The sequence below is a fragment of the Nomascus leucogenys genome, chromosome 6 (assembly GCF_006542625.1).
Source record: "Nomascus leucogenys isolate Asia chromosome 6, Asia_NLE_v1, whole genome shotgun sequence".
Lineage (NCBI taxonomy): Eukaryota > Metazoa > Chordata > Mammalia > Primates > Hylobatidae > Nomascus > Nomascus leucogenys.
In genome coordinates, this window is record NC_044386.1 from 88721366 (window position 1) to 88822525 (window position 101160).

General features: G+C 44.1%; 3 protein-coding genes, 1 long non-coding RNA gene, 1 other non-coding gene and 1 pseudogene across 9 annotated transcripts; 3 read left to right on the forward strand and 3 right to left on the reverse strand.

Annotated features, from left to right (window-relative positions):
- Positions 1 to 374: 374 nt before the first annotated feature.
- On the forward strand, positions 375 to 50048 carry PAQR5 (progestin and adipoQ receptor family member 5). Its single transcript, XM_030814664.1, has 8 exons — positions 375 to 416; positions 3162 to 3327; positions 23278 to 23405; positions 27526 to 27731; positions 32613 to 32739; positions 40054 to 40150; positions 42541 to 42682; positions 46027 to 50048. Exons 2-8 carry the CDS (start codon positions 3277 to 3279, stop codon positions 46266 to 46268), a joined length of 993 nt encoding a protein of 330 aa, XP_030670524.1. The 5' UTR covers positions 375 to 416; positions 3162 to 3276; the 3' UTR covers positions 46269 to 50048.
- On the reverse strand, positions 45728 to 57503 carry LOC115835511. The gene is made up of 2 exons (XR_004030549.1): positions 56613 to 57503; positions 45728 to 46724 (listed from the first exon to the last, which is right to left on the reverse strand). It is a non-coding gene; the product is annotated as an uncharacterized LOC115835511 (long non-coding RNA).
- KIF23 (kinesin family member 23) lies at positions 56771 to 91269 on the forward strand. 5 transcript variants are annotated; one of them, XM_030814662.1, is made up of 24 exons: positions 56816 to 56937; positions 58462 to 58531; positions 59951 to 60079; positions 64219 to 64324; positions 64564 to 64700; positions 64903 to 65012; positions 65734 to 65904; positions 67844 to 67885; positions 68623 to 68735; positions 69179 to 69300; positions 71931 to 72033; positions 77997 to 78076; positions 78333 to 78452; positions 78825 to 78948; positions 79251 to 79409; positions 80925 to 81082; positions 82585 to 82758; positions 82989 to 83168; positions 83445 to 83756; positions 87607 to 87858; positions 88828 to 88910; positions 89102 to 89183; positions 89688 to 89758; positions 90636 to 91269. In XM_030814662.1, exons 1-24 carry the CDS (start codon positions 56927 to 56929, stop codon positions 90649 to 90651), a joined length of 2925 nt encoding a protein of 974 aa, XP_030670522.1. In that variant the 5' UTR covers positions 56816 to 56926; the 3' UTR covers positions 90652 to 91269. The 5 variants fall into 5 exon arrangements, with proteins under 5 accessions (XP_003267204.1, XP_012362800.1, XP_030670522.1 ...); XM_003267155.4 differs by lacking the exon at positions 67844 to 67885; XM_003267156.4 differs by lacking the exons at positions 67844 to 67885; positions 83445 to 83756 and having other exon boundaries at positions 56771 to 56937.
- On the reverse strand, positions 76989 to 77628 carry LOC100594602 (annotated as a pseudogene).
- Positions 91270 to 95497: 4228 nt separating the features above from the next.
- Positions 95498 to 98227, forward strand: RPLP1 (ribosomal protein lateral stalk subunit P1). The gene is made up of 4 exons (XM_003267159.4): positions 95498 to 95707; positions 96347 to 96421; positions 97847 to 97964; positions 98109 to 98227. The coding sequence occupies exons 1-4, from the start codon at positions 95636 to 95638 to the stop codon at positions 98186 to 98188; spliced, it is 345 nt and encodes a 114-aa protein (XP_003267207.1). The 5' UTR covers positions 95498 to 95635; the 3' UTR covers positions 98189 to 98227.
- Positions 98228 to 100597: 2370 nt separating this feature from the next.
- LOC115835799 lies at positions 100598 to 100806 on the reverse strand. The gene has a single exon (XR_004030813.1). It is a non-coding gene; the product is annotated as a small nucleolar RNA U3 (small nucleolar RNA).
- Positions 100807 to 101160: the final 354 nt, after the last annotated feature.

Here is a 101160-nt window from a genome sequence, read left to right on the forward strand (position 1 = left end):
TGTGTCCTGGTTGTAGCATATATCAGAATTTCCTTCCTTTTTAAGGATGAATAATATTCCATTGTATGTATATTTCACTGATATAGTTTGAATATTTGTCCCTGTGCAAATCTCATGTTGAAATGTAATCCCCAATGCTGAAGGTGGGGCCTGGAGGGAGGTGTTTGTATCATGGGGGCAGATCCCTCATGGCTTGGTGCTATCTTCGAGATAGTGACTTCTCTCAAGATCTGGTTGTTTAAAAGTGTGTGGCATCTCCCCACCCACTGTCTCTCTCTCTTTCTCTCTCGCTCCTGCTTTCGCCATGTGACTTGCCAGCTACTCCTTCACCTTCCGCTATGATTGTAAGCTTCCTGCAGCCTCCCTAGAAGCCAAGCAGAAGCCAGCACCATGTTTCCTGTCCAGTCTGCAGAACTGTGAGCCAATCAAACCTCTTTTCTTTATAAATTACCCAGTCTCAGAGTGTTTGTTTGTTTGTTTTTGAGACATAATCTTGCTGTGTCATCCAGGCTGGAATGTAGTGGTATGATCTCGGCTCACTGCAACCTCCACCTCCAAGGTTCAAGTAATTCTCCTGCCTCAGCCTCCCTGGTAGCTGGGACTACAGTCGTGCACCACCATGCCTGGCTAATTTTTGTATTTTTAGTAGAGATGGGGTTTCACCATGTTGCCCAGGTTGGTCTCAAACTCCTGACCTCAGGTGATCCACCCACCTAGGCCTCCCAAAGTGCTGGCATTACAGGTGTGAGCTACCACACTTGGCCTCAGGTATTTCTTTATAGCAATGCAAGAATGGACTGATACCACCACATTTTGTTCATTCATCCTTTAATGGACACTTCAGTTGCTTCCACCCTTTGAGTATTGTGAATAATGCTTCTATTACTATTTTTAAGAAAGAAGCATATTTACGATGGTGAAATAAACAGATTGTATTTTGCTGCATAGTTTCAGATAACACTTAGAACAAAAATATGAGAAGAAGCAAAAGTAAATGAACCACAAAAATAAAAACAAAACAGCTTCGAGTTCAAACTATGAGCATCATTGCTTCATTAAATAAGCATTTGCTGAGGGCCCAGGGTGGACCAGGCATACACCCCGAGTTTCCAGCCAGCCATGGGAGGCTTCTTCTGAAGGGACAGACGAGGCCTAGGGAGTTAGCTGTGACTGTAGGTACGATGTGGTTGGTGCTGCAGGTACATACAAGCAAGGTCTCTGGGTCTTCAGAGGCAGGGAAAGCACACCTCTGGTTGATGGGGACTATGAGGAGGGCTCTCAGGAGGTGGTAGACTTTGGCCCAGTGATGATAGGGGTAGAGGAGGAAATTTACTATGGTAAATTCCCAACTCTGCTCTTCTTTGCTAAATCCAAGGTGTATTTTTCTGTTTCTTGGACCTGTTCCAAGGGCTCTGGGTCTCTGTGGTTTACATTACTCACAGCTCTTAAGTGGTCTTCATCCTGCATTTAAGCAATCTTGTTACTTACTCTTGAGTTGCTCTGTCTCCAACAAGTGCCTTGGATTTATTTGCTTGGCATGGTTCTTTTGTGTGTCTCAGGGCAACCAAGCTCCGGTCAGCTTTCTGGAAGAGTTGATTTGCTTCTCTTTCTGTGATCTGAGGCAGCTGCTGACCCTCTTTTGCCCACTGGCTGGACACAGACTTAAGATCCCACTGTCTGTCCAGGGGCAGCCTCTGGTGGAGTGGAGAGTAAGCAGCCCAGCTCCCTGCTGCGGTGCAGCCTTGGGAAAGTTATTCTGCCCCTCCCACCTTCATGTGTAACATGAGAAGACTGGTGACCTCTAAGGCCCTTTTCAGCTCTGTGGCTTTTTTTTTTTTTTTTTTTTTGAGACAGAGTCTTGCTGTGTTGCTCTGGCTGGAGTGCAGTGGCATGATCATGGCTCACAGCAGCCTTGACCTCCTGGGCTGAAGTGATCTCACTTTAGCCCGCCCTTGAGTACAACACCATACCCAGCTAATTTTAATTTTTTCTTTGTAGAAACAAGGTCTCACTATATCGTCCAGGCTGGTCTTGAACTCTGGGGCTTAACTGATCCTCCCATCTCAGTCGCCCAAATTTCTGGGATTACAGGCATGAGCCACCACATCTGGCCTTAGCTCTACAATTTTATGATCACTGTCTTAGTCCATTTGGCATGCTATCACAAAATACCTGAGACTGGGTAATTTATAAACAACAGAAATTTATTGCTAATAGTTCTGGAAGCTGGGAAGTCCAAGGTCATGGTGCCAGCAGATTCCCCGTCTGGTGAGGGCCCATTCCTCATAGATGTCTCCTTCTATGTGTCCTCACACGGTGGAAGGGGTGAACAAGCTCCCTCAGACCTCTTTTCTATGAGCACTAATCCCACTCATAAGGGCAGAGCCTTCATGACCTAGTCACTTCCCAAAAGCCCTGCTCCTTGTCACCACATTGGAGATTAGGTTTTGACACATGAATTTTGGGGAGACACAAACATTCAGACCATAGTAATTGCCCATATTATTGTCGCAGGACGAACCGCAGACAAAACTCCTCAGACACCAAGTTAAAGAAGGTAGGGGTTTATTTGGCTGGGGGCATCGCAAGACTCCTGTCTCAAGGGCCAAGTTCCCCGAGTGAGCAATTCCTGTCCCTTTTAAGGGCTCACAACTCTAACGGGGTGTGTGTGAGAGGGTCGTGATTGATTGATCAAGCAGGGGGTATGTGACTGGGGGCTGCATGCACTGGTAATCAGACAGGAACAAAACAGGATAGGGATTTTCACAGTGCTTTTCTATACAATGTCTGTAATCTATAGATAACATAACTGATTAGGTCAGGGGTCGATCTTTAACTACCAGGCCCAGGGTGTGGCACCGATTGACTGCTTGTGGATTTCATTTCTGCCATTTAGTTTTTACTGTTTCTTTCTTTGGAGGCAGAAATTGGACATAAGACAATATGAGGGGTGGTCTCCTCCCTTATTATTAATTACCTCCCTCCAGCACTCTTGGAGTGGATGACTCAGCAGTCTGATCGTTTTGCTGTTTTTAAGGAAGCTTGATTTTGTGCCATCATGTGTAGTAAGTATATATTCAATAGTTGAACAAGCTGACTGTCCTGACCCAGCTGGAGTTAGGCTGAAGCTGACTGGATTTCTTCATGCTGTCCTCTTTCAGGGAAGCGGCACAGCACCAGCTAGGCAGAGACGCCCCAGGCCATGTCAGAGCTTTGAGTGAGGCCTGGTAACAGGGAGGCACTGTCACCTACTGGCCTTGCCAATCCAGCTCCAAGATGCTGAGCCTGAAGCTCCCCAGGCTGTTTAGCATAGACCAGATACCCCAGGTATGTGCTCTATTGATTATGATGGTTCATTTCCAGAGCGTGACCAGGGCTTGGCCTCTGCAACGGGGGACTGTTGTCTTCACCTAGTCTGTTCTGTACAGGCCCATTCCCTTCAAGGACCCCCTCCCACACTTCCTTGGAGGATATTACAGCCTCCTACTTCCCCCACCTACCTTGAAATGGAAGTATTCCTAAAGTTGTTTAAGTTGTAACCCTTCCTTGCAGCATCTGTGTTTGATCCAGAAGCAAAGTCATTACTGAGATTCAACCCGAAGAGATAAAGCCAGCAGCAGCTGGCTGGGTAGGAGGTTTATTTTTTTAGGCCCCTCCTATGGGTGCTTGAAAGCAGGCTATGGGCAAAAGCACACCAGGTCATGGATTTGCCCATGCCCGTTACTTGCAGGATGCCCAGGCCAGGCCTTCACTGGGGCGATGGGGAGAGTTGTTGAATGGGCCTTAGCATTGCCCTTTACTGGACTCATGGGCCTGGGAGCTCACAGGCAGGTATCCTGAAATATGTGAGACTCACTGATGATCTGCTTTAATAAGCCACAGGTGAGCCTGGTTGTGTGCTACAGAGAACTGGTGCACTTCCTCCTTGTCTTGCAAAGGAAACATCATTGTGTTGCACCCCTTTGTTGATGTCAAATTTCCTTCCTTTTTGACTAAGAAAAGTGGGTGTCATTTCATGGTGGGAAGTTTCTTTGGGAAGATGTGACAGAGTGGAGGAGAGTTCTACCTGGCTGATTGCCAAGCACTTATGACCTGCCCCAGAAAAATAGTTTCGAAATAAACTCAACATCACCAATGGAAGATTGAGGGGGAAACTGCCAAACCCTAACTCTAAAAGCCTGTGAAGCCAGGTGATTCCAGGAAGATGGCATGGGGGAAAACCATAAGTGATGCAGAGCTGTCTGGTGGGGTGAGCTGAGAAATGTGGCAAGTAATAGGCAAGCTACATGTGTGGCTGGCTCCCATGACACTGGAAAGAGTGCCTGCCTCTGTTCTTACAGGGCAATCACCTTCTCTTCTTGGTGCACTTCGCTGGTTGGTTCTACCCATAGAGCATTAGCAGCTGTGATTAGTGGGAACACAGTGTGATTCTTGAATTTATTTACTCATGAAATTTGTATTGACTGCCTACTATGTGCAAGGGATTCAGAGAATAATTACATACAAGTCCTGTCCTTGCGTGGCTCATATGTTGGTCAGGAAGATTTTTAAATGTGCATGATAAATTCTTCCCTAAAGTGGGTTAGGGTCTGTCTTAAGACAGGGTGATTGTTTCAGAGAAGGGATTGGTCACTTCCATCACAGAAGAGTGTATTAGTCCATTCTCACACTGCTATAAAGAATTGCCTGAGACTTGGTAATTTATAAAGAAAAGAGGTCTAATTGACTCACAGTTCCTCATGGCTGGGGAGGCCTCAGGTAACTTACAATCATGAGGGAAGAGGCACGTCTTACATGGCAGCAGGCGAGAGAGAGAGAGCATGATGTGAAGGAGGAACTATCAGACACTTATGAAACCATCAGATCTCAAGAGAACTCACTCACAGTTTGGGGGACAACACCCCCATGATCCAATCACCTCGCACCAGGTTCCTCTCTCAACACGTGGGGATTATAGGGATTACAATATGAGATGAGATTTGAATGGGGACACAGAGCCAAATTATATCAGAGAGGAAGGGATCAGGGAAGGCTTCATGAAGGGGGTGATCTGTAAGACAGATTTTGAGGGGTGGACAGGATTGTGGAAGTGGGGAGAGCATTCCAGGTGGAAGGGGCAGTGTGAGCAAAGTCCTGGAGATGGGAGATCATGGGGCAGGTGGTGATGGTGGGGGGACTGGGGAGCCTCTTGGGGGTAGAGGTTATGGGAGTCTGCTTAGATGTCTTTCTGGACATTTTGGTCAGGGTTGGATTCAGAGTATGTCCGCAGGAAGGAAGTGAAGGGGGCAGAGCGGTATCAATAGGTCCTTCGGGTAACCTGCTGGGAATCTGAATGTATGGAGATTCTGAATGTCAGGGCTGGACAACCCCAGCAGAGGCTAAGGGAGAAAGATGAACATGTCCTCTCTGTCCAGTTTTTCATAAGTTAGAGGATGATAATATCTTTTAGTGAAATGGCACTGGCTAGAGGCAGAAGACCAACATCACACTTTGCATCCACCGTTTGCTTTAAAATCTTCCTTGGGCTCCAGCATCCACTACTGGGTTTTTGGGCATCATGCCCAGGGTTCATGAAGCCATAGAGAAAATACGGTGGCTCTGCCTGCCTGGAGGGTAGTTTTACCTGAGGATTTGAGGGCAAAGACATTTATTAGTATTAAAACATATGCACGGGGCCTGGCGTGGTGGCTCACGCCTGTAATCCCAGCACTTTGGGAGGCCAAGGCGGGCGGATCACGAGGTCAGGAGATCGAGACCACGGTGAAACCCTGTCTCTACTAAAAATACAAAAAATTAGCCGGGCCTGGTGGTGGGTGCCTGTAGTCCCAGCTACTCGGGAGGCTGAGGCAGGAGAATGGCGTGAACCCGGGAGGCGGAACTTGCAGTGAGCCGAGATTGCGCCACTGCACTCCAGCCTGGGTGACAGAGCGAGACTCCGTCTCAAAAAAAAAAAAAAAAAAAAATATGCACGGATATTAAAAATGGAATGCACAATTTACAGGAGTATTTAAAATAAGATACTTCACACAATTGTTAAAGCTTACCTTTGGTAGGCTCTGTGGGTTCCAATGCTTGGTTTTTAGAGTGGCCTCAAGCAAGATAATCTCTCTACCTCAGCTTTTGCTTCTGTAAAATGGGAATGACAATAGTATCTGCCTCCTGGGGTTGTGAGAATTAAGTGAGATAACCCAAGTGAAGTGTCTGGCACGTGGTGAACAATTAATAATGTTGGTTGTCATTATCATCATTCTCTCCTAGGCTCTTTAGGGCACTTTGAGGGGGAGAGCCTGCTGGCAGGAGACTTCAGAGGCCCTATCCACAGACTCAAACCCCAGCTCCCCTACCTGCTGTTCACCATCTTCACCAGCCTGATCCCTCCCCACTTCTTCCACCACGTCCCATCCACAGGCGCTCTTCTTTTTTTTCTCCCCAGCAGATGCAACCTTCACTTGTCTTGATTTCTGTTTGAAGAAGGCTTCCCTCTCCCCAACCTTTGCTCCCCCTTTCTGGCTTCCTTTTTTGTGGAGTGGCAGGTGTCTGCTGCCTTCCCCGAGCTCCTTCAGCTGTTGGTTGTACCTCTACAAGCTGCTCTGTACAGCTGCCTCTCCTTTTGTATATCAGCCAGCTATGTGACCTGGGCCACTGCACTACCCTGTCTGGGCCTCAGCCATCTATAGGGAATGGTGTGCCCACCTCTCTGCATCATCAGAGTTGTAATCCTGGCACATTCTTGGTGCATTCCTGGCTGCTAGATTGTTCATGGAAAAGGGCAGTTTCTCTCTTCCCTCAGAAGGCAGAACTTGTGTGTATGCCTCATAATATTTAGTCTCCCTTGTGTCCAAAACTAAGCCTGGGTACATCAGAGGGTCATTAAAGATGTGAACAAAACCTCAAGGAATGGAATAATTATCTAGATGTTGATTCTTACACAGACCTCGTTTAGAGACAAAACAGAGAGACCTAGAAAAAAGACAAGTTCATATGCAACATGGCATGACACTTTGCCAGAAAACAAGAGCATCGAGTGTCAAATTGCTAAACTGTGTTTTTTTTTTTTTTTTTTTTGAGACAGAGTCTTGTTCTGTCACCCAGACTGGAGTGCGGTGCCACTATCATGACTCACTGCAACCTCCGCCTCCCAGGTTCAAGCGATTCTCCTTCTCCTGCCTCAACCTCCCAAGTAGCAGGACTACAAGTGCACGCCACCACACCCGGCTAATTTTTGTATTTTCAGTAACAACAGGGTTTCACCATGTTGGCCAGGCTGGGTCTCAAACTCCTGACCTCAAGTGATCCGCCTGCTTCAGCTTCCCAAAGTTCTGGGATTACAAGCGTGAGCCACCGCACCCAGCCAAATTGCTAAGCTTTAAATAACTACAGCCTTGACTCACAGGCTACAGATAAACACATCGCATAGTCCCAGATGCCTTAGTTTAGGGGCCTGGACAGGAGGATTCCCTGAGGCAGTGGTCTACACAGACAGGAAAAGCAACGCCGTTTCCAGACTTGCACTGCAGCTCTGCCACACGGTCATAACCTTAGTCTCAGTGTTCTTATCTGTAAAATGGAAGTGACTCCTGTTAAGTCAGTCTCACAGGGCAATTGTGAAGATCCAATAAAAATGAAATAGAATAGTGGGATTATTATGAATGAAGGAAGCACAGCCAGATCAGTGGCTGGCATAGGTGTTTGGTAGGTGGGCTCAGGCACTGGGAATAAGGAGCAATCTCAACAGGTAAATGGTTTCTCCAGCCCAGTGCTATTCAGAGAGAGAGTGCTTAGATCACCAATGTCAGAATTACCTGGTAGGATATTAAAATATGATAGGAGCAAGGCTCAGTGGGTCACACCTGTAATCCTAGCACTTTGGGATGCCGAAGTGGGTGATTTTAAGGCAATCACCATTCTGTCTCCAAAACAAAACAAAACAAATATATGTATATTAGGAGTTGTGATAGCAGGCATCTTTGTATTGTTTTTGGTTTTAATGAAAAGAAATGCTTTTAACATTTCACCGTTTAGTATGTTTGCTGTGTGTGTGTATGTGTATATATATATATATATATAATTAATCTTTTCATCTTTATCAGATTAAGGGTATCACTTTATATTCTAGTTTGCTAGGATTTTTTCCATCATAATTTTTTTTTTTTTTTTTTTTTTTTTTTGGAGATGGAGTCTTGCTCTGTCACCCAGGCTGGAGTGCAGTGGCGAGAGCTCTGCTCACTGCAACCTCTGCCTCCCAGGTTCAAGCAATTCTCTGCATCAGCCTCCCAAGTAGCTGGGATCACAGGTGCCCGCCACCACACCAAGCTAGTTTTTGTATTCTTAGTAGAGATGGGGTTTCACTATGTTGGCCAGGCTGGTCTTGAACCCCTGACCTCGTGATCCACCCACCTCGGCCTCCCAAAGTGCTGGGATTACAGGCGTGAGCCACCACGTCCGGCCTTCCCTTATGAATTTTATTTTATTTTATTTTATTTTTATTTTATTTATTTACTTAGAGTCTCACTTTGTCACCCAGGCTGGAGTGCAGTGGCGCAATCTCGGCTCACTGCAACGTCTGCCTTCCAGGTTCAAGCGATTCTCATGGCTCAGCCTCCCAAGTAGCTGGGACTACAGGCAAGTGCCACCATCCCTGGCTAATTTTTGTATTTTTAGTAGAGATGGGGTTTCATCATGTTGGCCAGGCTGGTCTCAAACTCCTGACCTCAGGTGATCCACCTGCCTCAGCCTCCCAAAGTGCTGGGATTACAGGCATGAGCCACTGTGCCCAGCCTTCTTTATGAATTTTACAGAACTCTTTTTTCCTATCACTATCTTTTGAGATGATCATATATGATTCATTTAAGTTGTTAATGTGGTGATACATTGATTGATTTACTAATGTTAAACCAATTTTTTGTTTTTGGTTTAAATACAGCTTGATTATGATGCAATATCTCTTTAATCTATTGCTAGAATCAGTTAGCTAATATTTTGTTCAGGATCTTTAAGTCTATTTAATGAGTTGGCCTATAATGTTTTCTTCTTGTACTGTCCTTGCCTGGACTTGGGATTCAGATTACGCCAACCACAAGTGAGTTGGAGATTTCTGCCTGTTTATTCTATGGGGAAAAATATCTAATATTCGAATTATACATTCCTGAATGGGTGGTAGGATTTATCTGTGAAATTACCTGGGTGGAGCCACCATATTGCCCAACTCTAAGGGGGCACCATTTCCCTTTTAGTCTACGTGAATGGCAACCTCTGGAGATGTGCAGGGAACAACTTGGCCCTACAGCTGAATTTTCTTGATGGAAAGATTTTTTTATAACAGCCTTGTTGAGATGCAATTCACATATTATAAAATCCACCCTGTAAAAGTATACGTGGATTTTAGTATGTTGAACACAGAGTGTGTTGCACAAAACCATCACCATGATCACCAGTTTTTAGAGCATTTTCATCACCCCAGAAAGAACTGCACCCGTTAGCAGCTATTTTCTATCCCCTCAGTTCCTGGCAATCACCTAACCTGCTTTCTGTCTGTATGGATTTGCCTATTGTGGATATCTCCAACAAATGGAATTGTGCAAATATGTGGCCTTTTCTGACTGCCTTGTTACACTTAGCAGGATGTTTTCAAGGTTCTTCTACGCTGTAGCATCTATCAGTACTTTGTTTTCATGGCCAAATCATAGTCTATTGAATGAATATACCATAGTTTGTTTATCCATTCATTAGCTGATGAACAGGCGAGTTGTTTCTATTTTTCGGCTATTATAAATATGCCGCTGTGAACATTCGTGTACAAGTCATTTAGGTGGACAAGTTGTCAGTCTCTTTGGTGTACAACCCAGGAGTGGAGTTGCTGGATCATATGGTAACTCTATGCTTCCAAGTATATAGAGTTTTTATACTATAGATTTAACTTAATTGATCTTGGTCTGAGAATGTCCCCTGTATTATTCCAATCCTTGATGTTTGTTTAGACTAGCTTGATGGCCTAGCACATGAATGATTTTCATAAATCTTCTAAGTGTGCCTATAAATAATGTATAGTCTCCAGTTGTTGGAGGAAGTATTCCATATTTGTTCATAAGATCAAGGTTATCTTTATATTTTTACTAATTTTGTTCTACTTGATCTATGCATAATTGAGATGTGTTAAAAATCTTCCACTATGGTGGTAAATTTGTAAATTACTTCTTGTGAGTTAATTTTTGCTGTATGTATTTTGAGCCTGTGTTTTCTAGGTATATCCGAGTTTATAATTGTCCTATTTTCTATCTTCCTGGTGATGCAAACGTATGATTTTGTAGTGATTATATCTAGTAACGCTTTTTGCCTTGGAATGCATCCAATACTAATATAACTACTCTACCTTTTGTTATCATTTTTTTGGCTTATCTCCTTCCTTTGACTTTCAATCCTTCCCCATGATTATATTTTAACTGTGTCTTGTGTAAACAGCACATGGTGAGATTTTATTAGTTTGACAATATTTGTTTTTTAGCTGACAGTTTAGTCTACTTATATTTATAATGATTACTGATATCCACATTTATTTTCATTGTCTTAAATGCTTTTGTCTTGTTTTCTCTATTTGTTCCTTGTTTCTCTTACTTTCTTTGGATTGAGTTTTACATTCCTCTTTTTTTTTCTTTTCATATGCTATTTTTCCCTTCCACCTCTTTTATAATTAATGTGTTAGAAATATGCTCTATGTGAATTAGTTTAGTGGTCACTTCAGCTATTTTAACATGAATAGCTGTACTAGACAGGGTCAGGCTATGCTGAGTTAAAAATTACCCCATATAGCTCAGTGACTTAACATAGCAAAGGTTATTTCACATCACACTACATAGCTAAGTGGTCAGTGAGGGACTCAGACACCCAGGCAGCCATCTCCCGGCTGCCCCCTCTGGAACCTGCAGCCTCCAAGGTCATCCCAGAAGGGGAAGCGAGGGTCTACAGCCATACCACCCTGAACACTCCTATCTTGCCTGATCTCAGAAACTAGGCAGGGCTGGGCCAGGTTCAAGCTTGGATGGGAGAAGGAGAAGAGAAAGTTAGTTTCCCTAGAAACAGACTTTGAGAAAAAGATTCAGGCACAGGAAGTTTATGGGGGAGTATTCTCAGGAACAACACCTGCAAGGATGTGAAGGAGGCAGGATTATGCAGAAGAAGCTGCATTAGAAGCTCCACCAGTCACTCAGGAGCTCTGGTCATTAGTTGGCCTTTCAGAACTGTCCCAAATGGGAAAAGGAGGCTAGGACCTTGATCCATCATCAGTGGATGTACACAGCCCCTGGGGAGAAGTATAACTTCTCCCACAAATGCAGTGCCCATTGGCCAAAAGCAATTCCCGTGGCATGATGAGTGGCTCAGTTCTGAAGAGTCCCTCCGAAAGGTCCTTCAGAAGTGTGTAGTGATATCTGCAAGAAGGCTTCCTGCTTTTTTTTTTAGATTGAGTCTTGCTCTGCAGCCAAGGCTGCAGTGCAGTGGCGTTATCTTGACTCACTGCAACCTCTGCCTCCTAGGTTCAAGCAATTCTCCTGCCTCAGCCTCCCATATAGCTGGGATTACAGACATGCACCACCACGCCAGGCTAATTTTTGTATTTTTAGCAAAGATGGGGTTTCACCATGTTGGCCAGGCTGGTCTCAAACTCCTGACCACAGGTGATCTGCCTGCCTCGGCCTCCCAAAGTGCTGGGCTTACAGGCATGAGCCACTGCACCTCTGCTTTTAACTGTTCTGGCCTAGAAGTAACATTAACCGGAAATAGTCACATGCCCCCAACCTAACTTTGAGAAAGTCTGAGGAATGTAGGAAAGCACATGGAATATTTGGTGAACACCAACTGTCTACTTAACCTCTTGGATCTGAAGACTGATGACTCAATAATTCTAGAAATGTATCAGTTATTTCTTCAAATAGCACATCAAAACCATTTATATTTTCTCCTTCTGGAGAAATGTTCTCTGTGTCTCTTATTAGCTTTTTCATATTTTCTATCTATTACTCTCTCTGGACTGCATCCTGGGTACTTTCTTTGGATCTTTCAGTTGACTAATTTGCTCTTCAGACAGGTCTAGTGTATTATTTATTCCTTTGATGTATTTTAAATTTCAATTATTATTTTTTAATTTCTAAAAGTTATGTTAGGCTCTTTTTTTTTTTTTGAGACAGAGTCTTGCTCTGTTACCCAGGCTGGAATGTCGTGGTGCAATCGTGGCTCACTGTGGCCTTAAACTCTTGGGCTCAAGTGATGCTCCTGCCTCAGCCTCCCCAGTAGCTGGAACTACAGCTGTGCTCCACCATACCCAGCTAATTTTTTAAAAAAATTTTGTAGAGATGAGGGTGTCTCACTGTGTGGCCTATGCTGGTCTCAAACTCCTGGGCTCAAGCAATCCACCCACAACGGCCCCCAAAGTGTTGGCATTACAGGGTTGAGCTACTATGACCAGCCTGTTCTTTTCAAATTGGCTTGTTTCCTGTTTACCGTTATTTCTTTAAATATATTAAACACAGTTATTTTATATTTTAATATTTGTTCTTTGATCTCTATCTCTGCCATCTACTGTTTCTGCTGTTTCTCACTCATGGTGTTTTCTTTCCCTATGTGTGCATGCCTGTGTTAAAGTAGAAATCCGGGTGGGTGTGGTAGCTCACGCCTGTAATCCCAACACTTTGGGAGGCCAAGGCAGGTGGATCACCTGAGGTCAGGAGTTCGAAACCAGCCTGACCAACATGGTGAAACCCTGTCTCTACTAAAAGTACAAAAATTAGTGGGGCATGGTGGCACGTGCCTGTAATCCCAGCTACTCAAGAGGCTGAGGCAGGAGAATAGCTTGAACTCAGGAGGCGGAGGTTGCAGTAAGCCAAGATCACACCATTGCACTCCAGCCTGGGTGACACAGCAAGACTACCTCAAGTTAAAAAAAAAAAAAAAAAAGTAGAAATCCTTCAGAGAGGATTTGTGTTTGCTTTTGTTACTTAGCTGAGGGAACTACAAAATTTTAACCTCTTTCTATTTGTAATCACTTTAATTTTTTCACCTGAGATTTCCTGGACCACAAAAGTAGTAGGGGCATGGATCACAAGCCTATATGAAGACTAATTGATGGTTATGAATTTTGGGAGTTTTTTTGTTTTTTTTTTTTTTGTTTTTCAGAGAAACAACTTTCCTTATCGTCCTCTTCTGGCTGGTTGAATTTATTTCACACTCACTTATCTTTAGACTTCTAGCTTTATTGGCAAAGTCTTGTATTGGATTCCCTGCCTTTGATGGGCCTTGGGTTTCATCTCTTGTTTACAAAATCTGGCAGCAGAGACTCTGATGGTGGATGCAGCTTACCTCACAGGATTCCTGGTTTCCCTCTGTTTTGGGGCTTTGTGACTTCTTTACTTTTGTGTCATTTTGCTGATACACTGGCTTATGATGCATTCTCCAGACAGCATATTAATTGCATTAATCAGAAAGATCCCTCATAACATCTAATCGACCATCATTTGGCCAGAACCGGAGTCCCCCAGCCATTCTTCCATGACACTTAGCATTTCCATAAAGCATGTTTGTAGCAATCCTTAGTTCCACCAGCTGGGTGCTGTGAAGCACACAGGGGTTTTGCAATTTAAGACTAGGGTTTGCGTCTTGGTTCTGCTATTTATTATGGCCTTGGGAACTTCATCTCACTGAGCTTCAGTTTTCTTATTTGTAAAATGGGTCGACAGTCCCTACCTTGCCATGCTCTCATGATGATCAAATGAAACCAGATCTGTCCTTAACATATGCTAAGTCTGAATAAGAAGGACAAATGCAGGCCATAGGCTATATGTCTAAATACTTAAAAGTTATAAATGAAGCCAACAAACAGTTATGTAAAGTGGTTCTATTCTACCTTAACAAATGCCCCTTTATTTTATTATTTATTTATTTATTTATTTATTTTGAGACAGAGTTTCGCTCTTATTGCCCAGGCTGGAGTGGAATGGTGTGATCTTGGCTCACTGCAACATCCGCCTCCCAGGTTCAAGTGATTCTCCTGCCTCAGGCTCCCGAGTAGCTGGGATTACAGGCACCTGCCACCACGCCTGGCTAATTTTTTGTATTTTTAGTAGAGACAGAGTTTCACCGTGTTAGCCAGGATGGTCTCAATCTCCTGACCTCAGGTGATCCACCAGCCTCGGCCTCCCAAAGTGCTGGGATTACAGGCGTGAACCACTGTGCCAGGCCTGACAAATGTCCCTTTATAAGGACAGAAAAAGTGAAACTCTGATTTTTATATAGCTAAAGTCAGCAAAATATGAAAAAGAACTGAGTTTAATTATTATTGCACACGTCTAAATGTTACATTGATGAATTACTTACGTTTGAAAGAGTAATAAAACAAAAGCATGCATAATTTATAAATTATTACATGTGTTTATTCCATATAATTTATTTTATTTCTTCATTTCAGCAAAATTGAGTTATAATGTTGTAATCAACATTATCATATAATTTGTGGTCTATTGACAATGATGTTAAATTAAACCACTATTTCTGAGTTGTTGTAGTTCTTAGTTTTGTTTCTTCAATTAATTTCATTTGGGAGAAACTTCTGCTGAGATTCCATTCAGTTTTATTGAGGTAGAACAGCTGGAATTACCAAAAAAAAGTTCTTAAGGCCACATTTTCAATCAGAAATGAATTATAAATTTTTTTCTTTTTTTAATTGAAGCCAGTTTGAGCAAGAAAATTATAAATTTTTCATATGAATTTCAAACATTGTAATGAGGCTGCAGCATAAGATAATTATATTAAGCAGAAAAATTATTAAATATTTTAATTCCATATAGATTACCATCTCATCATGCTATCTTTACTCCCTCAAAGTAATGTCTAGATTAGTATTCATCTATTTTATTAAGAAAAACATATTATAAAGAGATAGTATAAAGAAAACTGAAAACAGTAGGGTTTTACTCAGTCAAAATTAAACCTCAGTCTACAATGTCCAGAGAAATAATCCCTACAGAAATTAATTTCCGGATGATTTGTACATGAATCTTCTCTTTCATAGTCTAGAGACATTTTTGTTTCCCTTTTTGGATTTTGTCTTATCGGAATGTCACCTTTATTATATATTTTACTTGTGACTCCTTTGGTTTAGAAAAGTCCTATACATATTTAAAATAATAAATATGTATTTTTAATCCCTTTAAAAATGGAATAGCCAAACCTAGATTTTTTTGTAGGCTTTTGCTAACACTATCTCGTAACAAATATCAGTTGAGAGCTCAAATTCAAAATTAATGTTATTTCCCACTAAAAATAGAATTTTCTGTTACACTGATTACTTCCCATCATCCTATATCTTACCTAAATTAAATCTAAGTGTTTAACAGCACGGATTTGATATTCCCATTGTGTAAATGAGAGTAGTTAAGGTCAAATTTGGTATGTGTTTCAGCAAGATGTCCCATTTGGGAGAAGATTCAGAGAATGTCATATATAATTTTTGAACTATTCTATAGAAAATCTAATTGAGAGCCTAATCAATTTTAGTAAAAGGTTCAAACCGTGTGCTACCATACCCAGCACTAAGAATACTTTCAAGCCACCTTACATGTTTGGCCAGAAGAAATTTACCATTGTCTTCTGTAAATATTGTGCTGCACGTAAAAAAAGCATTCTTTGGCCAGGTGTGGTGGCTCACGCCTGTAATCCCAGCACTTTGGGAAACCAACACAGGTGGATCACTTGAGGTCAGGAGTTCGGGACCAGCCTGGCCAACATGGTGAAACCCCATCTCTACTAAAAATACAAAATTCGCTGGGCGTGGTGGCACGTGCCTGTAATCCCAGCTACTCAGGAGGCTGAGGCAGGAGAATCACTTGAATTCAGGAGACAGAGGTTGCAGTGAGCCAAGATTGTGCCACTGCATTCCAGCCTGGGTGACAGAGTGAGACTCTGTCTCAAAAAACAAAACAAAAAGCATTCTTATGCTTGACTGAATATTGAACACATTATTTTTTGAAAACCATCACACCACTGTTGTAAGTTGGCATTTTCCTGTAATTGTTTCATACCAGCAATGGCTGGCTATTAATTCAGCCTATTTAAAGTTCTAGTAATTGCATGTGTGTTGTGTGTAAGCGATGTTTTATGTTCTTTTAATTGAGAGCCCAATCAATTCTCCTAGTAAGCAATTCAAACCACGTGCCACCATACTTAGCACTAAGAATACTTCTGGATTTTTGGTCAAATTCTAAACTTGCATTAGTTTTCTGTTGCTGCTGTAACAAATTACCACAAACTTAGAGGCTGAAAAAACAAACAAACAAATATATGATCTTACAGTCCTGTAGGTTACAAGTCTGACATGGGGCTCACTGGGTAAAATCTAGGCTTTGGTGGATGCTGTTGGGGAGAATGTTTCCTTACCTTTCCAGCTCCTAGAGCCCGCCTGCTCTCCTTGGCTCCTGGCCCCTTCCTCCATCTTCACATCAGCAGTGATGCATCTCTCTGACCTTATTCCGTAGTCACTTCTTCCCCTGAGTCTCTTCTTCTGCCTCCATCTTCCATTTTTAAGGACATTTTGATTATACTGGGCCCACCTCAGTAACCAGATAATCTCCCTATTTTAAGGTCAGTAGATTAGCAATTTTAATTTCACCTGGGACGTTACTGCCCCTTTGCTGTGTAACCTAACATATTCACTGGTTCTGGCAATTAGGATGTGAACATCTTTGGGGAGCCATTATTCTGCCTACTGCAGACTTAGTAACCATGTTATACTATTATCACAACCTTGCCTATGGCAGCTTTTGAAATCAATGCCTAAAACTGAAAATAGTTTTTCTACTTCTTAAATCAAAGACTGCATTTTTACAACAAATGTAAAACCGGCGGAATTGCTCTGTTATTTCAACTTTCTTACTTTCTTCTGCTGTAGATCAATACTGTCTATAATGCTAGTCATTCCATGGGACTTTTCTTCTCTAGTACACACTACCTGAGTTCTATTTACTTTTCTTTTTTTGAGACAGAGTCTCGCTTTGTTGACCAGGCTGGAGTGCAATGGCACGATCTCGGCTTACTGCAACCTCTGCCTCCCAGGTTCAGGTAATTCTTCTGCTTCAGCCTCCAGAGTAGCTGGGACTACAGGCACACACTACCATGTCCCACTAATTTTTGTAGTTTTAGTAGAGATGAGGTTTCACCACGTTGGCCAGGCTGGTCTTGAACTCCTGACCTCAAGTGATCTGTCCACCTCAGTCTCCCAAAGTGCTGAGATTACAGGTGTGAGCCACCGTATCCAGTGCTATTTACTTTTTAAAAACATTTTGTGTATCTTTTTTTACTTTATTGTCCATTAAATTATTAATATTCTTTGGTTCCTCCGTCCCTGATATTGATCATTTATTTCATTAATTTTTATCCATCTTACATGTTCAGCCAGAAGAGACTTACCATTGTCTTCTGTAAATATTATACTGCATGTACAAAAAGCATTCTTATGCTTGACTGAATATTGGACATGTATTTTTAAAAAACATCACAGCAATGTTGTAAATTGGCATTTTCTTGTAATGGTTTCATATCAACAATGGTTGGCTATTAACTCAGCCTATTTAAAGTTCTAGTAATTGCATGCGTGTGGTGTGCAATTGTTGTTTTATGCTCTTTTAATTGAGAGCCTAAGTATTCCTGTCCTATGGGAACTAAGCATGGTCCTGCGAGGGATGTGGTATATACTGTCCAACCTAGAGCCTGGTGCACCGCAGGTACCCAGCAAATGGTAGGTTATAATTGCTGTAGCAAGGCCGGGCACAGTGGCTCATGCTGGTAATCCCAGCACTTTGGGAGGCCAAGGTGGGTGGATCACCTGAGGTCAGGGGTTCGAGACCAGCCTGACCAACATGTTGAAACCCTTTCTCTACTAAAAATACAAAAATTTAGCTGGATATGGTGACAGGATATTGTAATCCCAGCTACTCAGGAGGCTGAGGCATGAGAATCACTTGAACCCAGGAGACAGAGCTTGCAGGGAGCCGAGATCGCGCCACTGCACTCCAGCCTGGGCAACAGAGTGAGACTCTGTCTCAATAGTAATAATGATAATTGCTGCATCAATGCATGGCCTCCTCCTTTTCCCTCCCATTCTTCCCCTGCCCTCTGCCAGCAAACACCTCATCAGACTCCCCACTAACCTCTAACTATTCCCTGTCCTGGCTTTCCCTGTCACTGTGTCCCTCTTACATACAAGGAACTTCCTCTTCTGTAGGGAACTGGATTCTGGGCAGGGACGATGCTGGGGTGGGAGTCTGGCTTTGAAGCCAGAGGCAGTTGCAGCATCAGCAGGCCCCGGGAGCTGGTTAGAACTGCAGACTCTCACCCCAGCCACCACACTGCAGTAAAGTGCCCAGGTGGTCTGCACACACTTGCAGAAGAAGGTTTGAGAGGCACTGGCTTGCACAACCTCACTGCTTGTATTAGTTTGCTACGACTGCCATAACAAAATACTGCAGACTGAGTGGTCTAAACAACAGAAAGTTATTTTCTCACAGTTCCGGAGACTGAAAGGTGTTCAAGATCAAGGTTTGGACAGGGACAGTTTCCTCCAAAGCCTCTCTCCTTAGCTTACAAATGGCCACTCTCTTTGCTGCCTCTGCACAGAGTCACCACTCTGTGGGCACTCATCCCTGGTGTCTCTCTGTGAATTCAAATTTCCCCTTCTTGTGAGGGACACCATGCAGATTGGATTAGGACCCACCCTAATGGCCTCTTGAAAGACCTTATCTCTGAATGCAGTTGCATCCGAGGTCCTGGGGTAAGTTAGGACTTTAACTTAACAGATGAATTTGGGGAGGGACACAGTTCCCTCCCAGATTTAGTTCATAATGGCACTTTAACGAAGAAGAATCTAAGGCTCAGAGAAGTAAGTCACAGTCCAAAATCATAGTACAGGCCAGGCGATAAGGGTTATATCTCTCGACAGAGCCCTCCCCAGGGGGAGCAATGAAGGACAGTGCACAAGAGGACGGGAAATGGAGTGTGCTGTCTGCATTGAGGTTTCAGCTTTGCTTCCGTTACTTTTGAGAACTTGAATAAATGCCCTAACCTCTCCAGGCCTCACTTTCCTTTTCTGTGAAATGGGGACAATAAAAGGCTCTTCCTCACAAGCTGGTTGTGAGGATTCCGTGAGCAGGAATTGCAGAATTCATGTGAATAGCTCCCAAGGCCCCCTGATCCCACTCTGCCTCTTCTCTTTCCCTGTTATCCAAATCTGCCCTTATTTACTGCTGGCCAAAAATGCCCAGTGATTTTCCCCAGGTGGCTTGCAGTTTAATAGCTAGAAAAACTAAAGGCTTGAAACTGTCGTGGTGGAATTGTAGGCATCGGCTAGCAGGTGCATGCAAGTCTTGGCCATGCAAGAAGGCTTTCCTGGATGCTAAGCCTGAGGCAGGAACTGAAAGGGAAAACTTGCTGATGTGCCCTTCCGCTCCTAGTTCCTGGAGGTTCTCACTTGTAAATAATAGGCTGCATATGATTTGATTTTGTTTCACTCTAAATTTCTCAGCCTGCAACTAGGGGTGCAAGGTGGAGTCCTACAAATAAATTCTGCTGTGCAAATAATCAGGCACCTGCTTACTTGGGGGTGCTTAGAAATGAGTCCAAGCTACAAAGTGTTGAGGAAATGATTGCAGTTTTCCTTTGGGGTCAAACTGGGTTTGGAATACAAAATTGTTTTCGAATATTTAGTTTGTCCTTTCAGTGTATGTACCATGCGTTCTATGAAGGTCTGCTCTGTGCAAAGCACTTTGCTAAGGCTAGAGTGGGAAGACAGAGAGAATGTTTCTCCTTTCCTGTGCTCACATGAGCTTGGGGCAGGAGTGCAACTAAGACCTAGTAATGGGGTTCCATAGACAGAGGTTCAAGTTGGGGAGGGCAGGGCAGGTCAGTCTTCTTAGTCTAAGCTGGAACATCACTGTCCTGGGACAGAGGGACTCCTTTTATTATCCTGTATCCATCCATTTATTTTTTTGGAAAGACTACTTTAAATCCTGCCCCTATTACATGGCCAATATTGGGCTTCCCATCCTTGTCTGGGGTCAGCATAGCAGGTCAGATGGAGGCAGGTTTTTTTAATCCGGGCCCAGCCGTGGCTTTGGTGGCAAAATATCCTCCCCAGGTCTGGGGCCAGATTCCTAAATGAGGTCGAGTTGTCCAATGTATGAATTTCCCTTCTGTTCCCTGCTGGCTTTTGATGATGCCAGTCCCCCTAGTTTCGCCTGCCAGAATGCCAGGATCCACAGAGAGAAGGGAAGTAGTCACAAACTGTGAGTGGCCTTTTCCTCCAGCTTCTGTCTAGCCACTGCCACTGTGGCTGTCACAGGATCTGTGCTCTCCTGCAGCCCCGCCCAGCCTCCTCCCTGCAGGTCACCGCCCCCACATGCCCAGTGCTCTGAAATGTTTCTGCTCTCACTGGCCCCTTGTCACAAAGTCTCTTGGTTTATAGGATCTGCTAGTCTAATTCATATGAAGGAGTAAATAATGATTAATGGAGTCTGCATTGGAACCAGTGGCCAGTGCTTTAATTAATAATTATAAAACAACAACTTGAAAGGAAGAGAGAAAGAAGCTTGAAAGGTGGAAGGATAGACCCAGTGTGCAGCTCCTGGGAGCTGTTATTTCTGCTAGAGGGCTTTCCGAGTCCTGCCAAGCACGTGCCGTTCTCCTCCACAGGATCAAAGGCTGAAGGCCATTGGCCTATTTGCCTCCTTGTCATCAGCCTTGGTGGGGTGGAAATCTGCAACTCAAGATTCCTGCGGCCCGTTATAGGAAGCTGTCCACCATAAACTGGGACGTCCGCAGAATTGAATGGTGAATCAAAAACTGGAACAAATCGCTTTAATTACCTAAGACCCAAATCTAATTCACAGTATTTCTTCATTGGACCATGAGCCAACTTCATTATATCCCCTCCCTCTAGTTGAGCAGTTTAACCCAGAACTGAGCTAAGAGTTCTCTAAAACTTGGAGCTACTGCTGGAAGGGAATGTGCCTACCATTCAGCTAGCCAAGCCCTCTCATTTCACACAGAGGCCCTGAGAGCTGTGGCCCAGGGCTTCAGCTTCACTTAAACGCTTCACTTTTCTCAAGGCCACATGGCACCTCGGGGGCCCAGATTTGACTCATTACTCTGGCAGCCCCTCACTTTCTGCACTGTTCCATGTGACTGCTTGACTTGGAACCCCAAGAAGTAGCACAAGGCTGGGCACAATGGCTCACACCTCTAATCCCAGCACTTTAGGAGGCCAAGATGGGAGAATCACTTGAGCCCAGGAGTTCAAGATGAGTCTGGGCATCATAGTGAGACCCTGTCTCTGCAAAAAAATAAAAAATTAGGCTGGGCATGGTAGCTCACGCCTGTAATCCCAGCACTTTGGGAGGCTGAGGTGGGTGGATCACTTAAGGTCAGGAGTTCGAGACCAGTCTGGGCAACATGATGAAACCCTGTTTCTACTAGTAATACAAAAAATTAGCTGGGCATCGTGGCATGTGCTTGTAATCCCCGCTACCCGAGGGGCTGAGGCAGGAGAATCACTTGAACCCAGGAGGCAGAGGTTTCAGTGAGCCAAGATAACACCACTACACTCCAGCCTGGGCAACAAAATGAGACTCCATCTCAAAAAAAAAAAAAATTAGCTGACCATGGTGGCACTCCTGTAGTTCCAGCTACTCAGGTGGCTAAGGTGGAAGGATCATTTGAGCCCAGGAGTTTGAGGCTGCAGTAAGCCATGATTGCACCACTGCACTCCAGCCTGGGCTTCAGATCAAGACCCTGCCTCAAAAAAAAAAAAAAAAAAAAAAAAAAAAAAAAGAGATAGCACAAGCTCTGGTATATATTGTACATTTTTTAACAGAAAACCTCTCATATACTAAGAAATTGACACCCCAAATGAGAAATGGGTGGCTAGATTGAAGTTCCTCTAGCCTTCCCCTCATAGCCCTAGAAATTCAAAGGAGAGGGTTTGCAACTTGTTGTGACCTGATTTAGATTATGATTACTAATATTATCATTGTTTTTATTTGCTTCAATTACCCTACTCATTTATAATTTATGTTTCGAAGGATATGGCAACATTTATCTAAATCAGTGGTCCTTACCTGGGGGTGATTTTTGCCCCCAGGGGACATCGGACAATATCTGGAGACATTTCTGTCTGTCACAACTTGGGGGGTAGGGTGCCGACAGTGTGAGCTAGTGGCATTTAGCGGATAGAGGCCATGGATGCTGTGAAAGGAGGCACAGGTTGGCCCCCACAACAAACAGTGACCTGGCCCAAAGTGTCAATAGTGTCAACATTGAGAACCCTGGGTCTAAATCAACACAGAAGGGGAAAATAGGTCTCCTGCAATCCTGCTACCTCAACAAATTAAACACTTCACTTTTCTATGTTCCTCCCAGCCTCTGCCCCATGGTGTAAACTTCAATTTCCCAAGCTCTTCTAACTATGGCAGGAATACAGTTTAAATTCCACATTTCTTCACTTATTATTGCATCCTGGGCTGTTGTCCCTCTGGCCTCATTATCTTCTCACTTACCACTTTTAGTGGATGTAATACAATACTCCAGGCAGGTTGATACCCCATATTTCACCTGACCAGTCCAGGTTTCTCAGTGGGGGTGTTTTTTGGGGGGGACTTGCCAAATGGGCTGCATGGGGGTGGGGGTGGCTTGAGCAGCCCTGCTGTGGGCGGCCGCCTCCTCTTCCTGCAGCCCAGGCATCAGCATCATGGTCCTCATCATCAAAAGCCCTTTATGAAGCACCTTGGTGAATATATCCTGGCACCAGGGGCATCTTCTGCAGAGTTCTTCCCACCAGCCCCTGACATGCAGGGCTTGCCGGCTCAGACAGACAGCATCTATGTCAGCTCACCAAAAAGGCGTCCAAAAACTGGGCTGTAGGCCCCAGGCAGAGGGGTGAGAAAACAGATTCTTAGGCAAGATTCATGCGAAGAGTAAGTACGCCGGGGAATGCAAAGACAGGCTGGATTCCCAAAGGGAGCCTGGCCCTTGAATTCCCTCCTCCAGCTGGCTGGAGGCTTCTTGGAGGACACGGGATTTTAGAAGCTACTGCGAGGGAAGGAGAGAGTGAGGGGAACAGCTTAACAGTTCAAGGACTTGCGGTCAAGCGTTCGAGGCACACAGTGCATGGCCTGGAAGATGTTTCTCCAGAGACCTTCGTGCCACCCTCTGGTCTCACCCCAGTGTCCTTTTCCTTTGCCTCTGCAGGTGTTCCATGAGCAAGGCATCCTGTTCGGCTACCGCCATCCACAGAGTTCTGCCACTGCCTGCATCCTCAGCCTTTTCCAAATGACCAATGAGACTCTCAACATTTGGACTCACTTGCTGCCCTTCTGGTACCTTCTGGCCCCCTCGACCGGCCTGTCTCCTTCAGGAGCCCTGGAGACCCGGGTGTCTTAAAACACAGCTAGTGTTGAGAGGGCTGTGATTCTGTGCTGGGGTTTGGGGATCCCCCGTGGGTATACGCGGGTGAAGGGAGTGTGTGACAGAGGGAAGAGACATTGGGTGTGCCACTGGGATGACCTTTAAGGCATGGACTGGGGTAAGATTTGAGGGGAAATCCTGAAAGTGCCTCAGTCCTTCCCTGCTCCCTGCTCCGGTGCCTGATATGATAGCATTTACCTTCATCTCCAGTCTTGGAGACTTTCTAGGTCTTCCAGCAGCCCTGGTTAAAATGTCACTAGTTTGAGCAAGTCAACCTCTCTGAGCCTCACATTTTCCTACCTGCAAAGCAGGAGTGATGGTCCGCACCTTCCCAAGGGTTGCTGTGAGAGTTTGGGGAGAAAACATTGATAGAGGCATCTGGCACAGAGTTGTGAGTGTTCTGTAATCATTCTGGGAACCACGGCAACTGGGAGGCACTTGGTCAGGCAGCCTGTAGATGGAGCCAGCTAAGAGCAAAGCTCTGGGAAGCCTGTAAGCAGAAATGGGAGTTGCCAGGGAAGTGAGGAGGGGCCTTGCTGAGAAAGGTGGGAGATGAAGGCCAATGTCACAACTGCACACCTTTGCTTAATGAATGGAGGATGGAGACAGGGTCAAAGCACCAAATCACAGTGGGTCTGAGCTGGAAGAACTCAGAGGCCATTCAAGCCACCGTCCCACTCAGACCACCACTGGTCGATGTAGACACAGCCGAGAGAAGGGGTGGCTTCCTTATGTCATGCAGGGGCGCTGTGGCACAGGCTGGTCACTGGACTCCCTCCAGTCATGTTAAGAAGAGATGAGGAGTGTGCCATGAGTGGAGATGGGCCCAGGCTCCCCGCACAGGGGCAGCCAGCCTGAGTAGAAGTCAAATGACAGACCTGGGGCCAAAATGCAGGAGCAGGCTGTTTGGTTCCAGCAGCCAGCTCAGTGGAGAGGGGAGAGAGCTCGGTCTGGTGTGGACTAGGGTGATCTGTAAAGGAGCGTGGCAGCCCTGGGCCTGTGGACCAGGCAGGGGTGGCAGCACAGCCCTGCTCCAGGGGCCATTTGTCATTTTTAAAAGTATACATGCTTATAAATTACAACCCTTCAGAAGGGAATAGAGTCAGGCTCTGCCACTGGCCCCAGTTCTCCTCCCTGGAGTGGCCAGGAGGACCTGCTTCCTGTGCGTCCTCCTGGAGCTTTTCTGGGGACCCAGGAGCATCTGTGCTGTGAGTGTCCCCAGCATCTGCCTCTTTCCCTGCTGCCCTCCTCTTACTTACCTCCCTTGGAAATCTCACTCTGTCAGCATCTACAATCTGCATGTCTCCTGGACTTTGGAACATCTGCCTGGTGTTCCATTTTCTGAATGAATCATGGTTGATTTAGGCTGTTTTGAGATTTGAGCTGCTAAAAGGGTACCAGCCTGTCCATCCCTGCTTGTGGGTCTTGCGCTGCATGCATGGATCCCTGTAGGGTGAATTTTTGCTATTTTACAGCTGAGCCAAGCTGGGTGAGCCGCACCCCCCTCACCCCCAGCACTGCCTATGCACCTCTACACTGTGCCAGGCTCTCAGAGATGATCCTGACTGAGCAACAGAGAGTAGCAGGAAGGACTTGGGAAGGTCTGGATCAAGATGCCCTAAGGAAATGGGACCACTGAAAAATTGAAATGACTGAAGGATACATTTTGAGAAACAGCAAATAGCTTAAGCTTTACTTCTGCTGGGACAAAAATAAAAAGTCCACAAGTGTAGCTGGAAGGATTTAGCAATATTCCTTCAGCTCCTGTATATGAAAAGCTTGGTAGAGTCTCCTCCCTTGGAGGAGTTAGTGGGAAAGGGAGCCAGCTCTCTAGGAGTGATTTGTGGAAGTGAGGTGCTCCACAGGCGGGAACCTCATGCATGGACTATAGGTCAGGCAGATCTGGTGAAGAATTGTGAAGTGTCTCTGCATAGAGATCTAGGCTCTGCTGAGAGTCAGCTGTGGGACTAGCTATTCAGAAAAGTGATTGTACTCTTAGTGGAGGAACAGTGTGGAGGAGGAGGGAGAAAATAGTCCTCTTGGCTTCTGGGCTTTCAAGGGTCCACCTGGGGCATTGCTTCTATTTGAGGAGCCTTCCTACAAGAGGGACATAGACAAACTACATGGAGCAAGGACAAACCACAGGGATGGTGGTAATGCCAAGTTTAGATCCTGCGAGGAATGGCTGAAGGAACTGGGAGTATTTAATGTGAAGTTCAAGGAGGTGAGAGGGGGTTAGAAAGACTGCCTTAAAATATTTGATAGGTGGCCGGGCGCAGTGGCTCGTGTCTGTTAATCCCAGTACTTTGGGAGGCCAAGGCAGGCAGATCACAAGGTCAGGAGATCGAGACCATCCTGGCCAACATGGTGAAACCCTGTCTCTACTAAAAATACAAAAGTTAGCCAGGTGTGGTGGAGGGTGCCTGTAGTCCCAGCTACTTGGGAGGCTGAGGCAGGAGAATTGCTTGAACCCAGGAGGCAGAGGTTGCAGTGAGCCAAGATCGTGCCACTGCACTCCAGCCTGGTGACAGAGTGAGAGTCCATCTCAAAAAAAAAGTGTATATATGTATGTATGTATGTGTATATATATATGTATATGTGTGTGTGTATATATGTGTGTGTGTGCACATATACACACACACATATACATATATACACACATACATACATATATACATATACATATATACACACACACACACACATGTTAAGCTTGTTTTCTATGATCCTGGTGGAGGGAACTAAGGGCAATCAAATGGAGATAGATTCCAGGAGGACAGATTTGAGCCAATGAAGGAGAACTTTCCAGCCCTCGGAACTGCTTTGGGAGGTAATGAGCCCCCCATCCCTGGAAGCATGCAAGCTGAGGCTGCAGAATCACTAGGGGATTGGACTAGATATTCATAAAGCTTCTCTTCTTACTTCACCTGCCCATTCCCAAAGTACTGCCTCCCAATTAAAAAAGGACCCCCCACCTCCCTAGCACATGGTTTTTCCCCAAAGTGAGAACACAAAGGAATTGGTCATCGCTGGGGAATGGAGACAGTAGATAGGCGAGGATCTAAGAGGAGCTTCCAGCATGGAGGGTGAGTGGGTCCTCTGTGTCCATGTTGGAGGGTGAGTGGCCCTCCGTGTTCATGGTGGAGGGTGAGTGGCCCTCTGTGTTCATGGTGGAGGGTGAGTGGGCCCTCCGTGTTCATCGTGGAGGGTGAGTGGCCCTCTGTGTTCATGGTGGAGGGTGAGTGGCCCTCTGTGTTCATGGTGGAGGGTGAGTGGCCCTCTATGTTCATGATGAGTGGGTTGCAGGTGGAGGGTGAGTGGGCCCTCTGTGTTCATGGTGGAGGGTGAGTGGCCCTCTGTGTTCAGGTGGAGGGTGAGTGGGCCCTCTGTGTTCATGGTGGAGGGTGAGTGGCCCTCTGTGTTCATGGTGGAGGGTGAGTGGGCCCTCTGTGTTCATGGTGGAGGGTGAGTGGGCCCTCGTGTTCATGGTGGAGGGTGAGTGGCCCTCTTGTTCATGGTGGAGGGTGAGTGGCCCTCCGTGTTCATCGTGGAGGGTGAGTGGGCCCTCCGTGTTCATTGTGGAGGGTGAGTGGCCCTCTGTGTTATCGTGGAGGGTGAGTGGGCCCTCTGTGGTCATGTGGAGGGTGAGTGGCCCTCCGTGTCCATGGTGGAGGGTGAGTGGCCCTCCGTGTCCATGGTGGAGGGTGAGTGGCCCTCGTGTCCATGGTGGAGGGGTGAGTGGGCCTCCGTGTTCATTGTGGAGGGTGAGTGGGCCTCTGTGTTCATGGTGGAGGGTGAGTGGGCCTCCGTGTTCATTGTGGAGGGTGAGTGGGCCTCTGTGTTCATGGTGGAGGGTGAGTGGGCCTCCGTGTTCATTGTGGAGGGTGAGCTGATCCTCTGTGTTCATCATGGAGGGTGAGTGGGTCCTCTGTGCTCATCGTGGAGGGTTAGCGGGTCCTCTGTGTTCATCGTGGAGGGTGAGCGGGTCCTCTGTGGTCATCGCGGAGGGTGAGTGGGCCCTCTGTGTTCCAGGTTCTTTGCATGGAGGTTTGTGACTGCACTGTATGTGACAGACATCAAGAATGACAGCTACTCCTGGCCAATGCTTGTGTACATGTGCACCAGCTGCGTGTACCCGCTTGTGTCCAGCTGTGCGCACACTTTCAGCTCTATGTCCAAGAATGCCCGGCACATTTGCTACTTCCTGGACTATGGTGCCGTCAACCTCTTCAGCCTGGGTATGTGAGGCCTTGTTCTTGTTTTCCTTCCCCTGCAACTGGGCTGTTTGCCCCTTCTCCTGTGAGCTAGGGTCACCAGAAGGCTTTGATGAGTTTGCAGAAGAGTCCAGGGAATGCCAGTGCCCCGTCCAGGTTCCCAATGGGTGTTTTATAAGAAACTATCCATAAGTATGCTGCTAAATATTTAGCCACTGGCGCTGTGGGGACAACAGCCCCAATCTGCAGTGTTTGCCAGTTTCTGTGGTGTAAATCTTCCCATCATGGCCAGCTTCAACCTACCAACATGACGTCACAGAACACAAGGGTGGGAAGAGATATGCGTAGCACACCATTACAGAAATTCCACCGTGCAGATACAGTAGATGTCGTCATTGAGTAGTCAGTATTTTTGTTAATATGATTTATTTAATTGCAAGTTTATGTGATTCAATTTTTAGTGATGGCTGTGTTCAGCACTCAGCTCTCTCACAGGCCAGAATGAACTGACTCCAGTACATCAGTGCTGGTCTCTGTCATGCCAGGCAAGAGGAGGAGGGTGAGGTCATGCGACTCGTATGTCCAGAGGCTTAGCACGATCAGAGAGATGCTCAGAGTGTGCAGGAATAGAGCAGCAGCCTCAGCTGGTGAAATTGGGTGCTGACTGCCCCCTCTTCCTTGTGTTTTTCATTGACTATGATGCCCCCTCCTCCAGTCTCTTCTTCTCTCCTCCCCTTGTGGGCATGCATCTATCCCTAAGGATATGAGTTCTAGATTCTTCCTCCGGCTCCCGTGGTAGGTGAGAAAACCAATTATTGTCTTCCTTGCCCAAGAGGTTGTCCATGAGGAGCCTACCTCCATCCTCTTTCTTCAAATACACACGCTTACACTCACACAAACACACACTCATGCACTGACACACACTGACACACACACAATGCACTCACACATACACATACACACACTCACCACATATACACAATACACTTAAGTGCACACACACACTCTTACTCCACACACACACCATATGCCACACATACACATCGACACACACACAATACACTCACATACACTCACACCACATACACACAATACACTTACATGCACACACACTCTCAGACACTACACACACACCACACATACTGACACACACACTACACTCACATACATACACAACACATACACACAATATACTCACATGCACACACACATACTCTCAGACCCTCCACACACTCACATCCACATACACACCACACATACTGACATATACACACAATACACTCACATCCACATACACACCACACATACTGACATATACACACAATACACTCACATACACACCACACATACTGACATATACACACAATACACTCACATACACACTCACACCACATACACACTCACATGCTTATATACGTGCACATACTCTCAGACACTACACACACATTCACACACACTCTCACATACATCACATACACACACCACACACATGCACATCACACACACCACATACATACACACACACCACACACACACACACAGACACACGTGCTCACTCACACACACTCTCACACACATACACCCACATTTTCCTGTGGCACCGCTCACTCCTCAGTGCTCTGCTGCCCAGTCCCCAGCATTCACTAGATCTTGCCCCTTTCCGTGTGAGCCAGGCTTACCCTCAGGCTTTGATGGGTTCGCGGAAGAGAGCAGGGAATGTGCGTGCCCCTGTCCAGGGTCCCGGCCTCCTGACTGCGGAGATTGACGCACGGGTCCTTCAGGCCTCCTCAATGCCCCTCTCTTTCTCTGGTCCCTGTCACATCCCTCCCTCCCTCCCGGATCCCCTCCCACCCTCCAGATCCCCTCTTACCCTCCACGTCCCCCCTCCCCTGGGCTGGCTCCCCTCCTCTGCTTTCTGGCACACATGGGCGGGGAGGCTCAGAAGTGGTCCTTTGTCCTCTCCTCTCACATGATCCAGCTCCCCAGGGATCTCCTCCGTGCCTACTGCATCTCTTCCCACCTCCAGAGAAACCCTGTCTCCACTGTAAACCTCTTACCTGAGGTCCACGCCACCTCAGAGCCATGAGACCAGAACTGTACCTGCTCCCGCCCCTGCCCGTACACCTGCTACCCCTCTGTATGTCCAACCTGACTGATGGTCGCACCCCTACTCCTCCCAAGTCAGAGCCTGACTAATCCTTGGGGTCCCCTTCCTCTCATTCCCCGCCCACGCCTACCCTCTGGCCAATTGGTTATTAAGGCCAGGTGACTTCTCTCCTACCTGCTCTAAGCGGCACTGCCCCTTCGTCTTGACTCAGGCCCCGGCCTCTCACTTGCACAGTTATCACAGCCTTCTCCACGTCACCCGGCCCCTGGAGGCTTCCACCACACCTTCTACCACATCACCCTCCCACTGTCAGGGCCCTCATCAGCCGGAAGCAGTCCACACTCCTTAGTGGGGTGGCTTCCTTGGCCCTCGGTTTCCCGCCCTGGACTTGTTTTGGTAAGTGTGGGCATTTCTGGAGTAATCGCTGCATGGCAAGCCCTGGTCCAGGCCCCTGACACACACCCCTGAGGGGCCACACCATGTTTAATGGTCCAGGTACTGGCACCTGATTCCACCACCCCTAAACATTAGAGGCTCCTGTGCAAGTTTTGTAACCCTGCCAAGCCTCAAATCTCTCATCCACAAAATGGATGTAATATCTTCTTTGTGAGTATATTCTGATGATTAAATGTGTTTTAAATGAGGCTCAGAGCCTGGCCTTAGTTGGCATCTGAGGGCAGCCATTACCACGATGATCTCGTTAACCCTGGCAGCAGTCCCTGAGGTAGGCCCTAGTGTCATACCCATACCTAGGTGAGGAAAGTGAGGCACTGTGGAGGTAAGTGACAGGTCACACAGCTGTGCATGGCAGAGCCAGGGTGAGGACCGAAGCCCATGTGGTCCGCCACCAACCTGTCCCCTGCCTTCCTCCATCACGGGCCTCATTGTCTGTCTGTGTAAGAGTTCCTCTTGTTGCCATGGTCTCCCTTTCCTGTATCCTCCCATAGGCCATTCCCCCAGAGCTCCCTCTTCCCTTCCCTGCAGGCTGCACCACGGGAGCCTCAGGGGCCCCTGCCCTGTGCCCTTCCTCCAACCCCCAGACCTGGATATACCCCCACCATGGTTCTTCTGATCCCCAGCCTACCAGCCACGCCGGCACACCTCCCTTGCTGGGAACAACTCCGGAGCATAGAAGATGCCTCCAATCTGTTTTTCTAGCCCATAGCCCAGTGCTTGATGTGGGGAAGTATTCGGGAAACACAGAAGGAACATCTAGTCCACCAAGAGAGCCATTGATTCCATCTGGGACTCCCTGCTCCACCCTCTGCCCCTGCCTCCCTCCTCCCTCCCTGTCAAAGCCCTCAATCCCACCAGTGTAGCAGCCCTCCCACCACCTCCCAGGCTTCCAGGGGTTCCTCCCTCAGGCCATCCTGTGCGCTTTCACTAGGTTTTGGTCATCAAAATCCTTCAGTGGCTCCCTTAGTGCCCGAAAGAGGAAGTTCCCTTTCCTTAGCCTGCACCCAAAGCTGAAAGCCACCCTGCCCTCAGGCTCCTGTCAGAATCCTGGATGACCTGCCAGGCTCTGTTCCAAGATGAGCTCCTGTGCCTTGTGCTCCACCCATCCCGAGCGCCTGCCCCACACTGGAACCTGCCTCAGGCTCTGATCTTTTGCTTCTGGCTGTGGTTCTGGGCAGGGTCAGAGGCTCCCTGGCTCTTGCATTGGCCACAGCTTGCCCTAGTTGGCATCTGCTAGGCGAATGCATCCCGGTCCAGAAGGGAACCCCCTCCCAGTATGGGGCCAGACAAAGGGCTTGCCTCTCCCTCTGGAGGCAGCTTCCCACTGAAATCTCGCGGGCTGCCTGCTGGAGCTGGGAGTATGGGACCAGGAGGCTTTGGTGTTCACCCTCTCTGCCTGTGTGGCCAGCTTCGCTAGATCCACCTGTCGCTGGGATAAAAGACAGAGATCAACCTGTGTGGCCCAAGGCCTTGTTCAGCCCTGAGCTAGGACTCCATGATTCCTGATGTCTTTGGAATGACAGGTGACCTAGGCATGGCCATCAGGCCCTGGGCTGCCTCCCTTAGGGGAGACCTCAGGAGGTGAGGGTGCAGGTCCAGGCCCGTCTCCCCAGCTGAAGCACACCTGGCCCCTTTGCAAAGGACAGTGATCTCCCCTGCTCTTCCAAATCAATGCTTCAGCAAACAGGTCTCTAGAAGGTCCTTAAGCAACCCTTCTTTCACAAACTCCAAAACCTAAAACACAACGCAACACCCAGCCTCTCAGCTGGCCTGTCTCCCAGCTGCTGATATGACATCCTCGTCTCAGCAAGGGCCCTCCCTCCAACATTGATCTTTCTACCACAAGCACCCATGTCCCTGGGCAGGTGAGATGTGCACACTCTGAATAGAGCTCAGCTCGCTGGGTCTGTCATCATGGACCACAGCATGTGGCTCAAGCAGGGACTGTCACTAACCTGCCTGGGTTTGAAGCTCATCTTTGTTAACTCTCTAGCTGCAGGACCCTGGGTGAGTGATTAAACCTCTCTGTCCCTCTGCTTCCTATCTGTACAATGAGGATAAGTGCAGAGTTATGAAGGAGGATGGTTGAAGTATTATGTGAGGCCATATATGTAAAGCCCTTGGAGCAAAGCTGGGCTCACAGTAAATTCTCAGGATGGGATTTGGGTGGGCAGAGAAGAGAGAGGAGGACATCTTGGAAGGGGAAATGGCACCAGCAAGGGCACAGAGCCAGGACTGTGGGAATGATGAGGGCCAAGCCAGATGCTGGGGACAGTCTTTGCAAGGGGCCCACGTGGTGCCAAGGCCTGGCTCCCCTCCCTAGGCTGGCTTTTCTTCCCCAGGCTCAGCCATTGCCTACTCTGCATACACGTTCCCGGATGCGCTGATGTGCACCACCTTCCATGACTACTACGTGGCCCTGGCTGTTCTGAACACCATCCTCAGCACAGGCCTCTCCTGCTACTCCAGGTACTGGGTCGCTCTGACCTCAGATGGGAGGGGAGGGAGGGTCTTGCATGCAGCTCCCTGCACTCTTTGAGGGAGCCGGGAAAGAGGTGGGCTCAATGGAAAAGGTGCTGGCAAAACCAGCTTCCTGGGCACGCAAGCTCCAGGCCTCCATGCTCAGAGTCCATACTTGGTTTAATATTCTGCTGCCTTTTTTTTTTTTTTTTTTTTTTTTTGAGACAGGGTCTCTCTCTGTGGCCCAGGCTGGAATGCAGTGGTGCGATCTCAGCTCACTGCAGCCTCGCCTTCCTGGGCTCATCTGCTGCATTCTTAATAATTTGTAATAATTTTTGAACAAGGAGGTCCCTGCTCTTTGATTTGGTACCAGGCTTTACAAATTGTGTAGCTGGTTCAATTGCTGGACAAGTCGCTTATCCAAACTTGAACTTTAGTTTGCTCATCTATAAAATGAGGCCATTACAAATACCCCTAAGACAAATGGAAGGATTACAGGTAATGTACCCAGGACACTTAGCACAAGCCTGGCACAGAGGAGATATCCCATAAATGTGGGGTCACTAATGGTGACTGGGTGTGCCTGCCTCTGGGCATATGTGATGGATGATGGTGTTATTCAAATGCCCTATGCATCCCTCATCACTGTGAGTCAGGCCCAGCTTAGTGGCCTTAATTCCCACTGTTTTTTTTTTTTTTTCTTTCAAGAAAACTCATGGGGGTGTAAGTGCAGAGAATGATGTTATGGGGATAACTACACCCGTTTATTCAGCTCTTTGTAGGAGCGAACTGCCTGAAATTTCCTTTTCCGTAAAATATTCAGGGAATCTCTCGAATGGTTGTGCTGGGGTGACAGCCCTGGCTGAATAGTGCCAAGGCCGGTACTTTTGGGCTGGAGGCCTTTGGTGCTGGTCAGGAAAGGTAGGCTGGCAGGTACATCTGAGTTCTCTGTCCCCCCACAACGGCAACTCCAGTGAGCCAGTGGAGTCTCCCTGCCTCTACTCGCCCCCCTCTCCCCAGGAAAAAACAGGCAGGTGGGATATGCCCCATCTGGTAACTTCTCCAGAATGATTTTGTCTCCAACTTCCTTTGGGTGACACTTGGGATGTGTGGGGCCGGTAAGTTTCACAAGGGAGGGCAGGCAAGTTTCACAAACACGACAAATCAGTTTTTTTGTTTCTGTTTTTTATTTTTAAATGGAAGGAAGGATAGATTCTGAAACAGCATTGGGAATACTTGTTCCAATTCGCTTTCCATTTGCCTGCGCTAAGGTGGGTTGGAAGTGTGGAGCTGCCTTCCATGGGAGTGAAAGTCTTTTTCTAGGAGTCCCTGCCGTGGATGAAAGGAGGTATAACAGACATAGAACAGCAATAACCCTGCGGAAACAACTCCAGCAGAGATGAAGCAAGCCCCGGAGACCTGGGTGCATGGGCTTGTGGACCGGCCATGGTCCAGGAACCTGGACACTCTTGGACCTGGTCCTTGGACCAGTCACTACCCCATCTGGTTGGCTCTCCTAGGGCTGTGTGGCTCTGGTGTTTGAAACTTAGGATTAGACTGGGAGAACACCATAGTTTGAGGGGGCAGAGGAGGAAGAGAAGGCTTCGTGAGTGTGGAAGAAAGTCTCCAGAGTGAGGCTGTGTGCAGTGGCTCACACCTGTAATCCCAGCATTTTGGGAGTCCCAGGTGGGTGGCTCACCGGAGGTCAGGAGTTCAAGACCAGCCTGGCCAACATGGTGAAAACCTGTCTCTACTAAAAATACGAAAGTTAGCTGGGTGTGGTGGCGGGTACCTGTAATCCCAGCTACTCAAGAGGCTGAGGCAGGAGAATCGCTTGAACCCAGGAGGCAGAGGTTGCAGTGAGCTGAGAGCATGCCACTGTACTCCAGCCTGGGCAATGGAGCAAAGAAAAAAAAGAAATTGTCTCCAGAGTGAATGATCCAAGATGGCTTCCCCATGAGCTCATAATTCAAATTCTTAGAACACTTGCTGGTTTTAATTTTTTTATTTTTATTTTTTAAGTAGAGACAGGGTTTCGCCATGTTGGCCAGGCTGGTCTCGAGCTCCTGACCTCAGGTGATCCACTCTCCTCAGCCTCCCAAAGTGCTGGTATTACAGGTGTGAGCCACCGCACCTGGCCTAGATTGCTTTCTTCTAGCCAAGAGTCTTCCCTGATGGTTCAGATAGAACAGATGGGGTCTTTTGGATGTGCCATGCCTGGTATCTTTGGAGGAACTTATCTGGCAGGGCAGCTTTGCCAGACATCTCCTGGGTGCCTGAGTTTGGGGGCTTCTCCCTTTGCCAATGAAATGGATTATTTATTTATGGAGTACATCTGTGGCTATTCCATCCATCCACCCATCTACACACCCACCCACCCATCCAACATTCCTTAAATGCCTGCCATAGTCCAGGTACCACGTTAGGAGCTGGGGGTGCCAGAAGGATGCCCTTGCCTTCAGACAGCACCCAGTGCCATAGGAGAGACAGACTGCAGATGCCCCCAGAGGCCCATGAGGCCATGATTTCCTTTAGAGTGTAGCAGGAGGGAGTGTAATGTAAACAAATAATGATAAGGCAGAATGACACCTGCTGGTACACAGGGTTCTGAGAAGTGGCATTAAGACTGGATATTGAAGGAGGTAGAACACTTTAGCTGAAGAGGAGGACACAGCAACCAGCCAGGACAAGGATGAGGACTACAGAGAGGGTGGGCCAGGGTTGGGAAGCAGCAAGGTGTGTTAGAGCTGCCAGAGCCTGCAAGAGTGGATGGAGGAGAGCAGCTACAGAGGGGCTTGGATGGTGGGCTGGGGGCCTGTGGGTCCTATGAGGGCTGACCTTTTGCTCATGAAGGACGAGAATCTCCTAGGGGAAAAAAAAATCCTATGCACTCAGCTTCCACGCCCTGAGGGGTTTCCAGGCATGTTAGCAGCAACTGAAGTGGGAGCTGAGGGGAGAGGGAGATGAGGGGCTATGTTGGAATCAAAAAGGAGGAAGGGGGCACATGCCACACTCTTGCATCCAAAGGTAGAGTGGGCATTCCAGCTGTGGCCCTTCCAGTGCCCTTTGTACCTCGTCCTCGCTCCATGTTCCCCGACCCATGGTTTCGCTGCTCTTACAAAGTCTGTCCTCCCCTCTGTTCATTCCCTCTCTCTGCCTTTGGTGTCTGGAGAGTGAGAAAGCTGACTCGTGTGCAGAAGTGATGCTGGTCCTGAGTAATTTCAGGAGAAGTGGGTAGAGAGGAGGGTGTGGGCATCTGGAGGCCTGAATTTCAACCCTGCTCCCCCAGACTTGCTGTATGGCCTCAGGGCAGTCACTGTCCACTCTGGGCCTCAGGGTCTGCGTCTTCAGTGAGAGCATCTGAGACAATATCCTCTGGGTCCTCTCTGGTTTGGGCATCCTGCAATGCCAATGCCGTAGTGTCTTCTCTAAGCTTCCTCTCCCAGCTGTCTTCCTCCCCCAGGCTCCACCCCTGCCTCTCCCTCCTGCTCCATCCGGCTGCAGTCGGGCAGGAACGGGAGAGAACCACCTTCCCCTCCTGGGAGCACAGGGGGAGACCAGGAACCTCAGTATTAGCTTGATAGTTTTCTGATGCTTGCCCGAAAATCGGGGTTGAAATGGCATTCGTTCCATTACAAGGCAGACCATTAAGGCCAATCTCAGCATAGAGAGCTCTGTCATCCCCTGAGTGGTTTTTGGTTCTTACTATCATGGACTTTGGTTCAAATGAAAATGTTCCAGAAAACTGCCTTCTCATTCTGTAGCATTTGAGAGGGGAAATGAGAGAATGTGTGCCCTCTTCGTGGTTCTTGGAGCAAGGTGGGGGTGCGCCGAGGCCCTGGCCTACTCACGCCTGCACAGGAAAGGGCTGCCACTCCCTTCAGGAATGTCAGTTACACAGCAAGTACTGTATGTCACAAATCACTGTCCATCTCCATCCAACGCATCCAACCATTGATTGCTTTTTTTTTTTTTTTTTTTTCCCAAAGAGCTGCTGAGTGAAAAACCCCCTGGTCAGAGCTGTGAGGGCGAGAAATTAATTTTCACCCATGAGCTCTGCTGTAAGGACAGCTTGGCAGTTGCTGAGGCAGCTCAGAGGGGTGGAGCTGACCTGGAAGGGGTTTGGGGTCAGCGCTGGAGGTAGAAGGCTCAGCAGACATGGTTCTCAGACAGAAGCTTGGCCAGAGGATAAAGTGCTGCTATGGCCAGGTAGGGGCATGGGGAAATGTCTACATTTCTGCAGTTCTCCAATATAAGACAACTCCTACACAATAAAACAACCATAACCACCGCCCCCATGTACACACACACGTGCACTCGTGCGTGCGCCTCTGCAATAGAATGATTTTTCCAAAGGCCCGCTAGTTTCGAGCCCTAGTTCCGGAATTCCAATTGCCAATCCTTCCAGCTTTGTTGTCAGGGTTTAGAACAGACTGTGTTGAATCGACCCTCTCTTAACGAAGGCTTCTCCCGCAACCCAGCGTGTCCTGCCAACCTCGTTCTGAGCAGAGACCTGACTTCCTGTATAGCAGCCCCTTAGCCCGCTGGTGCGGGACTGCCCTAAGCCCGAGCAGGTTGGGCTCTGGGGCCGCGCGTGGGGCGCCTCTGAGGATGCTGCGGCTGTGGCTCTGCTCTGGCTGTGGCGACATCGCGTGGCCTTATGCGGAACTGCAACTTGGTAGCGGATGGCCCTTCTCCTAAGCTACTGGCCCTTCTGCCTTTTTCTCTCTGTTGCTGTCTCTCTTCTGCTTTTTCTCCTTCTCTTTTCCCTCTAGACTCGGCTTTGCAGCTGGAGAGGCTGGTCCGTTTGCCCCTGGGGAAACACTTTATCAGGCCGAGCGAAATGTTGTCTCAAGTCACAGAAAATCCATGCTTTGGGGGATGGCCTTCGCCAGCCAGAGCCAGATTTCTTCTAGTGTAAGTGGCCACAGGGGCCCTTTAAGAGCGAGCCTCTCAACCCAGAGACGGCAGGCGGTGACAGGGCACAGGGCAGGAAGGGGCGGCCTATCGCGGCGGGGCAGGGTCTGCCGGAGGACTGAGAAGGCCAGTGAGGCAGGTACTTGGCTCTCGGGATAGCAGGAGTGTGTGCCCTCTGCTCCAGGGGCGGAGCTGGCAGGGAAGGGTGAAGGCTGGGCGGGGTCTGAGGCTGCGCAGCCTACTGCCGGAGGCAAAGGGGGTGACACTTGGGAGCCAGAAAGCCCAGGGTTTAAATCCTAGCTCTGCTTCTTATTGGCTCATCTGACTTCAGGCAAATCACCCAGAACCTGTTTGTTCCCTCCTGTTCCTATTATCTGGACCAGCATAGATACAAGGTGGGGATGGGAAGAGAATGGAGCGTCACGATGCATGTTTTCTAAAAGCTGCTATTTAGTCTGTGCGACTGTGCTATGCACAGTTCTAAACACCTTGCGAGCATCGTTTCACCAAATCCATACAACAAGGCTGTGACGAGGCACAGTCATTGTCCCTCTGTTACACATGAGGATCAGGAGGTACACAAAGGTTAGTGACCTGCCGAGGTCACGTGGTTGTGAAGGGCAGAGTCAGGATTTGAACCCAGGGTGTCCCGATCAAGCTCTCCACATAAAATCCCAGTGCTGCGCTGCCTTACCTCTCCTGGAGTTTGGTTCTTTTTCGGGGGGGATGATGCATCCTAGTCCCTTCTCCTTGAGCTTCTCACCTGGTACATGCCATGTGTCATGTATGACTTACAGGCAGGGTCAGGAAAGAAGAAACACGAAAGTGGGCTGGAGTGAAGTTGGGGCTTGTCTTAGGAGGCTGGGGTGCTTCTCGGGGCACACAGTGGTGTCCCTTTCCCCTGAAACAGGAATCTCCGGGTGGGCCATTTGTGCTCGGTTGCCCTGAGGACTGAGTGGAGCACAATAGCCTGGAGAATGTCCGCGTCCTCAGACCTGCTTCCGCGCTGGGTCCCCGGGATCCAGGCCTGACCAGATCTGGTGGCTGCCTGAGGAGGGTACCCTAACTGCCCGATGTGGAAGTTCCTGCATACTCCATGCTGAGGGATACAGGCAGCAGCCGGGTTTATGGTCAGGTGGCTTTACTGGCTCATACGAGACATGAACAGGCTGGCCAGGTGAAATCGGTCTGGGCTCAGAGGAAACAGCAGATGGCATTTGAAGGAGAAAGAACAGGCTTGTGGACTGGGACCGAGGTTCTTGGGAGCAGAGGTGGGAGCCACAGCAGGACACAGACCCCATCCCTCCAGTGTGATAAGGGGCAGAACTGTCAGCAAAGGCTGAAAGGGCCCAAATGCATGCATTGCCTTTACAGACTGCATCAGAACAGCCATCCCAAGAGCCTTAGCGTGTGGCTGTGCATCCACTGTGCTGGGTTCCTTACCCTGCAGCCCTGTGGGCCCCAAGGGAGGACACAGCCCTCCACAGTACACCTCAGCATTGATGTGGGGACTGTACCTGTCCCTACTACCTGGCCTTGGTGGCCCAGCCAGGGCCCATGAGCACTTCCTTACCCAGGCCTCAGTTCAGGGCTGTGATTTTGTGCAGAGACCCTCCTTACCCCTCCCCATGTCCTCCCAGCGTGCAGCCTGCTCTCTGTGCTACCCAGTTCCCCATACCCTGAGCTGCTCCCGCAGGCTGGGCCCAAGTCAGCTGAGGCCCTGTTGTGTTCTATTTGGGGGGACCTGCCTCTCTTCTCAACAATCAGCATCACTTGTTTTAATGTTGCTGTCAGCTGTCTTTGGATTGGAGGTTGGGTGAGGGTGGCAATGAAGGAGAGAAGGAAAGACTTCACGTTTATTTAGTTTTCCCAAGCCAAGTATCCCTGTGTGTGGTATAAATATTCCAGAAAGCTCTCCAAGGATCAAACACCTACTCAAACCCAGGTCTCCTGCATGATAATACCTGGGCTCCAACTAGATGGGTGCATCTCAGCCTTTGCAGAGTGTGCTCCCCAAGAGTCTGTGGCAGTGGATCCCCCGATTCCCCCTACCCGTTCCCTGTCCCTGTAGCAACTAGAGTTTTAAAAGGCTCTTTGGCAGTTACATAACTTGGCCCTCGAAGGGTTTCTGCCCAGCGCCTCCTTTCTGGCTTAGTCTGGACACCACTGCTTCCCATGGTCAGGAGATGGTGTCTCTGGAGATCTTTTTGCATCTGAAGGTTTGTCACTTCCATTGGGGTGGGAGGAATGGACGAGGCTGGTGGAGAAGCTGCTGGCCACAGGAGCTTGTACAAAAATGTTTGTCCTCTGTTGATGACCAGGTCCTTGGTGTGCATGCATGTGCATGTGCAATTTGCTGAGACTCTTTTCATTCCATTTCCTCCCCATTTTCCTTCCCTGATTTAGGTTTCTTGAAATCCAGAAGCCCAGACTCTGTAAGGTGATTCGTGTCCTCGCCTTTGCTTATCCGTACACCTGGGACTCCCTCCCCATCTTCTACAGGGTAAGGACAGGCTGCATCTCCTCTCTGCCTGTTGGCAACACCAGGAAGTCAGTTGTTTTCCTGAGCTTCTGGGGGTCACAGCACTGCAACAGGAACCGTAGAACAAAACAGGAGTCAAGATCCAGGTGAAGGGGGCCAGCCCCTCCACACCTGTGGGTATTTCTCATCAGGTGGGACGAGAGACTGAGAAAAGAAATAAGATTTTTCTTAGTACAGATCAAAATGGAGTTTCTTATGTCTTCCTTTTTCTACAGACACAGTAACAGTCTGATCTTTCTTTCCCCCACACCCACGTGCTGCCTTGGTGGCACTTGAGGAGTGGTTAGGAGATGGCATAAGCACAGAGGCCCTGACTGACAATATGACTGGGGGCTCGGGAACGTCATAGAGCCAGGCAGAGCAGGCAGCCTGGGGCTGAGTGGAGTCAGCAGGAGAGCGAGCTCTGCAGGCAGGTCTCCAATACTTGCTGCCAGTCCCTGGGCCAGTTCTCTATGCCTCGATTTCCCTCATCTGTAAGCTGGGCCTGATAACACCTCATGGGCTGTGGGGAGGATTACACGGGGAACATGTCAAGTGCTGACTGGTAGCAAGAGTTTGGGAATGCATTGTTCCATCATCAAGTGGTATACTGTTAGTATTGAAGGAAAAGGCATGAATGAGGGTCTTAAAGGAGCGAAGGGAAAGAGATGGAGAGCATAAAGAAAGGGGGTGTAGGAGGGACAAGTAGGACAAGAAGGGGAAAGTCCATGCACTTTCAAACCATACGGGCTTGAGTTCAAATTCTGGTCCCACTGCTCACTGGCTATGTGACCTCAGGCAGGACACACAACTCTCCGAGCCCCAGATTAGTTTCCTCATCTGTACATGAGGGTACTAGCCCTCCTTTGTAGGGGGAAAACAATGGATCTGATAGGCTCTGCAGTGTCTGTCCAGTACCCGGTGAGTGAAGTTCCCTCCTAGAGGCAGTGTCCTGTGGGCTTGAAGAATAAAGCCCAGATGGCAGGGCTGAGGGACAAGGGGAGGGGCTGAGCTCCACCCGCAGCTGGGGCATTGAGCACGTTCTCTGTGCTCTGCCTCTGTGGGTCTGGGGGAGTGCCAAAGACGGGGCTGCAGCCCGTTCCCCTCACTCCTTCCTCAAGGGTGCAGACCACCCACAGGAAACCAAGAGCAGACAGAGCAATTCTGTCTTATGTACCTCCAAATCAGGCAGTGCAAGTCCTGTGTTGTGACAAGCGTCGTGTGTTTCTGGCATGTGGCTGAGTCAGAGGAGGGCAGAGGGAAGGGGAGGTCCAGTTTTAAGTGGTGATGTTGATGCTGGAATCAGCCTGCCTGGATTCAGATCCTGACTTCACTTCTTACCAAGTGATGTGCAAGTCACTCTCTGGCCCACTCTCCTCATCTGCAAAATGGGGAAAATTATGATAATTGTGGCTCAAGTGAAATGATGCATGTAAGAGGCCTGATCTGCTGCCCTCGGTAAGTGGTGGCTACTATGACTGTTTATAACAATAATACAAAAATTATACTTAGCTTTGAAACAATATAGTGGCCATCATTGATACTTTTGGATGACTCAGAAGGCCTTCCAGGATTTCTAGGCCTTAAAGCCTTAATTAGGAGCACCAGTTCAGTGGATGTGCTGATAAAAAGTGAGTTCCCGTGTGAATCCACTATACAGTTGACCCTTAAACACGGGTTTGAACTTATACATGGATTTTCTTCCACCTCCGCCACTCATGAGACAGCAAAACCAACCCCTTCTTCCTTCTCCTCAGGATTTTCTCAATAACACTTGCTTTTCTCTAGCTTACTTTATTGTAAGAATACAATATATAATACATATACAAAATATGTGTTAATTGGCAGTTTGTTACAGGTAAGGCTTCCAGTCAACAGGAGGCTATTAGTAATTAAGTTTGGGGGAGTCAAAAGTTGTGCATGGACTTTTGATTGCGGGGGGTCAATGACCCTAGCCTGTATGTTAAGAGTCAACTGTACTTACATTTTGCCCCAGAAAGAATACCAATTATCTAATAGGATTTTTGTCTTTCTTTTCCTTTCCCATTCCTTCCTTCTTTCCTTTTTCTCCCCGCTTCAGTAAGTAAATAACCCAAAAGACTCTCATGAGTATTTGGGGGACTGAAATACAATAGTCTCCAGTCTCAATCGACCACACTCAGGATAGGAGTTCTGCTCACATGGTGCCTGAGTTTCCTCTACCAGGTCACAGACCTGAGGAGGCCAGGGCCTTGGCCTCTGGAATTTGTGTGTGTGTGATAACATGTGTGGGTGTCAGAGCCCCCAGAGTCCCAGCTGCAGGTGCTGAGAAGGAAGAGGGCCTGCCTCAGGCCTGTCCTCTCAAGACCTGATGTTTCTTTAAACACCTGCAGCTATTCCTGTTCCCAGGGGAGAGTGCACAAAATGAAGCCACCTCGTACCACCAGAAGCACATGATCATGACCCTCCTGGCCTCTTTCTTGTACTCTGCACACCTGCCAGAACGCCTAGCCCCTGGACGCTTTGACTACATCGGTGAGTGGGCAACAGCCCTGCTGCTCTGCTCATTGCCCTCCTGACTGGGGAGGGTCCTGTCCCTGACTCCAGTGCACGTAGCTGCAAAGGGCAGGGAAGGGCAGGGAGAGAGACCAAGGTGAGTAACATTGCAAGCTGATAGAGGCCAGGATGTCTACAGCAGGTGCATTGTTAGGTAGTATGGGCAGGACGGAGGGCAGGTGGGCCCAGGAGCCTAAAGCATTCTGATGGGGTATGGAGCCAGTGTGTCTTATTGTCATCCAGAACATGGAATCCCATGATTAAGTGAACACTGGGGCTGGGCGTGGTGGCTTACACATGTAATCCCAGCACTTTGGGAGGCCAAGGTGGGCAGATTATTTGAGCCTGCGCTCAAGACAGTCCTGAGCAACATAGTGAAACTCCATTTCTACAAAAAATACAAAAATTAGCTGGGTGTGGTGGCGTGCACCTGTGGTCCCAGCTACTCCGGAGGCGTTGGTTTGAGCCTGGAAGGTTGAGACTGCAGTGAGCCATGATTGTGCACTGCACTCTAGCCTGGGTGAGAGAGATCCTATCTGAAGAGAAAAAAAAAAGTACATTGGGGGCAGCCGAGGAGAGAAAGAGGAAAGACAGGATGAAGATGGCTCTGAGGGTACCAGACAACACGGGGCTGTGCAGAAAAGGGGAAAGTATCTTTCTTTGTCTTGAGCATGGTGGACGGGAGGGGGCCAGGAGTTCAGGGTAGAGCAGTGGTTTCTCAAGGGGTGGTCATCAGCCAGCAGCATCAGCATCATCTCAGAACATGCAGATTCTCAGGCCCCACCACAGACCTCCTGAACCAGAAACTCCAGGAGTAAAACCCAATACTCACACAGAGGCCGAGTCATCCTCCAGATGAACCTGAGCTCACTTAAGTTTGAGGTGATGCGGTGGACAGAAGGTGTCAGAGTCACGGGGGTTTCCACCTGCTGGCAGAGTTCTTTCCCAGCTCTGTTTAGGGAAGGAGGGGTGGGGCCCTGCAGAATGTGCCTCCTCCGTTCTGGCTGTGGGACTAGCTAGGAGGAGGCACCCTTGCATCACTTCTGGTGAGGCTGACAAGACTTTAGGGTGAGAGTTCCTTAGGTGAGTACATGGGAATCAAAGGGCCAGTCATTGTCCCCACCAGGGCAGGAAGCTTGCTTCTCTCCAAGCCCATTTTGTTGCTGATTTTCCATCTCCTCTCACTAAGAGATGTGGCCAGATGCAGTTTGTTTGATCTGATTAAAGTTTTATCTCCTTTTCTTCTTTTGTTGTGTCAGAAGGGGTTGTAACTAGCAAAATGCTTAGAGAACAGATTTCCAAAAAGGAGGAAAAGGAGAGGCCAGGGAATCGGAGTCACCAGCATCCTGACTGCCATGTCCACCTCCCCAGCCCCGCTTGATGAAGTAGAGGTGGCTGTGTAGCAAGTTTTGGGGTTGCAGGAAAAATGGCCCTGGGCCTTCTTTTGCTATCACTCAGGTTTCTTTCTTTCTTTTTTTTTTTTTTTGAGACGGAGTCTCGCTCCGTCGCCCAGGCTGGAGTGCAGTGGCCCAAGCTCCGCTCCCTGCAAGCTCCGCCTCCCAGCTTCACGCCATTCTCCTGCCTCAGCCTCCCGAGTAGCTGGGACTACAGGCGCCCGCTACTGCGCCTGGCTAATTTTTTGTATTTTTAATAAAGACGGGGTTTCACTGTGTTAGCCAGGATGGTCTCGATCTCCTGACCTTGTGATCCACCCGTCTCGGCCTCCCAAAGTGCTGGGATTACAGGCGTGAGCCACCATGCCCAGCCTTTTTATTTTTTTTAAACCAAAAGAGAATCCTTATTTAACTCTTATGTTGCATTAGTTTGCTAGGGCTGCCATAACAAAGTATCACAGACTGTTGTGGCCTAAACAACTGAAATTTATTTTCTCACAATTCTGGAGGCTGGAAATCTGAGATCAAAGTGTTGGCAAAGTAGTCTTCTCTGGAGGCCTCTCTCTTTGGCTTGTCGATGGCCGTTCTTTCCATCTGTCTTCACATGATCTTTTTCTTTGTATATATGCATGTCTGTGTCCTAACCTCCTTTTCTTTTCTTTTCTTTTTTTTTTTTTTTTTTTTTTTGAGATGGAGTCTTACTCTGTCGCCTAGGCTGGAATGCAGTGGCATGATCTCGGCTCACTGCAAGCTCTGCCCCGGGTTCATGCCATTCTCCTGCCTCAGCCTCCCAAGTAGCTGAGATTACAGGCACGTGCCACCACGCCCGGCTAATGTTTGTATTTTTAGTAGAGACGAGGTTTCATCATGTTAGCCAAAATGGTCTCAATCTCCTGACCTCGTGATCCGCCCACCTCGACCTCCCAAAGTGCTGGGATTACAGGCGTGAACCACCGCACCTGGCCTAACCTCCTTTCCTTATAAGGACACCAGTCATAGTGGATTAGGCCCATCTTAGAGACTTCATTTTTACTTATTTCTCTAAAGATCCTATCTGCAAATATGGTCTCCTTCTGGGGGTTAAGACTTCAGCACATGTATTTTTCAGGGACATCATTCAGCCCATAACACATGTGGTCTCCTCCTTACTTCTGGGGTCTGAGGGTTGTCCCCTAAAGCTGCCCCTGACCCTAGGCATTGGATTTGTTTTCTCACCAACCACCAACCACCCAGCATGTCCCTGTCCCTGTCACTCCCACCACCCTCTACTAGGCTCCCAGCCTCTGTGAAGGGCACCATGTGAGCTGGGTCCAGCATGGCATTGGGGAAGAAGAGTCCTGGTCATATCTGTGACTAACTGGCAGTAGGGAGAGGTCCACTTGGTTAGTGGCCAACAGAAAATTCAGCCAGCCTCTCCCTCAGCACTGAAGTGAGACTCTGAGCTGATCGGTGCTGGCCCTCAAGAGATGACCTTTGGTGCCAATTTTTTCATCCGAAAAATGAGACTGGTGGATAAGTTGTTTTAAAAAAGAATTTGGATTTGGTTTTCTCTGATGGGCCTTTTATTTTTCCCATATTGCTTCTTAAAAATAAATTTATTAAGGTATATTTCACATATTCAATAATTCTCTGTCAAGTATATAATTTAATGATATTTCCAGTAAATTCACCATACATCAGTTTTAGAACATTTTCATCCCCTCCATCAGACCCATGCACTGTTAATCCCTATTCTCACCCCCTGCTTGAGGCAGCCACTAATCTACTCTCTTTCTTTATGGATTTGCATATTCTGGAGATTTCATATAATATGCGGTCTCCTGTCTGGTTTCTTTCACTTAGCATCATTTTTAGCATACATGCCATAGCATGTATCAGTACTCATTCCTTTACATTGCTGATCTTGATGGCCTTTTGTGTTTGCCATAGGTCACAGTCACCAGCTGTTTCACGTGTGTGTGATCCTGGCCACGCACATGCAGATGGAAGCCATACTTCTGGACAAGACTCTGAGGAAGGAATGGCTCCTGGCCACCTCCAAGCCCTTCTCTTTCTCTCAGATAGCTGGAGCCATACTTCTGTGCATCATCTTCAGCCTCAGCAACATAATTTATTTCTCAGCTGCTCTGTATCGGATTCCCAAGCCAGAATTACATAAAAAAGAAACATGACTCAGATCATAAGCTTTTCATGCCAGATGTCTACATTAAGCTGCAACACCCTAACCACCATAAGCCGGAGGTGGTTACAGCTTATCATGGCCTAAAACATTCATGATGATTGGTGTCTTCTGAATAAATTCATGTCAAAAACGTATTCAGCTGGGGAAATTTCTCTAAATGTACACTGATTCTGTGTGTGTGATTTTAAAAGGAGAAATGGTTCAAGCAAGTCCTTGTTAAGGCAAACTATTGATATTTCATTAATTTTAAATTTACTTAAAATGGAGTTTTTAATTCTATTTAAACAATTGGATTAAGCATATTACCTTGGAGCTTTGTATTATTCTTTAAAAATGAGTCTTGCTTCATTTGATGAATTTGATGTCACAAAGCTTCTCTCAAGAGCTCTCGTAGTGGCCTCTCAACTACTTTGGGAGAATGAGCCATGTCAGTCACTGGGAGGACCTGTGAAAGAAAGTTGGTCACTGAGCGCCTTGGGGACTGGCAAAACATTCCAGAATGAAGAGAGCTGTTTGGGGAGAGACCTTCTTCCCTTCTCCACCTAATGAAGGGAGAACAGAAGGGGAGTCTTCTCTTCCCACAAGTCCATTCTGCCTTCAAAGTACAAGTTCTCATGTCATTATGGATTTGGAGTTTGTCAGTTTTTTTCTTAAAAGTCCACAGCGGGGTGTCATGTGTTCTGTTATGTTCTGTTTTCTGGTTGCCAGTTTGATCTGCAAAGTATTTTTCGGTGCAGGTAAAATGTGTTAAACCATAAGAGTTGACTGAGTTAATCCCAGTTGGTTGTGCTCATATGCCACTTTTTAAACCAATGGAAATTGCTATATTTGGGGATGTCATACATTTGATATTGCTTCAGCATTTCAAATATGTTGCAAAATTTAGTATCCATATGCGTAAGAAGTTAATTACATTGCCAGCGGGGTGGTCACATATAGTGTTCTCAAGCTTTACTGTGAATCAGAAACATCTAGTAAGCTTGTGACAAATGCAGACTCCTGGGGAAAACCAGGGGGTTCTGCTTCACTAGGTTAAATGTAGGTTTTGTAGAGGAGATCTGCACTGGAGCAAGTCTCCCAGATGATTCTAATACAGGAGGGCCAGAGGCCAAACTTGAAGAACTGCTGGTGTTACACGTTCCAAAAGGCATTGGACCTATCAGCTTTGTTTCGCCTGATCTCAAGTTTTAGCAACTCACCAACTAAGGCGTAACCCCCATTTTATGTTCCAGAGTTTTCTACTCTGAATAGTTCTAAAACACTGAGCATTTTCTCATTTGTTGCATTACTGATTAAAGTTCAGTATTTCATGGTGTTTTCAGGGAACACAGAAATGTAGATGCAAAACAACTTTTGACAGAGGCCCATCAAACCCTGATCTGCACTTGGTAATGACTTACGGGGGCTTCCTCACAATGCAGGATCCTCTTTGCTGACTCAGGAATACTCCATATTTTAGACTACTGCCTCTAACATTAACTAGCCCAGACATTTGAATGGCCTTGTAAACAGCTCACTGTCTAATCCTCTAAGGACAAGTAACAATTTATATTGGATGAGAGTGGTCAAGAAATATGATTTCATTAGTTTTATCTGTTTACTTCCTCTGGGGAAGGCAGACTGATAAAATTATACGGGCTGGTAAATTTTTGGTATATTAGTTGCAAGCTGTATGACAAAATTTGTTTTTTTTTGGCAACAATCTGACATTATTAGTGGAATTCCACACCAACAGGACCTGTGGGCTTCCATTTCATCTTACCATAACTTCAATTTTATGGCAAAAAAAGGTACAAAGTTTAAATACCCCTTTCTAGTAATGCCAAAGACATACAGTGTTTTACATTCTCTCCTTTACAGATAACAAAATAATGTTTAGCTCAGTAAGTACTGAAATAATGAGTGATCAATTTGAAGGATTTTTAGATTATTTAATCTTTGCTTATGTTGCTTTTTCACATGCTTAATGATGAAAATGAAATGTTAAATCAACAAAATAAGATTCAGTGTTTCATAACATTTTTATAAGTTTGGTAAACTTTAGTCCCATTATATACTTTTGGGGACAGTGTTATAAATCAGAATTTTACGACAGTTTGCAGCACACTGATTTGAAAGCTTCCTGTGCAAAATGAGAAAGGGTTCAAATATATTAATTATCATTAAGTATTAAATAATAGGCATTAGATGTCTAATGTGAGTATAATTTCATCCAAGCCATCTCAGAAAGTCTAAAAGGTTGGCAGGGGGTCAGCTGAAGACCTCACTGGAGTGGGTCTCAATTTTTAAAAAGACATGTGACACATTCCCATTGGTAACAATTGCTCACCATGGCATTGTCTCAAAAAAGACTATGGTGGGGAGGGTGGCACATTCCTAATGGGATGTACCTCTCCCTGCTCCCCTTGCTTGAGAAGCACTACTCAAAAATTTACCAGACCTTACAACTGCAATAAAACTTGAATGTATATGAATAAGGCCATTCAGTTAACTTTAGCTCCCTTTACCCATTGAAGGGGTTCCTTTTCCATTGCTCAGTTTTTAGAAAATAATTCTCATCTTTTTTCTAAAGAAATGAATTTGTGGCTGGTCTGAAGGTAGTGAGTTACCTCAATTGATTGTTCACAGTCAGTTACAGATCAAGCTCCTTGTTCTACTCTTCCCCTCTTCTCACTACTGCACTTGACTAGTCTTAAAATAAAGAAAGAACGAATGAATGAATGAATCTGTGGCTGGATGCAGCGGCTCATGCCTGTAATCCCAGCAGTTCGGGAGGCTAAAGTGGGAGGACTGCTTGGGCCCAAGAATTCGGGACCAGCCTGGGCAATAGAGCCAGACACTGTCTCTATAAAAAAATGTTAAAACTAGCTGGTTGTGGTGGTGCACACCTGTGGTCCCAGCTACTGTGGAGGGTGATGTGGGAGGACTGCTTGAACCCAGGAGTTGGATGCTGCAGTGAGCTATCATTGCACCATTGCACTCCAGACTGGGCAACAGGGCAAGACCCTGCCTCAAAAGAAAAAAAAAAAGAATTTGTAATTGTTGGTAGGATGTTGTGGGAAATTCAGAGGCCTTCTGTATATAAAGCAGTTTAAATACTTGGTCTGCTGAAGTGTTGCTCCCCGCCCTGCCCCGCCCAGCAGAACCTTGCTCAAATGAGAGGTTCTGAGGAAGGTGGGGTGGAATAGAATGGCATTGTCAGATATGTTCAAGAAACCCTTCATTTGACACTATTTTGTACCTTATGGTACCCTTTAAATTTTTTTAATTAAAAAAATATTTTTTGAGACAGGGTCTTGTTCTGTTGCCCAGGTTGGAGTGTAGTGTTGCAATCTTGGCTCACTGCAACCTCTGCCTGACAGGCTTCAGTGATCTTCCCACCTCAGCCTCCTGAGTAGCTGGGACTACAGGTGCATGCCACCAAGCCTGGCTAATTTTTTGTAGAGATGGGATTTTGCCATGCTGCCCAGGCTGGTTTAGAATGCCTGAACTCAAGTGATTTGTCTGCCTCAGCCTCCCAAAGTGCTGGGATTACAGGCATGAGCCACACTGCACCCAGTCCATGATACCCTTTTATATGAAACACCTATTAACACTGTACAACAACACTTCGAAACATATTATTTGAATGTCGGCCTCTGATTTTCTAGTCAACAATCCATTAAGGCAAAGACCTGTTTCCAAACTCAGATGTTCTCCAACTTACACTAATGTCTGGTTTTCTTGAACTATGTTAGAGAAAAAAATAAACAGAATTTATTTGTTATCATAAAATCCTGTTTGCCACTTAATTTGGTTATGTTTTATCTACCACACTGCAAGCGTGTTCATTCACCATGAGAAACAGATCCCTATACAGATATATATCAGTAAATCATTCAATGAATAGTTAGTGCTTAGGATGTATAGAATGGCCACTGTCCTAGGAACTGGGGATACACAAGAGAAAAAACCCTACAATGTCCCTCCCTAATGAAGCTAGTGTTCTGGTTGGGCAGGCAGACATGATATATAGATGAATCCAGATAATAAGTGCTGTAAAGAAACTAAGCCTAGTAGGGCACATGTGAATTGATGGTCACTCTGATAAGCTGACATTTGAGGAAGACTTGATGGGCAAAAAGGAGCCAGCTTTGTCAGCTTGTCGGGGGAAGGCATTGCAGGTTGAGCTAAGTAGAGGGGTCCCAAGGCTGGCAGGTACTTGTTCTACTGGAAGGATGTTAACTCCAGAAGATATCTGAATGACTTGACTTTTGAAGAATTCTGAGATTTTCCTGATTTTTTTTTCCCTTGAGAAATTGCCTATAGGGCTTTCCTATGTCTCTTGGTACTTGTATGGAATGTGTCAACTCACAAGAAATTAACTTCAGACAGTTGCCACGCTCATTCTCTTCATGCTAAGCAACAGATTTCTGAATCAGGCTGAACTTTTTTGCCTCCTCCAGAACACAGAAGGAAAGGCCCTCAAAGATCATTTAATTCAGCCCTTTTAAAATTTGTTCGATGATGTATAATGCAGATTCTCAGGCCCAAACACACTGACACAGACTACCCACAGTGGGGGAGGGGATCCTGTAGTTTCAAATTTTTAGCTAAAGCTGTAGGTAATTTTTAATATAAGGGAGTTTAGAAGCACTGATATAGTCCAACCATTTTTAAACACAATTTCAGACTTAGAAAAACGTTGCAAAATAGTGCAAAGAATTCCCAGGTACTTTTCACCTTTTCTCCTTTCCTCCCTTTTCCAACAGTGAGAAAGCTGACTCCCATTAGCCACAATACATTTTATTTTATTTTATTTTTTGAGAAGAAGTCTCACTCTGTTGCCCAGGCTGGAGAGCAGTGGCACGATGTTGGCTCACTGCAACCTCTGCCTCCCATGTTCAAGCGATTCTTCTGCCTCAGCCTCCCAAGTAGCTGGGATTACAGGCGTGTGCCACAATACCTGGCTAATTTTTGCATTTTTAGTAGAGACAGGGTTTCATCATGTTGGCCAGGCTGGTCTCGAATTCCCGACCTCAAGTGATAGACTTGCCTCAGCTTCCCAACAGGCTGGGATTACAGGCATGAGCCACCTCGCCCAGCCCATTATACATTTTATTTGCTCAATCCTAGAATGTACAGAATGTTGTTTCAGAATTACCAACTAATGTCTGTGCCTACTAATTAGAATTCAATAAGTTTCAAGTTTTTTTTGTCTTGACCCTGAGGGCAAGCTTGATTCTAAATAGTCACAGTTACCTGGGTTATTTCCCCCTTTCTGTGTATGCTATTTATTTGAAATATAGTACAAGTCATTTGTTTCTTTTTGTGTAAATTTTACAGTCCCCCAACCTCCCAACACACACCCTGGTTGATTTTATTAATTTGTGTTTTGTGTATGTAAACATTAACATCTAATCATTCATGTGACAAATGGCCTCGCTAGAGAGATTCATGGCCTGGGAACCTGAGACAATGTTTCTAAGGCCACTCAGTGACCAGCAGGGCCTGGGAGGGAACAGTGTGTGGAGCACGTCCAAGCTCCCAAGGCAGTGCTGTCTCCATTTTACTGCCTCCCCTCAAACACTCTGGGCTTCAGCAGTTTCTGGTCATTGGTGTTTACTGAGTTCCCATAGCTGGACTTGCTTATCTGGGTGTTTGGATTAATACATGGTTTCAAATTTGTGTAGTGTCAGCCCCTCTTCAATGATTTGGATAAGACTTGCCTGGTCCAATTTAACAGTTTCTAGTAAAGTTAAACTTACCATAAGACCCACAATCCCACCCAAGAGAAATAAAAACACACCTACATAAAGACTTTTACACAAATAATTATACCAGTTTCATAATCTCCAGAAAGTAGAAACAACCTAAATGTCCAACTGGTGAATGAACAAATTGTCCTGCATTCATACAGTGGAATAGACTCAGCAACAAAAAGGGAACAAATTACTGGTACATGCAACACATTGATGAAAATATCAAAGCATTATGCTGAGTGAAAGAAAAGACATTCTGGAAAAGGCAAAAGTATAGGGAAGAAAATCAGAAAAGTAGTTGCCAAGGCCTGGGAGTAGGGGCAGCACAGAGAATTTTCCACTGTGATGGAAATACACATTTGATTGTGGTTACAGCATACTATATATTTGTCAAATATATAGAACAATACAACTAAAAAGGGTCCATTTTACTGTATGTAAATTATACCTAAAATGCTTGACTTTAGAAAGAAAAAAGCCCCTCAGTTCTCCTCTCCCCACCCTCCTGCGCTCACTCCTGATCTGGATCTCTAATTCTATGGTAAAATGCCAATCTTTTAATGGCTATAGGTAGCCCTTTGCTATTTTTGAATAGCGAAATGATGTAATTATTTGGTAGTTTTAAGGAAATTAATAAGCCAGAGAGCTTTAATACAGAAGTGAGGGAGGAAGAAGAAACTGTCCTGAAGAGAAGCTGGAGGTGGTGTGATGTAACTGGGTCCTCAACTGGAGTGTTCTTTGAAGGGATGGATTCATTCATCCCTTCAAGCTATGTATGGGGCACCTGCACTGCTAGGCACTGGGCATGCAACAATGCCATCTAGTGAGGCTGTGGGGATAAGCCAGTAGAGGAGACAGGAATGAACAGTGACTGCCAATTGGAATGTGAGTGCTGAAACAAGTCAACAGGTGCAGTGAGTGGGAAAGGGCAGTTCTGGGGGCGTGGGGGCTGTACCATGGGGCCCAGTATCCACAGCAGGGTAGCTGGCAGATCTGCGGAGAACTGAAGGCAAGGCATTGTCAGAGGAAAGGAGGGAGGAGAGCATGACAGCACAGAGAATGGCGTGTGAGCCCAGTGTGTTCAGGGCACTGCAGTTCAACATGACTGGAGGGGACAGGCGGCAGTGATGGGTGACGAGCCCCAGAGGAAGCGTCTCAGGGCCCTGTGGTGGGTCTTCAACAATGGGGAACCACTGCAGAGTTTCATATAGGTGTGTGACATAATCAGATCCGTGATCTACAGGTGAGCAAAATGGAAACTGGTTGGAAAGTGGCAGCAGAGAGGCCTGTTAGGAGACTGCTGTCTTTATCAGACAAGAGATGATGGTGGCCAAGAAGACAGAGAAAAGTGGAGCGGTTTGGAGGTTTGGCTACTTAGTAGGTAGAACTGTTAAGATTTAGTGATTGAATATTGAGACAGAAGAAGAAAGAAAAGCCAAAAACGGTGCCTTAGACTCTGGCTTGGCAGATGCCATCCACTGAGAGGGAGCAAGTTTGGGAGAAGAGATTAGAATGTGTTAGGTGTGAGATGCTTGTGGGATGTCGAAGTGGAGAATCCAGAAGACAGTTGGATATATGGCTCTGGAGCTCAGAAGAGCAAACATGAATGGTATGTGAAGCCATATGAGTGCTTGAGAGTGCCTAGGGAAAAGGCACACCTAGTGACCAGCTCTAAACCCTGAGCCCCAACATTTAAGGGAGAAAAAAGAACTCACAAAGGAGACTGAGAAAGAAGGGCTAGACAGCTAGGAGAAAAAATAAAGGCATGGGAAGAAAGGAATGGGCAACATTTTTTAGTGTTGTTAAGAAGTCAAGTAAGACAAAGGTCAAATAGATTTAACATCAAGGAAGTGGTAATTTTGGTGACAAGAGTTCCAATGGAGAGTCTGAGGTAGAAGCTAAACTGAAGAGCAACCAGGATATAAGTAGTCAGCAACCAAGTCCAATTCCTAAATGATAAAATTCCAAACTCTAGGCTGGGTGTGGTGTCTCACACCTGTAATCCTAGCACTTTGGGAGGCCGAGGCAGGTGGAGCACTTGAGGTCAGAAGTTCAATGCCTGGCCAGCATGGTGAAACCCCATCTCTCTTAAAAACACAAAAAATTAGCCGGGCATGGTGGCACACCCCTGTAGTCCCAGCTACTCGGGAGGCCGAGGCAGGAGAATCGCTTGAACCCTGGAGGCGGAAGTTGCAGTGAGCTGAGATCGCGCCACTGCACTCCAGCCTGGGTGACAGAGACTCCGTCTCAAAAAACAAAACAAAACAAACAAACAAATAAAATACCAAACTGTAGCTTGACAACAAAGTCCTAATGATTCAAAGACTTCAACATAAGAAGCAAAGCAATAAAAGCACTAGGAAACAAAAAATGGGAAATAAAATAAAAAAACTCAGAATGGATGTATTTTTCCAGTATGACACAAAACAGAAGCCACGAAAGAAAAGACGGATTAATCTGTCTACCTGAAATTTTTTCTAAGCTGTCACAAAACATATACAAATAAAAATAACCAAAATGTGAACAATAAAAATATTTAAACTCGTATTTTGGATGAGGACCAATTTTTTTTTTTGATATAAGAACTTTCACAAATCATTAAGAAAAACTAACAACTAGTAGAACAAAGAGGCAAAGAATATGAACACAGTTGATAGAGAAGGAATCAAAAGGGCTCTTAAATATATGAATAAACAACATTATTTATCTGAAAATAAATGAAAATTTTAACTACATGTTTCTTCTCACCAATTGATAACAGATATCAATAGATTGATATCTACTGAAAAGTTTGATAACACTTTGAGAATTGTGGAGAAATAGGCACTCTCATACAGGCTGGTGGGAGTGTACATTTGGACAGCTTTTATGGAGAATGATTTGCAATATCTGTGAAATGTTACACATGTGTATACTCTTTGACTCAGCAATTCTGTTTCTAGAAATGTGTCCTACATATTTACCTGCATTGTATAAATTTCCAAGTTCATTCACTATAGCTGTATCTGTAATAGCAAAAATTGGAACCATCCTAATGTGCAATGTAGGGGTGGAAAAGGTGTGATACTTTTCTTTACCCATCTTAAGGGTCACAGCTGACACTACCATAACAAAAGACAGGTTAGCAAGATAAATGGATAACTAATTTATTGAATCGTAGTTTTATGTGACGTAAGTGCCTTCAGAAATGAAGACCCAAAGACCCAGGGAAAGCTGTCCATTTTTATGCTTAGATGAGATGAAGAATGGACAGCTGTGTAGAAATGTGATTGGACAAAAGGAGTATGATCTAATAGTAACAGACTGAAGGAGGAATCCAGCAAGTCCTGTCTGTTCAGATTCTTCTTGGCCTCTCTGTGTAGCTTTCCTTCTTCCTGAGTGTAGGGCAAGACCCTTTTGGAACGAGGGTCTTATGACAAGGTACATCAAAGAATGTCTTTATGGCCAGCTCTTACACAAAAAGGTGGGGGAAGGCTAGATTAATATTTCTAAGTTTTTCTAGAATAATGTTTCTGGCTTGCTTGGGAGAAAAGGGGTTCTAGTTTCCATGACCCACCTTGGGGAACAGAAATTCTAGTTTCTATTATTTGCTTTAGGAGACACAGAGTGGTGGGAGACAAGAGGGCAGGAGACAGTCAGAGACAGACTTTGCTTTTAAGGCTTCTCTGAGGCCCTTTCAATCTTCTTTAGTTCAAAGCACTCAGTGTGCCAAAGAGCCATGCTTTGGGGTGTCGTTTCCTGAGCACCAACAATGTGGGCCAAGGATATTGTGACTATCCTTACCAGTGCTGTGGTCCTTCGGGAAGTTGAGAAGGGGCTAGAGTTCCATGAGAGCCCAGGTGTAGATGTGTATTTGACAGTCATCGGCTTAGGGTCAAAGACTGAAGTGATATAGAATCAGCTCATCTAAGGCAAGAGTAGGTTCTAAAGGTTGCCCCTCAAGGGTAAGGACCAAATTTTATTCATCTCCGTAAGGCCAGGATCAAACACAATCAAGATTTGATAAAATAGGCCGGGCGCGGTGGCTCACGCCTGTAATCCCAGCACTTTGGGAGGCCAAGGTAGGCAGATCACCTTAAGTCAGGAGTCCTAGACCACCCTGGCCAATATGGTGAAACCTCATCTCCACTAAAAATACAAAAATTAGCTGGGCATGGTGGTGCGCGCCTGTAATCCCAGCTACTCGGGAGGCTGAGGCAAGAGAATTGCTTGAACCTGGGAGGCGGAGGTTGCAGTGAGCTGAAGACTGCACTCCAGCCTGGGCGACAGAGCAACTCCACCTCAAAAAATAAAAAAGGAAAAAAAAAAGAGTTGATAAAATAATGTACATATAGGACAGAGCTGGAGGGAAACCCAGTAAAGGTGAATCACAGACAGAAAAGAAGCCAAGATAATGTGGTGACTTGGGAGCCAGAGAGAGGGAGCCTGAGACTCGGAGCAGGGCACAGCACAGGAATACAACACTTTTCACCAGAACGACATTCCGACCTCTGAATCAACCCTGGAAAGGCCCTTCCATTGAACTTCTTGTGACGGAGGAAAAGAAACCCTCAGTTTCGTCATCGCAAGGCGGAAGAGTTTAAATACCATACCTCAAGATCTCCCTCCAGCCCTGACACACGATTCCGCGGCCCTTTCAGCGTCGGTCGCCTAGGAGACAAGCGCCACTTCCGGCAGCGCAGTCACTTCCGCGGAGGTCCTGCCGCTCCCTGCGGACGGGCGCTGATTGGCCCGTTTGAAATGCGCCAGGCGGGAGCTCACCTGGGGTCTTAGCGTCGCCGCCGGCTTCGCAGAGCACCGTGCCTGGGTCGCGGAGTCCCGGTTCCTGCTGCGGGTCCTAACGTCCCGCAGTCTTCGTCAGCCCGCCGTCCCGCGCGCGCGTTTGGGCGGCGTGGAGCCTGCTGCCATGAAGTCAGCGTGAGTACGAGGTCGCCGAGCAGGGAAGGAGGGCGGAAGGGGGCCGAGGCCGCGGGGCTGGGGGCAGGCGTCTCCACTTAGGCCGCGGCCGGATGCGGGCAGCGCGGACAGCATCCCGCCCGGTGCTCCTGCGGCCGCGACCCCAAAGTGGGAACCTCCACGTGTGGCCGCTCCGCGGGAGCCTGGGCGCGGAGACCCCTGCCGCGTCGCCCCCCGCCGCCCCGCCTGGGCCTGCAGGGGCCAGGAAGGGTCGGCCCGAAGCCGGGGGTGTTTTATGCCGCACCCGGTTCCCGGTAGCGGGACTGTCCTCCTCGGGGCCCCGGGACAGCCTTCCCCTTCTCAAGTTCCCCTTCTCCCTCGCTGGCTGCCGCCGCCTCCAGAGTGCAGTTGGCCGACTTACTGCGGGTCGGAGGTGGTCTCGTGTGTGGAGCCGAGCGAGCGTGCTGGGCATTGGTTAGATGGGCTCCGTTTCTGGAGAGCCCAGGCACCGGTGATCGCCGCAAGCTTTTTTTTCAGCCGAGCACCCTGTCCTTGAGGCCGAGCCCATCCGCTTACACCGGCCAGTTACTTCTGCTGTATTTTGTGGCCGCGGAGAACCTCCGCCCACATTCCTAAGCCAATATTTTCGGCGCAGCATTATTCCTGGGTAAAGAAATATTTGTCGTGCAAAGGAGAGGAGTCGTTTGCAACAGGCAGCTTGTTTATTAAAAGGCTGAAGTCAAAATCTTTAGATGAAAAAAATTGTATATAAGAAATATACGTTGAGTTTAACTTAAGCCCACCACAAAGTATTTTGCACTGAATAACACGAATTTGCTTGTGTTTCATCTGAGAATATGTTTTGAAAAATATTTTCAAACTACAGTCGAAGCCAATAATCTCACTTAATTTTAATGTGTTAAATGTATATCTAGCCTATAGATAAATGTGAAGGGAAAAAGATGAGATGCTAGAGAAACGGTGAAATCCATCAAAAAAACCTTTTGATTGCCCCTACTTAAGAAACCAAGAAATTGGCAGTGTGGGACTGGATTTTGTTTGGAGAGAAAGAGTAATGTTTTGAGCATTCAATGACTGGTTGTTTCTTGAAAGTACAGGCATAAATCTTGACGAAAGAATGTTTTCCTCCATGTGCATTTTTATAGTGTATTGAAGTTAATCGCTTGTCAGTCTGTAAAGTGTGGGCAGTTATTTGTAGATTTTTCAAATTTGTAGTGCCTCTGTTAAATTGTTGCTCAAGAAAATATGCAAGCTATTTTAAGTGTAGCACTAATCAGAGAATAAGTAGGTACATTTGGTACCAAAAATGTATTCTAAAGCAAATTTTAATTACTTTAGGATTACGCATGCCACAAACACTCTGCTACTATGATTATTATTCATGTTATTTGGGATGCGGTGTTTTGGAACTGCTAAGGGATAATTTACAGATAACCTAGAAAGATTGTTTAAGTTTTAGGTGAGGCTTTTGTATTCGTCTTGAACTGGAAAAAAGTTATTATTTTTTTTTTAATCTATGACCAGGAGAGCTAAGACACCCCGGAAACCTATCGTGAAAAAGGGGTCCCAAACGAACCTTAAAGATCCAGTTGGGGTAAGGTCTCCCTGTGAATTTATGTGTGTGTTTAATAAACTTACCTCTTCAGTCCTTTCTGTCTTATGTGTATGCTTGGAAGGGAAGGAAGAAGACATGTGGAAATATAATCAAATAACATTTAGTTAAATGGATGTACTACATTGTGTAAAACTAGTTCTAGCTGTGAAATTTTCTCCATAAGATTAATTAAATTAGTCCAGTAAAATGAAGTCTTTGGTTGTCAACTGCATACCTTCTGTAATTATAATTTGGAGAGTTAGATAATTAAAAATCTCCAACTGGATTCATATTCATCCCAGAGAATATGAACTGAGTTCATATGAACCCAGTTCATGCCATACAGTAACTGATGGCATGTGGAGAGTTCCAAACTTCTTGGGACCAAGTTTAATTCACTCTAATATCTACTCATATTTCAAGTACTTCACTAGTTTCTGGCTCAGGAACTTGCTTTTAAAAGCAAATGTTAAATTATGAAGAAAAAATGAAGCAGGCAAAAAGAATAAGAATTTTAAAACAAAACAGCAAATGGCAAACAAAAAGGATCCTTTGCTCTGAGGTGTTTTAAATCTACCCCTCGCTGCCACTGGAGTGGGTCCCTGGCTCTGAGTTAAGGGAACCAGGTGCTTTGCACACAGCTGAATGAGTTTTCCTCAAGCCCCCTCCCCTGCTTTCAAAAATGTCTCTGTAGGCTGGGTGTGGTGGCTCACGCCTGTAATCCCAGCACTTTGGGAGACTGAGGCGGGTGGATCACCTGAGGTCAGGAGTTCGAGACCAGCCTGGCCAACATGGCAAAACCCTGTCTCTACTAAAAATACAAAAATTAGCTGGGTGTGGTGGTGGGTGCCTGTAATCCCAGCTACTCGGGAGGCTGACGCAGGAGAATTGCTTGAACCCAGGAGGTTGCAGTGAGCCGAGATCCGGCCATTGCACTCCAGCCTGGGTGACGAGAGAAACTCTGTCTCTAAATGAATAAATACATAAATAAAGATGTCGTTGTATATTAAATGTTGGGTTAAGCTGACAAGTTTTTAAATTGACATCCATTTCCAAGAAATTCTAACAGTTTTAAAAAATCTCATTGTGTGTCATGTTGTTGACTTTTAGAGATATTAGTAGTAGTATAACTATTATTTGTGTACAATATAATGGTGAATACACTGCAATTTGATTTTTATTATCAAAATTTATTTTAATTTTGTGTGTATTTAAAGTATTCTTATATCTAATACATGTTTGTATTTGTCAAATCTCAAGTAGCAGATTTTAATTTTCATAGCCCTTGGAGATACAGAGCTCGTAAATTGAGAGACCGAATGTTTGTTGAATGAATGAATGAATGAGAAGCTTAAGTGAAAAATCAGGCAAAAGGTCAAACTGTTCTTGCAGCACCTTCCCACCTTCCTGTTTCTTCAGGTATACTGTAGGGTGCGCCCACTGGGCTTTCCTGATCAAGAGTGTTGCATAGAAGTGATCAATAACACAACTGTTCAGCTTCATACTCCTGAGGGCTACAGACTCAACCGAAATGGAGACTATAAGGAGGTAATTCTGATTTGGACCAAGTTGTTTTTACTCAATATGTTGTTTCCTGAATGACTTTTACATTTTTAAATGTAACAAAGTTCATTTGTGAGCCCACATTTTCGAAAGACTTATTTACTTCATTATAACCACTGTATCTAAAGTGTTTTTGACTTCTGGGATGCACAGACATACCTTTGGTATGCTGGAATTAGAGGATTGCTTTTAGCAGATAATTTCTTACACTGAGTATTATTGTTTTTAAGAGCATGTGTTAGGGATGATTTAATGTGGAATGATAAATGATTGTGCTAGGCAGTTTTATATATACAACTTCATGTGTGGAAATGAAAATAACATTTAATAATAGGCGTTGTATACTTGCATCAATGCAGTGTTTTTATTTTTAATAAAATTTTGAATCAACTCAAAAATATTGTTTAGCAGATGTGCTAAGCTAATAGCTGGAGGGTGGAAGGAGATTTAAAAAAAATGAGCATGACATACTCCTTGCCTTTAGAAAGTTTATAACTTAAGATATATGGTAAACAAATAATTCTCATATAAATAAGAAAGTTAGGTGTGCTAAAGATGAGGGGACTGTGGGAAGGCAGTAGGATTAATTCAGGCTACCATTTCTACTTCTAGCTGTCACTCACTCTTCTGTGCCTACTATTCCTGTGAAATTGCTCTTCAGAAGACTACCAGTGGCCTCTGCTGCTAAATTTGATGTATACCTCTTCATCCTCATTGTAACCTGTTTGTCAGCATCACTCTCCTGTCTCCCCCTCCAGCTCTCCTTGTATCTTCAGCTGAAACCTTTTCTCTGGCTCTAAACATTCAACCACTTACTTGATATCTCTGCTTGGATGTCACGTGTGCATCTCAAATTTTACATGCCCAAAAAGGAGTTCTTGATTTTTCTTATTCCCTCTCTAAATACTTCCTCCCTTGTTTTCTTCTCAAGGAACGGCACTGTCATCTGTCCAGTTGCTCAAGCCAGAAACCTGGTACCTACCTTTTACTTGTTCCTCCTCATAACTAGTTCATTAGTAGCTCCTATGAGTTATATTCCAACATGTGTCTTGAAACTGTCCTTTCATTTCCATCTCCACTGCCACCACCCTAGTCTGAGCCCCATTATTAATCACTGAGACCAGTGCTACTGTAATGAAGGAGTAGCTTTTTTATTTTTAATGCATCACAGCTGGGACTTTTGTACAACTTGTGCTAGATGGAACTGCCCGTGTGAGTTAGACAACAGGGAACTAGTTCATAATCTCTTCATAGAGATGAGCCTGTTGACTACGTGCTGAAATACTGATAATTGAGCAGTGCCAGATGCCTATAAAACTTTCTAAACATTTGGCGGGGTGCGGTGGCTCATGCCTGCAATCTCAGCACTTTGGGAGGCCAAGGTGGGCAGATCACCTGAGGTCAGGAGTTCAAGACCAGCCTGACCAATATGATGAAACCCTGTCTCTACTAAAAATATAAAAATACAAAAATTAGCTGGGTGTGATGGCGTGTGCCTGTAATCCCAGCTACTCGGGAGCCTGAGACAGGAGAATCACTTGAACCCGGGAGGTGGAGGTTACAGTGAGCCGAGATCGTGCCATTGCACTCCAGCCTGGGCAACAAGAGTGAAATTCCATCTCAAAAAACAAACCAACAAAAAACAACTTTCTAAACATTTAAGTAGTCTGGTAACCGATCTCAGACTGGCATTGGTTTGCTGAGTGTGCTTTGGGTATCATTGACAAGACTGCCAAAGCCCAACTGCCTCCACTTGGAATCTTCTTTAATCCATTTCTACAGAGCAGACAGAGTGATCTTTTAAAACATAAAATCTCATTTTCCTGTTCAAAACCTTTCAAAGAATAAAATCTTTAAACAGACAAAATCCTGCTTCATCTGCCTCCTGTCTCTCCACCTTCATTCATCTTTTAGTATTCATCCAATCCTTTGAGTTTCTTGGATAAGGCAGAATCCTGGCTGTTAGCTGTTGCCTTAACCTGGACTTCTCTTTTTCTGGGTCTTAGTATGGGTCATCATTGGGTTTCAGCTTAAATATCACCTCCTCAGGTTGTATAGACTACCCAATCAGAAACAGCACCCCACAACCCCTCTCCCCTGCTCTGTACTCCATGTACGTCCTTTACTTAACCACAATCTATTTATTTACTTGTTTATTGTCTTTACCATAATGTAAACTTCCGGGGAATATGTACCTTATATGTTCTGTTCATCAAATAGTAAATGTGGCTTCAGCAAGAATGAGTGGTCTGGGAGGGTTTTATGGAGGAGCGGGTCTTTAAGGATATAATATAGTTAAACACTGATTTACTGAGTTTTACTTCTTTAAGTAAATTTCAACTATGTATAAATAAAGGTATCAAGTAGGTATAAAAAGCTTTGATGGGGATTAAAAATAATCACTGCTTTCTGACAGAAGGCAACGTTGTATAACGAAAAGAACATTGCTGCCGGGCATGATGGCTTACACGTGTAATCCCAGCACTTTGGGAGGCTGATGCAGAGGGATCACTTGAGATCAGGAGTTCAAGACCAGCTTGGCCAACATGGCGAAACCCCATCACTACTAAAAATGCAAAAATTACCCAGCCTGGTAGCGTGCGCCTGTAATCCCAGTTACTTGGGAGGCTGAGGCAGGAGTATTGCTTGAACCCAGGAGGCAGAGGTTGCAGTGAGCCGAGATCCCGCCACTGCACTCCAGCCTGGGTGACAGAGTGAGACTCTGTTTCAAAAAAAAAAAAGAAACAAAAACATTGCACTAATGATGGCTTTGTTACTAATTAACTCCATGGGCTCAGAGAAGTTTCACCTTTGGGCCTCAGTTTTCTTTACCTTGAAAGGAGGAAGTCATTCATGAGGACTGTGAGGTCATCTATCTTCTCAGTATTGGCCTATGTGTATCCTCTCAGTTCCAAGATTCTTTGTTCTTTTTGAACTCTAAAGCTGTTTTTACAAGATATTTTATTAATTGTATTTAGAGAGCCTTGATAATTGAAGTATTCTTGCTTTCTTAAAGGTCACTATTTATTTAAAATGTATTTCATGTAAGAACTCAGAGATGAGATAATATTTACAAGTTTACTTCTGGTTTTAAAATATAGTACATCAAAACGTGGTATTATGCTGCTATGCCATTTTACTTTATGTGTCTTTTTTCTTTTTCTTTTTTGAGACAGGGTCTCACTCTGTTGCCCAGGCTGGTGTGCAATGGTGTGACCACAGCTCACTGTTTTTTTGTGGGGTTTTGTTGTTGTTGTTTTTACTTTTAAAATTTTTTATTAGGTGAGCTTGCCCAGGCTGGTCTGTTAACTCCTGGCCTCAAGTGATCCTCCTGCCTCAGCCTTCCAGAGTGCTGGGATTATAGGTGTGAGCCACTATGCCCATACTATGCTATTTTAAATGACACCTTTATAAAGAAAAACTAGGAAACAATAAAGTTGTGTATGACATAATGCTTGTAGATTTCCACAAATCTGTGACAATGAATTGTTATAATACCTTTTGATCTTTGTCACTTAATTAAAACAAAATCAGCCTTAGATTAGAAGCATTAGTGGACTTAAAACTTTTCTACATTTTTGGCTGGGTGTGGTGGCTCATGCCTGTAATCCCAGCACTTTGGAAGGCTGAGGCGGGTGGATCACCTAAGATCAGGAGTTCGACACCAGCCTGACTAACATGGTGAAACCCGTCTCTACTAAATATATAAAAATTAGCTGGGTATGGTGGTGCACGCCTGTAATCCCAGCTACTCGGTAGGCTGAGGCAGGGGAATCGCTTGAACCCAGGAGGCGGAGGTTGCAGTGAGCCGAGATCGTGTCATTGCATTCCAGCCTGGGCAACAAGAGCAAAACTCTGTCTCAAAAAAAAAAAAAAAGAATTTTCTACATTTTCTTTAGTAGTTGTGACTGAAAACATTTACCAGTTTATAATTGGTATAATATAGGTATGTTGTGACTTTTTAGTAACTGAAAAACTAAGGGTTCCAACTGTAAAAGACCATTTGTATTTTTTCTTTGCATGCTTAGATCTTAAATGTCATAAACACCTTAAGTTTCAGTAGATGTATTTTTAGCCTAGGTAATAGTGGAATTCTATTTAGTGCATTTTTTCTCTCTCCACAGACTCAGTATTCATTTAAACAGGTATTTGGCACTCACACCACCCAGAAGGAACTCTTTGATGTTGTGGCTAATCCCTTGGTCGATGATCTCATTCATGGCAAAAATGGTATGATACGACTCTTGGAGTTTTGTTGGATTTTCCTTTTTCTCCTCTTCTGATAAAACTTTTTTGATATTTATATATTTGATTTATGTTTGGCTTTGAATCCATATTTAATTTGTTAGGGTGGTGCTAAACTTGCCTTTTTTGAGCTGGCTAATTGTTAGTGTTTTCTAACGCAGTGAAGAAATATTGTAAGTGGAGAACTTCTAAGATATAACTCATTGTGACTTGCTACACTGTAGGTCTTCTTTTTACATATGGCGTGACGGGAAGTGGAAAAACTCACACAATGACTGGTTCTCCAGGGGAAGGAGGGCTGCTTCCTCGTTGTTTGGACATGATCTTTAACAGTATAGGGTCATTTCAAGCTAAACGATATGTAAGTATGATTCTTTTGTGTTGTGACTATCTTACTGGACTAAGACACCTATGGATACAGTAGTAGTAAAGAAGAACCAAAGCACTGGATTCATTTTGAAACCTTAACTGTTCCTTAGTTTTTAAACATGTTTCTTACTATTTAAGTTAAATTCTAAAAAATGTGGTGTGATTTTTTTTTTTTTTTTTTGCCCCCACTTCAGGTCTTCAAATCTAATGATAGGAATAGTATGGATATACAGTGTGAGGTTGATGCCTTATTAGAACGTCAGAAAAGAGAAGCTATGCCCAATCCAAAGACTCCTTCTAGCAAGTAAGTAATTATATTTGTCTGCAGCACTGGCCTAGGGGCACAAGATTCTTTCCTTTGGTTTGCCCAGACATGAGGAATGGTGAACATTAAACAGAGAAGTTGACTTTTGTGAGATTAAAGTTAAGGAATGTTCTTAAGTTCTTTGCTCAGATGTTTTCTCTTTGGCTTTGAGCACATTTTGTTTCAATCACTGTTTTAAGAAGGTGCCACTCTGGGTGGGGAGAGGGTATAAAAGCCTTTGTTGTGTGTTCGGGAGGACGTGGGAATACTGTTGGCAAACCATGAGTATGAATAAAGCTGCTTTGTGCATTTCTGCTTGTAATTGCAGATATTTATTGTATCTGTTAGTTTCCCCTTGGGATCATTTACTTTTTTTTTTTTTGAGACGGAGTCTCACTCTGTTGCCCAGGGTGGAGTGCAGTGGCATGATCTTGGCTCGCTGCAACCTCTGCCTTCCAGGTTCAGGCGATCCTCCTGCCTCAGCCCCCCAGTAGCTGGGATTACAGGCACATGCCACCATGCCTGGCTAATTTGTATTTTTAGTAGAGACGGGGTTTCGCCATGTTGGCCAGGCTGGTCTCGAGTTCCTGATCTCAGGTGATCCGTCCGCCTCGGCCTCCCAAAGTGCTGGGATTATATCTGTGAGCCACCATGCCTGGCTGGGATCATTTACTTTTAAAATGGACTTACAACGTATACAATTGAACTTTTTTTTTTTTAGACGACAAGTAGATCCAGAGTTTGCAGATATGATAACTGTACACGAATTCTGCAAAGCAGAAGAGGTTGATGAAGATAGTGTCTATGGTGTATTTGTCTCTTATATTGAAATATATAATAATTACATATATGATCTATTGGAAGAGGTGCCGTTTGATCCCATAAAACCCAAGTAAGTAGTGAAGAGAGCCCCTTCTTAGCTGTTAATGTTGGGGAAGTTACTTTGCCTCAAGGAGCTTTAGTTTCTTCAGTTATGAATGAGAATAATGCTTGCATTTGTTTTCAGAATGAAATGATATAATTTGTATATTACGTGGTTTTGTGTTTGAGTATATGTACCTGTATTAGGGAACTAGTGGGTTAAAGCATCTAAGGAGAAGAGGGACCCAAATATTCATCTTGGTGATTACTTTTGAAAACTCTGGGCCCTGGGCTATGTTTTGAGAAGGATCTTAATTATATAATTAAGAACGTTTCAAGAACCTAAGACAGCAAAAAGAGTTTTGTAGCCTCTTTAACCACCTGTGTCTTGGTGATTTCTACAGGCTGGAGCCTAAAGCTGTTATCTGTACAAGTAATACTTACATACCTTCTATCATTCATTAATAGGGTGTGGTATCTGCACTATAATTCCACCAGAGTTGAAATACTACTTCCTAGATTTTCTTGGGTCTTGCCTTTCTGAGACGTAAGACTGGTTACCACTTGGCACCACAAATGATAAATCTGCGTTTGTGCCAGAGTTGACCCTGGGATCTTATGTTTAATATTAGTATCTTGTTCCTGAGTTGATGGTTTTGTTTTTAAGCTAAAGGCTTGTCTTTAATGCTGTCTTTATTAGGGCCTCTCAGGACATAAATAATACAAAGACCTGTGGCTTATATTTAACTTTGTATATCTAATGGAACATTATTGGAGAAACAGCTGGATTTAGAAAATCATTAGACTGAGAATACATACCAGTATATCCACTTTTAATTACATGAAAAATTTATGGACTCTGGTTGAGGCCATACTTGATACAAGTATTTCTGTGGTTCTTAGTGAGTCACATTTTGATACAGTTATCTTCACTAGAGTCCTTGAATTTTCATCACATTGATTGGGAAAACAATTACAATATGGCTAAGTAAGCTAAATGTAAAAATATTAATACTCTTAATACTAAGAGTTTATGCCAAGGAAGACTCTTTTGCTCTATTTAACCTTTCTTCAAGTGAGAACTTTACAAAGGGACTTATTTCTGGAGTGACCTATCTTTATTTACCCTTGGAATGTTGGTAATAGTAAAAATACTTGGGTTAGGTTGTGGAGCAATACATGGAAGAGTTAAAACCTTGTGAGACAGTTACTTTTTATTTTTTTTTTTTTGAGACAGGGTCTTGCTCTGCCATGTCAGCTCACTGCAGCCAACCTCCTGGGTTCAGGTGATCCTCCCGCCTTAGCCTCCTAAGTAGCTGGAACTACAAGCACAAGCCACCATGCCTGGCTAATTTTCTAATTTCTTGTAGAGATAGGAGTGATAGGGATCTCACTATGTTGCCCAGGGTGGTCTCAAACTCCTGGCCTCAAGCAGTCCTCCCACCTTGGCCTCCCAAAGTGCTGGGATTACAAGTGTGAGCCACCATGCCCGGCCTGACAATCACTTTTTATATCAAACTAATTACTTTCCCATTTGTTTTAAAGTGTCAACTGTCTTGACTCTAATCTTGAGTATACCCATTTTCATGTATGCCCATGTGCCAACTTTTTGTTTGGTTTGTTCTAAATGAGATTATTTTCAAAGGATCATATCTTGGCTTTATTTAGTTATACAAAAGAAGATTGACAAAAGTACCTTGTGTGCTTTGTAACCTTTCTGGGTAACTCCTTAAATGAACATACAAGGGTGCTTGTTTGGCCCTGAATTCAGATTTAATTTGTTAGGTTGGTGTTAGACCTGCTTTTTTAAGCTAGTTAACTTTTAGTAGTTTTTAATACAATGAAAAACTATTACAAGTGGAGGGTTTTTAAGATATGACTCATTGTGACTGTCACATAGTCTGGACTGAACATGTTGGTGTGAGATGGCTGCTGTAGAAACAGTAACTTCTACCTTATTCCTTTGGTAGGTGGAACAGTTGCAGCACACCCATGAGGAACACAGATTTTGTGTATGTGATGGTGTTGGCTCTTTTCTTAAGGAGAAGGGTGCAGTTATACTATGGTTGGCATTCTGTGGCATGTTTGCATGTAGGTTATTTTCCATTGTCACTGGGCTGACTGCTGTCTCTAAGCCCTCCTTGCTTCCTGAAAAATCTGCTATTGACTATCAGTGATGGTGGCTGGTAAATGTCTCTACCCTCACCATTCACAAGACTTAAGACCAAACAGGTAGCTCTCTTACCCAACCTTCATCTTGTCATACAGTCTAAAACTTCATAAGCCACTTTGAAAGGATTGCCACTCCTGGTATATACCAAACTCTTTCTGAATTTGTTTTCTGCTGTTGCTGAGGAGGTCAGAACTGGTTCTATCTGCGAGTCTTTTCAAATTAGGAAAATACTAGATTTTGATGCTTAACCTGTGCATGTGATGTTGCTGTAATACTACTTTGGTCTCTAAATTGTTTAGTGTATTGTTTCATGTGCTTTCTTAGAGCAAATTAGAGCAAAGCTTTTAAAACAAAATTGTTTTCTGTTATCTTGTAACTAATCTTGACTATTTAGCTTTACAATCTTACCTAAGTTTAATATTTCTCTGGAGTATTATGCATTATTTATTATAAAATATATATAATTTTCATTAGAAGAATAACATGTCATGTCACTTGGCGTTTTAGTCCTAGTCTTAAATGAAGACACTGGCATCTCATAACTTAGGAGACTAATCTTTTTTTTCTTTCCCATAGACCTCCACAATCTAAATTGCTTCGTGAAGATAAGAACCATAACATGTATGTTGCAGGATGTACAGAAGTTGAAGTGAAATCTACTGAGGAGGCTTTTGAAGTTTTCTGGAGAGGTTAGAAATACCTAGAACTAGAAAAATACAGCCGGGCGCGGTGGCTCACGCTTGTAATCCCAGCACTTTGGGAGGCCGAGGCGGGCGGATCACGAGGTCAGGAGATCGAGACCACGGTGAAACCCCGTCTCTACTAAAAATACAAAAAAAAAAATTAAAAATTAGCCGGGCGTGGTGGTGGGCGCCTGTAGTCCCAGCTACTCGGAGAGGCTGAGGCAGGAGAATGGCGTGAACCCAGGAGGCGGAGCTTGCAGTGAGCCAAGATTGCGCCACTGCACTCCAGCCTGGGTGACAGAGTGAGACTCCATCTCAAAAATACAGAATGATAAATATCACCTAGAGTTGCTACTAAATTTGTTGGCAATCTTTTCTGACTTATTAGAAAGCATGTGTAATGAAATGACTGAGTTCAGGTTTGACCAATGATTTCTCTGTTGTCCTAGGCCAGAAAAAGAGACGTATTGCTAATACCCATTTGAATCGTGAGTCCAGCCGTTCCCATAGCGTGTTCAACATTAAATTAGTTCAGGCTCCCTTGGATGCAGATGGAGACAATGTCTTACAGGTAAAGTTGTAGTATGTGGAGTTTTTCTGGTTCTAACTCTATCCTTAATTTTTGGAATTAGAGTAATCCAGCCAACATGGCAAAAACCTGTCTCTAGTAAAATTGGAAAAATCAGCCAGGCATGGTGATGCACCACTCCTGTAATCCCAGCTACTTGTGTGGCTGAGGCAGGAGGATCGCTTGAACCTGGGAGGCAGAGGTACAGTGACCTGAGATCATGCCACTGCACTCCAGCCTGGGTGACAGAGTGAGACCCTGTCTCGAAAAAAAAAGTTAGAGAGGTTTTATTGCAATGAAGATTGCTCTAGAATAAATATACAGTTGGTTCTCTGTATCTTTGAGTTCTACATCTATAGATTCGACCATGGATTGAAAATATTCGAAAATAAAATGCCGCCTTTGTGCTGACCATGTACAGACTTTTTTTGGTCATTATTCCTTAAACAATACAGTATAACAACTTGTTACATAGTGTTTACATTGTATTAGATATTATAAGTACTCTAAATATGATTTAAAGTATACAGGAGGGCTGGGTGCATGCATGCGTGGCTCATGCCTGTAATCCCAGCACTTTGGGAGGCCAAGGCAGGAGGATCACTTGAGGCCAGGAGTTTGAGACCAGCCTGGACAACAAAACAAGTCTCTTGTCTTTGCAAAAAAATAAAATAAGGCTAAAAAATAAAAAAATAAAAAAATAGAATTTTAGAAAGTGTATGGGAGGATTTGCATAGGTTATATGAAAATACTACACCATTTTATACACAAGACTTGAGCATCCATGGAATTTGGTATCTGTGAAATTTAGTATCTGTAGGAGATCCTACAACTAATCCCTTGAGGATACCAAGGGATGACTCTGTATGTAGGCGATGACATTAAAAACTTTTTTTCCCCCATTATTATAGTTTTGGGAAGCTGGATATTGAATCTTAGAGCCTGAATTTTGCTGTGAAAAAAGTTTGCAAATCTTTAAAAATCTCTTTGGTAGAAGTGATAAAATAAGACTGATTTTTTCTCTCTGGCGACTCATTCTGTAAGTGGAAATTCAGTTAATGGTTTTAAAATGTCAATAATTCATTTTTCAGGGTAGGTATAGTTTAGGAAGTGGCCAGTGTTATAAGTTGTTCATCTCTTGGTTGATAGGCCAGTAGGGTCCCCCATATGCAGATCACTATTTACTGCCTGGCCTGCCACACTACAAGGCTTGTGTCAATTAGTAACAGCATTTGAGTCTGAGTATACATAATCTAATAACTGTAACCCATTAAAGTGTAATTTTATTCAAACTGTATCATGAAATTGTGGCGTTATGAAGGTTTATAAGTGACAGGAGTGGTATTGAAGACCTCCAGGGTTTGAATGCTCATTTCTACTTATTTACTGACTAGCTATAATAAAACCTCATTATAAGGTTGTGAGAATTAAAGGAGGCAATGCGTGTGAAGTTCTTAGTCCAGTGCTTAGCTTATAGTCAGCACTCAATAATTGTTAGCTAGAAAATAGTTATAAGGGCCAGGCGCGGTGACTTACGCCTGTAATCCCAGCACTTTGGGAGGCCGAGACGGGCGGATCACGAGGTCAGGAGATGGAGACCATCCTGGCCAACATGGCGAAACCCCGTCTCTACTAAAAATACAAAAATTAGCAGGGCATGGTGGCGCATGCCTGTAGTCCCAGCTGCTCGGGGCTGAGGCAGGAGAATTGTTTGAACCAGGGAGGCAGAGGTTGTAGTGAGCCAAGATCGTGCCACTGAATTCCAGCCTGGCGACAGAGCGAGACTCTGTCTTAAAAAAAAAAAAATGGTTATAAGTCAGCCTTCCATATACACGTGATTTTCATTGAATCACATCTAATATTACAGCATCAGTTCGGTACCATTTGACTTTCACTTCTTTTTATAAGAATTATCTGCTGGGTGTGGTGGCTCGCCCCTGTAATCCCAAGCACTTTGGGAGGCTGAGGCAGGCGGATCAACTGATGTCAGGAGTTAGAGACCAGCCTGTCCACATGGTGAAACCCTGTCTCTACTAAAAATACAAAAAAAATGAGCTGGGCATGGTGGCACATGCCTGTAATCCCAGTTACTCGGAAGGCTGAGGCAAGAGAACCGCTTGAACCCAGGATGAGGAGGTGGTAGTGAGCAGAGATGGCGCCACTGCAATCCAGCCGGGAGACAAGAGTCTCGCTGTGTCTCCCAAAAAAAACAAAAAAATTATTTATAGCATTATGAAATTATAAGATTATTAAATATCTGATTATAGAAGAATTTAGGATAATCCTGTTCTAGACTCTTATTCAGCAAATATCTGCTGAGTTCCTACTGAGTGGTAGGCACTGTGCAGCATGCTGGTGATAAGGTAGTAAAAGACAGAGTCCCTGCTCTCAGGGAGCTTACTGTCTGATGCAGAAGGAAGACCAGCCAATTGACAAGTAATCATTAATATCATGAGTATATTTATCATACTCTTAGCAAACTCTCCCCTAAAATATGTATCCTTTGCCTGTCCTGTGCATTTTGTACTGTGCAAATGTTCATTAAGACTTAGCTTCTTGATATGAATCTATTTAAAGAACATTGTAAACCAGTTATAACCCATTTTAAGTTATTGGCTTTGTGATCTTTTTAGGAAAAAGAACAAATCACTATAAGTCAGTTGTCCTTGGTAGATCTTGCTGGAAGTGAAAGAACTAACCGGACCAGAGCAGAAGGGAACAGATTACGTGAAGCTGGTGAGTAAAGCATAGTATTTATTTATTGCTACAACTTTCAGAAACTTGCAATGCCAGTTTATTATCTACTTATCAATGGGTGGTTCTTTGTTTTTTGTTTTGTTTTGTTTTTTAATTTTTATTTTATTGAGACGGTCTTACTCTGTTACCCAGGATGGAATGCAGTGGTGTGATCATGGCTCATTGCAGCCTCAAACTCCTGGGCTCAATTGATTCTCCCATTGTAGCCTTCTGAGTAGATGGGACTACAGGTATGCACCACCATGTCTGTCTAATTTTTAAAAATTTTTTGTAGAGATAGGGTCTCCTTATGTTGCCCAGGCTGGTCTCAAATTCCTGGGCTCTAGTAATCTCTCACCTTGGCTGCCCCAAAGTCTTGGGATTACAGGAATGAGCCACTGTAACCGGCCTTGATCGTGGTTTAAGCACAATTGTCCTCCATTAGATAATTTAGAGGCTAAGTTTATAGTTAGGCTGGTTTGGTATCAATCTATTACAATACATTGATTTCTTTAAGAATGAGGAAAGTTGTATTCAATTAGTCTGGGTGCGGTGGCTCACACCTGTAATCCTGGCAATTTGGGAAGCCAAGGCATGTGGATCACTTGAGCCCAGGAGTTCAAGACCAGCCTTGGCAACATGATGAAACCCCATCTATACAAAAAATTAGCTGGGTGTGGTGCATCTATAGTTCCAAGCTACTTGGAGGCTGAGGTGGGAGAATTGCTTGAGCCCTGGAGGTCAAGACTGCAGCAATCCCTGATCTCACCACTGTACTCAAGCCTGGGCAACAGAGAACCTGTCTCAAAAACAACAACAACAACAAAAAAGGAGTCTATTTTTAGTGTTGTAGGTCAGTACTGGGGCCTTGAAATGTTATTTCAGTATTTATTAGTGGTAAAAATTGGCTTCTAGAGATGGGAAAATTCTGAACACAAGCCAATTGAAGGCTTTAAATATATATATATAGCCAATCTGTATATGTGTTTTTTAAAATCCATGCATGTTATGTCCTGTTGCCTTTTTGTAGTTTTTTAAAAATTAATATATCATAGTTGTACATACTTTTTGGGTGTATGTGATATTTTGATAGATGTATACAGTGTGATCAAATCAGTAATTGGGTTTTCTGTCACCTTGCATGTTGTGTTTTATGTTAATAAACATGTATTGAGTACCTACTGTGTACCAGAAATTAAACACAGATACAAAGGACACAGTCCTGCTGGAGAGAGCCCATCCTAATAGAGGAGATCAGGAGATAAACTAGATTGTTTGAGTAGAGTATGATGAGAGTGCAGGGTAGGGCTGCCTAAACCAATCTGGGAGTGGGAAGGTGAAAAATTGAGTAGGAGTGAGCTGTATGAAGAAGGATAGGATTAAAGGCAACGTTCCTATCCCAGGAGGCAGTTGCTTGGTCCTGAGATAATATGGCAGAGTCAAAGTAGCTGAAGTAGAGGATGCAAGTTGGTGAACTATGAGAACTGAGGCAGGAGAGCAAGGCAAGGTCATGAAGACCCTTGTCTGTCATATCAAGAAGTTTGAATTTTATCTTGAAGGAATAATGTTAGCTGCCAACTATTAAGGGTCTAGTGTGTATCATAGTATCCACACACTAGATAGGTAGGATTGTATCACACCCATTTTTCAGATGAGGAAATAGGTTTGGGAAGGTTAATTTTCTCAAGGCTGGAGCCAGGTTGGTTGGACTCTCACAGCTTGTGTCTTTATTCTATGTCATACAGCCTCCCCTTAAAGAAGGATTAGTCTTTTAGAAAGATCGTTTTGCCAATGTAGAGAAATAATTTACCAGGGGCGAACCTAAATATATGAAAGAGCAGTTAGGAGCCTTTTGCAGCAATTCAGGTAAGCAATTGTGTGACCTGGAGGCAAAGGTCAGACAACACGGAGAGCTAGTTAGGAAGTAGGTCCAGCTGGATGTGGAGAATAAGGAGGTGTTTGATTGAAGAGAAGCGGTTTTCGGAGCAGGTATAGGCAGTTAATGAGTTGCGTTTGAAATGTTCGATTTATGCAAGTGAAAGTGCCTTGTAATTGGATGCAGAGGTACATGGATTTGGAAGGAGAGAGATTTTGATTTGAGATTTATAGGTTTAGGCTTTGCCAATAGAGAAATGATTGAAGCAGTTGGGTGAGGTAAGATAATTCATAGCGAATGGAGAGGAACAAACTGAGACCAGAAGCTTGAGGAACAACAAGCCCTTGATTATTAGCTTGGGACGGACAGAGAAGGGTGATAGCTAAAAGGGATTTGAGGGATTATGAAATGATGAAAAAATACACACACACATTATATATGTACATTAGAAGACAGTAAAGACTTGAGTTTATTCACATGCGGAAGAGATGATGTTTAAGTCCAGTGGCGAGAAATGGGGCCTTTAGAGCTGCCTCTACCCTGGGCCAAAGGACTCAATTTGTCTGAATCACTTGAATTTCATGAGAGTGGACTGTGTGTGTGCTGTCTGTCATTGTCTACCCAGTGCCGCTTACCTACTAGGTGTTAATAATAAAGTGATTATTGGTGGAGCAAGATCCCAGAAGAGGCAGGAAAATCTGAATCTAGATCCGAGAGGAAGGATTAACTTTGATGGGACAAGAGCTGGGTTGGGAAGAAAGTAAAAACTTGAAGTTTTGGATGCTTTGGGGAAAAGCTAGAAAGGACTGTTAGTGTTAATATAGAGTTAGGGAGTGAGAGTAGAAAAGGAGATTGTAGTTGGGGCATATGGCAGAGACTCCAGGTTTTTAGAGGTGGTACACTTATGAGGGATAGGGTTTGGGCTGTCAGCTGTAATGGAAAAGAGATAAAGATTTACTGGAGTTGGGACATTGGGACCCTGTGACTACAGCATATGAGAATGATTGTTGTTCTCATGGATACCAAAATAAACCAGGGACTGGCATGTAGGAGGAATATTTCAAGGCAATAGGGAGGAACTAGGAAAATGTTGCTAGCCTCTCCCTCTGTTTACCATACTTGTAGAATGTCAGCCTTTAGAAAACAAGTAGCTTTTTTTTTTACTGAAAGGCTACAGGGCTGCAGCAGGAGATAAATGGTTAGGTTGCAGGGCTGTGCCATGGATGTAGGGTGAAGCCTATGGACCCTTCCTGGTATAGTATTTCTGAAGGTATAACACAGAGAGGATTACAGTGGAAACCAATTGCATTGAAATGTGTTTTAAAAGTATTCTTAAGTTTGTCATACAGTAATTATGTGCTTCTTTATTAATACCTTAAAGACACAGCAGCAGGTCTGATTAAATAAATGCAGTGTAATGATGAACATGAATATCTTGATGAGCAACAAACTGTAACATGCTATAAAAATATCTGTGATTTGTATTGATACCAATTACAGGTACTACTAATGCTGTGGTTTTTGGCCTGCATTCATAATTGAAGGAACTAGTGATTTCCAGTTAGTTTGGTAAAAAATAAATTATGTAATTTATTTTCCATCTTAAGTATGCAGACACCCCATAATGTTCCCCCAGACAATACAGACCTCAGGTTAAGAACCCCTCACCACTAGGGAAAGCTATCAATGGATTATTTTGTGAGAGATTTGAAGATGCAGGGACATCTGTTAATAACATGAGTTCCTGAGAGCACAGTGGAAGAAGAAAGAACATTAGGAGTTTGGGTCAAGGAACATAAATCATGAATCATGGAATATTACAGAGGTACAGATGAGTTCTGTATTTTTGGAGGTGTATCCAAGATCCTCTGTATCTATGGGAGTCCAAGGGTGAAAGCATAATCGAGTCAGCTGACCTCAATCAAGGTTCCAAAATGAACTCATTCTTATGGGGTCTAATCAGATGAGAGGTGCATTCTTGAAAGCTTGATTAGACTGTTAGGCTTGCCTTGGCTCAGAAATCCAAGTAAGAGTGGTCAGAAGTAACAAGTATGCCACCTAAGAAATCCTTGCTGAGATGTAGAGGGGACAGAGTTAGCTGATTCCAAAGACACTTGACTGTCAGAAACAACAGGAGAGCCCCTCTAGATGCAGCAAGAGCTTCAGACTCTTGCATGCTTCTTATGAGAATCTAATGCCTGATTATCTGAGCTGGAATGATTTCATCCCAAACCACACCCCCCAAGCCTCAACTCATCTGTGTAAAAATTGTCTTCCATGGAACTGGTCCCTGATGCCAGAAAGTTTGGGGATCTGCTGCCTTAGAGAATATATTTTATTTATTTTTATTTTATTTTATTATTTTTATTTTTTAGCCACATAAAAGGCAGCACACTTATTTGGAAAACAATAATTTCAAAATCATCTCCTGAACTCAGAATCAATGGGTCAGGGTAGATACCCTAAGTAAACAGGTGAAATCTTCATTAATTGTTCACTTATTAAGTAAAAATTTAAATTAATTGATTATGTACAGCAGTGTTTTTCCACATTTCCCTGATAAGAATCATTTGGAGTGCTCTGTAAACACAGCTTCACTGGAGATTAATACTATCAAATTGATTTAGTAGCGCTGAGATGGGCAACAGTAGTTTGGAAATTTTTATTTTTACAAATGCTTCCTGATGATGACCAAGTCCAAGGAAATTTAGGAAACACTGATCTGGAACATAACTTTCAGTTTTCCCTGCAGTTTTTAAGTCTTGAACGACTGATCATCCTAGAGATAACTCACTGAAAAGTCTTCTCCAATCCAGTTTTACGAAAGAAAACTCTTTAGAACATTTAGTTTGATAAAATGTTTCCGAAGCATCAGAAGTACTCTACTTTGGCTTTTTAAATTTCTGGCCCATCCGTTCTAGTTCACGTTTTCTTGAAGAATCCATCTTCTCTGAGTTGAGCCATAGCAATCTAATCATTTTTTTAAATAATTGGTTTCTTATTAAAGGATTGTGACATTTAATAGCCGTTGTTTGCCTTTGTCTTCCTCCCTTCTCCCTGAAACTTGTTAAGAAATGACTCAATATTCTGGCCTTTCCACCTTCAATCTCATACTGACCACACCATGTATGCCAACCTGGATCTCATCGTTTTCTTTAACTGGTCCAACTGCCTTTGGTGTCCTGGTCAAGATAATATCTCCTTCTTCCAAGGTCATGATCTTAGAAACATAGTTGATGATATAGGGGATGGAAAAAATCATGGAGGATGTCTCACCCTCCTGTCTTGAGTTCGCCGTTGACCTTGAGCCAGAGCCTCAGATTGGGAGGATCAGGGATCTTCTCCTTGGGCACAAATGCACTGACTGGGCAGGAGGCCGTAAGGCTCTTGGCCAGAGTCCAGGGCACCCCCTCTTCTTGTCCTGCACGTCCCTGGCAGTCATGTCCAGGCACAGGGCATAGCTGCTCACGTAGTCCATAGCTGTGCGGCCATGCTTGCCCATCACCACGCCCAGCTCCAGCTCGTGCAGGTTGCAGCTGTACGCAGGCATGAGGATGGGCGAGCCCTCAGGTGTGTAGGCCGTGGACAGCTTCAGGAACAGCACGGACTCGCTCAGCACCACGTTGGCATCTCCCTGGTGTGGTCCCATAGTTCCTCCCCACACAGACGATATTCTTCCCCCACCCGTAGAAGCGGGACAGTGGCCTGGGGGTCGCCATGATTCCTGCCAATTTCCTAGAGAATATATTTTGATATGAGGATATTAAACATCCCTGTCTAAGATATTCTTTCAGAGAATTTAGGATTTGGAAGAAACCTTATAGTTATTAACTGTAATGTTGCATTTTGTGGAAAATCCTGTTGATAGAATCCCTGAAGGATGGCTGTTTAACCTTCCCAGAAATACTGCTATTGAAAGAGAGCCTGGACCGTGCATAGACAGCTCTTTATATTGAGCCACAAAAATTTGTTATTTATAATTTCTATCTATTAGTTGTTTGAAGTTGAGATTTTATAGGCAAACAGAACACACTTTAGCTACTATACTGTTGTTCTGAAATAGCATCTATGTATATTTTTCTGTCAGGTAATATTAATCAGTCACTAATGACGCTAAGAACGTGTATGGATGTCCTAAGAGAGAACCAAATGTATGGAACTAACAAGGTAGGCAGCAGCCTTCTCTGACCTTTTGTATAGTTTCATTTGTGTGCATTTTTTGCTCTGATCTTTTGAATAGTTTCATTTGTGTGCATTTTTTTTGCTCTGATCTTTTGAATAGTTTCATTTGTGTGCATTTTTTTTGCTCTGATCTTTTGTATAGTTTCATTTGTGTGCATTATTTTTTTTGCTCTGATCTTTTGTATAGTTTCATTTGTGTACATTTTTTGCATAACACATTTGGATATGAATGTCTTTGTAGATGGTTCCATATCGAGATTCAAAGTTAACCCATCTGTTCAAGAACTACTTTGATGGGGAAGGAAAAGTGCGGATGATCGTGTGTGTGAACCCCAAGGCTGAAGATTATGAAGAAAACTTGGTAATTTTAATGTATTTGTCGTATAAAGTCTTGAGTTTTTGTCGGGAAAACAGTTATTTGGATGAGCAGAATGACATTTTGAATATTTTATAAATGGATAGAGAACCATTGATTGTAGAAGTAAACTAGGCTTGGTGTGGTGGCTCATGCTTATAATCCCAACGCATTGGGAGGCTGAGGTGGGACGATCAATTGGGCCCACCTGGGACGTTGAAGCTGCAGTGAGTCGTGTTCATGCCACTGCACTCCTGCCTGGTGACAGTGAGACTGTGTCTCAAATAAATAAAAATAAGCAATCTTTGCTTCATTTAGTAATTTCTGGGGCTTGGATATCCTTATTTTTTTTTAAACTCAATTTGTTTTGTGTTTTAGCAAGTCATGAGATTTGCGGAAGTGACTCAAGAAGTTGAAGTAGCAAGACCTGTAGACAAGGCGATATGTGGTTTAACGCCTGGGAGGCGATACAGAAACCAGCCTCGAGGTCCAGTTGGAAATGGTATGATTTGGTGTTGTATCATTTGTCCACTCATTGGTCTATCTCTTTCTCTGTTTTTTTAAAAAAATTATTTCATATAAGAGAAATGTTTACATACCTTCAGAAGAACCAAGCACATAATAATTTGAACAAAATTTAAATGACCTTATTTTGCATACTATGATTCTTAGGCAAATAAACTTATGTCAGCTCAAGAAATTGCAATGGTTAGTTGCACTGGGGCTGTATTCAGTGTTAAACTTGTTTAAATAAGCTCTTTCTCTCCTATGTAACTTTTTGTAATTTTCTATAATTCAATACAGAACCATTGGTTACTGACGTGGTTTTGCAGAGTTTTCCACCTTTGCCATCATGCGAAATTTTGGATATCAACGATGAGCAGACACTACCAAGGCTGATTGAAGCCTTAGAGAAACGACATCACCTACGACAAATGATGATTGATGAGTTTAACAAACAATGTAAGGGCAAAACTATTTGCAATAATTTTATTTAGTTATTATTATTATTTTTTTTTGAGACACAGTTTCACTGTGTCCCCCAGGCTGGAGTGCAGTGGCACAATCTTGGTTCACTGCAACCGCTGCCTCCCGGGTTCAAGTGATTCTCCTGCCTCAGTCTCCCGAGTAGCTGGGACTACAGGCACATGCCACCATGCCTGGCTAATTTTTGTACTGTTAGTAGAGACGGGGTTTCGCCTTGCTGGCCAGGCTGGTCTCAATCTCCTGACCTCAAGTGATCTGCCTGCCCCGGCCTCCCAAAGTGCTGGGATTACAGACGTGAGCCACCACTCCCAGCCAATTTGCAATAATTGTAACTTCTGAAATTGAAAGTATTTTCAATGAATCTGAGTTATATGGTAGATTGCATCTTTAAGGAAGTTAAAGAAAATTGTGTCTTTATAACTTAGAAGCACTCAAGGCATTGTTTGATTAGTATGACAAGGGATTTTTCCACAGCTCTTTTTTGTATTCTAAGGAAGTCAAAAAGAAAAAAGTGAGCGTGTGTTCTTTCTTTTGTTTTTTACAAACAGTGATGGAGACACAAAGAAATATTTTTTAGTTTCCCCTGTCTACATAGTGGGGATTGTAATTGTTTCTACCTCAGGATATGTTGTGAAGATAAATGAGATAAAGTATGAAAATCCTGTAGAACACTAAACTCTGGTACATAGTGAATGTATCTCAGTGAATGAATGTATCTACTTTTTTTTTTTGAGACTGAGTCTCGCTCTGTTGCCCAGGTTGGAGTGCAGTGGCGCAATCTTGGCTCACTGCAACCTCCTCCTCCCAGGTTCAAGTGATTTTCCTGCCTCAGCCTCCTGAGTAGCTGGGATTATAGGTGCACACCACCACGCCCGGCTAATTTTTGTATTTTTAGTAGAGACGGGCTTTCACCATGTTGGTCAGGCTAGTCTCAAACTCCTGACATCGTGATCCATCCACCTTGGCCTCCCAAAGTGCTGGGATTACAGACGCGAGCCACCATGCCTGGCTCTACTATTTTTATTATCATTATTCATTTGAATCTTTACCAAAAAGTTGTGAGAGAAAGTGGTATTTAAATTTCCATACTGAAATGAAATTTGTTCAGAAATATTAATTAATTTGCCTAAGTCATAACTAGTAAGTCATGTACCACGGATTTCAGCTCAGGTTTAATCCCAAATGTAGTGTTGTTTCTGTTTTTGCATTTGTTGCTGTGAAGCAAAGTACCTGTAAGGATTGGGAAGAGAATGCTGTAGTGCACAATGAAAGACTTGAGTATTTTTTCAGCATTTAACAGAAAGCTTCTGTGAATATCTTGTCAATTTGAGAATGAAGCTCTTGATTTCCCTCTAAACTTGTTTTCTCATTATAGACTGATTCTCACAGAGATGTGCTGAATAACTACATTTTATCTAGTGTCTGCTAGCAGAAGTTGATATCATTGTTTTAGAACTGGTGTAAAACTTGACCTGTGTGTTTTTGTTTCAGCTAATGCTTTTAAAGCTTTGTTACAAGAATTTGACAATGCTGTTTTAAGTAAAGAAAACCACATGCAAGGGAAACTAAATGAAAAGGAAAAGATGATCTCAGGACAGAAATTGGAAATAGAACGACTGGAAAAGAAAAACAAAACTTTAGAATATAAGGTTTGTTTTGACATTATTATGATAGTTGTATGTGCTGGTGTTTTAGCACTGGTCTCTGAGGGAGATATTGTGCTCCAACGGCCTGTAAATGCTGCTTATTAAGAGTTCTCGGTCGAGTGTGGTGGCTCATGCCGGTAATCCCAGCACATTGGGAGGCTGAGGTGGCCAGATCATCTGAGGTCAGGAGTTCAAGAACGAGCCTGGCCAATATGGCAAAAGCCTGTCTCTATTAAAAAAGTACAAAAATTAGCTGGGCGTGGTGGCGAGTGCCTGTGATCCCAGCTACTCAGGAGGTTGAGGCAGGAGAATCACTTGAACCCAGGAGGTGGAGGTTGCAGTGAGCTGAGATTGAGCCACTGCACTTCAGCCTGGACAACAAGAGCGAGACTCTGCTTCAAAAAAAAAAAAAAAGAGTTCTCAGGCTGAGTGTGGGGGCTTATGCCTGTAGTCTCAGCACATTGGGAGGCCAAGGCAGGGAGATCACTTGAGCCCAGGAGTTCCAGACCAGACTGGGCAACGTGGCAAAACCCCATATCTACAAAAAAAATTAGCCAGGCATGGTGGTGCACGCCTGTAGTCCCAGCTACTCGGAAGGCTGAGATGGGAGAATAGCTTGAGCCTGGGGAGGTTGAGGCTGCAGAGAGCTGGGATTGCACGACTGCGCTCCAGCCTAGGTGACAGAGCGAGAGCCTGTCTCAAAAAAAAAAAAAAAAAAAGTTCTCAATTGGTTATTTACTAATCCTCATCCCATGCTAAGGAGGAACTGTGAGTGAAATGAAGAATCATATGTTCTTTAATTTTATGAGAGTTTTAACAGTTGAAAAGGATGTTCTCTGACCCAAACAAGGGAGCTTTCTAGAGCTTAGCTTTGGTTGTAGCTTGCTTTTCGATTTATTAGAAATACTTCCTTAGTATGCTTTTTTTTTTAATGAGATAAATGATTAAATGAAATGGTATAAAAGTGCCAGCATCGGACCTTGGACATAACAGATACTCAGTAAAGCTTAATTGGATCTGTATTTGGTTTACAAATCAGATTGTAAAAGTATAAACTCAGGATTAATCTCTGACAATGGGGTAGAAGGAAATACCGTTTTGTTGGGAAGCATTGCAGCACTGTGTAATGTATGTTCTTTCATTTACAGAGGGTCATTTAGAGGTTTGGTGGGGGTACACATTCATAAGACAAGTTAGTCTCAACCAATATAGTTTTTTTAAATTCTGAAAATAACCTAAAAACAAATTTTAGCCCTTAATTTTAGGAGAAAGTAATTTTCACATGAAGTTAGTTATAAATGTCTTTGGGTGAGGAGCTTGTTTAACATGTTTTCATTTCTGAGAATGGGGGTGGGAATTCAGATGAAATGTTAGAGAAAAAAGTGCTTTCTCCATGATTTTTCTTTCCACAAATATGCTTGCATAAGCAAATTAAGGAAGACTATTTTATAGCGAAATGAAATGTTTATATACCAAATATTGAACATAGTGGTCTACCTTCCTAGATTGAGATTTTAGAGAAAACAACTACTATCTATGAGGAAGATAAACGCAATTTGCAACAGGAACTTGAAACTCAGAACCAGAAACTTCAGCGACAGTTTTCTGACAAACGCAGATTAGAAGCCAGGTTGCAAGGCATGGTGACAGAAACGACAATGAAGTGGGAGAAAGAATGTGTGAGTATCATTTGTGTAGTGCTTGTCTCAGAGTTGGATGATTTATTTTACGTTGTAGTTAGGTTCAATATTTTGAATTACTCTATTTGTGGTAGGGTTTTGGTGGTGGTTGTTAACTCTCAGGAAGAATTGGAGAACTGTCATTTTTAGCAAATAAAGTGATTGGGTGATCTAGTGTACTTGTTTGCTGTGATTGAATAATAATATACGTTGCCATTGATAATCTGTAGGAGCGTAGAGTGGCAGCCAAACAGCTGGAGATGCAGAATAAACTCTGGGTTAAAGATGAAAAGCTGAAACAACTGAAGGCTATTGTTACCGAACCTAAGACTGAGAAGCCAGAGAGACCCTCTCGGGAGCGAGATCGAGAAAAAGTTACTCAAAGATCTGTTTCTCCACCACCTGTGCCTGTAAGTTATTTGTAATTATGTAGTAACTTTGTACTAGAGAAATTTTGTTCAGATTAGATGACTATTTCTATGAGAATTTTTACACTTTATAATTACATTTCTGAAATTTCTCTTTAAAAATATTTTAAAATTTAGAATAAACACAAATTTAGCACAAAAAAAAGAACAGATAATTATTTGTAATGTTAAGTCTTCATGTGCTAACATTATAGAAAAGTAATGAATTATTTCTCAGTTTTTCAGTCTTGCTCATTAATTTTTCTCCAATTTTTCTAGCTTTCTAGTAACTATATTGCTCAGATTTCCAACGGCCAGCAACTCATGAGCCAGCCACAGCTACATAGGCGCTCTAACTCTTGCAGCAGCATTTCTGTAGCTTCCTGTATTTCGGAATGGGAACAGAAAATGCCTACGTACAACACACCTCTCAAAGTCACATCTATTGCAAGGCGTAGGCAGCAGGAGCCAGGACAAAGCAAAACTTGTATCGTGTCAGACAGAAGGCGAGGGATGTACTGGACTGAAGGCAGGGAGGTGGTTCCTACGTTCAGAAATGAGATAGAAATAGAAGAGGATCATTGCTGCAGGGTTAGTGCCAGTATTATTTTAACGCATTGTAGCAATAGATTTTATCTTCTTTGTTTTTCGTAACTTGTGTCTGAAAAGTTCATTGGAAAAATGAACTTCTATAGTATAAAGAAGGTCTAATTTCTCAGTTAATTTGAAAGATTGACTCACTGAAATTGAGGCCTGGCTCTTCATCTGAAAAAGCCTAAACACATCTGGCAGCAGAAGTGTGTTCAGTGAACACAGGTCAGTTTGGTGCATCCCAGAGTAGTCTGAGCTTTTCAGCTGCATACGCTAGTAAGCTTTGCACAAAATTGGTTAATGTGTTTTAAAGCATACTTTCCATATTTTTCTTTTGGTTCCCCTTCCCCAAATTAGGTTTTCTGTACCTCCTTTCATGCCCTAGTTTTAAAAATTGTTTTCCCCAATTTTTATTTTGAAAAATTTCAGACCCAAAACAAAGTAGAATGAATAGTATGGTAATATCTTTTCCTCCTTGCCTAAGTTTACCAATTGTTACTTGATATAGATATGTAAACCTTTTTCCCCTAAGCCTTGTGAAAGGAAATCACAGACTTAGAGACAATCTCTAAGAATAAGGACATTGTACTACCTAGCCACAATCTTTATCACATCCAAGAAAATCAACATTAATTAAATAATTATCCTCTATTGGGACATTATGCAGTTGTCCCAAAATTGGCTTTTCTTTTCTTTTCTTTTTTTTTTTTTTTTTTTTTTTAAAGACAGTCTCACTCTGTCACCCAGGATGGAGTACAGTGGCATGATTATGGCCCACTGCAGCCTCAGTCTTCCTGAGCTGAAGTGATCCTCTCACCTCAGCCTCCCGAGTAGCTGAGACTACGGGCAGGCCACCACACTAATTTTTTATTTTCAGTAGAGACAAGGTCTCACCATGTTGCCCAGGCTGGTGTTAAACTCTTGAACTCCAGCAATCCTCCAGCCTTGGCCTCCAAAGGTGCTGAGATTACAGGCAAGCCATTGCACCCAGCCAGCTTTTTTTTCAATCCATGATACTGTGAAAGTGTATGCATTGCATATCATGATTATGTCTTTCATCTCTTAATATAAAATAGTCTCACCCTGTCCCCCTACTTTTTTTATTTTTATGACATTGACTATTTTCATTGAAGAGTCTAGGCTAGTTATTTTAAAACTACTGATTTCCCTGCCCAATAAATTGCTTTTAATCTTGAGGCATTTATCTCAATTTACATTTGCCTCATTCAAGAGTATTTAAATAAACTCACTTTCATATTTTTCTTCTTAAAGATTAAGGTAAAGTTTCTTTTGAATCTGAATAAATGGACCAAGTTAATGTTTGTGAATTTTATATTTAGTAAAATCTTAACAAAGCTCTTTTAGAATTTTTCTTCTAAATCTTACAGTAAACATTTACTTTAGATTTTCTTATATAAGTCAGGGTAGAGATGAATGTTCATTTATGTGGCCTGAATTCCTGATTATTAAGGGATGGTGATGAATCCCAAGTTACTTACCAGGGAAACATGATTCTAAAGTCTCTTAAGTTCTTTACTTTGCAGATTTTTCCTTAAACATTTTTAGACAGCAAATTAGGTAAATGGTCATTCTGATCAACTCTAGTCAGTCATTTTATGAAAGTTTATAGGCTGAAAACTATTCAAGGCTTGCTTATGCCTTGCAAACAGTAATGAGATATCTAATTTGGCTATGAGATATTTAAGGGAATTTACTAGAAATTCTTACGTGAAATCAAAATCTCTTTAGAAGTGCAGCAGAAAAGTTACTGTAAGGTTAGTATCTGTGCGTCTAAGTTTGTTGGTCAAAAATTATGTTAGGTGGACTGAATTCATACTTCAGTGAGGAAAAAAATTAAATATTTGTTTCATAAATGCTAGTAGATTGTATGGATTATCATCTTTCTGAAGCTTGTTTCATCATATGCTTTTTGTTAAATGTTTGAAGAAAACCTTCATTTTTGCTAAATGGTAGATGATAAGGACCAGACTTTCTTTTGTGTTCAACATTAAATAAATCATTGTAGGAATAGAAAGTTCCTGTTTGTCTTGAGGCTCAGCATCTTTAGTGGCAAACTGTATTGCCCATGTCTTAGAGCTGTCACTAGTGCTGCATTTGTTTCTTGTAACTATATAGCGAAAATGATTCTCAGATGTGCATTTTGAAATTGAGGTCTTCATATTTGACTAGCTTTGATGGATTTGGCCTGTGATAGACTTTTTCAATTTGCTTTCAGTTTTGTTTTTTGGGTTTTTTCTTTTTTTTTTTTTGAGATGAGGTCTTGATCTGTTGCCCAGGCTGGAGTGCAGTGGCGTCATCTAGGCTTATTGCAGCCTTGACCTTCCAGGCTCAAGCGATCGTTTTACCTCAGCCTCCTGAGTAGCTGGGACCACAGGCATGTGCTATCACACCTGGCTAATTTTTAAATTTTTTGTAGAGCTAGGGTCTTCTTACGTTGCCTAAGGTGGTCTCGGGTGATCCTTCTCCCACCTCAGCCTCACAAATCTTGGAATTACAGGTGTGAGCCACTGCACCCAGCCCTGCTTTCAGTTTTACAAACAGGAGATGTTCATAAAATTCCAAAGATAATTCATTTCTTCAAACTATAGCTATGGCAGATATGTGAAATATTATTTTCTTAGGCTGAATGTGCTTAATTTAGCATTCCCAGATTTACATGACATTTGACTGGAAGCAACTTGTTTGTTTTTGAGGCAGGGTCTCATTCTGTTGCCCAGGCTGGAGTGCAGTGGTGCGATCTTGGCTCACTGCAATTTCCACCTCCTGGGCTCAAGCGATCCTCCCACCTCAGCCTCCTGAGTAGCTGGGACTACAGGCACGTGTCACCAAGCCCAGCTTTTATATATATATATATATATATATATACACATACATACATATATATATATACACACATACATACATATATATATACATACATACATATATATACACATACATACATATATATACATACATATATATATACACATACATATATATATATATATATATATATATTTTTTTTTTTTTTTTTTTTTTTTTTTTTGTAGAGTCTGGGTTTCACCATGTTGCCTAGGCTGGACTTGAACTTCTGAGTTCAAGTGATTCCTCCACCTCGGCCTTCCAAAGTGCTGAGATTACAGGCATGTGCCACCATGCCTGGCCTAGCAACTGGTTTTTTATTGTATGATAGTGACTCATTTGACACTGTATTATTTATTCGTTTCTTGGAACCTGTGTGAAATGTTTGGGGGAAATGTTAGTTGGTGTATTGTAGCCATTATTGTATTTGAACTTTTCATGAAGTTCTATTATGAGATTTTAAAATCTTAACTGAAAGCACTCAGAAGTATTTCACATTTCTTTAATCATTTTATTCATATGGTTCTTATTATACCTATGTTCTTTGGATTGTTTTCTGTTTTGTTTAGAAGTCTAGAAAATGTGTAGGGCTTTCATGGATCTTACTGAAGATTTTAACAGAGTTGTGGACATAATAGATTACCTCTCAATAGCAGGGATAAATACTGGTTTTTGATCAAGAATATGAAATGAGTTGTTTGTCCTGAACCACCCCCAAGCAGGAGAGACTTGCAGCATTACCAGAATTTTTTCTTTTATCCTTTGTTGAAAGGGAAACTCCCAGATAGAATGTGTAACATACAAGTTGATGTTAAAGATGTTTGTTGGTTTTGTGTTTAAATGCAAAGATCATGTTTAAAGTATTTGAATAAAATATTTAGCTTTGGAAAGGTTTGCTATGATACTGTCATCAACTAATGTAGCCAAACCTGCTGCACTTCTAATAATGCCCTTAAATTAATTCTGGGTTATGCTTGTTTCTCAGTTACTCTTTCAACCTGATCAGAACGCACCACCAATTCGTCTCCGACACAGACGATCACGCTCTGCAGGAGACAGATGGGTAGATCATAAGCCTGCCTCTAACATGCAAACTGAAACAGTCATGCAGCCACATGTCCCTCATGCCATCACAGTATCTGTTGCAAATGAAAAGGCACTAGCTAAGTGTGAGAAGTACATGCTGACCCACCAGGAACTAGCCTCTGATGGGGAGATTGAAACTAAACTAATTAAGGTAAAAAACTAATTTTCACGGGAGAAAAAAATATATTAAAAAATTCAACAAAAGTCCATTTGTCCTGCTACTCCTTTGGTGACACACAGGTAGTGTCAACTGGAACATCAATGGGTATTTGATATAACCTTTTTGTTAGCAGAAAATTAGTCACTGCTTAGGTTTTAAGTCTGCCAGACTGGGACTAAGTATGCTTTAAATAGGTGTAGATTCTTCGGTTTCTTAGAATTCTAGATCCATGATGTACTTTAATTTTTTAATGACTGTATATTTAGTTTTAACCACTACTTAAAGTAAATCTAAGCAAAGAACTCCTATTGCTCTCTGTCAGTTCAAGATAAAAAAAACCAAAACAAAACAAAACCTGTGTTAAAATTTGACCCACCAAAATTACTCAGTATTGAGCTACCTAAAGCCGTTTTCCAGAAAGAGACTTGCCTGCCTGTAGAAGAATTCCCCTTTGATCATAGAGTCAGTGAATAATCAGGAAAGTAAAAGGTGAGACCAAAAAAAAAAAAAAAAAAGCTTTTTATTTCAAGTTCAATTTAGAGTTTTTGTTCTTGTTATAATTAGCTACAAATAAAACTATACTGTCATTTGAATATGGGCAACAGGGGGCACTCAGAGAAGAAAGTACCATGCCTTAGAGCATGTAGAAACTTCCAGCAAGTTTCTTGATCCTTAGTGCAGTTTAGTTTTTAAATTACATATAGAGCAAAAGGAATATTTTTTTCTGCAATTATTTATGTTACTGATTACATTGTATTGGACTTCTTTTGTTTGTGAGAGATACGTACTCAAATTTCTAAATTATTTTGATAGTACATACTCAGCAAGTACCAAGTACCATCTGATTTTGTGGATGGGAATTTCTATAAAATAGAATCATGAGAACAATTTGAAATATATATGTGTGTTTTTCATTTGGGTGTATCAGTGTGTAACAGTGACCTTTTCTTTTGGCTTTAGGGTGATATTTATAAAACAAGGGGTGGTGGACAATCTGTTCAGTTTACTGATATTGAGACTTTAAAGCAAGAATCACCAAATGGGTAAGTAACCATCAAAAATCTCTGTTTAAAAGTTGGTCATTTTCTTAGCTGTTCATTTTGGAGGAACAGAATAGCCTGCGAAATGTATCATTAATTCTCCAAAGGGATGTAGATGGTATTCCCCTACTTCTAATATTTTTCCTCTTCTTAGATGGAAAAATAATTGTTGCATCATGTTTCCCCTTTTTCAGTAGTCGAAAACGAAGATCTTCCACAGTAGCACCTGCCCAACCAGATGGTGCAGAGTCTGAATGGACCGATGTAGAAACAAGGGTAGGGGAAAAATTAAGTATTTGTCTGCCTACTAAAATTAGGTTTGTCATGTTTTAAACCCCACAGCTCTAGATTTTTATGCTCTTTGAAAATGCTGAGGTATAATCTCACATTGCCAGTGTACCATGTAGGCCTATTCCTAGAATAACAAGAATCCACTTCATCAGGAACCCCCTTGCAAGTGTTATTCCTGAGGAGAAGCTCTTGGAAAGAACATGGGAAGGTAGGGGTCAGGAGGCTAAGCTATGGCCTTAGCCACCAACTCTCTTCACAGACTTATCTAAAATGAGATAAGTTACCTAGATGACCGAAAGATCTTTCTGGCTCAACATTTGTGGCCTGTGCCAGAAATAAATTACGAGTGACTGGTGTTTTAACATAAGAGTCTTTGCTGAACTAGAAAGCAATATTGCATTTCACCTAGGTGTAGAGCCTGCTAAATAACTGTGTTTTATAGACTATTGAGAGGAGCTGATCTTTTTCCTCTTGTCATTTTCCTCTTAGTGTTCCGTGGCTGTGGAGATGAGAGCAGGATCCCAGCTGGGACCTGGGTATCAGCATCACGCACAACCCAAGTGAGTACTGATTGTAACTGGGGTCTTGCTGTGTGCTTTTTTCCTCCTCTGGTCTTTACGTTATCACTCCTTCTACCAGCCATCCACTTGTTCTTCAGAACAAATATATGGTTTTGGTTTTCCCCTTGGACTATCTGGGCCTCCGCGGGCAGACTGCAGTAGGCAGCTGGAATGCTGAGAGCCTCAGAAGGCTAGATAAGAGCAATAAGAGCTGCAAGGCAGGCGGTGGTGGAAGATTGGTGGCTCTTGTACATATTCTGCCAACACTCATAAAGCTTTCTGAGGGTGAACTGAGAGTACCTCTAAGGAGGGAAGGCTAAAAGCTTAAGTTGGGGACTAGACAGCTTTGTGTAAATCATTGTTTCCTGACTTGCTTCTTGGTCTTGGTGTAGCAATAGGTGTTCACTAAAATAAATAACACTGAATGGAAGAATTTATAGTAGGGAAGGAATCATACCTTTTCTTCTTCTGTTATACTCAGGAGTCTGACCCAGTCTTTTTCCATATTTTAATAAAATCCCTTCTTTACAAACACATACATATATATGTATGTATATAAAATGTTATATATGATATATGTGTACATATATACGTATGTACATATATACATACGTATATATATGTATATAACATTTTAAACATTTATGTACCTTAGTGAGCAATTTAGAAAATTGTTGCAGCAGGATAAAGATGGGAAATCCTCTTTTCTAAATTTAATACTAAGATAAGCATATTTTATAAAAGTTGTTTGCTTTCTCAGAGGGACTTGAATTTTCTCATCATAAAACAGCAGTTCTCAAAGGCCTCCTAAAGATTGATTTGCTATGAATGTGTTACTAATTGCAAAATTCAGTAAGTGCTGGTTGTTATGTTTTAGGCGCAAAAAGCCATGAACTGACAGTCCCAGTAGTGAAAGAACATTTTCATTTGTGTGGATGATTTCTCAAAAGCCATGCCAGAAGCAGTCTTCCAGGTCATCTTGTAGAACTCCAGCTTTGTTGAAAATCACGGACCTCAGCTACATCATACACTGACCCAGAGCAAAGCTTTCCCTATGGTTCCAAAGACAACTAGTATTCAACAAACCTTGTATAGTATATGTTTTGCCATATTTAATATTAATAGCAGAGGAAGACTCCTTTTTTCATTGCTGTATGAATTTTTTATAATGCTTTTTTAAAATATATTTCATGTATACTTATAAACTAATTCACACAAGTGTTTGTCTTAGATGATTAAGGAAGAATATATCGAGATCATGCCTGATTTTTTATTGTGACTTTTCCAGCCCTGGTCTGAATTTCTTAAGGTTTTATAAACAAATGCTGCTATTTATTAGCTGCAAGAATGCACTTTAGAACTATTTGACAATTTAAACTTTCAAAATAAAGATGTAAATGACTGGCCAATAGTAACCATTTTAGGAAGGTGTTTTGAATTCTGTATGTATATATTCACTTTCTGACATTTAGATATGCCAAAAGAATTAAAATCAAAAGCACTAAGAAATACATAGTTGTGTGATGGCCGTTCATTCAACATGTCCTCCCAGCACCTGGCACAGTGCCCTGCATTTACCTAGCATTCATTTTTTGCGGGATGAATTAAAAGAAAGCTCTAAAAAATACAAGATAATAAGATGTTAAACGGACAATGCCTTTTTTTGTGTGACAGCCATAATTATCTACATATTAAGTATGACTTCTAGACATTTAAACAAAAAACATAGTTGGGGACAACATAAATTAGAAAAAATACTGTCGAAACCATGGTGAAATATCCCATTGCATGGGTGAACACACATTTTACTTGGATTTAATTTGGATTTCTTTTGAGGCTGAGCTTTTTTTTTTTTTTTTTTGAGATGGAGTTTCGCTCTTGTTGCCCAGGCTGGAGTGCAATGGCGTGATTTTGGCTCACTGCAAACTCCGTCTCCTGGGTTCAGGCGATTCTTCTGCCTTAGCCTCTCCAGTAGCTGGGATTACAGGCATATGCTACCAGGCCCAGCTAATTTCGTATTTTTAGTAGAGACGGGGTTTCTCCATGTTGGTCAGGCTGGTCTTGAACTCCCAACCTCAGGTGATCCGCCCTCCTTGGCTTCCCAAAGTGCTGGGATTACAGGTGTGAGCCACCGCACCTGGCCTATATGTGTGCTTTTATTTATTTATTTATTTATTTATTTATTTATTTTTTTTTTTTTTTTTTTTTTTCGAGACGGAGTCTCGCTCTGTGGCCCAGGCTGGAGTGCAGTGGCGCAATCTCGGCTCACTGCAAGCTCCGCCTCCCGGGTTCACGCCATTCTCCTGCCTCAGCCTCTCCGAGTAGCTGGGACTACAGGCGCCCGCCACCACGCCCGGCTAATTTTTTGTATTTTTAGTAGAGACGGGGTTTCACCGTGGTCTCGATCTCCTGACCTCGTGATCCGCCCGCCTCGGCCTCCCAAAGTGCTGGGATTACAAGCGTGAGCCACCGCGCCCGGCCTATGTGTGCTTTTAGAATGCTTCAGAACACCAAAGGTTAAATTGTTATTGCAGTAGATACAGAATTTATTTCTTGATTTTCTTCTTATTTTTAAGTTTTTTTTTAGAAACAGGGTCTTGCTCTGTTGCCCAGGCTGAAATGCAGTGGTGCAATCATGGCTCACTATAAACTCAGACTCCTGGACTCAAGTGATCTTCCTGCCTCAGCCTCCCAAGAAGCTGGGACTACAGGTGCTCACCACCATGCCCAGCTAATTAAATTTTTTTTTATTTTTGTAGAGATGGTGTCTTGCTATGTTGCCTAGGCTGGCTTCTTTCTTTCTGTTTTGAGATGGGGTCTCATTCTGTCACCCAAAATGGAGTGCAGTGACATGATCACAGCTCACTGTAGTCTCAACTTCCCAGGCTCAAGCAATCCTCTCACCTCAGCCTCTTGAGTAGCTACAACTACAGGCAAATGCCAGCACACCTGGCTAATTTTTTTATTTTTTGCAGAGATGGGGCCTTGCTCTGTGGCCTTGTTTGGTCTCAAACTCCTGGCCTCAGCAGTCCTCCTGACTTGGCCTACCAAAGTGCTAGAATTACAGGCATGAGCCACTGCACCCAGCCTGCTTTTTAAATTATTATTTAAAATAATAGAGACAGCCTGGGCATGGTGGCTCACAACTGTAATCCCAGTACTTTGAGAGGCTGAAACAGGATGGCTTGAGGTCAGGAGTTCGAGACCAGCCTGAGCAACATGGTGAAATCCCATCCCTACAAAAAGTTTAAAACTTAGCCAGGTGTGGTGGCATGCACCTGTAGTCCCACTTACTAGGGAGGCTGAGGTGGGAGGATTGCCTGAGCCTGGGAGAGAGAGGTTTCAGTGAGTTGTGATGGCACCACTGTGCTCCAGCCTGGGCAACGGAGTGAGACCCTATCTCAAAAAAAAAAAAAAATTAATAGAGACTGGGTCTCACTATGTTGCCCCAGGCTGGTCTTGAACTCCTGGGCTCAAGGGATCCTCCCGCCTTGGCCTCCCAAAAGTGCTTGGATTACAGGTATGAGCCACCATGACCTGCCCCAGCCCACTTAAAAAAAAAAAATTAGCTGGGCGCAGTGGTTCACCCCTGTAATCCCAGCACTTTGGGAGGCCAAGGTGGGCGAATCACCTGAGGTTAGGAGTTCGAGACCAGCCTGGTCAACATGATGAAACCCCGTTTCTACTAAAAATACAAAAAATTAGCCGGGCATTGTGGCACATGACTATAATCCCAGCTACTCTGGAGGCTGTGGCAGGAGAATTGCTTGAACCTGGGGGGCGGAGTTTGCAGTGAGCCGAGATCTTGCCATTGCACTCCAGCCTGGGGAACAAGAGTGAAACTCCGTCTCAGAAAAAAAAAAATTTTTTTTAATGGCTTATTGCATAGTATTTTCAAAATATTAATAGGAAATTTTTACTGTGATAGGAGAATATGGGGCAGTGGAATTTGTCTGAAGTAACTTGAATCCACTAAGTCCTTCATCAACAAAAAAGGAAATGCATGAGTATTGGTGTTTTGCTTAACTACTCTTGAATAGCTGTGGTTAGTGCTTACTGTTTGGTACCCTGTAAACGTATTATCTGTAATGTATACGTGGAGAAAACGATTATTTCCTCAATGACCACAAAGTGCCACCTGCCAACCAGATCAGTTTTGTTTGTTTTTTTGAGACAGAGTTTTGCTCTTGTTGCCCAAGCTGGAGTGCAGTGGCACAATCTCAGCTCAGTGCAACCCCCGCCTCCCGGGTTCAAGCGATTCTCCTGCTTCAGCCTCCCTAGTAGCTGGGATTACAGGTGCTCACCATCACGCCCAGCTAATTTTTTTGTATTTTTAGTAGTGACGAGGTTTCACTATGTTGGCCAGGCTGGTCTCGCAATCCACCCGCCTCAGCCTCCCAAAGTGTTGGGATTGCAGGCGTGAGCCACCGCACCCGGCAGATTAGTTTTTTATGTACACTGCTGGACAAACAGTATTTTGGACTGACTCATCGTAGCTTTGGAAATGTTTGGATTTTTTAATAGCTTTAACCTTTCTTGACCAAAATTCCACTATAATGGCTGCTTAGATTTGGATGAAAACTCAACAGCTTTATTTTTTAAAAGTTTGATAGCTTTATAAAAGCTTTTTTTAAAAATTCGGAATATGAAAATATTTATGTTTGTAGTTAAGATTGACCCAAGTGGGACTCTAGATTGGTGGATTCCAACAGAAATATTTCTTCAGAGATGATTATTAAATAATGGGATGGACTAAATAAAGAAGGTTCCCCCCGCAAAAAAAAAAAGAAATATATATATATGAATTAACTTTCCGGTAAACGAAGCGAATTCCACGAGGAATGTAAAGATGACCATTTTTGAAGGTAGGAATTTAAATTGGGTTTAGATAGCACATAACGGGTTGTAGACAATTTACCCATAATCCCCCCTTCCCCCAAGCACTGGGCAGTGAAGTTAGGCTTCTGGATTCCAACACCACGCTCCACCGCGCGGAACTATGCCATCTTGGGTTAGTTACCAGGTCTAAGTTAGGCTTCTGGATTCCAACTCCACGCTCCACCGCCCGGAACTATGCAATCTTGGGTTAGCTACCGGGTCTAAGGCTTCTAGATTCCAAATCCACGCTCCACTGCGCGGTAACTACACAATCTTGGGCTAGTTACCAGCTCTAAGACTTAATTTTGCCATATGCAAGACGGAGATAACATCCAACTCCTGCTGTGTGAGGATTACCGTGAATCCTTGTAGAATGTGGCTCAGTGCCGGGGACATAGCGCTCTACGGCTTCTGCTATCATAACGCTGTTAGTTTCTCTCTTCCTCCTACATCTACCTATCTCACCCAAGGTCCTGCGCTAAGCAGGGGCCTCCAAGGTGGCACGCAGCCCTTACTCTAGGGGCCAGCGCCCGCTGGGAAGGCCGCGACCTAACCAGATTACGAACAATGTCATCAGGGCCACAGCGGAGCTCCTGCCAAGTCAAGCAACTCATGGAACCAGCGGGGGCGAAGTCCGAATACCTAGGGAACCCTATCCTAAAAGTGTTTTTAACGTTCTCAGATCCTATAATATACCAAAATAAAGTGGGACCGTATTCGCAGGCGCCGAGAAACCTTCTCAACCGGAAGAACGAATCAGGCGCAACGCGCAGGCGCCTTCAGTCGGTCCTGGGTCCGCCTCTTCCGCCCGGTGCGGGCGCCGATTGGTCCGCGCGGACACATAAGAGGCTGCGCATACGCGCCAGAACCCTTTTCCTCAGCTGCCGCCAAGGTGCTCGGTCCTTCCGAGGAAGCTAAGGCCGCGTTGGGGTGAGGCACTCACTTCATCCGGCGACTAGCACCGCGTCCGGCAGCGCCAGCCCTGCACTCGCCCGCGCCATGGCGTCCGTCTCCGAGCTCGCCTGCATCTACTCGGCCCTCATTCTGCACGACGATGAGGTGACAGTCACGGTGAGCGCGGGCGCGGGCCGGCGGCCGGGCCGCCTGTGGGCGGTGACTCTCGGCTCTCCATGCGGTTCCCGGCTCCAGGCCGTTCGACTGAGCACTTCCGGCCGGGGCCAGGCGGCGAACACAGGCGGCATGGGGCGGGCGCTCCTCGGGGCTGGGGCCTCTCTCGCCGAGCAGGACCTGGGCCCCCAGGACCACGTGCGGACCTAGCGGGCATGGGGTGCGCTTGAGGGCTGGGCGCTCCGGCTCCAAGAGCCTTCGTGTAGAAAAGCTTTTCCGCAGCGCTTGGGCACCCTGACCCACGCCTCGTCTCTCAGGGACACTTACTCGGACCTCTTTCGGTGTAATTGCTTTGAATTCCCCCGGTCGTGGAGGAAAACGCCGGAGCTCGGCTCCACCTCCCAGGTCTTGTACCTTAAAAATAGCCGCGTGACTCAGGCAAGTCCCAGCCCGTGAAACAGCAGTGATGGGCTCCCCTCATTGCAGGGCGCCTGGCACACATCTCTTTTGCTTGTGATAGACTATTTGAGCTGGTTAAACATGTTCTGTACATTTACTGAGTGACTTGCCTTTAACTTGCAGCATTTTGGAGATAATTACATACGCTACATTTTGATGGATTGACGTTTTTGTTTGTTGTAGGAGGATAAGATCAATGCCCTCATTAAAGCAGCCGGTGTAAATGTCGAACCTTTTTGGCCTGGCTTGTTTGCAAAGGTAAGGTGATGGTGGCAAAGTGATGTGTTCAGGCCTGCTGATTTACGAGGGCAGGTGTACATGCTAAAGTACCTCCAGCGGTGCCATAACGCCCCACATGCCACTGGATCTCCTACGTGTTTTTCATTGCATGTATATCTCTAGGAGCTAATAAGATTTCAGCTTGTCAAGTCTTATGTTTCCTTATCAGAATCTGGTTTCCCTTTTGCTCTGAAACCATGGTTAAAAAAAAATGTGAATCAGGTCATTTATTCCCAAAAACCTACTCGGGAGGTAGGTACTACCCATGTTAAGTTGCAAGCGAATTTTCTTTTTTTTTTTTTTTTGAGACAGTCACCCAGGCTGTCAGCCAGGCTGGAGTGCAGTGGCGCGATCTCAGCTCACTGCAAGCTCCGCCTTCCAGGTTCACGCCATTATCCTGCCTCAGCCTCCCGAGTAGCTGGGACTCCAGGCGCGCGCCACCATACCTGTCTAATTTTTATGTGTGTTTTTAGTAGGGACGGGGTTTCACCATGTTAGCCAGGATGGTCTCGATCTCCTGACCTCGTGATCCGTCCGCCTCTGCCTCCCAAAGTGCTGGAATTACAGGCGTGAACCACCGCGCCCGGCCCGCAAGCAAATTAAGTAAATTCTTGCATTAAACCTATGGCTTGCTGGACATTTGGGTTTAGCAGACTTCATTGACACAGTAGGTACTGTGTGTTGGGATATAAAAGACTGATAATAAAGAGGTTCCTGGTCATGGAGCTTGCACTGGCTGTTTTCCATTGTTATAGGTTACTTAATCTCTGGCAAGTGAAGCTAATAGCATCTAACTCCAGGGTTGTGTCCTCTGAAGAGTTTTGAAAGATTGAAAACATCGTACCTATGTCATTAACAAGCCCCTTTTGAAGTCCTACATTTGTTTAGTAGACTGAAAATTTGAATTCAGTTAAGAGGAGACATGGAACTGTGGAAAGAATATTCATTTGAGTGTTTCAGGAAGTTTGGATTTTTTTTTTTTTTAAACCAATCAGCTACCTCAGGAGGTTCTTAACATACAGGAATGTAATTGTCAGATTCAAAGCTGAACAGTAGTGTGTTGCTCTGTAACCTAAGTCTTGGCTGTTAGCAAAGAAAAGCCAGTGTCTGGGGTATTGGTTCCAGGACCTTCCACTAATAACAAAATCCCAGGATGTTCCATCTCTTATATAAACGTATTTGCATATAACCTATGCACATCCTCCTGTATACTTTAGAAGTCTACATGTTTGGTACACATGCTTATTTTTCCACTGTTGAATCCATGGATGTGGAACCCACTGTACATAGTGTTAGGGGTTGATCACTGTAACCTGGAATGGGGGATACTTTTCGTTTTTGGCTGCGTGAGTGCTTAACAAAGACAGAACTGGGCGTTTACCTATGCATGCATATGTATTGCAGGCCCTGGCCAACATCAACATTGGGAGCCTCATCTGCAATGTAGGGGCCGGTGGACCTGCTCCAGCAGCTGGTGCTGCACCAGCAGGAGGTCCTGCCCCCTCCACTGCTGCTGCTCCAGGTAGGAAACACGGTGTTTTTAGTATTGGGAGGAGTGTAGAGATTTAAAAAAAAAAAAATAGTATTATAGGCAAAATTGCCGTTAATTTTCCCCAAGGAGATGAAGTATGGAAATCCTAACACCTGATTGACTTTTTTTTTCTAGCTGAGGAGAAGAAAGTGGAAGCAAAGAAAGAAGAATCCGAGGAGTCTGATGATGACATGGGCTTTGGTCTTTTTGACTAAACCTCTTTTATAACGTGTTCAATAAAAAGCTGAACTTTACTGCTCTTGGTCTTGTCCATAGTTTGGGAATGTGCTCTACAAAAATGGTCTGTTTTGTAATGTTGGCTTTCAGCCTATTCTGCCATGACACAGGCTGGATTTTCGCTGCCACCATTGCCAGATGTAAGATTTAGACAATCCTGATGCTAACAAGAAGGCATCTCGTCGTGCAGTGTTGAAAACTGCACTGGGGAGGCAGGAGGAAGGATCAGAGCAGATGCTTTGTCCAGGTTACCTGTGTAAACTTGATGATTATAAGGTGTGTCCCCTACACTGGGGGTGGAGGGTAATACAGACCAGCTTTAGAAAGCCAGCTGGTTATTTACCCTATACAACCCTGCCTAAGAACGAACTTTGACCTATGCTGAATGTTGACTGCTACATCCCAAGGTTGTAAAGAAACAAGATGTAGCTGTGTAATGTCTCACCAAATGTTTGGGAGTTTTATGGTTAACATTGAAGGAGTGCAGAAAGTTTACTTAATAGTTTATTAAGGTCCCCAGTTAGACAAAGTGGAAAAAAAAATTCAAACCTGTGTTCCAAAAACTAAGAGCTTTTTTTTTTTTTTTTTTTTGCCAATTAATAAACATGAATGGAAATTTCAACTTTTCAGGCTTGGATTTATATAATAAACCCATGGGTATTGTGTGTTCAGAGCAGCTAATGACATGCCAGGCACATGAATGAGTCTTATCCTTACCTCCATTAGCATTTAAAAGATGAAGACATTCATCACTGAAGCATGACTTCTAGCTGCGACTCCTCATTTCAATGTGAAAAAGATGATTTGTGTAAGTTACTACAACTACTTGGGGAAAATGGCAGTTCTACTTTGAGGCATTACTCGAGAAACTACATGTGGACGTGAGGATACATGCCTGGGAATGTTCAAAACAACACTGAGCTTTTCATAAGCTCCAAAAAAGACTTTAAATATATGCATCTGATAAGAGTAATAAGTACCAAAGACGGGATAGTGAACAATTTAGGACCTTGAGCAAGGTAGAGTTGACAATGGGTAGGAGTATGTAGGTGTCAGTGTTAGAGTTTTAAGTGTTTTGAGGGGTTCTTTTGCTGTTGCTCAGGCTGGAGTGCAGTGGTATAGTCATGGCTTACTGCAGCTTCAAACTCCCAGGCTCAAATAGATCATCCCACCTCAGCCACCCTCAAGTAGCTGGGACTACAGGCATGCCACCATGCCTGGCTAATTTTTTGTAGAAAAACCTTAATCTCCTGATCTGCACGCCTTGACCTCCCAAAGTGCTGGGATTGCAAGTATGAGCCACCATGCCTGGCTAGTTTTGTGTTTTTAATACATGGCTTGAGCATCCCTTACCCAAAATCCAAAACAAACATGACACTCAAAAGAAATGCTCATTGGAACGTTTTGGATTTTCAGGTAAGGAGTGCCCAACCTGTAATATAAAACCATAGGCCAGGCATGGTTCATGCCTGTGATTCCTGCACTTTGGGAGGCTGAGGCAGGAGGATCGCTTAAACCCATCCCTGCCTCTACAAGAAATTTTTTTTTAAATTAGTGCAGTGTGGTGGCATGCACCTGTGGCTTCAGTGAGCCGTGTTTGTACCATTACACTCAAGACTGGGTGACAGAGTGGGACCCCGTCTAAAATTATCTAAGATCATAAAGTATACATAAAGACCTTAAGTATATACAAATATTACAAAGTCTGAAAAAAATTAGAAATCTGAAACACAAATGGTCCCAAGCATTTCGGATAAGGGATGCTCAGCCTGTACTAAAGGGCAGTTGTGAACTAGTGAGGATGGTGTCACAAGACAAAGATAAGTGATAGCCTATATCCACATGTTAAGTGCCTGCTTTTCCTTCACCCCATTAACAGCCAACATTAGCTAGGACTGCTCGTCTGTGTGGCATGCCATTCTTCACAACAGTCCCATGACAGTATGACCCCATGTTGGGGATGGGGAAGTGGAAGCTCTCAGGTTACAAACTAGTAAGTGGATGGGTGAACCAGATTAAAACACCCTTTGTCCCTGTTCTCTTAACAGCATGGTCCATGCTTCTGGTCCTTTCTCCCACCTGCATCAGCTTCCTCATTTGTAATGACCTTAGGGTTCTGGAGAGGTAACAGTAGGAATTCTTTTTGCTGAGTGAACAAGTGTCAGAGGAGGGAATACTAACACTTCACTTAGCTGAAGAATGGGTTAAAGAGAATACTAACAAGATACGGGAAAAGCACAGCATCTAGAAGAGCAGACATTAAGTGGTAAGCTAGGGATATTGCAAATATCAAACGCAGCTATCCAAACAATCCAATCGTAACTAAAACGTTCACTAGCAAGACTCCAATGTTAACAGTCTGTGAGTGCGTGGCCCAGGCTTTTTCCCCCACTCAGACTGCATCCTCTCCCTCGGAGGAAGAGAAGAACCATCATCAATGGCAAATGACAGTTGCAGCAAAGCAACACCAAGAGCCAACCTCACGCTCAGCAGAGAATGCTGTGCTGCCACCTCCTCATGGTTTCCAGTGTTGTACACATTGCGAGAAACTTCTCTAGTAAGGAACTACAGAATTGATGCCTGAAATTATACTCTTGGTCCAGTATTTTTTTTCCAATTTATATGAGACAGGGTCTCACTGTTGCCCAGGCTGGAGTGCAGTGGCATGGTCATAGCTCACTGCAGCCTTTCTTGGGCTAAGCGATCCTCCCACCTCAGCCTCCTGAGTGGCTGGGACTGTAGGCATGAACCACCCTGCCTGGCATGGCCCAGCTTTTTAAGAAATCTTAATATAGCTAAAAATCTTTCTAAAGAACAATTTGAAAATCAAATTAGGAGACCCACATACATACATAGAAATACTAACTTAATTCATCTGATACTGAATGAAGTCCTCTTTGTTCCATCTGCTTTCTAGTTCTCTTGAGCCTCCTTTTGCAAATGGGAATAT

Excerpts from the sequence above, each read along its gene's own strand:
- PAQR5 (XM_030814664.1), top strand. The coding sequence starts at position 3,277 with ATGCTGAGCCTGAAGCTCCCCAGGCTGTTTAGCATAGACCAGATACCC. Across the intron at positions 3,328-23,277 it reads GCATAGACCAGATACCCCAG|GTGTTCCATGAGCAAGGCAT; the intron begins GTATGTGCTCTA and ends TTGCCTCTGCAG. Across the intron at positions 23,406-27,525 it reads ACTCACTTGCTGCCCTTCTG|GTTCTTTGCATGGAGGTTTG; the intron begins GTACCTTCTGGC and ends TCTGTGTTCCAG.
- KIF23 (XM_030814662.1), top strand. Across the intron at positions 83,169-83,444 it reads TTTCTCCACCACCTGTGCCT|CTTTCTAGTAACTATATTGC; the intron begins GTAAGTTATTTG and ends CAATTTTTCTAG. Across the intron at positions 88,911-89,101 it reads AAGCAAGAATCACCAAATGG|TAGTCGAAAACGAAGATCTT; the intron begins GTAAGTAACCAT and ends CCCCTTTTTCAG.
- RPLP1 (XM_003267159.4), top strand. The coding sequence starts at position 95,636 with ATGGCGTCCGTCTCCGAGCTCGCCTGCATCTACTCGGCCCTCATTCTG. Across the intron at positions 95,708-96,346 it reads ACGATGAGGTGACAGTCACG|GAGGATAAGATCAATGCCCT; the intron begins GTGAGCGCGGGC and ends TGTTTGTTGTAG. Across the intron at positions 96,422-97,846 it reads GGCCTGGCTTGTTTGCAAAG|GCCCTGGCCAACATCAACAT; the intron begins GTAAGGTGATGG and ends TATGTATTGCAG.